Source organism: Lytechinus variegatus, chromosome 19, assembly GCF_018143015.1.
Source record: "Lytechinus variegatus isolate NC3 chromosome 19, Lvar_3.0, whole genome shotgun sequence".
NCBI classification, from domain to species: Eukaryota; Metazoa; Echinodermata; class Echinoidea; order Temnopleuroida; family Toxopneustidae; genus Lytechinus; species Lytechinus variegatus.
In genome coordinates, this window is record NC_054758.1 from 13,631,537 (window position 1) to 13,745,310 (window position 113,774).

Consider the following 113,774-nt stretch of genomic DNA (forward strand, 5'->3'; position numbering starts at 1 on the left):
TATTTATTATAATCTTTTTAAAACTTTAATACAAAATGTTACGAGGGTAATGAAGCCATGTACTCATATTATAGTCATAATCAGTACGAAATAGTAGTAGTAGTAGTAGGAGTAGCAGTAGTAGAAGTAGGAGTAGTAGTAGTTTTAGTAGTAGTATAGTAGGAGTAGTAGTAGGAGTAGTAGTAGTAGTAGTAGTAGTAGTAGTAGTAGTAGTAGTAGTAGTAGTAGTAGTAGGAGTAGTAGTAGTAGTAGTAGTAGTAGTAGTAGGAGTAGTAGTAGTTTTAGTAGTAGTAGTAGTAGGAGTAGTAGTAGGAGTAGGAGTAGGAGTAGGAGTAGTAGTAGTAGTAGTAGTAGTAGTAGTAGTAGTAGTAGTAGTAGTAGTAGTAGTAGTAGTAGTATTAGTAGTTTTAGTAGTAGTATAGTAGGAGTAGTAGTAGGAGTAGTAGTAGTAGTAGTAGTAGTAGGAGTAGCAGTATAGTAGAAGTAGTAGTAGCAGTAAGAGTAGTAGTAGTAGTAGTTTTAGTAGTAGTAGTAGTAGCAGTAAGAGTAGTAGTAGTAGTAGTTTTAGTAGTAGTAGTAGTAGTAGTAGTAGTAGTAGTAGTAGTAGGAGTAGTAGTAGCAGTAAGAGTAGTAGTAGTTTTAGTAGTAGTAGTAGTAGTAGTAGGAGTAGTAGTAGTAGTAGGAGTAGGAGGAGTAGTAGTAGTAGTAGTAGTAGTAGTAGTAGTAGTAGTAGTAGTAGTAGGAGGAGGAGGAGTAGCAGTAGTAGTAGTAGTAGTAGTAGTAGTAGTAGTAGTAGTAGTAGTAGTAGTAGTAGTTTTAGTAGTAGTAGTAGTAGTAGTAGTAGCAGTAAGAGTAGTAGTAGTAGTAGTTTTAGTAGTAGTAGTAGTAGTAGTAGGAGTAGTAGTAGGAGTAGGAGTAGTAGTAGTAGTAGTAGTAGGAGTAGCAGTAGTAGAAGTAGTAGTAGCAGTAAGAGTAGTAGTAGTAGTTTTAGAAGTAGTAGTAGTAGTAGTAGTAGTAGTAGTAGTAGTAGTAGTAGTAGTAGTAGTAGGAGTAGTAGTAGTAGTAGGAGGAGTAGTAGTAGTAGTAGTAGTAGTAGTAGTAGTAGTAGTAGTAGTAGTAGGAGTAGCAGTAGTAGAAGTAGTACTAGCAGTAAGAGTAGTAGTAGTAGCAGTAAGAGTAGTAGTAGTAGTAGTTTTAGTAGTAGTAGTAGTAGGAGGAGGAGTAGGAGGAGTAGGAGGAGTAGTAGTAGTAGTAGTAGTAGTAGTAGTAGTAGTAGTAGTAGTAGTAGTAGTAGTAGTAGTAGTAGTAGTAGTAGTAGGAGTAGTAGTAGTAGTAGTAGTAGTAATAGTAGCTTATTTTCAAAAATTTTCAAACTTTAATACTAAATGTTACCAGGGGAGTGAAACCACTCATCCAAGGTCCTTTGTTTCAAAAATACTTTTTTTCTACAAGCTTAGGCGGCGATTTGCGGTTTAGGGCCTTAACAAACGCTCCCCAGAAGTTCTTCAAAGCAGCCGCTGCTATGTCTCTCGATCTCATTGCACCACTGCCACACGTGGTATCATTACAGCTCGTCCTATTAAAAACTCTCAGTGGCTCGAATTATTTAAGCCCATATGTGAATGAAGTAGGAAAAAATATATAAATACTTTTCGATTCAAGTTTCAAAATGTTCTGATAATATCGAATTTATCTTGCCATCTTCCATGACAATTTTCAGTAATTGTAAGACACTAGGACTAGCTTGATCGTTTGACTATTCTATTTATGTCGACCTTACTAGAGCTTACGGCGAATAAAATTTTAATTTCTTCTGAAAGGGAGTTGGCCGCATCGACGAGTTCCTTTCCGCTCGAGAGCTCTCGGTCTCTTCCTCTAGCTCTCTCGCGCTCGCATGCTTGGTTTGGTATAAATAGCAGTGATCGGTTCAACAACATCATTATGTCAGAGGAAAAGCGAAGGAAAATGGCGAATTCACTTGATCATCTTAAACAGTTTACCACTGTTGTCTGCGATACCGGCAATTTTGAAGGTAAGTTTTTGTATTTAGCCCATTCTTTATACGAATACGATATCCATCCATCCCGGGCTGGGGCTTCTCCGCGAAAAGGCACCGCCAATCCACCGGCGCGGCCAGAACACTGCGACAGACACTGAGACAGGTTTTGAGTTGGACAAACGTCAAATTTTGACGTAAATCAGGAAATTCATGTGATTTAAGAAACCATAGCACTTTGAGCTGAGTTTGAGAACACATAAAACCAAGGCTTATTTTTTACTTTAATAGACCAACAACAATACAAAAGTGTCAAAACATGTATTGTTTTGTCAAAAAACAGTTTTGTGAAATTTTGTAAAAAATAGATTGTTTTTATTAAAAAAAGCAGATTATTTAGGCCTAGATCATTAGACCTAGGCCCTACCTATATCTTGTACGGTAACCTTTCATTTTGATTTTTGAAGCTTATTATTACTTGCTCTAACATTACACTGTAAGACTAAGAGTATGTTTTATTAATGTTGATCTTGAATATGCAAATAATGCATATTAAATGAGTTGAAATTTGCATACACATGTAGGCCTAGCCTAGTAATTTTCCACCTTGGAAATATTTTGAAGATTTTTACAATACAGTGATAGATGTACTGATGTGTAACTTATTAGAACTAGAGTCTATGTATGTCATGACCATTAATTTTAAACTTATATATGGGATGCTCTACATTTTAAAAGTATGTTTTCTTTTTCCATTAACCTTGAATATGCAAATTAAAACACATTTAATTCATATGTGCAATTTGCATATTTTTTTGTCAAACTTTATTAAAGATTTTCTCAGTGATGAGTTGACATGGATTTGTCCTTTGCACGTTTTGGTTTTTTTACATACAAATTACAAAATAGATCTAGTGAACACTTGAAAGCAGGGGCAAAAATCTCTCCCAAAAGGTAGGGGGGACAAGGGGCTGAAAAATTTGACAAGCACAAAAAAAAGGTTATCACCCAAAATTTAAGGTTAATTCGAAGAAAATAAATTTGACAAGCAAAAAAAAAAGGTTACCATTCATCCCAAAAGTAGGGTCATCTCGTCCTAAAATACATGTTTCATATCGATTTTGAATGATAAATTCTTACCATCATAAAAGACCACAAATATTAGGGGGGACATTTGATATTGTGTCCCCCCTACTATTTTGAGTAGGGGGGACACGTCCCCCCTGGGATTTTCCGGCCATGCTTGAAAGTAACTTCATCATATTCATAATTCAATTATGTTGTAGAAACTCTGATGCAGTGTTTCCACAGCTCCAAAATAAATTTCCCGAAATTGGATTCCAAATTTCCTGAAATTCATGAATATTTACTGGAATTTTCAAGTTTGATTTTTAACGAAAATTGAGTGTAAATTTGTTCCAGGTGGTAAAAATCAAGGAATTTAGCATTTTTTTGTCCCCGCCCTCTTTAAAAATAGGAACAATATTACGAAATGCGAGCGCGGAGCGCGAGCGAAAAATTTTGAGCTATGTATGGAGGTTAAAATCATGTAAATATAACATGAATATTAATAGTTGCTATATTTAATTGTTGTTTCATTGTAATTTTCGAATTTCCTGGAATTTCCTGGAATTTTTTCATTTCCCAGAAATTACCTGGAAAACGTCTGGATTTCCCGGAATTCGGGTAATTTCCTTCAAAGTGGAAACACTGCTCTGATGTTTAAAATGCAAATCACATGCATGAATTGATGTGTGCCTTTGATGTCGCAATAAAATTAAGGTGCGAAATATATGCTGCTGTGTCACACTCTTTTTTGAGATGTGTATGTGAATGGGTGGGAATTTACGTGTAACATTTGAGCAATTATTTGAGGTGATCCAGGTCATTTTTTTTTGCCCCCCCCCCCCCCTACCCTCTGTTCTGGATCATCCTTGTACACTTGTTAAGCAGGAAACAAAAGAAAATGGGCAGGGGGGGCGGGGGGTCAGGAGATTTCTCCATTGTATTTCAGTTGATTCTTTCAGTGACATCAACATTGACAAACAGCAAAATAAATATATAGATCAAGAGACGCAGTAGAATCATAGTACAAAGAATTCATTTAACGGTAAGTCGGTATGAATATTAAGTAAGTAAATAATATTCATAATTAACTGGTACATTGATAATCCCTACTGAAAGAAAAAAAATGGGAAAGACAGCCACATCCGCCCAACACTGTCTAAACTTAAATCAATCCTTGACTTTGACATCAGCCCCCACACACTGGTGGATCAAGGGGGGGGGCAAAGCTGGCCCATGCCCCCCCTTTTAGAGGCACAATTAAAATTTGTAATGTCAAAATGCCGTTAAAGCACCAGGGGCACATTTCTGTTATAATGGCATTTTCACATCAAATTTCCTTCTTTTTTTTCCTGGTGCCAGGGATTAAAATATATTTGGAAAGTTGAAAAGATCTGTATAATATCTAGATCTTATGTTTTATAACAGGGCAAGTCCATGAAAAGGTCACCCTAGAAGGCAAAATTTCATCTTTAATTTAAGAAGTTATCTTTGGTGGGGGTAAGAAAGCCCAAATGTTGAATTTTAAAATTTCATTAAGAAAAATTTGATAATATGCATATTTATGCTAATTTTGGGCACCTAATTTGCATAATTGGTAAAATGGGCATTTCAAGATTGCTCTTTAATAATAGTGGTTTATTTACTTTTTTCTTTTGTTTCTATGAACTGATTTGTTATAAATACTTAATGAAGACAATCGAAGCAAAAAAATTGTGAAAATGGAGAAAAGGAAAAACAAATAAAAGCAATAGAAATACATATTCATGAAACCATGAAAAACAAGAAAAAAATTGTTGAAATGGCTAATTTCCTTTTCAATCATATCAAATATGTCTGAGAACATTAAAAAATATAAAACATTTCATTATTTCCATTATCAAATTATTTCAAGTTTTAGAATTATGGGGCAAATTGTGTTTGTTCTCTATGGGGACAAAATGTCCCATACGTAACATGTTATTATAAATTTGTTAAATTAGAGGGTTTTGGCTTATGACATGAACCTTGCCTTAAAGTGATTGGTTAACATTGGTTTGACTTTTAAAAAATCTGAGCTAGAAGGTCACACTTGTCACCTGTGTCAGTGATGTGTTACAAAAATGAAGCCCAGAAAAAATTGCTTTCGAAAATAATTATTTAGTGCTTCAAAAATTGAAATATAAAGTGACCGGAAACACATTCCTAATTTCATCCCATACACTTACGTGTATTATTTAGGCGTCTATAAGACACCTATTTACAAAATCAGGGTTTGCCTTGTAGTTTTAGCTTTTCATTCTCAATAATGGTTGTTTTCATGGTTTATTAGTTCTAATACATGCACTTGTTTCACCTTGGTTTGACATTTTTTTTAATCGGCTGCTCACAAAGTTAAACAATACCTTTAAGGCCACCGCACACCTTACGACCAGACTGGTCTGTGACTGGCTTGTGACTGAGTGAGAGGATAGGAATTGCAAGGTACATGTAGTCATAAGCCTCGACATTGCGCACCTTGCGATCCGTCTACCATTTTGTCTGCGACTCATGCATGCGCTTTTTGCTTTCTGCCATAGCCAGCCGGCCGGTTTTGATATTTGGGTGTAATTGATCTCTTTTTTTTTAGGGCATCATGGCCAGCTACATGTGTAGGGGCATCGATGGCCATAGATTAATTTAAGCCCTGGCTCTGTACACACTCATAACAACAACAAATATTTTCTGCTACAGTGAGCAGGCCTACATGTACACGTAGTATAAAGACCATCATTCTCCAGGCACTGACAAGGGGGGGTCAGTCATTCTTTATTTGTGTGCTTTATACAATGTGTCTCACTCTCGTTGTAAACAAATACTTACCAGGCAGAAGCTCCCATTTTATACCAATTTACATACATGTACATGCACATCATGTTGTCTCTCCCTTTAAATCTTAACATGCCACGTTAATTTGTAATGAAAAATCATAGAATCTCTTTCCAATCTTAAAGAAAATACAGAAAACTCATGAATGCTGCATTATGAATATCAATGACTCAAATTTATCCACCTGTAGATGCAATACAAGAAGCATTGCTGTTTTCCAAGGACTACTGTACTGTACTGCCATCATTAGAGCTCTAGAAAAAGAATGATTACGATTGTAGAGATAATATGTACAATTGCACGAAAACTTGTCCGTGGCATGTGCCTCTTATATTGCTCACCCCCCCTCCTCCCCCAGTACTAATCAAAAACATACTGTGTCTCTGTACCACAGAATGTGCCACGCCCACTTTCAACATAAAATGGTAGTGCACAGTACATGTTTTGTGCAATTACATGTACTGTTCATTGTAAGAGTTTCAGGTCTAATCACTGCATCTATTATAATGGAAGCTTTAATTACTGTACTGCATATGTGATGTACAGTGTAGTTCAGTTCAGATCAGACTTTTACACTGCAAAGCGATGCTAAATTGCTAACCATTTCCTTTTTAAAGTTGGGTTGTTTTGCTGCACTTTTGTAGGTGACTGGCGAATTACAATTTCCAATTTGCCAGTCTACATGTATCTAACACTCAGTGGCCTTCATTCTACAACTGGCTTTTGTATTATTCATGCCTTGTTGCTTTTCCACAAAAAGCTGCTGAATCGAAAGGTCCTTTTCTGTGATCATTTCCTGTAAAACCAGAAACTGTATCAGAAGCTTGTGTTTAAATTGACAAGGAAGTCCCTATATATTACTGTGCTTATGTGCGCATAATTTGGAGAAAAAGTGCACTTTGCCTCAATTTTTAAATTGATCTATTTTTTGCAATCATAAACAAGTGAAAATTAGGACTACCCGGTACTGGAATTCTCTTCCTAATTTTTCTAAAAATCGTCAATGTGGAAGCAATTTGTAATGATACTCCACACCATGTTTCTACGATCTTTGACAATTTGTCAGTTATTTTATCCAAACTGTACATTTTCACAGACCCAATTTTTCAATAAAAAAATAAACAAATAGGCATTTATTTCATAGAATCAATGGTCAAGAATAGACTCCAAACCCTCATGCATGTACATGTAATAAAGGGCAGCCACAGTCCATGCAAAAGTATTCTAGTCTTCTTGATCAGGCTCTACACATAATTTGCAACATGGGAAAAACAAAGGATGTACTTGGCAACAATGAATGTCCGCATGATATAAACCCTTGATCAAAGGTGAAAGAACCAATACCACCGGTAAAATGCAAAGTCATTGATTGCCTATTCATCCACTCACCATATGCATGAAGCTTTGTTTAGTCTAATACCATTCCGTCCATAAATATCTTGTCTAATAGTCCCACAACCATTTGGTCCAATCATCACTTTATCTAATATTCTATGACCATTTCATCCCATAGCCAGTGGTCCATTACCTGTTTTATTTTCATTCATTTCGCCCAATCAACACTTAAAGTCGAGTTAATAGACCAAATGGTACATGTATAGGGGAAGGCGGGGTAAGTTGAGCATAGGGGCAAGTTGAGCCACCAGCCCCAGGCCAATAATGAATGAGTCAGACATTGTGGTGGTGTCATGTATTGATGACCCATAGCATAACCCCTAACCCCACCACATTGTTTTCAACTTTGAAACAAAAAGTAGTTTTTTAGAGGGAAAAATATGAATTTCAGCCAAAAAAGTAAAAAAGGGTGTGAAATAGATAAGTGCTTTATAAACACACACGTCTTTAAATATAATAAAGACATGATAACAACATTATTAGTCCAGGTATGGATCTTCATTCTTGTCATAGTCTTTTATATGATGGATGCATAATAAATGTGTGGATACAAAATTATCACACTAAGTTCGGACTGGGGTAAGTTGAGCCAAACAGCATGGGGCAAGTTGAACCATGATAATTCCTATGGTAATGTATCTTAAAAAACAAACAAACCATAAAAATCGATTGAAATGCTGGCTGAAAGGAGCAAATTTACATGACTGCTCTTTTCCTTTTAAAGGATGTTAGTATTTATAGAGAATTAGCAAGTGAAAAGACTATAAACAAAAAATTGACATGCTGGTTCTCCCCTCATACATTTTGTACATAGTTTTTGTGGCTCAACTTACCCCAGAAGGTGGCTCAAACTTACCCCATATATGGGGCAAGTTGAGCCATTTGACATCGTTTTTTTCAAAGGTCACGATGAATTTCAGTGTGGGGATAGAAAGTTATATATAGGTGGAAAATATTTCAGAAGAATTAAATTTCAAGGCAAGGTACTTATTTCGACAAGATTATTAATCATATCAATTCTAACATGCAAAAATAAAAAACTGTCACAACTTACCCCGCCTTCCCCTACATATCAGTTGTATAGACTGTTTATTAGATGAAAATGGTGAGTGGATGAAATTGAAAATGAGACCATGTGGATAGTGGATGAACTGATGTTAGACCAAATGATAGAAGACGAGTTGGTAATGGGAAGAATCGGCAACATACACCAATTGAAAACAAACCATGCCACCTGTCTTTGCACAAGCATACATGTATCGCTTTACAGCACAAAAATGAATTTTTCATGAGTGGGCATCGTCAGTGAATGCCTCACTACATCTTGCTGCTATCTGAAGGTAGTCTGTAGGCACAGGCCCTTGTAAGTGTGGCAATTTGCCTGTGCACTGCAACCAATAGATAATGCACCATCCTGTGAACCCACCAAATTCAATGTGTATTATCGTATGCACTAACTTCTTGAGAGAAAAGGGTATGCTTTTATACATGTAAATGTCTTTTGTTAATAATCATACACTATCTTTGTATCCTCTGGAAAGGGCTAAAAGGGTCAATCCATGTCAAATCAACAAATGCTTGTCACCCGACCCCCTTCGATTTTCTTTAAACTCGCACCAAATGTTCCCCCAAGTGTCTGACGGAAAAATCTGAAATATTTTTCCCCAAGGTCAAACGGTTGCTAAGATACGGCCTCCCTTAGCAACCAATGCGTGGCCAAACAACCAAGTTTTAAAAAAATTTGCTATTTTTGATCGACTGCTGCAACCAAGTTTGATGAGGTAGAGTGCTTATTTTCTGGAAATTGGAAGAACTTTTTAGTCTTAACATGCACAGTATATTATGGCACGGATCTGACCAGCCGTTATTGCGCACAAAGTCGCCGAAAATGGTGTTAAGCATCCAAGTCAGTGATTTCGGGTGCATGTTTGGAAGCTCATAACTTCCAAATTCAATTAGCTTCTAGCCCAATATCATGCATATTTGAAGACTATCACTTGCTCAACAGACCTACAAAAAATTGGCCCAAACGTGCGCGTCGATTTCTTGTAGGGCGCCCTCAAAGTTGGATTTTTTCTAAAAGTTGCCAAGTTCAAGGTCACGGATCACCCCTCGTCCCATCGAGGAACAACACCAATTTCTGTATACTGATAGACAATTACCTATATTTTCATGGGATACTTAAAATTTTTTGTGACCGAAATGTTTAATAGCTCGTTTACGCATTCGAAAATGGTCGTAAACACCCCAAAACCAATGCAAAACGATACATACAGGTTTATCAGCACACTTCACATTGCAATAAATCAGAAATTAAAAGCCAACAAACACTGGTATTGTCTGTAATGGTAGTCTGTAATTAGTACTAAAAGGATATGCATCACAAATAGTTTGACTTATTGGCAATGACCTTGAAAAATACAACTGAAAATCATTATAAACAATAAATCAGGTCAATTTTCCGTGATTATAGGGCACTAAACTGTATTTACACGTACTTTCACTTGTGTGTCATTTCAAAACAAATGATGATTTTAAGCTGATAATTGCAAATCCTGTTCCTTTCAGGTTGTATTTTAATATCCAAATAATACATAAAGTCACATCTTTATCTTTTGACCTTGACATTGATCTAAAAATAGCTGTATATGCCTTGAAATTAGCATATTCACAACACCCGTGAGTTTTACAACACATTTCAGAATTGATTTTCTCACAGACTAAAAGCCTGATCATGTTGATATTTGCAGTACTGGTAGTCCATAATGAGTACTTGGATGATCTTTTATTAATTCATTCTTTTTCACAACACAATGACCTTGAAAAAATGGCTGAAATTCACCCAAAATCTTTAATCCGCCAATATCCCACCATTAAAGGTTGTTTACACCGACTTTCACTTATGTGTCATTTCAACACAAATGATGATTTTAGGCTGATAATTGCAAATCTTGTTCCTTTTAGGTTGTATTTTAATATCCAAATGATACATAAAGTCACATCTTTATCTTTTGACCTTGACATTGATCTAAAAATAGCTGTATATGCCTTAAAATTAGCATATTTACAACACCCGTGAGTTTTACAACACATTTCAGAATTGATTTTCTCGCAGACTAAAAGCCTGATCATGTTGATATTTGCAGTATTGGTAGTCCATAATGAGTACTTGGATGATCTAATATTAATTAATTTTTTTTACAACACAATGACCTTGAAAAGATGGCTGAAATTCACCCAAAATCTTTAATCTGCCAATATCCCACCATTAAAGGTTGTTTACACCGACTTTCACTTATGTGTCATTTCAACACAAATGATGATTTCAAGCTGATAATTGCAAATCTTGTTCCTTTCAGGTTGTATTTTAATATCCAAATAATACATAAAGTCACATCTTTATCTTTTGACCTTGACATTGATCTAAAAATATAGCTGAAAATGCCTTAAAATTAGCATATTCACAAACCCGTGAGTTTTACAACACATTTCAGAATTGATTTTCTCACAGACTAAAAGCCTGTGACTGATGTGACTTTATGTATTATTTGGATATTAAAATACAACCTCAAAGGAATAAGATTTGCAATTATCAGCTTAAAATCATCATTATTTTGTGTTGAAATGACACATAAGTGAAAGTTGGTGTAAACAACCTTTAACGATGGGATATTGGTGGATTAAAGATTTTGGGTGAATTTCAGCCATCTTTTCAAGGTCATTGTGTTGTAAAAAAAAATTAATTAATATTAGATCATCCAAGTACTCATTATGGACTACCAATACTGCAAATATCAGCATGATCAGGCTTTTAGTCTGCGAGAAAATCAATTCTGAAATGTGTTGTAAATTAGGTGTTGTAAATATGCTAATTTTAAGGCATATACAGCTATTTTTAGATCAATGTCAAGGTCAAAAGATAAAGATGTGACTTTATGTATCATTTGGATATTAAAATACAACCTAAAAGGAACAAGATTTGCAATTATCAGCCTAAAATCATCATTTGTGTTGAAATGACACATAAGTGAAAGTCGGTGTAAACAACCTTTTATGATGGGATATTGGCGGATTAAAGATTTTGGGTGAATTTCAGCCATTTTTTCAAGGTCATTGTGGTGTGAAAAAGAATTAATTAATATTAGATCATCCAAGTACTCATTATGGACTACCAGTACTGCAAATATCAACATGATCAGGCTTTTAGTCTGTGAGAAAATCAATTCTGAAATGTGTTGTAAAACTCACGGGTGTTGTGAATATGCTAATTTTAAGGCATTTTCAGCTATTTTTAGATCAATGTCAAGGTCAAAAGATAAAGATGTGACTTTATGTATTATTTGGATATTAAAATACAACCTGAAAGGAACAGGATTTGCAATTATCAGCTTAAAATCATCATTTGTTTTGAAATGACACACAAGTGAAAGTACGTGTAAATACAGTTTAGTGCCCTATAATCACGGAAAATTGACCTGATTTATTGTTTATAATGATTTTCAGTTGTATTTTTCAAGGTCATTGCCAATAAGTCAAACTATTTGTGATGCATATCCTTTTAGTACTAATTACAGACTACCATTACAGACAATACCAGTGTTCGTTGGCTTTTAATTTCTGATTTATTGCAATGTGAAGTGTGCTGATAAACCTGTATGTATCGTTTTGCATTGGTTTTGGGGTGTTTACGACCATTTTCGAATGCGTAAACGAGCTATTAAACATTTCGGTCACAAAAAATTTTAAGTATCCCATGAAAATATAGGTAATTGTCTATCGGTATACAGAAATTGGTGCTGTTCCTCGATGGGACGAGGGGTGATCCGTGACCTTGAACTTGGCAACTTTTAGAAAAAATCCAACTTTGAGGGCGCCCTACAAGAAATCGACGCGCACGTTTGGGCCAATTTTTTGTAGGTCTGTTGAGCAAGTGATAGTCTTCAAATATGCATGATATTGGGCTAGAAGCTAATTGAATTTGGAAGTTATGAGCTTCCAAACATGCACCCGAAATCACTGACTTGGATGCTTAACACCATTTTCGGCGACCTCGTGCGCAATAACGGCTGGTCAGATCCGTGCCGTAATATACTGTGCATGTTAAGACTAAAAAGTTCTTCCAATTTCCAGAAAATAAGCACTCTACCTCATCAAACTTGGTTGCAGCAGTCGATCAAAAATAGCAAATTTTTTTAAAACTTGGTTGTTTGGCCACGCATTGGTTGCTAAGGGAGGCCGTATCTTAGCAACCGTTTGACCTTGGGGCAAATATTTCAGATTTTTCCGTCAGACATTTGGGGGAACATTTGGTGCGAGTTTAAAGAAAATCGAAGGGGGTCGGGTGACAAATTGTCTGAAAATTGGTTGATTTGACGTGGATTGACCCAAAATTAAAAAATATGACAGATGTATTGTAATGAAGTCTGAACTTGTACAGTCAGACATGTATTCAGATCTCTGTAAGCGACAAAATCTGATGGGAATTATAAGAGATCGGGAGTCTATAAAATCCAAAACAGATCACGAGACATGCATGAGTTTGTGTGAACATGCTACATGTATCAAGCAACCTTGCAGATTATGTAGATTATTGTAGACCCTAGTCTACAAATGTCGACCCACCCCGGGGGGGCCACTTCCATTCACAAGTGGATACCATGCGCGACCATGGGGTCTCGAAAAGCACCCTAAACACGTAATTTCCATATTCTGAAAATGCACCCCTTAACAAGTATTGGCGTGTGAAACCCTACCCCAAACAAAACGATATACTCTTGGCAAATATTCCCTGATATGAACCCCTAAACAAGTACAGGAATGTTTTATTGTTACGGGTCCTTCGGTCGTCGGCTTAACCTTAACTGGTTTATAGTACGACCCCATCTTCTACACCTCGCGCAAATCAGACTCTAAACACAAAGTGTTGGGGCAAAAAGGATATCCTTTATAAAACATTTGAATTTTATTTTATCATCCCCGCAAATTCGACCCTAAACACGTAATTTTCCTAGCGAAATAGATATACCCTTTTTTCATTATTTTTGTGTTTTTGACACCCTTATCACGTTACGTACGTAACGTGCCCTATCGTGAAAAAGACATCCTTTTTACGTGTTTTTTTGGTCGCGCATGGTATCCACTCGTCAATGTAAGTGGCCCCTCCGGGAGACCCACATCTGCAGTGTGTGTACCTCAGCTGATTCAACGAGTCTGCATAGCAGACTATGTCTACTGAGGCTGCAGAAGTGGATGAATGAACACATCTGAATAGGAGAGGAATGACTTGAGAAGCAGGTTGAAAGTCAAATTATGTAAATGGATGGCAACAGAAAATCAAGAATGTAAATAAAGATGAAAGCTTGATCTGTAAAATAACTAAATTAAGGAAACCAAATGTCAAAACTAGAATTTAATTCGTCATGCGGACGAATTAGGTGGTCTGTCTTTATTCTCGGCATCATGATTACTATTACCATATTCATGCATATCAATATGATCTTCATGGTGACAACGGAATGCTCATTATGGATGGAATACTTGTGAAAGACGGGAGATGATAAAGCACTGCAAAAGGGTCTCATTGATGTATGACAATACATGTGATATGAAAAAAGTAATTATAATCTGTTTTATCTTGGTAAATTTTAACTTTTGTACCTTTAAATTATCATAAAGGATCATGTATTAGGTGGTAAAAAGAAAAAAAATGGGAAAAAAATCATCTTGTTCACCCCAGGACTCGAACCTCCGCCCTCGAGAAAGCAAGTCAAATGCGTTATCCATTGAGCCACGATATTCCCCATAGAGATTACACGTAAGCAATTTTGAGAATTACAATTCCAATTTTGCAAGTGAAATACGGGCATGATCCCGGCATCTGATCAAAAAATGAAGGGCACATTCCGATAGCCCAGAATCTCAGCTACAACATGTTAAAAGCTCAGGGAAAGCTGACAAGAGACAATGGAGATATGGCTCACGAAATAGAGGAATGTCGAATCCAGTTTTGACAAAAAGAAAATTCCCATAGACATTACACACAAAATAAGGAAAAATGACATGCCTCTTTTCATCGCTGTTTTACGCAATGATGCGTATCTCAAAACGAAAATTTATGTTAACTTAGGAGAAAGAGTACATTCTAAACTACAACATATCCAAATCTGGGCGAAAAACAATATTTAAGAAGTTACAACCAAATTTGCATAAATTTGATGACGTCATTTTTGAAAAAATTGAAATTTTTAGTTTAGGCGCCATTTTGATGACGTCATGATATAATTTAGGGACATTGATGACATGAAATCAAATCTACAACTCATACTCTATCGATATATGAAAAAAAAATTGGGGGTCAATGGACTATTTAAAGAGCTACAGTGAATTTTCAATAGGCATGTTTTTGCCCATATATGGCCTATAGTGAGAGCTCGCGCGCACACGTGCTGCAAACTTTAACGGGTGTTAATTTCGTTACTATTGGTCATAGAGAGCTAAATTGGGTATCAAATTGCTCAGAATTTCATTAGCAATGGAATGATATTAAAAAAACGGTGTTTCTGCGTTGCGTTCAGGCGTTACGCGCGGAAACGAACGCGCATACGTGCGCGCGCGCAAATTTTTGAAATGCTTAAAATGACCTAAAACGTATCCAAAAAATTTTATAGGCCATTTGGACGATTTTTTTACCTTTGACGCGCGCGTACGCGCGCGTCATGACCTTTACATGACCTTTGATGACATTGACAGTTGACCCTTGACCTGAAGTTAATGTCATGTAAATATTGTTAATTTTTGATAATTGATAATGAAGATATGATCAAATGAAGAATTTTACAAAATGGCGCGTAGATGACGTCATCATGACCAGATGACCTTGAAAAGCTTAGTATGCCGTCTCTATGATAGATTCTATATATGACAGAAAAATCAGCTAAATTGATTCAGCCAATTCGGAGAAAAGTTGGCGACAAACATAGGTGATAAGAATAAATAAAGAAAGAAATAAAGAAAATTCTGACGAAATCAATAGGTGATCTGTCTTAGACAGACCACCTAATAACAGTCCTACAATATGAAACAGAATATTGAGTACATGTACAATGTAGGTATTGGGGAGTGGGTGGAATGCCTTTTGATTAAGGCTTGCATTCTTCCTTCAATCTAAATAAAGTGCCAGCCTGCCCGCTTGCCTGCAGTCATTTCAAACAGCCGCTAATTAATGACTGCACTCTTCTCTATGTATGCTAGAATACTGTATAGACGCCTTAGACGGACTTGAGATGCTGGGTGACAGTGGGTGTCTCCTGGCCTACATGTTTGCTCAATATCAAGATTCTACATTTTGTAGCCTGATCAGCCCATTAATAAATCTTGTGAAAATAATTTTTTAAAAACTTTATTATAAAAGGATTTGAATAAAAAAAGAGAAAAATCCAACAAGCATGACAGTGAAAATTTCATCAAAATTAGATGTATTAAGAAAGTTATGACATTTTGTAGTTTCGCTTACTTTCATAAAAGAGTTAAATAATATTGCACATCCTGGTCAGCATGCAAATGAGGAAACTGATGACATCATCCACACACTATTTCTTTTTTATTTAACTACTTAAACTATGAAATATTCTATTTTCTCATTGTCAAGTGAAGCAACAATTAATTCCTCCCTGAACATGCAGAATTAGCACTGTTTAAGAATGTATGGTTCAGTCAAGTTGGTCCTCATTGTAAAATCTGTAAAAAAAAAATAAATGTATAATTCAAGCAGTAAAAACAAAAGAAATAGTGAGGGGCATCATCAACTGTTTCTTTTGTACTGTATGTCACTGAGTTTTGCATATCACTGTTTTCTGAAAAATAAGTGAAAATTTAAAATGTTATATTAAACTTTCTTATTTTACATCCGATTTTGATGAAATTTTCAGCATTATGCTAGTTTGATATTTCTCTATTCAAATCAACATTTTTCTGGGGTGGACTTGGCCTTTAATACACATGTATTATAAAAGTGGGGGAATCACCATAAATTGTGGAGCATACACTAGTGTACACACACACTTTGGTCTCTTTAAAATAAGCATTCAATTACTATGCAATCCTATTATAAAAGGAATTCTAATTACCCAAAATATGTTTGAAGATTTCTCTATAAAGGATAATAATCGTGGGATGAATCCCGGAACATGTTTTGCTAGTATTGTGTCTCCATTGATTGTTTCGTGCTGATCCGGGGCCCGTCTTACAAAGAGTCGCAATTGATCAGGGGAGTGTTTCATGTAAGGACATGTCGGACATTTTATCCAACAAGTCCTGTTTCGTATAGATTCAAGGAAAGTTGTCAGATCTGACAATGTATCAGACAAGAATGTTGATGGAACGCTCCCCCGATCAACCACCACTATGAAAAGCCAGCAGCAATGCCATTATCCAAAATGCATTTTTGCTTGAACCATTTTCTAGGTATGGTGTACGGTCGTACGACTTCCATATAGTTGAGATTGATTGATTCATCAATTTCAACTCTTTGTGAGTCAGGGCAAAAAAAAATCCCATGATGATTGAAAAGCAACGGCTGCATAAAGTACATGTAATAATAAGATTATAATATGCGGAGATAGTAACGGAATGTGCAAGTCATGCTACATGTACCGGCAGGCCTAATGCCCTACACCATATAGTGAGTGTGATGATATGGTCTTGTGTACTTAATATGTGTACCTGCATTTATGTATGCACATGAATCTTGCATTTCATAATACCCATTCAGAGTCAGTTTAAAGGGTAGGATCACCCTGACTCGGGGAGGGGGAGAAATTACACAGATGCTGGGGGCGATTTACTTGTAGCCCCTGAAATAACTGAGAGTGCCCTGGTATTACAAAAAAAAGGTGCACTAGAAGTCTGGAAACCCCCCATTCGTCGCAAGGTTAAAGTTTCATATTCAATGTTGCCAAAGTAGCCCCCTTTGATTAAGTAAAATTATTTTTTGCCTGCCCTGACTTCAAAATGGTTTATAGATGAATCAAAATGACAAATATGTGCACTTGTTATTTTAATAATTTTTTGTCAAATTCCATTAAAAGGGGATTCAGGAATGTCATCTCTAAAAACGGGAGGTTTCATTGAACCAGCTAATGCTTTGTGAACGTAGTGAATTTTGAGATTTGGCCAGTGTTCATAAAAGGTTGAAAGGTTTTGTTGTGGCGGGTTTTTTTCAAAGACATTTGCTTGTTGCATAGAAATTTTGAACATGATCTTGCGAATCTATAGTATTTGCAAACAGTTTTATATAGCGTTTGAAGTTTTCTTTTCATTTGCCAATGATTGCGACTAAATGACCGCGTGGTTCATTTACATGTATGATATTTGTCATTCCCAGGTGCCAACCCCCATCCCCTTCCCCTTCTACAATCAAACCAATAGGATTTTATAAAGAAGAATGATATAAACAGCTATTCTTTTTTCTTCTTGTATCATTTGATAGCAATTGACGCGTACAAGCCAACAGATGCGACCACGAATCCATCGCTGATCTTACAAGCTGCACAGATGCCAGCATATGATGACCTCGTTAATGGCGTAGTGGCTAGTGCAAAAGCAAGCGCATCGTAAGTACTGAATTTAGGGAAGAGAACTTTATAAGGGCCCGAATAAAAAATTAACAAATGTGGTTTTTAAAACCATCAGTTGAACCCATAGTTAATGCAGATTTCCTGTAAAAATTACGCCTAATTACCGCTTATGTTAAAAATGTCTAATTTTGTTGAATGCTTTTGTTACAGTGTGCCAAAGTGACGCCTGTTGCTGAGGTTATCCACCCTACTTTATTCATGAGTCCATTGTTTTGAATTAATGAGTCCACTCTTCAAATATTCAATTTATGAGTCATGTGTGAGCAGCTTTCCTACATATCATATGGGAGAAAAATCAATGAAACGTCATTTTCTCAGAAAGTTGAAAATATTTGAGTGTACCTTCAGTATATTTATATATATCATTTCACACCCATTTCTAAAAAGAAAATAAAAATAAGTCATCACAAACCATTAAAAGATTTGAATTTATGCATTTTATGTCACATAACAAATGGGCAGCTGCACGTCACAAATCCAAAACTTCAAATTCTAATAATTTTTGATGGATTGTCCTCAAACCTTGACAAATATTTTTATCATTTCTTCTGCTATTTTTACAACAAACTTTTCTTAAGGGTGAACTTCCCCTTTAAAGTAGCACTCCTGTCATGCACACACTCTCATACATGTACTTTTCTGTGAAGATTGCCTTGTGGAGAACAGTTTTGTTGTTAATGTTGTTGATATTATTATAATAATATGTTTCTCTTAACGTTTGCCTGTGTTCTAATGATTGAATATCGTGTTCTAATGCAGGTCTGTGGATGAGCAGGTGGCAACAGCCATGGATAAAATCATGATCACTTTTGGAAAGAAGATTCTGGAAATCGTTCCTGGGAGAGTTTCCACAGAGGTAGATGCCAGGTACGATATGTTGCTTTTGACATTAATTAGTTAGATTAATTTTTTGTTTCCATCTGCATCATTGTGATGAATGGGAATTTTCCAGGGTTGCCATTTAGTTTCCAGGGCATTTTAACATTTCGGGGCTAAATTTCCACCAGCCCCTACATGTATGTAATTTTTTCCCTGTTCCAGAATCAGTCAATTTATTTTCCGATGCCGGGGCGGCACTGTCAACATCAAATCTTAACCAAACGTTAAGTTTTGGAAATGTCATCATAACTTAGAGAGTATGTGGGCCTAGTTCATGAAACTTGGACATAATGGTTATTACTGAACATCCTGCTAGAGTTTGATGTCACATGACTCAGGTCAATTAACTTACACCATGTTGGGGGAATCAATATCAAAATCTTGACCAAAGATTATGATTTTGGCTGTGTTTCTTCTCCGATCATTTTCAAATTTGTCATGAAATGTGAAATGAAGATATGAAAATAAGGGTAATCAAGTATCACTGATCGTCTTGCACGAGTCTTTGGTCACACAATCAAGGTCAAATGTCATTTAGGGTCAATGAACATAGTATTTCGTCATCATATGAATGGTGTCATTTCCAAAGTCAGCACTGCTGCTATATTGAATAGCATAATGCTGACGAGACTGTCAGAAGAACTCCACTTGTTTTTTCATTAAATTTATATTGCTCCTTGTTTAAACCTTTGTTTTTATTGACTGGCATAATTAATTTGCAGATGTACAAACCCTGATAGTACTTTGATCAACAAGGTGGGTCTTGACTTTAGACTAGCACAAATTCAACTTGTTCATCTGAGAGGGACCTTCTGTGCATAAGTCTGAACCCAGCTAGGGACTGTACACGTAGGCTGCATATTCAAACCTTTTGCTTTGAGTGACACATTTGCACAGCAAACCAGGGGAGAAATGAACTGGCACTTGATCTCTCTCTCTCTCTCTCTCAATTCTCTGTTGCTTTTCAGGCTTTCCTTTGACAAGGATGCACAGATTGCCAAGGCCCGAAGCCTCATCCAGCTCTACGAAGCCGAGGGAGTCAGTAAGGAACGTATTCTCATCAAGCTGAGCTCGACGTGGGAAGGGATCAAAGCTGCCGAGTAAGCTCGTAGTTTTATTTTCGTTATTAATCTTCTCTGAACATCATAGGGTTTAATAACTATACAAATTAAGCACATCAAGGGGATTAATTAGAATAACATGCACTAGATGCCTTATGAGTTAATTCTGTCACACTCACTGCATACCTAAGGGTGTTTGGACTTTTTGAGGGATATTAGAGTGAGTAGTTCTAATGTCCAAGCAAAATGATGTGTATTGTACGTTTTACAAGATAATGATATGGATTCTCAATATTTATGAACTAATCCTCATTCAATCAGTGGTCAAAACGAAACCTTTACTCATCGATAGTGGTTGCATTCTGTTTTGATTCATTCCACATGGGCTAATCTTTGCTTTTTATGTGGACAAACCATTTGATTTGAGTTAAAATTGCTCCTTTTGTCTAATTGCCAATAAGCTCATTCACTGTTTCATTCGAGAACTTGAAGTATAACAACTTCTTGCAGACAAAATGAATATTTTCTTTTATTATTTACATTTTTATTTCTCAAGAGATCAGATAAAAAAAGACAATGAATAACAATGTGTATTTGAAAAAAACAATTGTTCATCAAACAAATTTAAGAAAATGGCCGAAAAGGAAGATATCTTGTGATAGGCCAAACTGTAATAAAAGGAACTTAAGACATAAAAAAAATACAATAAAATCACAATTAAAAATGGTCAACCAAATTACTGTTAAACCCAGTGGCCCATATTCTGAAGTCTGGTTTAACTTAACCCTATCTAGGTCGGGGGGGGGGGGGCAGTACAGATTGGCAACTAGGTAATAAAATCCATATACCTTTATAATTTACATTTTGTATTTTCTTGATACTTATCCACAGAGTACTAGAGAAAGAGTATGGAATTCACTGTAATCTGACTCTTCTCTTCTCTATGGCTCAGGTAAGTTATTAAAAATGCTTAACCCTATCTAGGAAGGGGGGCTCAGAGGCGCCCCCTCAACATTTTGTGCAATATTTAGCAGGGATACTTCAAAAAGGATAGGAAACCTGATTACTACGCAATGTTCTAAATCATTGTACGAATACCTATGTTCAAATCTGTGACTATTGTATGATCCTTATTAGAATAAAAGCGAATTTAATATCTAGTCGTAATGACGCCATGGCAATCGTGCAATTGGTTATGTTTTGGAATGAATTTGGCCTTTACTCCAAAGTGTTAGTATTCTTTCAGTTGATATTAACCTCAAATTAAAAAATCCTTTTCATTCATATTTTCAGAAAATGAGCATCGTCGTAAGGTGTGCAGTGGCCTTAGTACATCCCTGTTTAAAAAATACTAACATTTGTGAATCTTACAGGCTGTAGCCTTAGCAGAGCCTGGGGTGACATTGATATCACCGTTTGTTAGCTGTACAGTCTATACTAGACTGGTAAAAGCTCTCCCCCCCAAAAAAAAAAAAAAAAACATTCAGCATTGCCAACTCAACATCAATCTGGCTGTCACATTAGTAATATTGGTAAATCTTTAATCTTTTACAGGCTGTTGCATGTGCAGAGGCTGGGGTAACCTTGATATCGCCGTTTGTAGGCCGTATATTCGACTGGTTCGTGAAAAACACTGATAAAAAGAGCTACGAACCAGCAGAAGATCCAGGTGAATATTAAAGTCACTACTAATGAATTGGGGAGGGGAGAGGGAGGATTATTTTGATAGGGGGGCAGGATGATGTAATGTGAGGGGGGCTGACAATCTAAAGGTGTCTCTATAGTTATTTAATTTATCAATTAATAATGGAGGGTGGTGCTGGATGTTGGTAGTGTGGGTTATCTTTAATCAATTTTGACAAGCTAAATTTCACTTTAAAGCATGTTTAGGTGTTATTTTTTTCAAGCTCAATTAAGAAAATCTCAAAATTAATATGGCCGACTTATCAATTGTCACTGCCATTGTCGTTCAGGTGTCCAGAGCGTGACGAGGATCTACAACTACTACAAGAAGTACGACTACAAGACAGTAGTCATGGGTGCTTCCTTTAGGAACACAGGACAGATTAAAGAGCTTGCAGGCATCGACTTGCTGACTATCAGGTTAGATGGCATTATGTAGTTTAATATGTCCATCATTTGCAAAGGTTTAAGACCACCTGAAAATTTGTTTGTATGCCACATGTACAGTTGAGGCCAAAAGTTTACATACACCCATGGAATTCAACGAAATTTGTTCGCTTGCCAAACATTGTAAAATTTACTATATCTTCAGAAATACAAATACCGTTCTACCATGACAAATTTGGTGTCAAATGAAAGAGCGTATTAAACTCTTTCACATGATTGGGATGCTGTTGGGATTAAAGTATATTTCAGGTGAAATTTTCTTTGAAGAAAAAAAAGTTAAATTCGTGCCAAATTTATTGTATTGTTTTTTTTTTTTTTATTATTATTTATTGTATTGTTTGTTTTTTATTTTCAAACATTGTTTTATAGAAATATATAAATGTGAAATCTATGATTTATATTACATTTATCATGATATGTCACCACTGAACAAAAAAGTGTAATCTGAAATGTTTGTGTTAAGGAGTAACTAGCACAAATATGAAATTTCTTTGTCAAGTTTTTATTTTAAATTTGTCTAAAATATGAAGATTTTTTTTTGGGGGGGGGGAATGATTCCTGAATATTTTTCTCCTGATGACAAAGCATTGTGGTTAAGGGCCATGACATACTCATTTATTTGATATCAAAGTCGTCATGATAACACAAATATTTTATAACATACAGTTATATATTTCATAAGATACAGATAAATTTTATGATGTTTGACAAGTGTCAACTTTTCTTTGAATTTCTTGAGTGTATGTAAATTTCAAATAGTTGTAATAATTTCATTAAAAACTGGCCTATGCATTATTTGTTAGATTTGATTCCTTGTTTGATTTGAATGGTGACAGAAATTTGTTTAAAGATATTGACCAATAGCTTGACTACATGTAATCTTTTTGTTTTGAAAAACATTTTAAAGTATAAATACTTCAGAAAACAAAAGGATAAGTCCAGCTATTTTTCATTAAATACACAACGATTGTTTTTCTTTTCTGTCTTCTGTTTTGTAGCCCAAGCTGTTGGATGAACTGAATAAGTAAATTTAGTAAATCTTTGTTAAAGGTCAAGTCCACCTCAGAAAAATGTTGATTTGAATCAATAGAGAAAAATCAGACAAGCACAATGCTGAAAATTTCATCAAAATCGGATGTAAAAGTTTTTTTGGGGGGTGGACTTGTCCTTTAAGTCACAACGATTGTTTTTCTTCCTTCTCTATCTTGTAGCCCCAAGCTGCTGGATGAACTGTCTAAATCAACTGAAGCAGTTCCACGCAAACTAGATCCTGAGACGGGTAGGTATAGACCAGTTCGTAGTTACTTCATGGACAATTTTGTTCAAATGACGTTTCATTTCTTTCATTATGATAGGCAGATTTCAAAGCAAGATATTACGTAAGCTTGCCTTACATAGCAGGATGAAGAAATCGAATAGACCAGTTGACGAGAATAGCACACCAATGAACACTTTATGTAGGTAATTGTTGCATTCCTACTTTGAATGCATATCATAGCAAGTTGCACAATGTACTTGGCAAACTGTGAAATACCAGTTGTTCGTGGACGCATTGTTGTTTTTTGTGGATGTGAATGAAAACCACTATTCAAAAGAATATAAGAATAATCAAGACATCGAAGTTGGTGCTTATCTCATTAGATTTTAAACCACCATGTCACTTTAGTACAAATGACCTTCCACTGATCATGCGTAGAATCTTTTGATCATGCGCAGAAAGGAACTACGAACTGGCTTATTGGTAGTTATCCCTAATAAGAATGATAATAATAACGGCATATTTAAGTAGGGTAGCCACTTCAGTTCCAGAAACTGTTCTCCCAGTGGGCCCTGCTATTATGATTACCCCGGCTAAGCTAGGCTACCTTAATCGGGCGCTCGAGCATTCAAGGAATTTCTTCCTGCCAGGTACCCATTCACCTCACCTGGGTCGAGTGCAGAAATCAGCGCAATGTGGATCAATTTCTTGCCGAAGGAAATAACGCCTTGGCTGGGATTCGAACTCACGACCCTCTGTTTTAAAGTCTGGAGACCAATCCACTGGGCCACAACGCTCCAGTCTCGTGAAATTAGTCACTGCCAATATCCATAGTCCTACCAAATACGGGTTGTGAGGGCTTTTGTCTAGCCTGCATAGCAGAACGAAACTATAGGCACCGCTTTTCCAAATCCTTACCAAAGTTTAAGTTTTGGAAATGTCATAACTTAGAAAGTACAGTATATGGGCCTAGTTCATGAAACTTGGACATAATGGTTATCAGGTATTCCTGAACATCCTGTCTGAGTTTCAGGTCACATGACCAAGGGTCAGTGAACATAGTATTTTATCATCATATGAATGGTGTTTTTTGTGAACGATTATTCTATAGTCATTTCCAAAGTCAGCACTGCTGCTATATTGAATAGCGTAATGCGGGCGAGACTGCCAGAGGCACTCCACTTTTTCATTATTCCATGCCAAGGCATGCTATTAAAAAACGCTGAAATTCCTCAAAAGTATATTCAGGGTTACCAACCCATCAGGAAAATCATGGAAAATTACTTTACTTTTCTGCAGTCAGAGAAAAATCAGGGAATTTGATTTTAAAAATACAAGCATGGTATTCAGTCAGACTCTTATATTTGTTGCATATCAAAACAACATCCATTAAATGACTGGTTATGGTGGCTATAGTGGACAGTGCTATGGCGAGTAGGGAGGCCATTACATGACTGTGTATAAATAGTACTAATTAGTTTTACATTATTGTTTTTCTACTGAAAAGTGAAAATACAATTATAATTCACTGCAACAACTTAGAAACTTAGAAACTGGGAACAGATTTAAATGATTATCAGGGAATTTTTACATTTCAGCAGGGAAATTTGGGAAAAATCAGGTGATTTTGTTTTCTTGAAAAGCTGGGAACTCTGATGTTACGTCATCACCTCGGTACTCTATTTCATTGCATGCATCAAACCAACACTCTCCACCTTTTCCTTTCATTTGCTTTTGCAGCTAAAGGCAGTAGCGAGGCGAAGATTACCTTGAACGAGGCCGCTTTCCGCTTCATGCACAACGAGGATCAGATGGCCGTGGAGAAGCTGTCCGATGGGATCCGAAAGTTTGGAGTCGATGCCGGCAAGTTGGAGGACTTGCTTCGAGAGAAGCTTAAGCTGTCCTAAACATTGTTGCCATAGCGACAGAATTGTATCGTCTCCAGGGCGAACAGGGGTAGTGAAGCATTTTGCACGGGAAATATGTGCACAAACTGTAGAGATTTGCTACTGAAAAGTTGGGAGTTTTAGTGAAAGAGAAAGAGTGAAAGAGAAGGGGGTGGGGAGGGGAAGGAGGAGGTGGGGGCTTAGGAGACTTAACACCATTTCTTCTTCATCATGTTTTCAATCCACACTATACATCGATTTAGTGCCCTTGAGAATATGATGTGAAAATTATCATTTAGGGTTATTAGATGAAGATATTGTGAATTTCTCCATAGTGAGTAAAAAACAAAATTGATGATTTGTGACCATGCACCACGAAACCCAAAAAAGGCCGCCAGAAATGAAATTATAGTAAAATAGCCCTTCTGATGGAGGAGACTCTAAGCTTTATAATGATATATAGCTCTTAACAATGATTGGTCCTAACCCTTCTCAAGTAAGAGGAGAATGTTAACTACACTGGAACACTCCTTTTGAGAAAAGGGGGTTAAAAATTACTTGTCTATTGAAGAGAGCTTATTCTTCCACTATTGTGTGTTGTAGACAAAAGGAAGATTAAAAATTCATAGAATTTTGATAGAAGGGATTAACAGTTCACACACTTATTAGGTACATCCTGTCCATTAGTTTGAACAAGTATCATTGTTAGAACTTATCCTGTTTGAAATTTATAGGAGTTCAAACAGAGATGAATATCAAGGCTTTTGTGAACACAAAATATGATAACATTTAACTCAAAAAGACAAAAATACGCACTTTAGGTTTGATTGGTACATTCCTTTTTGTACAGTAAATAGGCCTGGGAGAGTATACTCTTTTAGAAAACACAAAAATTTGAACATTCTGACCAAAACACTCTTCATTGGCTCCAATTACAAATCACTCAGTGCGACTTGTTGGTTTTATGGTGCTAGGTTACATTTAACTAAAAGATCCTAATTTGGTGCTTTTCGTATCATTTGTCAAGACGAATATATAATTGATTTAAAAGGGGGCAGGGGGTTCGCATTGAAGCATGACATAGTACTGTTATTGATCATTATTTCTTAATTTCAATATTTTATCAGATTGTATGTGGTTAACAATCAATCAAGAAAATTGAGGAATCAAGTTTCAATATTATTCAATGTTAAGTACGTTTCTGCTTGAGTAATGTATCTCTCCCATTCCTGATGACCTCTCAAATATGAAAATCATGGGGACATAGTTTGGAGATCATTCTCTGTAGGAAAAATACAAACTTTTTGTTGTCAATTTTGTAAAGTGATTGTTATATTAAAGATTAGATTACCTTAAACTTGAACTTTTTAAGGAAAAAAAATCAGGCGAAAAACATTCCCCGAACCACACCGTGTCAACTCAGCGTAGGGTCTTGTGATATGTGGTACTTTTCTGTTGATACTCCGAAGAAGAAAAAGACATTTGTAAGCAACATAGATTATGGAATATATATTTTGGTATTAGAGGTGTATATTTTATTTTGCATGTAGAATATAATTCATTTTCTAATTGTACTTTCTGTCAAACAGACTTCCTAAGGTTACTTATGTTAGAATTTTTTCAGATAAAATTGTAGAAAGATTGTTTCAATTATGAAATAATAAAACATAGCAATATACATTAAGATATCCTTGAAACACGTAAACACAAAATTTGTATCTGTCTGCTAAAATCTAATTCAAGTAAACATTGACTAATAGTCAATTTCATTTTCTACCAATGACATCAGATGTTCATGTGCCCAATGTGTGAAATTATTATTTTTTTTGCATTTGTAATTTTCTTACCGGTATGTGAGTCTGGTAATTAAAAAAAATCAATACATTCTTCAGAGAAGAATGCTTTGTACTATTGTAGTTTGGAAACTTGTAAAACTTAAACATTTTTGAAATGATAAAAATTATGTAATGGGGATATAGTATTCGAAGGTTACTTTACCCAATGTATGTTGTATGCAAAGACTCAATAAAGTATTATGTACTATTCATATAATTATATGTCTGTGCTGAATTTGAATTTTGTCTGAAACGTTTTGATGTACAGTTGTAAAGTTAAATATGCGGTGCATCCCAGAAAAAAAGAAAACAAGGCTTCTCAGCTTTAAAAAAAATACACTAATGTATGATATCCATATACACCGTGCTAGATTAAAGGGGAATCCAGCCTTGGCCATAAAATGTTGTGTGGGGAAGGAGAAAAATAAATGAAACAGAGTGGTAAAAATTTGAAAGAAATCGGACAAGCAATAAGAAAGTTATAGCTGCTTAAAAATTGGGATCACTAATAGTATGTAGATTCCAAATTGGCAACTGGGTAAGTAAATTATGACAAGGGGCAAGGACAACTTTCCCATAGGCCATGTACTTTATTATCAGGGATTTGTGGTTTTCTCCTAAGTACCCACTCCCCTGGGGCAGTAATCTAAATATAACCCAGGTAGTATATTGTTTAATGTCCTCATGAAAGAAAAATATTATTTGAAATAAAACTTTGGGGAAAAATGACATTTTAGCCATAATATGTAGTGGAGTACATGAAAGAGTAGTCCTTGCCTTACATCACAATTACATCCCATACGCGGCCAATTTGAAGTCTCCATGAATATAGTGATTACCAATATTTACAACTTTTAAAAATTCATAACTTTCTTGTTGTTTGTCCAATATTGTTCAAACTTTCACCTATCAACTTGTCTGATTTTTCTTTTTCTTATAAAAACAAGTTTTTATTTGGGTTGGATTCCCCTTTAAAGTTTTTAATTTTGATACCTAATATGATACAAAGAATCCCGACAGAGCCCTGGAAACAATTCAGTCAAGTGTAAAAAAGGGCTCACAGTTCACCATGGCCTGTATTAGGAAGCTGAGTTAAGCTTAGACCATGGTCTTACCCTGCTAAAATTATGGGAAGCCAAAAATTTTATTTTCATTGCATGATTGATGCCTTTACTGTGCTCCTTATCCTTCCTAGACAGCTAAGAATGACTTGAGAGGCATATGAGCGAATTCATTATACCTCTTCTGCTAAGGAATTTGCATCAAAATTGAATATTCGTAGTTAAACCACAAGTTAGGACCAAAGTTTAAATTCAACCCTACTTCGGAATATGGGCCAATGTGATTAGTCTTGAAAAGGAATGTTTGGAGAGTGAAACAGAGAGGTTGATGAGAAAGGAATTTTTTTTAAAAAGATGAAGAGGGGCATTTAAAATTGAAGTAGAGAGGAGAGTAATATACATGCCAAGTGTTTCTATGAAATGTGACCAGCCAAACCAAAACCAATAAGTCACGCAAAATCAATTTTCAAGATTTTTATCGAGTTTGAAAACAAAAGCTTTATAATGATATATATCTTGTCAAAATTGATCAACGATAACCTGAAATGTTAAGTCCTTTTCCTGCTCCTACTCTTCAGCTCCATTCACCAACTCAAGTCGGCCTCTCATCCACTCGAGCCTCTCGCCCTGCCCACTCCTCGGCTTTCCACTCATGGTTTAAAGGGATTTTTCAAGCTGGAGATATTTATATTTTATATCTCAATAAATTAGAGTAAAATTCACAGAGCAAAATGCTGAAAATTTCATCAAAATCGGATAACAAAGAATTTTAAAGATTTGCATTACCCGGTGAAACAGTTCTAGTCATGGCTTCATGAATATTCATTAGGTGGGCTGATGATCTCATATCCCCACTTGTTCTTTTAGGTTTATTCAAAAATTTTCTACCAAGAACTAAAACAAATGGATTGACAATTGTCAAGTGCATTAGTTATTTCTTGCTGCAACTTATTTCATCATAATGGAAACACATCATTTACACATGTAGTATGAAAAAAACAAAAAATTATGATTTCATGTATGGTAATAACATAAAAAAAGAGAATGTGGGGATGTGACATCATCAGCCCACCTCGTGAATATTCATGACGACGTGCATTCACAAAATATTGCTATACTTTAAAATTCAATAACTTGTTATCCGATTTTGATGAAATTTTCAGCATTTCACTCTGTTTAGATGTAAATTTTCTCAGCCCAGAGCATCCCTTTAAGGACTACACTCATTCCAAAAAGAATACTCTACTTCCCAACCTCCACTTTCTCAGCTTTCCATTTGACGATCCACTTTTTATCTCAGTCCTACTGGACATTACATAGAAACAAAAGGTTTTATATGTGCTAGTCTTTGCATGGAGGCCCACTTGTTGATCAAAGTTTCAATCAGGGTCTGTGCCTGCAGACTAGACTTTACACATGGGGCCTGTTGCATAAAACTTTTTATATGAGAAAACTCAGGTATTTTTTACCTGAGTTTTTGCCTTTGTTAAAATCAATGGCAGAAATCAGACTAACCTTAGTTTTCAGTTTTTACCAGAGTTTTCTCAGGTAAAAAGTTTTAACCCTAAATAGACTGGGCTATTTCGACGCCTGAAAAGACTAGGGGGGGGGGGCTGATTCAGCCCCCCCTTATGATCTCGGCTGTTGATCATGCGATCGCGACGAAATTTGGCACACGCGTTATCCAAGGCATTATCTACAAAACTATAACATCAAATTTGGCAAAAAATCTCATGTCTCATTAATTATGCTAATTTATGCGTAAAATCATAAGTTTGCTCTAATTAATAAAATAATGCCCCTGAAATGCTAATTTTTGTTTCACATACTCTAGATAGGCATCTGATCAAATTGATTTTAAAAAAATTTCAAAATCAAATTTATTTTCTTATGTATTCTATTGTTTTCTAAATTTCTTATGTATTTCTTTGTTTTTCGACTTTTTTTTTATTTTTTTTCAATGGAAATTGTCGGGGACTTTATTTTGACCATAAACAAGATAAAATTAATTGATTTTGAGCAGTAAAAGGAAAAATAATGATACATTTATGAATTTTGGCTAAGAACACTATTTGCATTGGATTTGTACACAAATTCACGTTTTTGAGTAATTTTGGGTCTGCATGCACTTACGAAATGTTGCGTTATTTTGGAACCGCGTACCCGGGGGTCACAATTTTGGTCTCAAAAGTTGCGCAAAACTTGAAAGTAAAAAGTCAGCGAGCGACGCGGTCAAAAAATTTTGCGCAGCGGATTTATCGCGAAAAATGTCGAGGGGGGGGCTGAATCAGCCCCCCCCCAGTCTTTTTAGGGTTAAGCAACAGGCTGATGGTGTACCGTAAACCACTTCCACGCCTGTTCACACCACCATGCAAACATCATTCCCAAATTACTCATGGAAAAAACCCCCAAAAAATCGCTTCATTTTACAACCATTACAGTCGCACACATTTATTAAGAAAATGTCCAATAATTTGTAAGAATGAATTTCAATAAGCTACATTTAAATATACACATATCATGCAACAGTCAAATTATTGCCAATACTTATTACTACATATCGTCATTATAGCACAGGGGATCTCAATTAGTTCAGTTGAAGTGCCATACTTTTGAATCAGAAATTTGTACTACACCCTAAAGCCTTCTAGTTAGAGGCATGTAAATTAGCCCACAAAAGATTTATTAAATGGGGCCTCTTAAGTTATACCTGGGTCACATTTGATCTACGGCGGCCGTACGGCGAGTCGACAACGGCCGTTTTATCAATTTTAATTCAAACCACCTATATGTAGTTGGTACAAAAAATGTTGAAACAGCTGTTTTCGACTCGCCGTACGGCCGCTGTAGAGCAAATGTGACCACGGTATAACCACTATTTATTCAATATTCTTGTTTTTCACAGTGGACTGCATGCAGCGTGTGGCACTTGGCAAAGCCAGAGTGATTTGCTGCAAGTTGCCGTGCCCACCTCTTCCAACATCCCCTTGGCCCTGTCTTTAAAAAGAGTTACATTTGATCCGATCAACCTCAACTGTATGGAAAATCAATCAATGTCATAAGTTTTTTTCTACAGGAATACATTGCATGCTGCAATGTTAAAAAGGAAGCACATAACAATTTCATGAAAACAGTGAATGTATGAATATACGGCATCCTAGTTCCAATAATTTTTTTTAACCAGACAGTGGAAAACATTTTGATACGGTCAAATAGATTTTTGTTGACTCAATAGAAACAACTCTTGCACAATATTCATAAAAACATGATACATCTGTTTAATTGAATACAAACATTTATCACACACATAATATAGGAATGACTTGTGATTTTTTTTGAGAGAGAGAGGTAAACATGTACATGTATGTCTATTTAAATTATTCAAATCTATACAATAGGAATGAGGTATTTCTGTAAATCTTAAGTCCAATCTTTTTAACCACAATATTTGGAATGCAGTTTGCATACATTTCCTCTTGCTATGTCTGGCAAGCCTCTGGCAGGCTTCCTAGATATAAAGCATGTATAAAGATTCAAACAAAATGTTAACATCTTGCCGCATCTCAAATTATTGCAAAAATCTATTTGCTTATCAATCAACAGCTTCATAAAAAAAAATCACAACCATTTCACTGACTATACTTAGGAAATAAGCTGACATAATGTTCAATTTGGTGCTTACCAATGAGCTGAAAGAATGGAATAGCAGACCAAGTTTGGTCAAATCTTCATTTCAATCATAATTAATTCATGGAAAGAGCATGCATATAAACAGAGAGAAAAAAAGCCCAGTGCGGCTCAGTCTGTTTAGTACTCGTGGTGGGTGTTTCATAAAGCTGTTGAACGACTGGTGAACCTTCCTTACGCGCTAAACCATTGCCAATGAATATACCGTTTAGAGTTACGATTGATCCGATTAACCTCAACTATATGGAAATCCATTCATCAATGTCGTAATTTTATCCCACAGAAAATTTTCACAATAGCCGTTGATAAACGAAGTGGAGCACACTGGATATTCAAGAAAACAATGGATGTATGAATACACACCATATCCAGTGAACATTTTGAACAAACATGCAGTTTCAATGGTGGCGTTGCTGGCTTTCCATGGTTGTGGTTGATCGCATCAATTGTAAATCTTTGTACGACAGACCCACTGTAGCATGGCAAAAAAATTCCATTAAACAAGTAGTAGGGGAGACTGGGGTTAGTTGGAACATGGGGTAAGTTGAAACATTATAATTTCTTTAACGCCTGTAAAGTAAATTTATGCAATACTGCCCTCAATTTCACATTATTGATAATACAACAGTTGTATCATTAATAGCAATAAATTGAGGGCAGTATTGCATAAATTTATTTTACAGGCATTAAAGAAAATTACAATGTTTCAACTTACCCCATGTTCCAACTAACCCCGGTCTCCCCTATAATTCAGTCACATGATTTACATGTAGCCTTAAAGTAGAGTGCATTGCTTACCCATAAATGCCAGAATGTTTATGGTCATGCGTCATGAGGTCGCCCCCTTTTGCGTTACATGGTGATTTTTGCTTTCGCGACGCACTTTCAACTTTAAAAACATTTATCTGACAAAGTATACACCCTATGATAGCAAAAGTATACATTTTCTGAAAGGAAATTGCACAAGGAATCCAAATCTGCACTCAAAAATAGCATTAGGTGTAAGGCAACAGTTTTACATGGACTTGAATAGGGAAATTCTGATATTTTTTTTAATCTCATGTTTTTTGTCATAAAATTTTGTGTAGTCCCCCTATGACAAAAATAATGCTATATTATGACAGAACACATTCAGACCTTTCTAACAATATATAATTGTGTAGGGTTCATGTTCAATTAATGATCTGAAAATTGACCCCGAATTTAGCCAAAAAAATCATGCGTTTCAGGAATTGTGTACTATATATCAGGTGTTATAATGCTTGCAATACCAACATTTGTTGGGTTTTCTTTGCCTTGTACATCAGAATTTGTAAGTTATTAACATTTTAAAAGGATTTGATGGTACATGTACTTGTAGGTACATAAACAATTCAATGGAAAAGTAACAATTGAAATGTAAGTTACACAATTTTTGCTTACCGAGGCTCTTATTACAATGATCTGCCAAGTGATGATGACATGCAAGAGACAATGTCTATACTATAGGTTCAGGAGTAAAGACTGAAACAAGTTTGCAGATGCTGTTTGTACAAACATACATAAATTTATATGACTACTGCAGCTTCATGAAAGAAGTTTCTAAAGTGCAATTGCACACATTATATCCACATAGTCTGTGTTTGATAGTTTAAAGCCATGGCGGGTTTTGATGAGTTCAAAGCTAAAATATAGTATGCAGTCCATTGGTATAATAGCATTTGAGGTAGGTTATGTCCATTTGACCATTTCACACTTATTGTTTAATGTCAGTGTGTGTATTTAGTGAAATATGTATACATGAATGTGTAATAAGACATCAGTGAAGATGTACAAACTTGGTGCTTTTAAGAAAATAATGCTAAACCTTCTAAAATTCGTAACACATTTTCTGGATGTTTGAAGGTCATTGACCTTTGTCAGATAATAATTTGGATGATTTGCCTTAATACTGAGCATTATTTTCATCCCCTCAGAATTGTACGAAGTGTTTTTTTGTAATTGATGCAAGTTTAGTGCCAACAATAACTGTCATTCAAATATGTGCCAATCTGGAAGAAATGTCAAAATTAAGACATTGCAAATTTATCAGATTTTTATGTTTCAACCTTATCATACAGGTCTATGACATGGCCAAACCTACTTTTCAATCATTAGACAGTAAAGTAGAGTATGTTAGCTTTAATTTGATACCAAGTTTGTAGGTTTAGGTCAAGTTTTGACAAAAATATTGATGTTTTCCCAAAAAGTGCACCAAAATTTGCGTTTTCCCATTGACTTTGTACAGGCGGCGCCGCTTCCGGGGGCGCCGCTTCCGGCACCACCCCTCATCACCTCTGGTGTCCTGACTTTTGAGAGCTATAACTCAAGTTCTATAAAGTCTACAGCAATGAAACTTTCCAGGCTATTCCCTTATTAATTCAGCTTTAAAATGATACTAAATTTGTTGGAATAGCTTCTATGGTTTTGAAAATAATTAAGAATTACTATAGCACGAAGCCAAAGTGTGTTAACAGCACCACCCTTTTTGGGGGCGAGCTCATGACGCATGACCATATACTCTTTCATTTTTTTTTTTACAAAATGAATTTAACTCTCAAATGAATGATATATAGATACAGGCTTTAAAAACATTACTTTGTACAAAATGGAAGTTCTTGATTACACTATCACAAATAAAATCATTCACAATCTTAAAAATGGTCGAGACATAGCTGTACAGTATATCGCCCGTATGTTTCTTCTAATTATTCATACATACATTAAAAAATATTAATATAGGAATTTTATATCACACGTACCCTGTAAGGTGCTCAAGCCACTCCTGAATGAATAAAATCATTCACGACTTTAAAAATCGTTTCTTCTAATGAGTAATACATGTCATGGAAGAAAGATCTCAAAATTTGGGTAATTTGGTAATTTTCATGCTTTAATCATGAACCATTGTAATTTGCTACCTTTCAAATATGAATGTTACAAGTCTGAACAGCTATCATGCAAAATAATGATTATTCACTCTATAAAGCTCTAAATTTTTTCATTCCAGCTTCTCCCAAAAAGGGTGATTTAAATGTACTAAAACACATTTGTTCTACTTTGGCCGTACAGCAAGTCGAAAATGGCAGTTTTAACATTGATCTGAATAAAATGATTTTTAACATTGATTTGAAAAATGGCTGTTTTCGAATCGCTGTAAATCCGCCATAGGTAAAATTCGACTGTAGGAAGTCATAAAGAATCTTACTAAGTATGAAAATTTACTTAAACTCATCAAAAAGTTACATACTCGTAAAAAAAAAGAAACTTAAAAAAATGTAATAACACAAACATACTGATACATCCCTCCCCTCCTCGATCTAGAGGAATAAAATTTGTTAAAAAATATTAACACAAAGTGTAACGGTGCTCTTTAAAAAATTATGTGTACAGCAGTTTTTTTAACACTTTCATCTATGAGCTATTTTCAACGATTAATTTATGAATTCTCTATTTCTAATGTATGTTTGCATGGCACTGCAGTAAATATTTGATCACAAAAGTTATACCCTTAAAACCCTGAGCACTTTCATACAAGAGCTTTTTTTTTTAACAATTAATTTATGAATTCGCTATTTCTAATGTTTTTCGCATGGCACTGCAGTAAAAATTTGATCACACAAAATGTATACCCTTAAGATCCTGAGCTGGCTGATGGAAGTTATTTTTCTATTGCACTTTCCGTTTCCTGTTACGCAATCAAGATGCCGCTATATTTCCTGCGTCCTTAGTTCTGCTCCTTGCTATCATTAGGTCCTCCATGTGTTTGATAGCCTGTTACACAAGAAAAGATTCATAAAAACACAAGTGAACACATTTGCAAGCCAAGTGATAGGCCTACTTTCTTTCTAGGAGTTATGTTTTTAATACTTATAAATATGGTGTATTTGTTTGAAGGTTTTGGTGATTCAAATAAATTTATGGATAGGGTTTATAGGGAGATATACTACAGGCCCCTACTACAGGGAATACTTTTCATTTCATTTCACTTTCCCTGCTCTCGCATCACAATATGTTACACTTTTTTGATGACTGCTACAAAAAATCTAATTTGTACAGCAATTATTAATGATAATTGTATAGAACGTACATGTAGTTGAAAGCTTTTCTCTGACAACCAGAATTGCAAATCAAATTTGAGAAGTAAGATTATTCCCTTTACAGAACTGGAAAAAAAATGTTGGGAACTCTGAGCAATAATAATCTCAGTAATTTTAGCAATAATTACTGTATGTGTGTGTGTACCTTCTGAAAGAAGCAATCAATAAATCCAATTAACAAATCAATCAAATCAACAGATCAATCAATCAATCAACAAGTCAACCATCATAACAATCAACCAATAAATCAAATTAATCAATCAACAAATCAATCAATCATTCAACAAATGAATCAATCAATACATCAAACTAAAAAATTAATCAATCAACAAATCAAATCAACAAATCATTCAACAAATCAATACATCAACAAATAAATCAATCAATAAATCAAATTAACAAATCAATCAATCAATAAATCAACAAATCATTCAACATATCAATACATCAAGAAATAAATCAATCAATAAATCAAATTAACAAATCAATCAATCAACAAAGTTATCGATATTTCTATCAATCAGTTTATCAATCAGCCAACCAACCAACCAATCAATCAAAGCAATCAATTAATCAACTGACCAATATATCGATCATTCAATCAATTTTTATTAATAATTAATTAACAAGGAATCAACAAACCAATCAATAAATCAACCAACCAATCAATCAATCAATCAACCAATCAAAGATTAAATCAAATAACAGGCAAAAAATCAATCAATTTATCAATCAAATCAATCAATCAATGAAATCAACTAATCAATCATTTAATCAAATTACAGACCAAGAAATCAATCAACATATCAATCAATCAAACAGACATTCAACCAACCAGCTAGTCAATGAACCAACCAAGCCTCACCCTTATTCCGTTCCTCTTGGCCGCACCTTGTAGAAAGAGTTCAACCAAATTACCCAAGGCACCAAACACCCTGACGTCAATGCCTCCTCTCTGAGACATCACTGTCCTGTAAAACAAAAAATAACCATACAAATTCAGACATTGATTTAAAGCCCTCTTCCACACACCTTCATTCTCCAATACGCAGGCAGAGCAAGTTCCTTTCCACCCTACATTGTTTGTTTATATTTTTTCTTTGAGGAATGAATAGAAATAAAGAACGTATCTTTATAAGTCAGAGATTTTTCAAGTTTGTGTGGAAAACACTGATTTTGGTGTTTCAACATTGTCAAAATTCAATATTTAAATATTCAGATTTTAGTGGGACATGTAACTACTGCAATAGAAAAAAGAGAAAAATATATACTTTCTCAAATTATTTAATGTGGTAAAGGGAGCGAATGGCAAGATGACTAAAAGCTTAATTTATCTATCGTCAATTTTATTCAAGGAAAAAATGGGGCTATTGTATGTATCTAAACAAAAAACATTCTCTTCTATTCATGTAGCCTTTTCTTGTCCATCCTCCCTTTCATTTCTGCTTATTTTTTATCACCTGAAAAACAAGGGGGAGGGGGTCTATGGAGTCCCCTTCCTGTGCCTTCATACAATATGCCACTAAAATACTTTCTACACTGGCAAAAATTTCCTTAACACAGCGTGTACGCAAAAAAGTTGTCCCTCTGATATTCGGCTGAATCAATTAATTCCAAAATTGAATGTCATTCTCAATTAAATGTATGGAGCTATTAAAAAAGCTTATCTCATGCCATAACTTTTAATTGAGAATACTACCACATTTTGGAATTAATTCAGCCAGATGTCAGAGGGACATTTTTTGGGGGGACGTGCTGTAGGTGGGGCTAAATTGCCATTAAGCCTCGCCTCTAGTACAAGGTTAAGCTTAGCCAACTTTCTTTTTACACAGGGTTTTTGCAAAGAGAGCGAACCCCAACTGTAGTATGGGATTATTTGCCCTGCAAAATAGCAGGGTTATCCAAGCAATTGCAGTGCTAAGAAATGATAGTCTGGGGTTAAGATTGCTAGTGTAAAAAGAAAACCGGGCTAAGCCAAGGGCAGTGCTCGATGTATACCCTATGGGCAAAGGAGCCAGCACTGTCGTCCAATCAGAGATGAGCACTCATAAATGGCTACCACTGAAGAACGATTATGTTTGAGATAAGCAAGCATTTCCTTAGCCGGGGTTAGGCAGAAAGTCTGGAGTGTGTGAAAAGGAAACAAAAAAAAGGTATGGGGTTAAGAAAACCATGTGTAAAGAGCACATACATGTAATAAAAGTTCATGAGCTATCAAACTTCAATCTTACCAATGTCTAGAATCCTTGCTTCTCTGCAGTTCCGACTCCTCCCAAGCCTGGGCGTATTCATACCATGTTATATTCCTGCTCTTTATCGTCAGCGTCTCCTTCTTGTGGTCAAACCAGCATTCTTCGCCCAAGAGGATCGCATCTTTATTGAAAACCGGTATCTGTGAGGAAATGATGTAATGAAATACCCTCCACTCTTAAAGCATGTCTTTAAAAACCTTTGATAAAGGGTCAATATTAATCATTATCATTAATTCGTTATCTAACTTTACATTTTTTTAATGAAGTTGTCATCTATTTTCTTTCATCCATTGAATTTCTTTGTGAACATTTGAATTGTGATCTGTTTTACAATAAAAGTGCCCTCTATTTGGGCCCGTTGAGCATAAGTACAACTGTACAATCTTACAGTGACTGGATCAGAAAGCAGACTAAGAATATTTTTTTTTTTTTTTTTTTTTTTTAGAAATGGTTTATTTGAAGAAAAGAAATCATTCTCGGCCCAAAGGCCGAATTACAGATTTTCAGACAAATCAAAAATATACATGAAAATTACAACATAATTAGAAACGGGAATTAGAAACACAATTTGGGGGGAAAAAATCACATGCCTGGGGTGAATACATAAATATGTTATTGCCAAATCAGTCATCATTGTAATACAATCATTTCGTAAGCATTTACTATTTGATTCTTTATCATGATTAATCTAAAATTTGATTATTATTATTTTTATCATTATTATTAATATCATATTTAACTATCCTTTTATTATTCACATTATCATCATAAAAAAATTAGTATTGCACATAGAGAAACATTGACACTTTGTATTACACTCATAAAAAAATAAATAAAAGATGTTCGTTCATAGTTTACCACTGGTTTATATTGTTACGATGTGAGTAGTTATATGTCATAGTAACTTGAAAAGTAAGGCTATAATTGTGTAGGACGGCTAACAGATGTATTTGAATTCCGGAAGACTTGGTAATTAAAAAAAAAACTCTGTGAGAACTCATACATTAATTGATATATAGAGCGATTAGCAAACGTGCTATAATGCAGTTGATGAAAAAGATTTAAACGACAGAGAGAGAAAAAAAATCTAAGCTCAGTTTGGTGTTGGAAAAGTAATTATCTAAAGGCAAAGTAAACAAAATCTTCACAAAAATTATGAGAATATTCAGTTACATAAAATTCAATAAGTCAATAAGGTAAGGGATGGCACTTTGTCGAAGTCGTTGAGTCCTACATTTCAATTGTTGCCTGACCCTACTGTTTCTTAGGGTTCTGCCGACATCCTTCGGCTTAGGGATCAGGTGTGATAGTCTTTCATTCTTTACCAGTTTCTGTGCAAAGGAAAGACATAAATCTTTCCTTCGATCTGCAAGAGACTTTAAGTGGAGTGATTCTAGTGCAGAGTCATATGATGTGAAGCGGGGACCTAGAATAATTCTTACAGTTCTCTTCTGAATTCGTTCTAGGGAGGCAATCTGTTGTTTCATGAGTCCGCCGTTCCACACAGGGCATGCATATTCCAGGAGGGGTCTTAAGTAACCAATGTAGATTGTACACAGATCATCCACACAAAGACCGTGGCTCCTCAATATCCTGATCATGTACATTCTCCCATTCGCTTGCTGGAGCATGTAGTCTACATGACACTGCCACTTAAGATCACTTTGAACTCTCACTCCAAGAACTTTAAAAGTGTCCAGAGTTTTCAATGACCGGCCATTAATTCTGAACACTGGGGGCTCAGGAGGCGACTTCATGAAACATATTTGCATTGCTTCACATTTGACTGGGTTGAGGGTCATTCCGTTAAGGTGGGACCAATCTTGTAACTTCCGTAAGGCATTCACAGTGAGCTCCGGGGATTCATACACAAATCTTGTGTTAATGATACTCATATCATCTACATACTTCCAGTGTAATAGATGGATTTCTTTCACAAGCGTCGTTTCTGACAGCAAGGAACAGTATCGGCCCCAACAATGTTCCTTGAGGTACACCAGCGTGAAGTGTAGTCCAATCTGAGATAGAGCCCTTGTAGCGAACACACTGCTTCCGATTTGTTAGAAAATCCATGACCCATTGCACAAGATCAGGAGCTACTCCGTAGGCTATTAACTTCTGTAACGCTATGGTGTGATCAATTCGATCGAATGCCTTACTGAAGTCTGTTAGGATAAGGTCAGATACTGATTTACTTTTCTCTGCATGCAGATACAAAGTGTGCAACATATCTACGAGATAATGACACGTTGAAAGCCCTTTCATGTTCCCGTATTGTTTCCTGTCGAGATGAGGTGCTAGGCTTTTCAGGATCCACTTGACAACAAATCCTTCGAAGACCTTTACAAAGGAATCCGTCAGGGATATTGGCCTTAAATTATCAATCACTGCAGGGGTACTCTTAGGCACAGGTATTTCCACTGCCTTTTTCCACACTTCTGGTACGCAGCCTTCGGCTAGTGATGCAGAATATAATGTATATCTGAAAGCGTTTCGCTTATTTCACATGCGAATTCTTTTATGATACGAGGAGGCATCGAGTCAGGGCCAACTGCTTTGCTGACATTTATTTTCTTCAGCTGCCTAAACACTTCCCATGGTTCGATTCGTGGAGGAGGTGACGGTGAAGGTAGGTATGAGGGCAGATCTTCCCTTTTCATAGGAGGAACGTCCCTGGCGGTTGAAGTGAACGTTTCATTGATCTTATCAGCAATCTGCTTATTGTCGTCAACTCCTGGAACTCGAATGCTAGTATTACTTGACCCCGTATTTGTCATAACTTTAATCGGCTTATACCATTCTGCAGGGTTTGACTTCTTGTGGACTTTGATTCTCTCAACATAGTGATCCTGTTTAGCTTTCTTGATCTCTCTGCTGACACGGTTCCCAATAGCTTTAGACACAGCTATGTCATTATTGTGGAAAGCTCGCTGACGGTCCTGGATTAGTGCTTTAATGCAGGAGTCATCCAGGGTTTATCACAGCTGTGCATCTTTACAACTCGTGTCGGTAAGAAACGATCGATCATACCATTCATCATTTTGTAGAACAATTTAGTCTTTTCATTGACAGATGATGTCTCGAGGACCGGAGACCAATCACAGCCCGTGATAAAAGATCTAAATTCTCGTAGTCTTGAATCTGGCAATGGTCTTGTGATTCTCTTCACTACTTTATTATGATGGTTACATGGTATGCTAGGTGTCCAGAGAATAGCATTGTGATCACTTGCACCAAGAGGGCATGTGATCAGCGGTTCTTGGTATTGGACAGAAAAAATCGTTATGATTTTGTCCAAGGTTCTGTCTTCTCTTGTTGGTTTATTCACCACCTGCTTGAATCTTCTATCCCGCACGAGTGGGGACAAGTCTAGTTGGTTAAAGTCTCCCATCACAGCAACACCAGCATCAGGATAACTGCTGAGGATCTGGTCTATGGTATCCTGAAGATGATCAACCAAGGTGTTAGCAAAGGGGCTGTTAGGTGGATAGTAGACAACAGCTACAACAATTTGAGAGATCGAGCGTGGGAGCCGTTCTGGTCTGATTTTCACCCAAAGGACTTCCAGATCATTAGGCACATATCCAGAAGTTTTCACAGCCGTTCTATTCTTAAAAAGTATTAAAACAAAATATATGAAGAATTTTGTTTTTTTGCTGAGATGCTGATCAAAATAATTTTTAATCATCACAAATTTTTTTTATAATATATATACAAATCATTATTATCTTGTACTAGTTTGCTATGGTGACATGGTCTTTTGGGAGATTTGTTGAATCTTAAAAAAAATACTCGGATCTACTTGCTCACCCTTTTGAGGATTGATGGCATAATATTCCTGCAGACCATCACTCTCTTCCAGTACTCCACGTCATCCTTCCTATCTGGAATAAAAGAGATCCACAGGCAAACGTAAGAAAGAAAATACTTCATTTTGTTATTTCCAGGGGAATGATTGGATTTTGCATGAGAGTGGATTGATCACCTTTTTGGTGCTTGGTTGTAATAATAATAATAATCCGCATTTATATAGCGCTTAATACATCTCTAAGTGCTTTACAGACATATTATTATATTATATATATTTATATCTATATATATATTATAGAAGTTATACAAGCAAGCACCATAAAGGAGAAAAGGAAAGGGATAAAGTGTATGATATGATGCTAAAAATCAGTTTATTTTTTATGTCAAAAATCTATCACAGAGTATTTTCATGAAATTAAACCTATAATGTAATTACCCCTAAGCGGGACCCGTGGAAAATCCATGGGTCCTGCTAGTTACAAAAATATTACCTGAGGATAGAATTTGCAAATCAAGGTGTATGAAAACCTGCCTGAGGTTTTTTGTAAACAGTTCATTCATGGGACTATTTTAATATTTCAAACTATTCTATTCCATATTCTATTCTAATATTCAAATGAAACAAGTATTCCTTTCACTTGGATTGGTATGGCTCACCTTAAAATCAGATGTAATCTTATTCTTTGACAGTGAAGAAGTTCAAACACTGTCTCATGTTTATATTCATAACATAAGTATCAGAATAAATTTACACAAAGAATGTTGATGAAAACAATGTAATGGTATAGTTGTTATTAGAACTCTTATCTTTCAAGCTGAAGAACATGTATTCAGTTCCAGGCGAAAGCGTGATTTTCTTATTTTAACAACAAAAACACCCAAATAGTGCTGCACTCTATCCAGGTGAGGTAAATGGGTACTGGCAGGAAATAATTCATCAAAAAGCTGTGAGCACCAGAATCAGTATACAAGTTTAGCCGGGTTATATAGCCTGAGTGCCTTGAGCTGAGCACATAGCAAGGCAGACACTTGCGCTATATCTAATCCTATTATTTCATTTTTTATCTTATTTCAAAAATACTGAAAAGTGGTTATACATGAAGGTAACAAACATCAACAATATCAACTCTATTATCTGACCTTCAAATAAAACTCTAGATTAATATTTCAGAATCCAAATTACAGAATTTGGCCCTTCATTTTTAACCCCCCCCCAAACAAAAAAAAAAACAGATTTCTAGCTACAGAATTTGGCCATTCCAATGTTTGAAAAAAGGAGAGATTTCAAGCGATGTTTCAAAGCTTGTGTTAAAACCAAAATATCTCATATCTTAAAACAACAAAAACTTTGGCTATTGCTTCTCTCAGTTTTGTAGGCACACTTACCATAGAGTGTATATAACCTACATGTATGTAGCCAAAGTTTCTTTGAATTGTGTTTACTTAAACTTCAAACAGACCCAATTGGACTTTGACATTGAATGAACCACATTAGATTAAGCTTATCATCAAAGTTATCATTAAGAATCAATCTTTTTGTTGTTTAAATGTACATTCTTCTTCCTCTTCTTCTTCTTTGTTTGGTTTGGCTGGCAACCAGTCAAGAGATTACTATTTTTGCCGCTGCTTTTTGGTGCTTTTTTTCTTTGAAAGAATTAGTTTTGTTGCTTACCATGACGATATTCCTCTAGTCTTACTTCCAGGACATCCATCTTTTTGTTAGGATACTACAAGACAGAGATAAACACAATGCAAGATAAAATCCATTATCAAAGAAATTTTCACGCAGAAAGATTGCAAGTGCTTCTTCTATGAGAATTATACTCAACAGTACGGCACAATTTTAGCTGTAAATTTCTTATTACACAATGTACATGTACTTAAAAAATGAGAGTTTCTCATGATTTTGTAGGATTTAAAATGGAGATAGATACAAACAGTGGATAGACTTGTTTGTTTAATTAAAGTGATGCCTTGTTTTAGTTTTGTGTGTTTTAATAGGCAATTTGTTCTTTAAAAGTTGTGAAAACTCACAATGTGAGATAAGACACATGCCTAGCTACTACCGGGAGACATAAGCTCATGCATGCTCACATATCACAAGCTTGTTCATTGAATAAGTGATGCTCACTACTTGCACTTGTTCACTGCAACCATCCTGCATGTGGAGAATCTACAGGTAGGACTATGGTATGCCAGTGCTGCACATAGCACACACTTTAAAAAATCATTAAAATATCACTTTTGTGACCAAACTTACTAATTTCCAAACAGTTGCAATTTATTTTTCATTAGTAACTTGGGAATAATTTTTGTATTCACCAGAGCGCTCAAAAACTTGACTTTGGGGCATATTTTTGTGTATGCCCTCTATTGGTGGAAAGTAATATGGCAAGAAAACTTTCATTTTTCAATCTCTATTTTTAATCAAAAACATAATTGAAAGAATCAAATTTACATAAGAGCCAAATCATATGATGAACAGCTGTATTGGAAACTGACATTGTAAGAAAATCAAGCATTTGTCCGATAGAAAAGAGAAAATAAGCCAAAATTGCCACCCTTTATTTTGCCATAGTCACTGAGAATAAGGTTATATCATAACCTTGTTCATTGAATGAGTGCATGAGGGTTGTGAAGGAGAACTGAGTACAATTAAACTCCTGCATTAAAAAAAATCCTAGTTATGCTGGACAAAGTACAGTAGGCCTAGTAATTAATAAATCAATCAAATAAGTTTAATTGATCTAAAAATAAAAGTAGAGAGTCAAAAGGGGCCTAAGCTTTCGATCCTAGCAGAATCTTCGTCGGAGGCAAAATGACAAATATAAAGTGGAACAACCATAATATAGACCACAGACATTCAACAGCAACACTAGAAACAAGGAGACAAAAGGGGCATTAGTGAGAAGAGATGACCAATCAGGTTAATGAAGGGGATGAAAGAAAAGGAGTAGGCAGACACTTGATAAAGGGAAGTTAGTGTAAAGGCCAATGAAAGACCTCAAGCCAAGAGGGATAAAGATATGAGGCAGGCAACATCAAACAGGATCTGGAACAAAACTGTGATAGAGTGTATGAGGAAGAGATGAATAACAAGAGAATTAGTGAGAGGTGGGTCAAACAGGTAACAAAGAAAGGCATATTAAACAGTAGACCAAAAGCTTCGGTCTCTGTTTTGTTGGTTGTTCAGCTGAACTTCGTTGGCTTCACTCACCAAATGCAGAGACCGAAGTTCTAGCGCGATCTGTACAGGGGACTCAATGGCCATATGTTTATGTACTTAAGATCGGATAAAACGGGGAAGTGAATTTGCGCGACAGCCGAGGTAAGTCACTGTTTTTGTTCCTTTTAACTTCATTTTTCTCCGTTTTTTGGCAATTGATGCCAAGAGGGAATATAAATTAGCACTCTGGTCACTATAATTTTCGAAATTTTTATTCATTAAAGACAAAAATTGAAAAGCCCCGACGGGGGGATTTTGCATTGCAAGTCCCCTAATGGTGGCTGCACGATAGCGAGCCGTCTGTGTACGAGGAGAATAAAAAAAAAATGTTAAAAAACTCCTCGAAACAGACGGCTGCCAGCTGTCTAATTAAACAGGTGCATAAGAGGAGGGGGAGGGAAAGAATGGGGAACAACTGATGTGCAAAAGACAAATAAATGTGTACATGATAAACTAAGAGAATGTAAGTATATCTGTAAGTATATAAGTATATAAATATATCCAAAAAGGGAATGTATATGAAAAAATATATACATATGGTGTAACTGATATTGTAATCCGCTGGGTTTGAGGGGAAAAAACATAAGACTATATAGGGGCCTACCGGTAGTAGAAGAAAAAAAAGGAAGCAAATAAAAAAAAATAAAAATAAAATACAGTTTATTGAGGGTATTCCTAACTAAGCTTTAAAGTTAACAGAAAGTATCTCTTAGACTTAACTCAACTGGTCAGATCGTATATTTACTCGAAGATTTTTTAAACTGAAACTTGTGTCAAGACTCAATTCGAACAAATATAATATTTCAATGAAATGAAATGTGCGCTGGCATGACTCATTGACTGGCGTTGATTGGGGTTTTTTTTATTTTTTGCTGATTGATGGAATTTTGAAGCAAGACTGGGTAAGAAACTAAGATTCATAATTGACCAACTCAAAACCTACCTTAGTTAAATGAGTGTGGATCACAAGATCCAGTGGAAATTTGTAGACATGATTCAGGACCACCTCGAACACCATTCTCTTCCCGATTCCAACAATCACAATATCGCCCAGCGGGAATCACACGGTACCGTGGTATGCGATCACGCCGAAACCTCGGGATCGCGACAGGACAAGATGGGTGGTTCCCTCGGCTCTCCAAGGCCAAGACCAAGCGCAGGACAGCTCGATCGACAGGCGGGAACGGAAACTAAACGGGCGGAAGCAAGTCAATGAGGCAAGGTCACTTCTTCAAAGAATATCTCTTATCACTCCTTCTTAACCTTTAAACAAGAACATGGCTGTTACTACCTCCTGATACTTGATTTCTTCAGGTAAATCTCCTCAAATCAATTAACGTTCCGGTCGGCGCGGCGTCTGCTGCATATGTACCTTGCGCTAGATTATTGTGTTATGGAACGCCAAAATTACTGTGTACGGTACTTTTTTGGGGGGTATATACTTAATCATGTACATGTATTTAATCATAACACCATTATTCCTAGAGGGATTTTAATCATAGGTTCATTTAGCGGTCAAGTCCACCACAGAAAATTGTTCATTTGAATTGATTTAGAAAAATCAAGCAAGTATAACGCTGAAAATTTCATAAAAATCGGATGTAAATTAAGAAATTTGTGACATTTTTCAGTTTCGCTTATTTTTTACAAAACAGAGTATGTACAACTCATTGATATCCAAATGAGAGAGTCGATGATGTCCCTTACTCATATTTCTTTAATTTGTTTTTTATTGTTTGAAAAATACAATATTTATTTTTTTACAGATTCGGCAACATAAGGACCCGCCAATTTATTGATTTAACCATATCCATAAAATGTTAAAATAATGGTAAGTCCAGGAGTTCAGAGAGGAATACAATTTTGTTTCACATGACCATGAGGGGAAAATTAGAATTTTTCATAATTATATCATATATTAATGAAATACATAAGTAGTGAGTGGGTGGCGTCATCCGTCTGCTCATTTGCATAGCAACCAGGATGTGCATAAAACTGTGCTGTTAAATTAAAGGGGAAGTTCACCCTGCATGAAGAAAACTTTGTTGTAAAAATAGCAGAAAATATAATAAAAAATATTGGTGAAGGTTTAAGGAAAATCCGTTAAAGATTAAAGAAAGTTATTAGAGTTCAAAGTTTTGTATTTGTGACGTCATAAACGAGCAGCTGCCCCATGTTATGTAATATAAAATGCATGAATTTCAAAGTTTGTATGGTTCCTGATGACTTAATTTTGTTTTCTATTCATGATCGGGTGTGAAATGATTTGTCTATTGATATACAAAAGGTACTGTGTGAAAACCATTTACAATTTTCTGAGAAAATGAGATTTCATTGATTTTTTACCATTCGCTATGTAGGAATGCGGCTCGCATAATTATGACGTCACAAATCAAGTAATTCAAATTCTAAAAACTTTTTAATTCTTTGATGAATTTTTTTTTTCAAACCTTAGCAGTATTTTTATTATTTTTTCTACTATATTTACAATAAACTTTTTGTCAGGGTGAACTTCCCCTTTAAGCGAAACTTTAAATGTCATAACTTTCTTATTTTACATCAGGGGAGTGTTTCATGAAAGGACTTGTCGGACGTTTTATTCGACAAGACCCTGATCAGTGGACAAGACCCATCTTATCCGACTGTTACTATAGTAACAGTGCCTCTCAGCCAATCAGAATCAAGGAAAGGTGTCAGATCTGACAACTTGTCAGACAAAAATGTTGATGAAACTGTCCCCAGATTTTGATGAAATTTTCACTGTCGTACTTGTTGGGTTTTTCTCTTCTTATCTTCTTCAAATCAACTTTTTTGTTGGGGTGGACTTGTCCTTTTATTAACGCAAACATATATTGCCAGGGTGAGCTTCCCCTTTTATTTCAAAAGCCGAGAACCACGCCCACTTATACTAGTCTGAAAATAGTCTGCAGGCACAGACCCTGATTGAAACTTTGATCAACAAAATGTGTCTCCACGCAAAGACTAGCACATATTCTAGGGCCTTCAGTACACAAGACATATAATAGAACTGGGCTGCAAGATCAGACCCTTAACTCGAGTGAAGCGTTTGCACAGCAGTCTCTGCAAGCACAATTAATTATCGAATGTCTATTTAGAGTGAACTAGATGCCAAAACTCTATGTCACTTAAAGGGGAAGTTCACCCTGACAAAAAGTTTATTATAAAAATAGCAGAAAAAATAATAAAAAATATTGCCGAAGGTTTGAGAAAAATCCATCAAATAATTAAAAAGTTATTAGAATTTCAATTATTTGATTTGTGACGTCATATGCGAGCAGCATTCCTACATAGCGAATGGTGAAAATTCAATGAAATGTCATTTTCTCAGAAAATTGAAAATGGTTTTCACTGTACCTTTTGTATATCAATATACAAATCATTTCACACCCGATCATGAATAGAAAACAAAATTAAGTCATCAGGAACCATAAAAAATTTGAAATTCATGCATTTTATATTACATAACACATGGGGCAGCTGCTCGTTTATGACGTCACAAATCCAAAACTTTGAACTCTAATAACTTTTTTACTCTTCAACGGATTTTCCTCAAAACTTCACCAATATTTTTTACTATTTTTTCTGCTATTTTTACAACAAAGTTTTCTTCAGGGTGAACTTCCCCTTTAAGGGCACTGATGTAGAGCCAGCCAAAGTACAGTGAATCTAGTCTCAGGCTTCAGACTCTGCACTGTGCAGTTACGCAAATTGCGAAAACCAAAAGGGGTCTGTGACCGCAAACTACACTTATCCAGGGCAGAGGCCTATTTATTTCCAGGGGCGAGGCAAGCACATAAAACGGGGGAAGAAAAACAAACCCAAATTTCCACCATGTGACTATAGATCAACGAGATAAACAATATCAATGTATACGGTACAATGTTTCACGTTGTTTGGATCTTCAAGTGACTGATGTGGTATAGCATTATAACAGCATTGAGATAGCAGCGAGCATTATAATTCTTCGGTTAATATCATCTATCATTCGACACAATTTCGAGTATGACTTCGTCGATTTCATCACAAAGTATGTGGGTAAAATTATATACTTAGATTGCTTTCAGTTTGTAGCTTACGTGGGATTTTCAAGGGGTTGTTTTATCATGTTTATGTGCAGGATTGTGTAAGTTGATATATTTCTAAATGGTGGAACAATGTTATAGGCTAGATTTAAGAAATAAAGGGAAAACATATAACCATGGACCGCCATTGATACACGAGTGGCGTAGTCTGCAGGCACAAACTCATATTTGATTCTTTAGCCAATTACCATACTAGTATAGAGAGAGAGGATCGAGTAGACGCCATTATGCCCTCGACCTGTCACTCTACATGTGTAATACTTTATGAATCTATTCTCTCTACTTCCGATTCTGCGTTATAATTTAATGCACTATGCGAATTACAAGGGTCTGTGATGGGTGCAGACTATATTTTACAGGCGGGTAGCGCCTGGGTATTTTGATAGGGATGGAGGGGGGGGGGGCAAGATAATCTGTAATGGATTGCGCAATACCACAAAAATAAAGGTAATATAGTTTTACGACGAAGACATTTCATTTTTATGGTCCTCTTTTTTTATCATCCTCTTATTTTCCCATACCAGTTTGCCCTTTCTTTAAAACAAAATCCCTTTTCAAAATTAAAGGTGCAATTTAATTCTAAAATTATTGTTCTATTGTAAACTTAGTATCCAATGAACGATTTTGGTCTCATATACGAATTATGGAATGTGTATTCTCTACAGTGTCGGATCCGTGGAGCGCATCCGCCGCATCCAGTCCGTGCCCCCCCCCCCTTTTTTTAATTGCCAGTCTTAAAAATATATTTGTAGTGCAAAATGTCGGGCATAATATTATAGTGACATACAGTCACCTTAAGTTGTGAAAACAGTTTTCTTTTTTGCTTGTCAGGATCTTATGAACAAAAAATGCCCCCGCCCCCCCCTCATTGGCAAATACTTGATCCGCCCCTGAATGTCTACTTTTTATTGTTGCAGTATGGTCCAACCCAATGATGTCCTATCGCATGATACATGAGTACAGAGGACCGGTCAAGCTCGTCATCTTCGACTGGGCTGGCACGGTCGTCGATTGCGGTGTCTTCGCCCCTGTCCAAGCTTTCACCAACGTGTTTGCTCGGGAAGGCATCGACGTACTCGTTGACGAAGTCAGGGCGCCGATGGGAGCGCACAAGAGGGTGAGTTGGGTCCCATGTGATTATAGGCTATATAGCTTATTAACTTTCATATGTTTTCCAAAAAATCTGTTGTAGAGTTATTATTGATAACAATTTTGTGTTGTTTTTGGTTAAAATTTTTATTAATTAATTTCGGAGTTTTGTCATTATCTTCAATTTTATTACCAATATTATTATACATTATATCATATCATTACATATTTTCAGTATGATAAAATTATTGAAGTAGTTGTGGTATATAGTAGTAGTATAGTAGTAGTAGTAGTAGTAGTAGTAGTAGTAGTTGTAGTAGTAGTAGTAGTAGTAGTAGTATAGTAATAGTAGTAGTAATAGTAGTAGTAGTAGTAGTAGTATAGTAGTAGTAGTAGTAGTGTTAGTATAGTAGTAGTAGTAGTTGTTGTTGTTGTAGAAGTAGTATAGCCTATACAGTTGTCATCATCCTCATCATCATATTCATCGATCGTCATCAATTATCATTTATTTATATTTCGACAGGCCCTTACCATGCTTACGATTGAGACAAAAACAAATCTCCTTATTTTTCACAATAGGTTCACATATCCCGCATGGTTCAAATGGATCGCATCGCTGCTACTTGGAAGGCGAAGAAAGGGGAAGCCCCTAATGAGGATGATGTTGAAAGAATGTATCGAAACTTTCTACCTGAACAGATCAAAGCTTTGGAATCACACGCCAATATGATAACAGGTTTTCTTCATTTATTTCCATCAGACGAAAATAATGTTCAGTAACGAGATCGATTAGAAGATAACTGGAGGAGGTATCGGTATCTTTAACGTTCAGTCCTCTTTCGCTCTTTTTCTGCTTTATTGCCGTTTGGCCCCGTTTCGTTTAAAATCAATAAAATGCCATAAGGTAGGCCTAATATTGTCCCAAAAGCAACTGATTCATAACGAGTTGTTACTCTACTCCAAGGAAACTAGATTGCAAGGATCTGAGTCGAGGCCGGTATAAAAGGCCGACCGAGCCTTTGGGTCGCTGGAGAATGCCTTTTCGGCTTAATTCTCCTATAGACTTTGAACTCACGACTCGGGCCAATTAACGCCAAGGCCGGCAAAGTGTGACCTCGAGGCCGGTCGGCCACGACTACATCCCTGCTATATTGATTGTATATCGTTTCCTTCCTTCCACCTATAACTCGAAGGCATCCCAGACACCATCCGTCAACTCCGGGAGGATTACGGGATCCGGATCGGGACATCGACAGGCTTTACCAGCGAGATCATGGAGCACCTCACCCCGAGGGCCGCCCAGCTGGGATTCGATCCCGAGTTCGTTGCCACGTCCGACTTGGTCAAGGAAGCAAGGCCAACTCCCAGCCTCATCTTTCTGAACATGATCAATTTAAATGTGCATCCGGTACAAGCTGTGGTGAAGGTGAGAAGGCCATTTTCTAAAGGTCACTTTTGCAAAGGCAATTTTGTTTTTCATCATCCAACTATTTTTTTCTTCTATTTTTATTTAATTTGATATTTTAAGCATCTTTTCTCATCCATTCTGCTCATTCGATATTATGACTATGTTTAAATTGCTAATATTCTCAAAACATTTTGCTTGCAATGACGATCCGTCTTCCGCAATTGAATTTTCTGTTCGACTATGTATATTTCTGAGTTAGCACATATGTTTAGAGCCTATTGTCAAATTGTCTTTGTTATAATATAGCATATTGTCATGCAAAAGAAAAATATCACTAAATCAAATGAAAGATACATGTCGTCATAACGAATAAAGTATCTTGCAATCAACTTTTCTAAATTCACACGTCAACATTACTTTCTATCAAAAGTCGACTTTGTAAGATAATTCAACAATGTTGCCACGTAAAACTTTTTAGATGTCGACGGTAGGACAGCACGTCGCCTAGCTACAATTTGAGAGGCACTTACGTATACGGACGCTTTCAACATGTTCAAGGACATAAAAAATATATCGTCAATGCATGTCCTTCATTACAATGAGCAACCAAGCAGACTTTGTCGAAAATTTGTCAAACAAAACAACAGTTTTATGGGCTCTGATGGACAAACGACCGTTGCAAGTTTTCGTCATCTTCGAAACTTATGAAGAAACCGTTTTCGACAAGATCTCCTTGCTGTTCATTGTCATTTGACAGGGATTTTTAATACATTTACTGTGAGTCTGCCGTGCATCGTGGAAACGAAAACTCTCTATCTTAATAAGATGGTTCTTTAAAGCTAATAAGCCAGTTCGTAGTTCCTTTCTGCGCATTATCAAAAGATTCTACGCATGATCAGAAGAAGGTCATTTGTACTAAAGTGACACGGCGTTTTAAAATCTAATGAAATAAGCACCAACTTTGATGTCTTGATTATTCATATATTCTTTTGAATTGTCGTTTTCATTTACATCCACAAAAAACGACAATACTTCCACGAACGACTGGTATTTCACAGTTTGCAAAGTACATTGTGCAACATGCTAAGATATGCATTCAAAGAAGTTCTGCAACAAATGCCTTCATTTAGTGTTCATTAATTTTGTGTGCTATTCTAGTCAGGGGCGGATCCAGCTTTCGCCAATAGGGGGGGGGGGGGCCGAAAAATATTTTGATCAACATTTTCTCGATTGGCCGCTACAATCTGGCCTTTTTTGTTGGTTTTTCAGGGGGTAGTCCTAACTACTGAAGTTTTAAGTATATGTTAGTTTTTACTGCTATAAACAATATAAGGTATCTCATGTGGTCTTAATATATAATGCGAGCGCGAAGCGCGAGCTAAAAATCTTTGATATTTTATGTCCTTAGAACTGAAGAATCAGAGTAGTTTTTTATAATCATGAACAAAGATAAGTATCTAACTAAACAATGCGAGCGCGAAGCGCGAGCCGAAATTTTATCATATAGTAACATGAAAAGTGACTCAATTAGGACTGTTTTTAGTGATTAATGAAGGGGATACAAGTATTACCAATCAGTGCGAAGCGCGAGTTCAAAATTTCTGATATCCCGACCTCAAAAAAATGAACAGTCTTAAGCCCGTTTTTATTTAAATAAACAAGCTGTGTGTCTCAAACAATTAAATGTGAGCGCGAAGCATGACCATAATTTTTTGATATACTGACATGATAAAGGAGCATTTTGACAAATGTTTGTAAGAATTTCCAAAGAACATAGGTTTCTCACAAATCAAACAATGCGCGCGCGCAGCGCGAGCTAAACATTTTGATAATCATAACACATTGCGTGAATCAAACAAAGTAATGAAAGCTTGATGTGCGAGCTAAAAATTTGTGTGCAAATTGATATCAGAACTGGATATATTATATTGGTTATATATTAGTGTCATTTAACCCTCTTGAATGGGATTCATTACACAGGCAATGCGAGCGCGAAGCGCGAGCGAAAATTTTTTATATAAAGTCTATTTTCCAATTCTTCCCCTCACCTTTTTTTTTTTGTTTCCTATCGGGGTCGGGCCGGTCGTTACGAGCCTGTAAATTACACATCATGGGTAAAATACCTCTTTCTTACTTTTCTTTCTGTTTTTCGTAGTTTCTATCAAAGTAAAGAGTACACTTTTTTCTGCAGGTTGTCAAAAAATAGGGGGGGGCGGGGCCGGCTCGGCCCCCTCCTGGATCCGCGCCTGCTAGTCACCTGGTCTATTCAATTTCTTCATCCTGCTATGTAAGGCAAGCTTACGTAATATCTTGCTTTGAAATCTGCCTATCATAATGAAAGAAATGAAAGGTCATTTAACTGAAATTGTCCATGAAGTAATTACGAACTGGTCTATTCAGTATAGGGTCTACCACACGGAAAGTAAAGTCGTAACCCCCGTATCTTATACCCTTATTCTTACATAATTCAGGTTGACGACACAATTACTGGAATCACTGCGGGACTTGCCGCCGGTTGCTGGACAGTCGGCGTAGCCAGAACTGTACGTTATATGACAAATCCACCTATTTTCATGATGATGGTTATTATGCTTATGATGATGATGATGCTGATGATGACGATGGTGATGGTGACGTGACTATGATGATGATCATGATCATGAGGACGATAATGACAAGACAATGATGATGATGATGACGATGACAGATGATGATGATGATGATGATGATGATGATGATAATGATGAAGCTGGTGATGATGATAACGATGATGATGATGAGACTACGATGATAACGACGATGATAATGATAATGATCTAATTGATATTCAAAAACTTTAACCATCTAATTTTTGTTTCCATTTCAGCATTTGTTTTCAAAATGTTAATGATACATCTTTTTTGATTTGCTTTAATGAAGATTATCCTCTTTTTGATGGGAATATATTTAAAGCAATATATAATACATTTAATTATGATATAATGTTGATGCTAATAATCGTGACCTTCATGATGAACATACCCCCCCCCAAAAAAAAAAGAGAGAGAGAGAGAGAGATAAACACGCGAACTCAAGTCTATCCACCATTTCCTTCCCCTAAATGTAGCTCTCCTGCGGCACCCCCCCCTTCTCTCTCCTCTCGCTTTATCTATCCACTTGCACCAAGGGCACCGAGGCTGGTTTGAGCTTAGTGGGGGGGTGCACATCCTGGGGAGATGGAACTAAAGTGATATGGGGAGGGAATGCACAACTTGCATAGGGTGGAAATGATTATTTTGGAAAATCAGCTGTTGAAAACAGAAGAAGGGGCGTAAATTTCGTTTTGTTTGCCAGTGTCGCCTCTGCCTCATGAGCGTGCATCGACAGTGTATCCTCATGGGAGGAAATCCCATGCAGGGGGGATGCGTCCCCGGCCCTACCCAAAATAGCAGGGGGGCACAATATCACATGTCCCCCTTCTATTTTTGGTCTTTTGTGATGACGAGATGAGTTTTTGTTTGGGGGTGAGAACCTTTTGCTTGCTTGTCAAATTTTCCAGCCCATGTTCCCCCTATCTTTTGGGAGAGATTTCCTGCCTTGTGCACTCCCTTTAGTCTACGCCCTTGTGCACCCTTTCTCTCTCCCCCTGTCACCCCCCCCCCCCCCCCCCCCCCCCCCCCTCTCCTCTCTCTCGTTCGCACACAAAACCTCTGACAAACGCACACTCTACAAGCAAAAATGATTTTCACACCTGATTTAACATCATGATTAAAAAGGTTTATTCTTATATTATCAAAATCATTATCGGACCTCTTTTTAGGGCAACTACATGAGTGCTACCGAAGATGAATTATCCAACATGGACAAAGGCATCCACGACGAAAGACTGAAGAAAGCTTACAAAATTCTCATCGACAGCGGAGCCCATTACGTCATCGATTCCGTCAATGACATCGTGCCGGTGATCAATGACATCAACCGGCGTTTGGCGCTAGGTGAAAAACCATGATTGAGTCGACGTCGGAATCGTAAATTTCATTGGCATGCTGTCGATGCCCGCCTCTTTATCATTAAATATCGAGGTTGCTGACAAATACCCCCCCCCCCCGTGGCGGACCGTGACCCGGAGGAGACAAAGCATTGGGGGCACAGTATTGTTTACAGACAATGCAGTGCCCCCCATGTTTTGTCTCCGCCGGATCACGGTCCGCTACTGCCCCCTCCCCCATCCCGGCCATCCTCTTGAGTGCATTTTCACTGGCTTTTGAAGTGACGACAATTATTGATCACTCGATTTGGACTCAAACAAAATAATGTTTTACAATAATTTCATTCTAAAAAGGGAAAATTCACTCAACACCTGCATAAAAGTTACCCTATATCTAGTGAAATTTTTGTCACCATTGAATTTATATACGAGTGAATATTATTCATTCGACGTTTTTAGAGAGTAAGCAATGATGTGCGTTGCAGTTATTTGTTGCTAAATTGCTTTCCGTTGAACGTCGTGCAAATTATGTTACTCAGAATCGGTAAAACAGCTGTGATTAAAGATATACCATTATAACTTGCCATGAATTTTAGGTTACACTTCGTAATTCCAAAGGTTCGTAATTCCGAATCACGTAAATTGCCTATACCTCGATGTTCGTTAATCCGAAAACGTAAAAGGGTTCGTTAATCCGAACATTGTGGCGTTATTCCGAAGATTCGTTATTCCGAAGGTCCGATAATCCGAAAACGAAATCAGGTTCGATGTTCCGAAGGTTCGTTAGTCCGAAAACGAAATAAAGTTCGTTGTTCCGAAGGTTCGTTAATCCGGAAACGAAATAAGGTTCGTTGTTCCGAAGGTTCGTTAGTCCGAATACGAAATAAGATTTGTTAATCATTACGTTTTCGGACTAACGAACCTTCGGAATTACGAACCTCCTTTCGTTTTCGGACTTACGAACCTTCGGAATTACGAACCTTCGGAATAAGGAACCTTCGGAATATCCGAACCTTCGGAATAACGAAGCTTCGGAATTACGAATGTATGCGGAATTTTAAACCGTCCAATAGGGTATAAACATCCAGGGGATATTCCTTAGTAGTTTAAGGTCAAATATTTAAAAGTTGACTAATGAAAGCATAAAAATAGAGGAACCTTGATGAACATGAGAGTTTGACAAAAATCTTCAAACAGCAACTATATCCTTTGAAAGAATAAACAGTTGTGTTTTTTCATATATTTTCGTCATAAAGCGAGCAAATTCTCCACAATAATTACATTGATGATTGCATAAAGGGACGACGACGACACTTTAGAGGTAGAGGCGATTTCCCCTATTTTTCTTTCAAGTAGTGAAAAAAATGGGAAAGAGTATGAAAGGGACAAACATTTAAGGATTTTTAAAAATCTAAAAAGAAGGGAATTGGTCGTATAAATCTTTTGGGAAATTGAAATATTCCTTTTACTCAGGAAGTTTTACTCAATGTAAAAACATGACGTCACATTCAGGCACCATCCCTGATTTAATACAATCATGACGTTTTTATCGCCATTTTCTTTCACAAACTGGGTGAATCTTTATATATAAGCTGTTTAATATTTGTTTTGAAAATGATTGTTGACTATATTGAACTGTTTGCACTTTTGAATAAAGTTTTTCATTTTGTGCACATGTAATTTCCAGTCATTATTTATTGTTATAATGCCACGATAGTCTTACCCCCCCCCCTCCCTGACTCCCTATCCCCAGCCCACTCTCTCTCTCTTAAAATATTTTTTTCTGTTCTGATTTCTCGATTTTCTTTGACAATACCCGGGTTTTCACAATCGCAACGGGGACTGAATCTACAACAAATATAGAAAACTCTGTTTAAAATGCCAGTCAATGAACAGCTGAGAGATCTTTGTCGAAAACTGGTGAATCAGGTCAAGCTGACAGTTTGTAAAGTTCTGAGTTTACGAAAAATTGCCAATAATTATATCGCTTGTCCAGAGTCCAGGACGAAACTGATGCTTTGATTCACCAATTTTCAACAAACACTGCTTTGTTGTTAAGACAAAAGAAAATATATACAACTTATCTTCATTCTGTATGCACATATAGGAGGATATTGCATTTCAAAATGAATTTTCCAAAAGAATGGAATATAGCAATCCATAAACATATAAACATGATTTTCTTTCGTATTAGTCAGTTAACTATTTTGGTCCAATCAAGTACATAATTTGTAAGAAAACCCGGGTAGTTTGGGTTAGTATATACATAATTAGAGAAAACAATTCTATTTAATATTTAAACGAGGGCAAGAATAATTTTATTCTTATCGTTGTTTTCTATTAAAACCAAATAAACTGACTATTCTAGATTTCGATTTTCCGCTGTCTATTGAAGATCATTGTAAAGCATAATCCCTCTCTAGCATGTTATTATTGTTTTACCATTCTTTTTTCTTCTCTTTCTTTCACTTTTATTGCTGGTCATTTTATCTTCTTGGTCGCTTGACATATATTAGAGATTTGCATCGGCAGAAAGGCATTTTGGTTCATGAAATACCAAAAAAAATATTAGATGCAGGTTACCATATGGTGTTCCGACAACGATAATGTCGAAAATAAAGTGGCATACCTTTTTTATCTTATGAGTTCATAAGTAAGAATAAAATCTTTGCACTTTGATGTAAACTGTTTTTGCTCTAAGCTAATCAATGTAAGTTATCTGTAGGCACTAGTACTAATTGACAAATGTAATCAATGTATCTTGGTTTCCTTTGTTTCGTTTTGTTCTTCAGTCATCTTGGGTTAAGTTTAAAGGGGAATCCAACCCAAATAAAAACTTGTTTTTATAAGGAAAAGAAAAATCAGACAAGTTGATAGGTGAAAGTTTGAACAATATTGGACAAACAACAAGAAAGTTATGAATTTTTTTAATTTGTAAATATTGGTAATCACTATACCCATGGAGACTTCAATTGGCCGCAGATGGGATGTCATAGTGATGTAAGGCAAGGACTACTCTTCCATGTACTCTAATACATATTATGGCTAAAATGTCATTTTTCCCAAAAGTTTTATTTCAAATTATATTTTTCTTTCAGAAGGACATACTACAATATACTACCTGGGTTATATTTAGATTACTGCCCCAGGGGAATGGGTACTTAGGACAAAACCACAAATCCCTGATAACAAAGTACATGGCCTATGGAAAGTTGTCCTTGCCCCTTGTCATAATTTACTTATACAGTTGCCAATTTGAAATCTACATAGTATTAGTGATCTCAATATTAAAGCAGCTATAACTTTCTCATTGCTTGTCCGATTTCTTTCAAACTTTCACCATTCTGTTTAATTTATTTTTCTCCTTCCCAACATAATATTTATGGCCAAGGCTGGATTCCCCTTTAATTATCGACGTTATTGCAGACTTATGAGAGTACATGTACGTGGAAATTACATACAATAAAATCAGAAAGCATTCATCATCCACTAAAAAGATTAACACAAATGACTTATTAAGAAAAGGTAAAATGAGATTCATTTTCACCCTTGGGAAAAGTGTTAATGATCGAGACGTTAAGATTAATGAATGAATGGACAATAGCATGGTCTTAATTACGTTGTTATATGGTGTTTATTCTTTATTCTTCCTCTCCGGAGGGAATAAGACCAATTCATGATTTTAATGACGGGCGTACACAGATATTAGTTAATTAAAGATTCTGATTTGAGCGGGGTTGTTGGGACGTATCGGTAAAGATTATATTAATGCAGAAAAGTATATAAAGGATGGAAAGTATCATCATCGGTATATTATCTCAGATTGTTCAAGAGAGATTGCATCTATTCTACTCTATCAGTGGTGAGTATATACTAGAGGTATATCTTAGTGTTGTAATGAGTTGCACAGGCCTAGTAGCAATACCAGCGGCTTGTGTCATTGGTTGACATATTTGAGAGATTTTATGATTCATGTATATGATTCATGTACAGCATGAATTCGTTTTCTTTGGGAAATATTATTCTGTGTGAGCGAATGAATCGAATAAAAAATGTAAGTTCTTGTTAGAATCGTGTCATTTTATTTTCAAGATAGCATAGAGATATTTTGACAGACCCGAATATCAATAGGCTTTGCGTCTACTAGAAACAACATTTTACATTAACTTGACCTCGAGCTTTCGATATTCTTTTGTTCAAATAGAGGTATGATTTTTGTTTGTGTTTAAAACACAATATGCGTTGATTACAAGGAAATTCCCATGTATATGTGTATACTATTTCTCTTATTATAATGCATATCTTATCACATTGTTATATTTTCATGTATTTTATATAATTTGCAAAGTTTCAACAATTAATGTTTGTTATACTGATTCGGGATATGCCTAGTATAGTTTACACTCTGCGAAAACTGGATCGTGAAGAAAAGTGTAGGCATCGGCCTCCAGCGAGAAAATAGAGCGCTTAACCGTATTCCGCGCTATGTTCACATTTTTATTTCGCTAAACAAAATGTTTATTTACCCATTGTGCAACACTTAACATAAAAATATCATTCATTTTCAGATTTCATCCCATCATCATTTTGACCCTTACAACTAAACATGGCTTCCAAGATAGTGTTGTTGATCTTCACCGTTGTCATGGTAACTGCCTTGGTAGCTGCAGAAACTTTCGATGATCTCACCGATGATGATCTTAATGAGATGGAAGCTCTGATTTTCAAAAGAGCTGATTCAAATGAAGCTGACATCGGAATGGAGTTTGATGACGACGAAATGGAGAAACGAGGCCGTGGAAAGGGACGGGGAAAATTTTTCCGTGAGTATAGGCTCCTAATATTCATGATATTCTGATATAAATCACCCTTATTTGATACATGGTTTGTTATTGATAATGATAACCAAGCCCTTTTTATAACCTCATCAAGGTGACCAAGACTGAAGTTAACTTCTTATGTTGTATATCAAGGTGAAAACTTGCCAGGAAAATGTTCTTCTATACATATAGTCATTAACTAATTTTGCCCTCTCGTATACGCTCTAAAACACAAAAAAGGTGAAAAGGGTGCAAATGGTCGGGGTAACAACTTTTTTTTAGCTTTGAATGCTGTCAGTACTCTGCCCTTATAAGGAGTAATCAACCCAGGAGGGTGCTTCGTAAAGCTATTCGTAAGGGAAGAGCGACTTTTAACAACGACTGGTGAATCTTTCTTACGCGCTAAATATTCACCAATGAACATTTAATGGTGAACATCATATATCAAAAGAAAATGATCACTTTTTAAAGTCACTCTTAACTTACGAACAGCTTCATGAAACCGCGCTGGCCTTACTTTGGGAAGTCATTTTCCTCTTACTTTGGAAAGCAAACTATTATGGCATAAAGCCAAGCAAGAAAACATATTTGTTTTAAAATGCAAAATATTCTTCGTTAGGTTACAAAATGTGTATATTATTTCGAAATACCATATTTCTTCAATGAAGTATGGCATATCTAATTTTTCGAAATAGAAAACTGAGCCAACACATCGCTTCTGTACTACCAGAAAAAGTTATTTTTCAATGGTCGTTTGGCTAGCATGCTTATGATATAAAAACAAGATAATTTTGTAAGTGATACCTGGTTCCCACTGCCACGATCTGTGCCATGATTCAAACGTCGTACTTAATCGTGGAGTACTCGTATTGATCGTATCAGATCAGTCGTGGCAATCGTATTGAACGTGGAAATTTTTTGAATGGTTCCAAAAATTTCTCGATCACTTGCGAAAGACCAACGTTGGCTTTCGTGCAGGATCGCACGACAGTGCACAGCAAAAACTGTGGTGTTAACCGGTGTACATAGAGGACCACACCAGTTGTTTTACACCGGTGTTAAATTGGTGGTGTTAGTTTTACACCCATAGGTGTTATTACAACACCTTTGGTTGTTATATTTACACTCTTTGGTGTTATGTTAAATCTCTTGGGTGTAGTTTTAACACCACAGGGTGTGGTCCTTTAACACCAACTGGTGTCAGTTTTAACACCACAGTTTTTAGTATTAGAGCAATAGGTCCAAACTATTTCATTTATGATTCTTGGTATATTCTTGGTTTCCAATGCGGGCTGGTTGGTTGATTATATCTAGTGGCGTAATGAGCCAACAATTTTGAGGGCGGGGGGGGGGGGCAAGATATGGCGCATCGATCGGGCAAAATTTATCGAGAGTTTTGTTCCTCTCATTTTACTCTTTCCCATAAGATTGCTTCTCTTCTTGGGTTTTGGTTTCCTTTAATAGAACATACACAAGAGAACACTCTCAATAGTAACGATTTCAGGCAAGAAGGAAAATAAATGCAATATCACTTTCTAATTACAGATACATATGTCATAAATGTGTGTGTATTTCTACCCATATAAATTTTAATTCTGACCATTGTATTTTTTTTCTTAAATACAGGCTGCACACATCCATTAAATGGATTTTCATGTGTCTGTGATAGGCGATATCGCAAAAGTAATCCCAAATACTACCGGGTATGCGGACATCAGTGAGAAGCCGAATATCCGACACTGGAATGGACCGGCGTGAAAATCGGATACGAGAATCCATGGACAGACAGCGAAAATAAATCAACTCCATTTATATTGAAGGTGCAACCCAAAAGTGGATGGATTTTTACACTATTCTGCATGCCGTGATACCGTGACTATTGGTCGTAAATATTAAGTTGATATTGGAGGAATCGAGGATCGAGTTTTTATAAGCCTTTTGGAAGAGTAATTTGTGGAAAATGCAGGCTACATAGATGATCCTCTAGTCATATTGGAATATTGATGTATTCACAAACCTATGATCACAAATTGTTAATTTTCAAGGGAGTTTAGATAATAGTTCCGAATGTGTTTTTATTTGTTAATAGTATACATAATGTTCGATCAGTGAATCACATTCAGTCATGAAGCCGACTCTCGGTCGGTATAGAGTTAGCAGTGAGATACCTGTATATAGGCAAGCTCTTTTGGCTTTCTTTTTAGATAGTAGTGCGCTCAGTGCGTGGTTAACACGCACGAACAAAATAAAAATAGCGATCCAATAATCAATTTGCGGCTTGTGTATGAAAGTTTCATTTTTTTTTCATTTATTGGTTTCTGCAACACTTTTTCATGAATATATTAACAAAGAAAATACAATAATAATATACATATAACTGACAAGCAAAACATACGAAAAAATTGCATTTTCTATTAAAACATCGATTATTAGAAGGTTGCAGGGGTTGCCACTATAAGCTAAGCTTGACTGCGTGGCAACTGGGTTGCCACGCAGTTGCATGAAAGTCATTCTATTACGGTTGCATGAAAGTTTCTATTACGGATTTACATGTAGCTCTCGTAATAATTATTTGAATAATGATTAATTGTTAAATATCCAAGACAATTGACATTCTTCCGAGAGCCAATTGCTTGTTTTATATCAATAAAATCTGGAAACTCATTACGCACAAAATATATCCCTCTATTGTTTTGATTTGTTTGTTAACTTGCTTTATTATTTGACTTGACAATGAATTGTTATATGAATGAAGATTTACAATAGGAAAGGTAAAATTATTGACCTTCTTCCTTCTTATATTCTCTTTTTTATCACATTTTTTTAAAATACGATTTGAGATGCTTAACCATTTGATGCGGTTCTACATTTAAACCAGTACGAATGTTTGTGATTTTTTTTGAAAAATACTTTAGCATAATTTTTAAAGTCTTCTTTCAATGTAGACACGCAAAATACAACTTATCTTCATTCAGTATAGAAATATACAAGGATGTTGGATGTCAAAATGAATTTCCCAATAGAACAGTATGTATAGGCTATTGTGAAGGCTACGTAGCAATCGAATAAAATGTTGGGAGAAAATTCTTCAATAATTCGTAGTTTTATCAGCTTTTATAGTGTGATAAGTTAATAATCCATAGGCTGATAAGATTCTGATATGAGTTCCATTATCAGTTATTACAATGAAGAAAATAAGTAGTGTATCTGATGCGGCGACATTCATGACATTGGCCAAGAGTGCTCTGAAAATACGTTCGTCCCCATAGTGGTCAAGAATTAAAGTTTAAAAACTGCAGTGAGATTTTCTATGTTGTATAATCAATCCCCGTCGAGATAGCGAGAACTCCCTATTAATAAGTGATTATTGAAACGTTACTTTTAATAACAAATCTTTAACATAACAAATACGTTTTGTTTTTATTATCTCTCCGAAGGAAAAGTTACTTTGGAGGGAAACGTTTCTAATAGCTATGTAGGAATAGGCTTAATTGGTAACATAATGAGAGAATATTATTGTTCATAAGCTGCCCGATAAATTATCAAAATCTACTCTTCGAATTTATCCATCTGAGATTCTCATAGTCAGTGATCTGAGTCACATGTTTTTCAAACAGCCATGGCGATTTTTTCATTTTCTGTTCGACTTATTCCGGACCTTCACCATTCTGTGGGGTTTTTTCTCCTCGGATTAACAGCATTTTTGAACAGCGTCATCTTGAAATTTACAATTTACATTGATGAATAATTCCGTTCCACAGTGAGCCTATATACCCAAATATCATGGATCCTGTTATCATATCCTATTATAAACTTGCTTTCTTTAACGAAACATTTTCTCTCCTGAAGATAATCAAAAATAAAATATAGCTTTTTGTTGTGTTTACTTTTTGCATAAAAAATAAAGTTTCATTGACAATTTATGGCGTCGTACAATTAGGCCTATATGATGAGTAGGCATATTATGACGAATAGAATTAACTTGGGATTCATGGGAAAGCTTAATTAGTGAGGCCATATTGTTTATTATCCTTGCAAAATTAAAATCATATACAGTGGCAGCACCGTTTTTTTTTGTGGGGGGATCAATCTACAACTTCTTTTCTTCATATCTTTATATATCGGGAGAGGGATGAACCCTGCCCCCTCTTGGTGCTGCCAATGTACCCTTGTAACCAGATGGCATGGAAGGTTTTTTTTTGCCCCAGCCATATTTCGGGAGAGGCCGGAGGGGTGGGGGTCGAGTGGGGCGTAATTTCTTTTTAATTTCGCTTGACCTTTAACAATATAATCTAATGCTACCCTATTGAAAGAAAATGGCATTGTCTAGTATAGTGGCAATTGATGACCCAATCCCCCCCCCCCCCCTCTCGATTGTTATTCCTTTTTACCCGAATTTAGGTGGATGTCGCAAAAGGAACTTTTATTGTAATACAAAATAAAGTCATGTAAAAACTGTATGATTCCTTGAACCTCCACAGTAATGCAACAATAGCAAAGGAGGAGAGGAAGAAGAAGTATGTGTTAACAGTTTTGGTGAGGGGGGGGGCTTAGGTATATAAAAAAAATAGCTTACTACTAGTAACTGCCTCCGCTCCACAGAAAGAAGAACGTTGAGGGCGTAAGTCGAAAAAAATAGTTATAGTTTGTTTATCAACAAAATAGCATGGTGGATGGGCATCTGCTGAATTCCGGTAAATTATATCCTGTTTTGTGAATATATTCGCTATTTGTGCACTTTTACACGAATGATTATTGATACTAAATTGCTCCTGAATTGTCGTCTGCAATTTCAATGTTTGGTAAGTAGCAATATGTTGTTAAATTGGCTTGGTGTGTGACTGAATTTGTCGATGAATGAACAACAGATTGCATTGCAGGAGTGTGGCAGATACGCCGGGCGGCCGGCCTCGCCGCGGCCGTGCCGCGCCGTACGGTCTGCACTGCACTTGCGCCCGACATATATACGGGGTGTTGGGAGAAAATGTTTGCGATCAAATGCAAATATTCTGTTCCAATTTACAGCCGATAGATCAATGTTGGTTATAGAAAATCAGATTAAACTTCGGTAATCCTCTGTTTTAGGGGTCCAAATTATTTTAGGTTGCTAACTTCAGGCAAAAGTCAAAAATGCAGTGACAATGAGAATAAGTCGTCCGCAAGCTACAAGGCCGTGAACGTACGAGCGCGCTCGATCGCCTATCGGCCTGGCTGGTCAATTGACTGCACTCCCGGGGAGTCAAGGCGAAAGGTGGGGGGTCCAATAGATACATATATATTATGCCTACTATATCACCTCCTCTGTTTGAGGGGATTTTATTAATTGTGGCATTGGGGGTACATTATAGGGCATAATGATGACATTGGTAGCAAGGAGAAGGGGTGGTGGCAAGAGGGGATGAACTGCTCCATTATTAAGGGGCGCAGGCACAAGGGGGGGTCCAATAGATACATATAATATATATTGCTATATATCACCTCCTCTGTTTGAGGGGATTTTATTAATTGTGGCATTGGGGGTACATTCATCATTATGCCCTATAATGTACCCCCAATGCCACAATTAATAAAATCCCCTCAAACAGAGGAGGTGTCATATAGCAACATTGAATATATTATATAAATAGTGTACAATCTATTGTACAATATACTGGATTATATGTACGACAAATATAAAATTATCCCGAGTGCAGGTTTTTTTCACCGAGGCCGAAGGCCGAGGTGAAATAGGCTTGCACGAGGGATAATTTTATATTTGGAGTTCATATAGTCCAGTAATATTGTATGATAGAACGTTCACTATTTATTATAGTAAATAGATCCCTTAATCTAAGCCCCCCATCATGGATTTTGCAATCCAAAAATCGAAAGTTATATTGTACATATGTACAATATAACTTTTTGAAGGGAGGTCACGTGGTACAAATCCAGCCAATCACAGCTCGTATTTTACTACCACTATTTACTATATGTATCTATTGGACCCCCCCCCCCCCCCCACCTTTAGCCTTGACTCCCCGGAGAGAGCAGTCAATTGACCAGCCAGGCCGATAGGCGATCGAGCGCGCTCGTACGTTCACGGCCTTGTAGCTTTCGGACGACTTATTCTCATTGTAAGTGCATTTGTGACTTTTGCCTGAAGTTAGCAACCTAAAATAATTTGGACCCCTAAAACAGAGGATTACCTAAATTTCTTGTTTCAAGGAGCAGATTAGCAATCAATCACTAATTTGCAATTAACTGCCACTGACTGCACGAGTGAGACTTCGACTTTATTTATGACGGTCTTGGCTCTTGCTAGCCTGGCCTGGAGGCGTCTGGGAGTAAAAATCATAGTACTATCCATGGGTTCAAAGCATCTCGCGTGCGAAGGAATATCAGTCGTATGCATGCGACACACACACATAGTTAAAGTTTGCTGGGCTTTTGCCCACATAAAATATGATTATGACTTAAAATTTTAGATATCACATTCTGCTATGACACTTACCAATTCATTTACATCCTCCGTGACTTCTCCTTGAAGTTTCTTTTAAAAAACCTATATTTTCTTGATCTAAAGTGAAGATTTTACAGAGATGAAATCTGCTCAGCGCTGATATCAATTTTCGCCTAAAGAGGGCGGGCGATATATATTCATATCAAAGACACGACAAGGGAAAGACTAGGCACCTACACTACTTCTACACACAAATCGACGCAAGGCATTACGCGAAGTTCGTGAAGTGTCCAATCTTTTCATTGTATAGACTTTGGGATACCGTATACGTATTATTGACGTTCGTTTAAGCTTGTACTGCTGGTTTCTTTCCAGGCACGTATATTATTTTCATTTTTTTATTAGTAGGATGGGCTATAAATGGGTGATTTTTGGTTTTACTGTGGGAACAGTTTTTTTGTGTTCCTTTTACCTTATATATAGCCCCTCCATTATTAGTCATCTTTTTAAATTATTGCAAATAAGTGTTATCATCACCAGTTAATTATGTTTTTGAAGGTATTTCATTCATTGATGCCCATAATTAGTAAATTAATTATAAGGATTGCGCATTCAAAGAATTTAGATACAGTTTTAAAATTACCGAGGAGCTGTATCAAGGTTGTGAAATTATTAGCGCCACCAACGGGCTTCCTTGTATTTCCGTGGAAGAGACAAGCGAAGTCACTTTCGAGGCCGAGGTAAGCGAAATTTGCTTTTTTTTAATGATTATGATTTTAAAATAATTTCCTATTTGTTGCCCCCATTGCTACTTACCGGCAAGAGCCCGGTGCGTAGCAAGAAGGAGTTTCTTCAAATATTACTTCAGCAACGAAGCGATGTTTGCCGACTACTTCAAAATCCAGGGTCAAACACGGTCTATTGTACGAGGTTAGTACGTACTAACCTCGTACAATGTGTGAGTGAGTACTATCATACCTTTACTCCTTAACGCCTGGCGCTGGTCTATATACTTTCCCACACAGCGAGGGAAAAGGCAACTATACAAATGCATCAAACTGCTAGTTATGTTTAGAATCTGAGGTTAACACTTCTGTACATGGGTAAAAATACATGTCGACATAGATTTTTGTTCCCGACAACAGCACTAGTAAAAATATCAGTTGGCAACGTTTGGCAAAAAAGGATGGTTATGGTTAAACAATATCGCACAAATGCGATGAAGAAATAAAAGTAGAAGAGAGTTTACTCACATTTGTTGTCATCGCCATCTTGATCCATTGTTATTGCAACCTAGTTACGTGACGCGTATAGAAGGCGGCAAAATCATGAGCGGTGCTAGATTAAAAAGTGCTAAAATGTCCCGCTTCATCCACTGAACTGAAAAATGCTCTAACATTAACATACATGTAGATCCAGCTATTATAAAGCGCTTTTGATTAAAACTCATGATTTTTCTTCATGGCTCAAATTGAAATTTTGTTAGAGGTCTCTACTGTACATCCATGGTGTTTTTCAAAAGAAAAAAAACATGGCAGCAGTGTGTTTTATTTATTTCACCTTTGTACCTCACTGAACTCTATGACTTTGCTATTGCTGTTCAATGCATTCATGTACATGTATATGTATGTTCCTTTGGTACATTAATGTAAAATTATCTTTTTAAAATCCTGAAATCTTAGCTTAAAATTGATAATTCTGATGATCACTAAACACAGAAAAGCATATAATATTGTGTCGAAAAATACCTGACGTTTGATGGAATTCTGTGCTTATTTTGCTCATTTCTCAACAACTACGTAATTTTCTTCCAGATTTATTTGGCACATATTTTTTATACACTTTGGTTGGAATTTCATTGGATTATGTTCGAACCCATTTTAAGATCGTTACCACAACTGGTATCTTCAACTTTTAGTACTGCCATTACTTTTGAGGAGCCCACAAAGTACAAGAGCTTGCTTTGTTGGGCCTCTCTCCGTTTTGTACAGATTCATCTTTTAATTTCATACCCCCTTTAATAACAAATTCATTGTATTTTGTGTGTACATAGGGTAGTGATGGCATACATGTAAATTTACCTGTATTTTTTATTATCTTAGTGGGCCATGCATGTATTTCTCATGAATTCTGTAATCTGATTTTTCAATTTGTCTGTGTGAAAAACCTGTATTGTAATGTACCAATTTTAATTTAAAAGTCACAAAGATCAAACAGGTGCATGTATAAAAAAAATGAGCCTGTACCCAGTGCTAATCTTTATGTCCATGTAATGTGAGACCGTATTACGTGCGTATTCAAGCATTGCATCTGCTTACGTCTGCACATCATCTTTTTTGCTGTTATCATTGTAAAGTCATGAATGACTTCTTTTCAAAAATCACTCTCAAAATGCAGGGTTTTTCATATTTCATATCCCATACTCTACAGTAATACACTTTAAGGACAAGTCCACCCCAACAAAAAAGTTGATTTGAATAAAAGGAGAAAAATCTAACAAGCAAAACACTGATTTCATCAAAATTGTATGTTTAATCAGAAAGTTATGACATTTTTTATTTTTGCTTAATTTCACAAAACAGTTATGTATGCACATCCCGGTCTGTATGCAAATGAGGGAACTGATAATATCACTCACTATTTCTTTTGTTACTATGAAACATTCTTATTTTCTCCTCATTGTCCTGTGAAACATACTGTAGTTTCATTTCTCTCTTAACATGTGGAATTACCATTGTTTGATATATTTACATGTATGGTTTAGTCAAGTTTGTCCTTATTGTCAAATCTGAAAAAAAATGAAAAATTTGATAATTCAAACATGAAAAACAAAAGAAATAGTGAGTGAGGGAAATTGATTCTCTTTGCATGTGACAAAATTGTGCATACATGTACAACTATTAAAGCGAAACTTTAAAATGTCATAACTTCCTTATTTTACAGTGTGTCCAATTTTTTCATGAAATTTTTACAGCATTATGCTTGTCTCATATGACTGATTTGTCCGATTTGTTTCTATTGATTCAAATCAACATTTTTCTGAGGTGGACTTGATCTTTAAAGAGATGAACTTGCTTGTGCAATTTCCCTCACTATTTCTTTTGTTTTTCATGTTTGAATTATCCAATTTTTCATTTTTTTTTTTCAGATTTGACAATAAGGGCTAACTAGTGTGTCTTTTGATGAAAAAAATACATTCGCTTTTTTAATATCATTTCACTTCATTTAATAATTAAGTGAGGTGAAATGATATGTTTTGATTTAAGAATGCTATAAGTCCTGCTCTATATCTTTTGGTAAGCTGTGTACTACCTGTAGTCTAAACATTTCAAAATCATTTTGAGAGGGTTTTTAAATAATGTTGTAAGTTAGAGCAATTACGGGATCGGAGTTCGGTTCGGAAGTTTTGCTCCTAAAATCGGAATCGGTTCGGATATCGGATCGGAAGATATTCCAAAACAAAAAATACATTAAAATTTGTATGTGGCCGGCGCGTGGACAAATGCGGCACGCTACACTGATGGCAGAATTTGTTTTGATCTCCGACAAAAGCGGAGGAAGAAGATGATGAGTTGTTTTGATCTCCGACATAATCGGAGGAAGGAAAATAAGATAATGATGTTCCAGCGCGCGACACTACCGCCGATCAACGATTGGCCTCTTCTCTACAACATCGTGGTGATGGCGGCGTCCGTCGTGAACTTTTAGAGGTCGCATTACTTACCGAAAAGGACGCACTACTATCCAAAGTTGTTTACCATGATATTCACCTTCTCTACAACATCGTAGTGATGGCGGAGGTAATCGTAAACTCTTAAAGGTCGCATGACCTCCCGAAAAAGACGCATTATTATCCAGAGTTGCTTACCATGATATTCACTTTCTCTACAACATCGTAGTGATGGCGGAGGTAATCGTAAACTCTTAAAGGTCGCATGACCTCCCGAAAAGACGCATTATTATCCAGAGTTGTTTACCATGATATTCACCTTCTCTACAACATCGTAGTGATGGCGGAGGTAATCGTAATCTCATAAAGGTCGCATGACCTCCCGAAAAAGACGCATTATTATCCAGAGTTGTTTACCATGATATTCACCTTCTCTACAACATCGTAGTGATGGCGGAGGTAATCGTAAACTCTTAGAGGTCGCATGACCTCCCGAAAAAGACGCATTATTATCCAAAGTTGTTTACCATATTTACTTTCTCTACAACATCGTAGTGATGGCGGAGGTAATCGTAAACTCTTAAAGGTCGCATGACCTCCCGAAAAAGACGCACTATTATCCAAAGTTGTTAAAGATGATATTCACCTTCTCTACAACATCGTAGTGATGGCGGAGGTAATCGTAAACTCTTAGAGGACGTATAGTCAGATAGTCGTAAATATTACCGCGCATGTCATCGTGTTCAACTAAATCTTATTTGCCTCCGCTTAAGATCAAAACATATCGTCTTTTCGTTGTTTTTCTTCCTCCATTTTTGTCGGAGATCAAAACAAATTATCATCATCATCGTTTTGTTCTTCCCCGATTATGTCGGAGATCAAAGCAAATCATAATCTTCTTCTCCACCTGCCTTTCCGCTAATATCGGAGATAAAAACAAATCATAATTTTCTTCCCCTTTATCTTCTTTTCCTTCCACCGCTTTTGTCTGAGATCAAAACAAATCACCAGCGCATTTTGACGGCAAACATGTCGCCACGTGTTTTTTTTGTCTTGTTATGTTTTGGTTTTTCCGATCCGATTTTTTCCCCACTGGTCCAAAATCGGAGTTCGGAAAAATGTAGAAAAAAGGGGAAAATCGGATCGGATCGGGAATTGGAATAAAAATCGGTTACAGCATTATTTTTAAATTCTTTTTTTACAAAATCGAGACCCAAATTATCTATGGAATTATTACATGTAATTTAACTTTTGATGCATACGAACATGTGTACAGTACATGTATAAAAATGCTACATGTACATGTAGGCCAGTAATACTGGGGAAAACCAGAAAGGGGAATAACCCTGGCAAGGGACCAATAAGGATGCACGTACATGTAGAAAGACACTTTATCTCATCCAAACACAGATGGAGGCTTGTACTGCATTGTGATCAAAACAACATTTCATCCACTTCTCCTGTGTGCTACTATTATACATGTACATACATGTACAACCTTTTTTGTGCACTATCACTTTTAAAAGTTGGGTTTAATTTCTTCTGGATAATTGTCTCTTTATATTTGTCTGCAATGCAATGAATGCATCCACATGTTTTGAGCTGCATGATGATACTGATACATGTATGTGGTGGTGGTGATGATGATGATGAAAATAATGATGATAATGATGATGATGATGATGATGGATGATGATGTTCATGATGATGATGACTACGACGATGACAACGATGGTGTTGGTGATAACGATAATGGTGATATTGATGGTAATGATGATGGTGGTGGTGATGATGGTAGTGATGATGGTTATGATGATGATAATAAAGGTCATGTTTTAAAGGTTAATGTTAGTGATCATTGGTGATGATGGTGACGATGATGATACTGTATTGATTACATCATATGTACTATACAAAAATGTATCAGGTAATGGCTAGTAATAATTGATGATAGGGTTTGAGAATGTGGATAATGATTTATAGCAAGAATGATACATGTACATGTATATAAATAGTTTTGATAATGGTGATATTGATAATTACGATGCTTCAAGAAATACATGTATATTGACAATCACTTCAGAAGAATATGTACAGAGATGCCAAGTTCAAAGACCAGCTATGCGTGAGATTTTCTGTGAATCTGAGTGAGATCACAGACATTGTGTACAATGTATATGGGGATAGGCTGTGATAGTTGCGTGAGACAGAGATTTGAGGGGATGAACAAGAGTTCAAAATGCTTGGGTCTCACGCATTATGCATGAGACTTGGTAGCTCTGTATGTAAAATGTTGTTTTCATGTACATGTACTGTTGATTGTTTATAAACTCATCTTCCATTTTTCATTTCAGTTTCCAAGATGTGAAACTTCATCAGCCACCCGCCCTCTCTCTCAACCTCTTTGCATCAAGAACATCCGACATATCCCAAGACAAGCCCCGCCCATGTTGATGTCGTCATGGTACATGTAACTGATTCCCACTTGTTCCTTGCCGGTCACACCGATCCCGTGTCCTCCGTTACAGAGGATATCTTGGTTGCCGCGACAACGCATAACCACACCCCGCCGGTGGATGTTGTACTGCGAGGGTGTCTCTGTAATTTCGACCCTCTAGCTTGCATCAGGTGAGTTGAAATCAGACAAAAAATGATTTTTTTTATTTTTTTTGGGGGGAGCTTTTATACTTGCCAGGTAAATCTGCAATGAATGAGGATTTCCAAGGCTCTTTTGTTATTTTCTAGCACTCTATTTACAACCTACTGGAACAGGAAGAAAAGAACTAATCTTTGAAAATATTCAATTAGTATCCTTTAAAACTATTACATGTACATTATAATTTCAAATTGCAATTGTACATTACATTGTAGTTTCAAATTATTTGATATCATATTTCCAGTGCAATATAGATAGTGAAAGTATATATGTCTCATTTGCATGTGTTGTGTAAACTCAAAGCGTAACATAACTGTTTTGTTTTTATACATAGCTGATTTGATGAAATATTTTCATTGATAAGCTTTTTATTATAATCTTCTTGTTGAGATGGAAATGCCTTTAATATCGGAACTGCTGTGGTGATTTGTTTTTTTTTATGCAACATGTATTTTATTTTTTTTTTAAGTTTCCAAACAAAATTCTGAACTTTGAGCTTCAAACGGTTGTACAACTCAATACGTTGCATTTGATTACTTTTGCTATACATGTACATGTACATTTAAGACACACACTATTCAATGCATCATACTTAGAGATTGAGAGAGGAAATGAAACATTCTTGACATTCAGGGAAGTTTTTAAACAAAAATCCCCCTAATCCTTTGTGCCTTTGAAGTGACCTAAAAATATATTTTTTCCCTCCCAATGCTGACAGGATATGGTTGTTTCCCAAACAAATTCCACTGTATATTCAATGATCAAAAGTTGTTAGTGAACCCTGGCAAGAAAATGAACGGGCAAGCCGGCCCGTGTCCCCCCCCCCCCTGAGAGGCACAATTAAATTTGTGATGTGAAAATTCTGTTAAATCTGAAGTGTGCCCCATGCCCTTTGAAAGGGAAGACTTTTTTTTTTGCTTGTCAAATTTTTTCATGGATGAAATGTGCTTAATTTTTGGTTAAAAAACTTTTTATCCTTTTATACTTTGTTCTTTCTTTCCTTCCTACTTTTACCTTCCTCTCTTCTTTTTCCTTTCCTTCAATTTTGAATTTCTTATTCTGCCTTTTCACCCTTGTTTCTTTCTCTCTTTCCTTCTTATTAATATTTCAATCCATCCCTGTCTATTAATCTTCTTTCATTATTTCTCCCTTTTACTCCTTCCCTCCCTCTCTCTACACTTCTTTCTTTTTTTGTTCTTTATTTTAATACAGAAATGGAATCCTTTCATTGTTTGTGGTTGTACTTGGTCTACTCTGTCTAGTAAGGGTAAGTACACATGTATGTTGTTTATGTTTCAAGGAATAATTTTGCCACAAATTCTTTTTTGGTCATGAGAGAAAAGCTCTCAACCAAGAAATATACAGTCCTACATGTACATGTACATGTATGTAAAAATATGCTATACAAAAGACCTTGTGCATAGCAGTCTTTCAAAAATGTGGAGCAAATTGCAATGCGAATCCAGGAAAATTCCCTGTGTTCATACACGAACAGTCTAACCCAGCATATGCAATTGTAGGATAAAATAGATGAATTAATGAAATAAATTAATTTTCAAAAAATGGTTATAAAAAACTTAAAGGAAAAAAATAAGATTGAATGAAGAAATTAAAACTATTCTAAGGTATAAAAATGAAAAAAAAAATAATGTTTTGTTTACCTGCTACCATAACTACACTACAGAACACCCATTTGCATTGAATACATGTAGTTCATCTGAAACCTCACAAAGTTCATTTATCAGAAGTATATTAAACAAGTTGAAGGTTGATAACTCCAGCTTATAATTGACTAAGTTATTGAAGCTGAATAATTCATGTTTACACATTGGGTAATGACCTTTGTGGATGTGTGTGTATTTGCTCAGTAAATATATAAATTTATCTCTTTTATTATTATTTTTCTTTTATGTAGGTGAGAGTGCACTATCCTACAAGTGCTATTTTTCCTGGTGCATTTTTTTACAGATTAAATTTAGATCACAATAAACCTGCTAAAAGCTTTGAATAATGTACTAGAAACATGTCCTTTCCCTTTGCTTTGATAAATGAAAATATACATAGGATGTAGCGACTTTCCCATTCTGATTAAATGCTCAAGGCACTTTATAGAAAACAACAAAAACAAAGAGTAAAGATAAGTACAAGAAAAGCACATTACAATAGAGGGAAAATGTCTGTCTTCAAACCTAAGTGTACATGTAGTAAAAACTCGTGGTGAACTAATGCAATTTAACGTTGCACTCAAAGGATGGTGAAGAAATCTATCTCATTTATTATTCCATGACAGTTTCAGGTATGAATGAATTGAATAAGCCAGTTCGTAGTTCCTTTCTGCGCATGATCAAAAGATTCTACGCATGATCAGAAGAAGGTAATTTGTACTAAAGTGACATGGCGCTTTAAAATCTAATGAGATAAGCACCAACTTTGATGTCTTGATTATTCATATATTCCTTTGAATTGTCATTTTCATTTACATCCACAAAAACAACAATACTTCCACGAACGACTGGTATTTCACCGTTTGCAAAGTACATTGTGCAACATGCTAAGATATGCATTCAAAGAAGGGATGCAACAAATGCCTTCATTAAGTGTTCATTTGTGTGCTATTCTAGTCACCTGGTCTATTCAATTTCTTTATCCTGCTATGTAAGGCAAGCTTACGTAATATCTTGCTTTGAAATCTGCCTATCATGATGAAAGAAGTGAAAGGTCATTTGACCAAAATTGTCCATGAAGTAACTACGAACTGGTCTATACCAAATGTGTTCACAATGTGACCCTCTACTCTTTGAAAAACATTTACGTGTAGGGCAAGATCATGGTACAATTGAAACCACCATTGTGAATTTTGATCTTTAGTTTTTTCGGTACATGTATGTCTGGATGCATCTAGATTTGCAATACTTTATTAGATTTATTCAGTTTTTTGTCACAGTACCTCACACACCCATCCCCCTAAAAACAATACATCTGCATTCCCATGTATACTCATATACTAAATAGGTTCATTATTGCAGATTGAAATAATCGCTAGAGGGTATTCATTTGTCTCGCAATCTACTATGGTCAACAAGGAAATTCGTGATCACTCTCGCAAAAAGTGTTCACTGGCTTTCTAGGAAATTCGTGATCACTCTCGCAAAAAGTGTTCACTAGCTATAGTTCTATACTCATATGAATTGAAGGATTGCTGTGCATAATAACAACTACACGACTCCATAAATTGTGTGAATTGTTTGGATAGTGGGCATATGTAGGTGAAAAATCATGCAGAATATAAAGTGAAACTTTATGAACAGATCGATGTAATAGTTGCATCCATGACTACCGAAAATGGAACGCCTTCAAACTTTGAGTCAGACTGAAAGTACTTTGTCCATTCAGAAAACCACCAAAAGTCAGTCAAGTCGAATGCCTGCATGGCATTGATTGAGGGTGCGTTTATACATAACCAATGGTGTGTTTATACACAATCAAGAGTGCTGTATAATCGAAAGTGCTTTTAGACATAATTAAGGATGCGTTTATACTCGTTTTGCCTCACTTTATTGAACAAAAAGCAATAAAAGGATCAGTACATAAAAAAACATTTCAGATACATTCTATACGTGTGTAAATGTACCCTGACCTTGAATTAGAAATATACATGTAAGAAAAAAGAGCCCAGTACACTGTCGCAATACCGATACAGGCAGGGCATATTAAACAAAAAGTATTAAAAAGGAGTATGAAGTACCAGATGAGTTACTGAAAAGAAAATATATTATAATCAACTTTTTTGTAACTCAAAATGGAAAATTCAGTGAAAATTTAAAATAATTGAATGGGCGAAATCTCTCTGGACAAAGCACATGGCTATGTTTTGAATTAGACATATTTCAAACTGCCTGTTTTGGCAAAAAACATTAAATGAAATCAGTGTTAACATGACCCATAAAGGGTCTCTCACCTCTTTCGAGGGAGTAACAACAAACTGGATTTAACACAAAAACTTCAGCCTTGCTTTGTCAACATTTCATATTCGTGTGAATAAACTGAAAATGGGAAGTGAAAACATCCTCTTTCGGTGGAAGTGAAGCAAGGAGACCGTCTCGTGAGTTGCATGAACACCGGTCGTGGAGAAACAGCAAAAAAATTTCCTTTGTCAAAAAAATACAAAGAATTGATATTTTTCTAGTTTTCCTAATACCCTGGGAAATTCATTAGATATATTAGCCTATGATCCCAGACTCTGATAGAGTATTCATGGAATTTGAAATTGCCAAACATTTTTTGCAGAAGTTATGGAAAGCGAGTTAAGAATTGGAAAATTACTTTTAATAGGAGAAGAGAGGTCACATGGCCAGTTGTATTGTTAATTTCAATGACCATGCAGCTTTGGGCATTTTGCCAAGGATATAGTTATTCAGGACAATGGGGAGTCACAATATACCAATCCATGTTTTCATACACATGTATAATTTCTGTATTATAGAGTCGTATATATATATATATATATATGTGTAAGGTTATACATGTACAACAGCTTTTGGCAACTCTTTTTTATTTAAATATTGTAAGAAATGGACGAAGAGAACAATGGTAGGCGTAGCTTAAATCAAGGTTCCCCAGAGCTATCTACCCTTTGGAAAAATTGGTGATGCAGAGACATTTTTTCGGCATCACCAATTTTTCCAAAGGGTAGATAGCTCTGGGGAACCTTGATTTAAGCTACGCCTACCATTGTTCTCTTCGTCCATTTCTTACAATATATATATATATATATATTATATATATATACAAGTATACATATATTGGATTTTATTGCAAAATACAATCTCAAGCAGTCCAAAGACTGAAATATGCAACTGTTTACAAATAAAATAGAGTAAACATAATAAATGAATATTCAAATACAATACACAAATTCATACATTTTGTTCTTTTTCTTTCTTTCTTTTCCCTCTTTTTCTTCCTTCCCTCCTTTATTTCTTTTCTTTCTGTCTGTCTTCCAATCTTTCTTTTATCCCTTTCTCACTTTCATTCTTTCTTTTCTTCCTTTCTTTCTGTTCTTTTCCCCCTTTCTTTATGTCTATCTTCCTTTTCTTTCTTCCCTTTCTTTCCCCCTCTTTCCTGTTAGTCTTCCCATCTTTCTTCTTTTCTTCCTTCTTTTCCTTTTTTTCTTTCCCTTTTCCTTTCTTTCTCCTTTCTCTCTGTCATTCTTCCTTTCATCCCTTGTCTTCCCCTCTTCTCTCTCTTTCTTCCCATTTTTTTGTCCTTCGTTTCCTTCCTCTTCTTTTCTTTTCTTTCCCCTTTCTTTTCTTTTACATTCATGCAGGTAACCAAATTGATTGATATTGGCAGGCGATACCACCAAGTGGCTGTCTTTACCCTCGCATCAATAGAATGCCTGCTAATGTAAGTTATCATTATTTTTTTATTCCATCATTACCCAAGTCTCTACAAATATGAAAGTTTATTAATTCAAAATTTATAGATACAAAATGGTACACTAATGGGGTGTTGCAAGAAACTTGCGATCAATTGCTAATCTATTTTTAGTCCCTAAATCAATCATACATGTCTCGCAGTTCATTGCAAATCCGTGACTGATTGCTAATCTGCTCATTGAAGCAAGAAGTTTAATCTGATTTGCTACAGTTAACGTTGATTTCTAAGTTGTAAAATTGGAACAGAATATTTGCAATGGATCGCAAATATTTTCTTGCAACACCCCCTTAAAGTGAAAAGAGGAAAGGGCAGAAAAGGGCCAAGGAGCATCATCTGCCATTTTATACATGTAAGGGGTGTTATTACTAGTGCCCTTTTTACACAGGATTTTCTTAACCCCGGACTATCGCTAACCCTGTACTATCCTTAACCCCGTACTATTTTTTTTTCCTTTTCACACATGCCAAATTGTTATTGCTAACCCCGGATAAGGAATGCTTGCTTTTCACACACGAAACTCGCTAACCCCGGACTAGTGGTTTTTGTCGATCATTCGTAGTACAAGTACTTCACTCGTACACTTTTTACACACGCTACAATTTCCTTAACCCCGTACGATAGGTGGGGCCAAATTGCCATTTAGCCCCACCTATAGTACGGGGTTAAGCTTAGCCCACTTTCGTTTTACACATGCGATCTTAACCCCGTACTATTGCTCTTAGCACCGCAATTGGTGGGATAACCCTGCTTTTTTGCAGGGCCAAATAATCCCGTACTATAAGTGGGGTTAGCCCACTTTGCAAAAATGCTGTGTAAAAAGAAAGTGGGCTAAGCTTAACCCTGTACTATAGGTGGGGCTAAATTGCCATTTAGCCCCACCTATAGTACAGGGTTAAGGAAATTTTAGCCTGTGTAAAAAGGGTATAGTATACCCATGGAACTACTACTCTGACTCTTCACCCTTTCTGTTCGGTACATCATGGACAGATCCATGGGTACATGTAGATCAAATAGCACACGCCCCCTGTCCAACGAAAACCCTGTTTTTCTTCATTTTTTTTTACACCCGCATATACCCCTGCCTGACTGAATGGTGTGAAACCCGCATATACCCCTGCCTGACTGAATAGTGTGAAACTGGCATTAAATATTGTGTTGATGATTTCAGAAATAGTTTGCATTATTTTTATGATTTCAATGAGGGAATAATATGGATTTTCATCTTGGTACATTAGTCTGTGCATGGCATCTGCTTTCCAATGCTCCTTCCATTCCCTCTCAAACTTTCGGGATTGAATGCGAATCAAAATAATGCAGACTAGCAGAATTGTGTACGTGAATGATGAAAATATCCTGCATTATTTTTTACGAGTGCTGCCTCCAAGAGAATAGTGCAGATTATCATCTTGGTAAATCTGTGCAGTTCTTGCATGTGGGAAAGGAGGCATTCAACTGCAGAATAAGCCAAATTATTTGAGAATTTTGATCATTCATTCTATTTAATGTGAGATTAAGTGTGGAAGGAGTCCTCATAGCAGCTCTGAAATAATCTACATGTACATGTAGATTATTCTCGTCCTCTATCTTTCATGAATAGAAATAAGTTGATTCTGATCCACTACCACAAATTCAACAAAGGGGTGCAAGTCTTCACAGAGTTTAAATTTTAATAGTGCATTAAGTGATATAATGTACACTCTATATAATACATGAGGGTGGAAAGGGCCAAGAAGGAGAAGGTAGGAACTCTCTTCTTTAAAAACGCTTTCACTCCTTGGCCCCTTTTAAGGAATGATTTTATTGTCCTTTCTGCCCTAGCTTGAATCTCACACTCCCCCTGATGATGATCTATGTATTTATGGTCAGGGAAAAACTTTACACGGGGGCTTACATGGGGACGATTGCACTCTTAAAATGACCAAACGACCCCTGGAAAATCCCCCTTTATTGCAATCTTAAAACCTAGAAAATGTTGAGGATTTGGGTAAATTACTTGTATTGTTAAAGTGATTGGTTAACATTGGTTTGACTTTTAAAAAATCTGAGCTAGAAGGTCACACTTGTCACCTGTGTCTGTGATATGTTCCAATAATGAAGCCCAGAAAAAATTGTGTTTGAAAATGATTATTTAGTGCTTCAAAAATTGAAATATATCCCATACACTTATGTGTACTATTTAGGTGTCTATAAGACGCCTGTTTACAAAATCGGGGTTTGCCTTGTAGTTTTAGCTTTTTATTCTCAATAATGGTTGTTTTCAGGGTTTATTAGTTCTAATACATGCACTTGTACACATGTTTCATCTTGGTTTGAGAATTTTTTAAATCGGCTGCTCACAATGTTAAACAATACCTTTAAGTTGTGTAAAGTAGCCCTAAATCTATAAAAAAAAATAATTTTGTGCATTGTTTATACATTTACTGTATACCATACTCTACAAGAAATTGCCAAAATGTCACTTTAATCTTGGCTTGAGCATACAGGTGCATCATGGTCAAATGACGTGTGGAAATTCCCAGCCCAAAAATAACCCTCTTCTAAGAAATGTAGACGTGTAAAAATGTTATTGTTTGTTCATAATATTGATATTTGAGAGCTCTGCCATCTGGCAAACTTGAGTGTCTTGAAAGGGAACTTCACTCAAAATTGATAACAAGAAATACTAGTACTTCTCTCTATAAACTTCCTTCATCGATTCAAAGTCAATAATACATGTAGATTGTGGTTAGGGATTAGATTGAATACTGATATCTATTTGATTGAAAACTTCAATCCAACACTGAATTTGCCCCTGATCGTATTCTACAGTATTTCAATTTAAAGGAATTTAGATAGTTGACTTTGTTACATTTGTGTTATGTAAGTGCCGTATTTTCACCAATAAAACAGTAGGCTATGGAGAAACCACAATAAAATGCACTTTATATGTGTACATACATGTACATGCAATTGCATTGAGAATATCTTTAATGAATAAAATGTAGGTGAGAGTTCCTGGCTACAGTAGGGTTGACTGCTTCAGTAGTCGTATTGTGTCGTGTTTTTGGTAGAATTCTTCGCCCCTCCCCTCCATTTTCAACAGGCACAATGCAAACATGTAAACTGACAGTGTAAATGTTTGTCAGAATCCCACACTAGAGACTACATGTATATTTGTATGACTTATGTATGTAGTATGTAAATTCACCTTTTATTGCTTTTAATAAGTAAATTCACGGTATTGCTGTGAAGCAGTCTTTATTTAATAGACTATTTCAATTCTTTATTATCCGATGGGATGTCTCAAAGGTTTACTTTGAAATTAAGCTTGATTTTTACAGTATTCTCTCTCTGTCTCTACATTTAAAAGAGAAAAATATTGTAAAATAGTTTTGAAATACAACTTCATAAAGTTTGAAAAGCCTTTCATATACTGTATTACAAGAAACTGTTCAGATTAAAAAAATTTTAAAAAATATATCATATTACAAACCAGATCTATTAAAAAGTTACTGAAAATACATCGAGTATTTTGTGCAGTAGTTAGAAAATCGATTGATGTTTTCCACACTTGTACCGCCTCCCCCAATTAAACATCTAGAATGATTTTTCCCACGCCATTTTTTTCTACATACAAGGTTATACACAGAAACATGTTCCAATTCAGACTGCATTTTTTAGAACATTATTTTGATGGACTTTGTTCTGAAGAGGCAGTTTATCAACCCACAAACTGGACCAGACCAGATTATTCTTTGATAGATCTTTTTCATTGTAGCATCCAAGTTTCACATGTAGGCAAGAGCAAATAACAGATGATAGGGTCGATTGTAGTATTAGCTTGATCAAATAGAGATTCTGATGTGAGGATGCAGTGTATACTGTATGTACAGAGCTTTGTTTATATCTTTTATTTTTTGTAAATTCAATTTAAAGAGCTATTCAAACAACAGCATACCGAAACAACTATATCAAGCTACAAATTATCACCATTGATTATCACCGGCACCACCACACCCATCACTTTGACCACTGCTGCCGTACCACATTAGTCCACATCGTAATCACGATGATATCACCACCGTGCACTACCACGACAACCATTACCATCATCATCTTCATCATCATCATCTTTATCACCATCATCATCTTCATCTCCGTCATCACCATCATCGTCATCATCATCAAATTATCATCACCATCATCATCATCATGTACATGTGTCCACTTCACCCACCAATACCATCACCACCATCAACAGCAATAACATCAATATCATCATCTTCTTCATCACCATCATCATAATTGTTGTCAACTTCATCATCATCATCCTCTTTATCATCATAATTATAATCATTATCATCACCATTGCCATAATCATCATCAGTCATTACTATCATCATTACCATCATGAACATCATCTTCATCATCATCATCATCATTTACCTCCACCACCACAATCATCTCACATTACAGTCTCTTCGTAAAATACAATTTTCAAAAGCTTTTTTTGAAGGTCCCTATTTCTTTGTATCGCCACTCCCCACTAATACTACCACCACCAGCAACAGCAATAACATCAATGTCATCATTATCTTCTTCATCACCATCATCATGATCGTTGGTGTCGTTGTCACCTTCATCATCTTCCTCCTCTTTATCATCATCATAATTATAATCATTATCATCATTATCATCACCATTACCATAATCATCATCATCATCAGTCATTACTATCATCACCATAACCATCATCAACTTTCAACATCATTACCATCATCATAATCAACATTTACGCGTACCTCCACCACTGCAATCATTGTACATTACAGTCTATTCGTAAAATACAATTTTCTATATAGCTTTTTTTGAAGGTCCCAACTTCTTTGTATCACCACTCCTCTCCCACCCCACGCGGCCCCCTTTGTTATTGACATAATTTTTGTATAGTAGCTACCATTGACAGTCACACAGAACTGCTTTGTATACAAACTTTCAAACGCAAAGTCATGGAGCAAAGTACAGCAATTTCACAGTTGGAGGCACAGGTCTGGTATGCCAACGACCGTTAGTGAAGCGACACAATTGCACTAAAATTCTTTACAAATGATAGGAATTCAATTTAAGGTGTTCCTCACGTCTCTGGGAGAATCACGAAGACCGCTAGATAAGATTATGCTCTTTGTTCATTGTAAATATTAACCTAAGTTTTATTGCTAGAATAATTAGGAATATCTGATTAGAATAGCAATGATCTTTTTATTGGATGTTAAAACGACTGCTGCTTGTCAAAATAAAGCCAGGCATCATTAAAAAGCCTGTCTTCATTATAAACCCAAAGTTGGTGCATTCATTTTGCTTACATTTTCTGAATTTTAGTGTTCTATTCTTCCTATTAAATAAAACTAAATGTATAGTGACTGTTGTCATCACTGGCACATTATTGGGGAGCCATGGACCCCCCCAAAAAAAAAATGAAAGAAAGAAAGAAAGAAATAATACATGTACATGAATGCCCTATGAAAAAGGAGAAAAAAAAAGGAAATGAAAGGAAAAGGGTGAAACATGTTCTATTATCTGAATATTTTGTCAGAATATTTTTCTCCATATGCCATTTCTGCCCCCTCAAAATTTTTACTTGTTTCTTTCAACTGATTCTTATGGAAAATTTAATTTCCTATTTTACCTTTTTTTCTGTATCAGCATTGTGGTTTGCCCTTAAATTTACGTGTACATGCTGCTAAATTGCTAGATTTACATTTGAATGTGCTGATATTTTAGTACTTGTACAGGTATCAATTGATAACAAAGTACATTTTGATTACGTGGAAATGCTTATCAAAACATTATATTACAAAGATTATGCGATAGAGAGTACATAACCTCAATGACCTATCAACGTGTACATGTATATTTTTGTCAGGCAGTAAACTGGTCCGTGCCAGAAATATAGATGGCTGTTAGCTCGATAAACTCATTTAAAGGAAACCAAAACCCAAGAAGAGAAGTAATCTTGGTGGAAAGAGTAAAATGAGATGAACAAAAAGTTCATGAAAATCGGTTAAGAAATAAGCAAGTTATGGGAATTTGAAAACTTGTATTTTCTATGGGCATCCTCAAATTGTCAAAAGGGGTTCAAAATGGCTGATTTTGTGGACAACTCTCCATTGGTTTTGCACACAAATTTTCAGGTTTTCCTCATTATTATCTTTCAAATTGCATCTTGCCTCCTTCTGAGCACAAAATATGTCATGGGAAAATATAATCCACACTATATATGTCAAGGTCAGGAGGAGATAATGTGAAATATGTAAAATAAAAGGGGAAAATCTGAAAATATGTGTACAAAACAAATGGAAAGTTGTCCACAAAATCAGCCATTTTGAAGCACGTTTGCCAATTAGAGGATCCACATAGTAAGTACAACAAGACTTTTTAATCGTCCATAACTTGCTTATTTCATAACCGATTTCGATGAAACTTTTTTTAATTGTTCCTCTCATTTTACTCTTTCCAATAAGATTGCTTCTCTTCTTGGGTTTTGGTTTCCTTTAATTTATTTGTTTCCACTTCAAGATAAAAGCGTTTCATACATTCATATAATTATACAAACGAAACACAGTAATACAAATATCTATTGGTGGGAGGATCCTAAAAAGCACATGATGGCTTGTTGGAAATGATTCTCATAAACATGTAAAACAAAAACAGAATTAAACTAAAAATCCATTAAAATGGAAATCAAAAGATACCAAATGTTTAAAATATATAAACAAAATAAGGAAAAATATGCAGCAAACTAGAAAATACATTTGATGAATCATAAGATTTCATGAAAAAGATATTGCCTACATGGTCTTTTGAATTGAGATAAATGTAAATATGGATAAGCAAAAAATGATTGTTTTGAAGTGGAAAAAGAGAATTTCTGTACTATTTCTGAAGTAAGAATGTGTTTCACTTTAGTAATCGGTCCATGCTTTACCATACGGTAGTCTAGGCTTTATTCTCCTTCAATAAAATATTGTCATAATGCATATTGTGATTCACTTGACCCAAAATGATATTTTTTGTTATTCTCAAGGTACCAGAGTGAGAAGTAAAGGTTGTAATTGTTATTTCTGGACAATTCTGTTTTTGATTATCAACTCATTTCAGAGCGACATACCAAATTGTCTTTTAATAGATAAAAATAGTGAACCTTCATGATATTGATAATGCCACAAGCATGTAGAATAAGAAGATGTAGGATTAGGGTTGCAATAGGGTTTTATATTAAGTTTAGGGTCTTCTTTAATAGAGTACTAGGGTATAGGGTTAAACCCAGGGTTTAAGTTGGTCATTCCATTAGTGTGCAGAATTAAGAGCGGAGCAATTGTCGTCGGAGCAATTGTCCTGGAACCGGATAAAGAAACCCCCTTTATACAGGCTAACAAGTGTCTTCAATGTGGTATTTGCTTGTTTCAGCACAAACCTTTAGAATAATGTATGCTTTATACCAATAATTACTGTAGTGTATATAGTAGTGTCAGTATTTAACATCAAATTTACAGTGCAGGTGTCAATCTTCAAGGTGTGTATTAAAGAGGATATATTGGAGACATGAATGACAAAGTAGTGTTGTGGAGAACGAATAAAGAAAGAAACGACCAAGAATGTAGGAAAACAACCATTTCCTTCCCAGCATTGAAGTCTCGTTTTGTGATGTGTCATTTTGTAGGAATTGGGCCTATTTCATTACTTTTTAGTGGGTGTTTCATAAAGCTGTTTGTAAGTTCAAGCCACTTTTTGAATGACTGGTGATCCTTTCTTGTGGTAAATGATATAGACCTACTTGTACACCATATTGGTGTTGATTTAGTAGCAATTATGAAAGGGTCGCCAGTCATTCGAAAAGTTGCCTGCAACTTACAAACGGCTTTATGAAACACTAGGGCCTGTCTTACAAAGAGTTACGATTGATCCAATCAATCGTAACTCTATGGAAATCCATCAGTACCATAAATTTTTTTACAGGAAATTTGCTTAACGTCCTTTGTAAACAAAGAGAAGCACAGTGAATTTTAAGAAATCAATTAATGCATGAATGTACATCATAGCTGGAAAATATTTTGAACAAACATGCATGATGGCTGTTGACGTTGCTGGCCGTCCATAGTTGCGATTAATCCCAATCGCAACTTATTGTAAGATGGGGCCTTGGTAGGTGTTTCATACAGCTGTTTAAGTTGCAAGTGATTGGTGATAATTTCTTAGGAACTATAACAACAATGAGAATCTGGGGGCTGTTTCTTAAAGGTCAAGTCCACCTCGGAAAAATGTTGATTTGAATCAATAGAGAAAAATCAGACAAGCACAATGCTGAAAATTTCATCAAAATCGGATGTAAAATAAGAAAGTTATGACATTTCAAAGTTTCGCTTATTTTAAACAAAATAGTTATATGAACGAGCCAGTTACATCCAAATGAGAGAGTCGATGATGTCACTCACTCATTATTTCTTTTGTTTTTTATTGTTTGAAATATGAAATATTTTGATTTTCTTGTCATTTCATGTGAAATGAAGTTTCTTTCCTCCCTGAACATGTGGAATTCCATTATTTTAACATTTTGTGCTTCAGGCAAGGAGGTCCTAATCATCAAATTCATAAAAATTCAAATATTGTATAATTTAAACAATAAAAAAAAAAAGAAATAGTGAGTGAGTGAGTGAGTGACATCATCGACTCTCTCATTTGGATGTAACTGGCTCGTTCATATAACTATTTTGTTAAGAATAAGCGAAACTTTGAAATGTCATAAACTTATTTTACATCCGATTTTGATGAAATTTTCAGCGTTGTGCTTGTCTGATTTTTCTCTATTGATTAAAATCAAGTTTTTGTTGGGGTGGACTTGTCCTTTAAAGAGTAAGGAGTGACTGTGAGTCGCATTTAATTTCTCTGTTGCATACATGTACATACATGTACAAAATATTACAAGGACACATGCTACTGCATATTGATCAATACAAGTGCAGTGTATAATAAGATTTCATGCTACATATCATGTGCATGTTGCCATTTGGTCACGACTCTTAGGTGCAACCAATTCTTTGTCAACACCCCCCCCCCCCCCTGCTTAAATTTATTACAGTCATAAATTGTTGTGAAACACCACCCTTTTGTTATTGCCTTCCATCTTTATTTTGTTTAATTTACAGAACGATACATTGGCTCTTTGCGCATCATCCAGCGTTGGAGTTATCAGTGCAACTCATGAAGATGTTCCAGCTCATTATAGTGTGTCACTTCTACCTTGCAAGATCAGTGAGAATGCTCAAGAAAGAATATCTCAATAGATTGTAAGTATTTAGATGGTGGGATTTTGTTTTGCCCAAGTTCCCAGTTTCAGTGATTATAATGATGAGGATGATGGTGGTGATGCTGATGATGGTGATGATGATGATGGTGATGATGATGATGGTGATGATGATGATGATAATGCTGATGATGATGATGATGATAATGATGATGGTGGGGGTGGTGATGATGATGATGGTGATGAGGGGGATGCTGATGATGATGATGATGATGATGGTGATTGTGATGAGGGTGATGATAATGATGATGATGACAATGATGATGGTGGGGGTGGTGATGATGATAATGACAATGATGATGATGTCTAATAATGATGATGAAGGTGATGAAGATGATGGTGGTGGTGGCGATGGTGATGATTATGATAATGATGATGGCTTTTGTAATACGGGCTCTGGTGATGATAATGATGATGTTGGTGATGTGTATGTTGATTACGATGATGATAATGATGATTATGGTGGTGATGCTGATGGTGGTGGTTTTGGTGGTGGTAGTGGTGGTGATGTAGTCTGAAATGAAAATAATATCTAAATAAAAAACAGCCATTTATCATACAAATTTGTATGAAAAAATGAAGCAATTATGATATCATGCAACATAAATGTACATACATGTATGGGGGCATGATTATGATGTGCATAGGTGTAATAGCAACAAGGTTTATTGAATTTCAAACTTTCAAAATATTCTAAGACAATTATACTTGTATGCACATCGTTATGAATATTCAATAGATGGGATGATGATGTCATGCCCCCATATGTGCATTTACATGTATGTTGTACGAAATCATAATTGCTTCATATATGTATTTTCATACAAATTTGTATGATACATGGCTGTCTCCCTCGTAACCAAATTGGGTAATTAAAGATCACTTTTCTTATCTTTGTCTTTTGCTTTCCAGTATTGTTCTCCCAGTACTAGTCCTGTTTTGTGCTTACTTCTCAGCCATCACCATCGTGGGTGCTGTTATCAGCATAATACATGATCATCAGTTAGAATCATGTAAAGGTATTTAATGTCCGAAACCTCTTCTAGTACATAAACTTGGAATGTGTTCGATGTTGATTTTCAAATGCAAACAGCGGCATGAATCATGATTGAAAATGCAATTACAAAATGCGAATATAATAAGAAACAAAATGTGTGTTCAATGTCCCCTATTCCCATTCGTATAGTAAATGCCTTTCAGATAGCAATTGGGAGAAGTATTAAGACACCAAAAAGTTACATTTGGGAATGCGATCAGCTCAGCTTTTTATGACCTTCAGTAATGCGAATGCAACATTAAAAAGGAACACAAAAAAAACTGTTGCCACAGTAAAACCAAATATCACCCATTTATAGCCAACTCCTGATGTAAGATGCAACATAGCAGGTGCAAACAAAATGGGGTTAGACCGTGTGGCCATTCTCTCCAACTTTTCAGGATTTCTGTTTTCTCTTTTATTTTATAGATCCATTCTGGGTGATGTTTTCTGCGGCGGAATGTGCTTTGGTCCAGATGTTCTTGATGTGTGGACTCTACATCACAAAGAAACTCAATAACGTCACCATGCTACGCAGCCAAAAAAGAGCGCAAAAGAGAAATTTATGGAGGTAAGTTTTGTTTTTATTTTAACTCTATTGATATACCCCCTGACAACCTAAAATGTTCCCAACCCAAGTCCCCTTACCCTAAACCAGCACTTCTCAACCTTTTTTTACTTGAGGACCACTTTGACTCTCACAGAGATGCCAAGTTCAAAGACCAGCTATGCGTGAGATTTTCTGTGAATCTGAGTGAGATCACAGACATTGTGTACAATGTATAGGGGGATAGGCTGTGATAGTTGCGTGAGACAGAGATTTGAGGGGATGAACAAGAGTCCAAAATGCGTGAGTCTCACGTATAATGCGTGAGACTTGGTAGCTCTGCTCTCAGATGTTTTGTAGGCCCTCCTACCAAAATTTTAAGAAAACGTCCATTTCGATGAATAAAATATTTCGTGAAATTTGAACACAATGCTCTTAATCACATTTGAAACAGTTTGGGAACTAATCTGCATTCCCAAATGTCCGGTAAATGGGCGACAATTGCATTTAAACCGTCAAAGTGGGCATGTGCATGCTTTGCAACATGCTACCCAAGCGTGCTTTAGTTTTTGACTGATCGGACATACCATGTTCGGACAGGTCTGTGAAAAATACTATAGTTTTTCTCCCCTGGAGCTTCTCGTGATCCACTGAGAGAGCTTCGCGGCCCACCGTTTGAAAGGCGCTGCACTAAACAATAAGGTGAAAATAAATTTTATGTACTCGATGCTCTCTGTTTTAAGAGACCTGGGGCTAATGGCTTATATTATTTCAAAGTCGTGAAATTCTCTGTTAGTACACAGAACAAAATCATACAAAAGTCTATTGACCATGTTGCGTGAGAAAAATTATCTATTTGCAAAAAAAGTAGTAACTTATCTGTGTTATCTTGAAATTGAATAGTGACTGAGGGAGGTTTGGGTAATATGTAAGTCAATATTTGTTTTGCTATTTAGACCCTTCAAACACTTTACATCACACATGCTGTAGGACTTTGGTATATAGACAGACTTCAGTTCCAAAAGGCTCTAAATCCAACTTTTTTCTTTTTCTTGTTCTTTTTGTTTTTAGAAACATGCAGTTGTTTAATGCAAAAAAGGATGTTGAGTGGCTATTTTTTTATCCTGTGTATTGCTCTGAAAAGGGAGGTTCAAACTTTCTTGAAATGCTGAAGAAAATAAAATAGTGTGATATATATTTTTTTTTGTAAAGTTTGATCAAAAAGTCAATTTTCATTAAGGTGGATTTGATACCGTTTGGAGGTATTTTTTTTTATATTTGGCATAAACACATGTTCGTACATGTGATCAAACATGTTACATGTACATGGGTAACCGGCAATATTCATAGGAATCTTGACAGTGTACTGATACACCAGCAGTGACATTCAGAATCTAGGCAAAGAATGTTCCCCAGGGAGTAGAAAATGTGCACAGCATAGTGCAGTTTGAAATATTGTCCACTAATTTGGGTATCCATATTGATAGGAATACTGACTGACACTTTGGTGTATTGTTAGATTTACCAGCATTGGCATTTAGAAGCTAGACAAAGAATGTTCCCCAGGGAGTAGAAAATGTGCACAGCATAGTGCAATTTGAAATATTGGCCACTAATTTGGGTATCCATATTGATAGGAATACTGACTGACACTTTGGTGTATTGTTAGATTTACCAGCATTGGCATTTAGAAGCTAGACAAAGAATGTTCCCCAGGGAGTAGAAAATGTGCACAGCATAGTGCAATTTGAAATCGTTTTCGCTGATTTGGGTAAACAGTAATGTTGATGGGAATACTGTACTATGGTGGGTTTGCCTTCATTGGCATTCAGAAGCTAGGCAAGAATGTTCCCCAGGGAGTAGAAAATGTGCACAGCAAAGTGCAGTCAATTGTGACAAATGATTTGGGTACATGTGTAAATATGGTTCCATGACATTTGCTCCTCTGGAAATTGCAGACAATTCAATTATCAACCCAAACCCAACCTTAAACCCTATGGCCCGTATTCTGAAGTCGGGTTTATTAAACTCAGGTTTAAAGTTGTGGTTTAAGTATGGAAAGCCAATTGCTACATAAATCACTAATAGTAAAGATATCATACTCAGCTCATTTGGCTCTCAAATCATTCATAATTGTCTAGGAAGTATAAATAGATGATTGTCTTCACCATCAATGAATCAGGAAAGAGCACAGTGAAAAATTAGAAACATACAACTTAATAAAAATTTTGACACTTTTGGCTTCCCATAATTTTAGCACAGAGTTAGACCATGGTCTAAGTTAAACCTGACTTCAGAATACGGGCCTATGTGTACATATATATCTTCAGAGAAATTAGTGGAGGAGGAATTGTTGTAGGAGCAAATGTTGCGTTCCCATGAAACATTCATCTTCTTTGCAAAATTATTATAAAGCACCAGCGAAAAACAGAAGTCTGTGTGGAACTTGCACCATACAGTGTTTACCTCTTATTTATTACAGTTAGTACTAAAACTTTTATTATCATTGTCATTAGCTGCCTAAAAGCTGCAGAGAATCAAATATAGGTCTTCAGGACGAATTTTGAACAATATGAGAGAACAAGGAATAGCTTGAAAGATTTGATGTAAATTAAATATTGTCGTATAAAACCTAGATAGATCCTTGTCATTTGATTGGTTGTTTGATATCGATCTTTCAGCTCATTTTACAACCACGTCATCATCCGTGCAATTTTGGATCCATACGATATTGTTCATTGCACGTGCGCACTGAGACCGCAGGCACCATGCCCAAGTAAAAACAGTGTTTACAGCGCGCGAGTTGTATGTACAGTACATGTACGTGATAATCAACAAACCGAGCTCCCTCTGCATGAGTATGTTTTGCACCAAAATTCATAACTTTCAAATGAAAAAGGATCTATTTTTAGGCTCCATATAAATCAAATAATATTGTTCTCTTTATTCTCGCAATGGACAGAATACTTCATTCTGTGAAAGATGTAATTAATGATCCAGTCAACTCGGCTACACCTCGTTGAACAGGTCTTCTCATGAAGTGTTCTGTCCATAGCACTCATAAACATTCATTATTTGTATGTTGATTGTTGTTGTTATTGTTTTAACATTTTCTTATGTCACAGATCAATCAAACACATATTTGTTTTGCTTTTTTCTTTCCTCATACAGTATTATTCTTGCCTTTGAATTGTCATCCATTGCAACACTCATCTATGACAGCTTTATGTTAGGAAGTAAGTATATAATTTTGGTGCCCTTGTCTGCAAGAAATAAGATATATTACATTCAATCGGAGCGGGTAGGGGGCCTTGGAAGTTTTTTGATAAATTTTTCACATACATGTAAGAACCTCTTTCAACAATAGTTCTTGCATTTGTTTTTTTCTTGTGAGTGTCGAATTGCATCTTCTGAGACAAATTTTACTGATGCCCAAGTGTATGGTTCTGAAGTAGCGCATGATTTTGTACCTACTTTACTAGATTTCGTTATTCTTGAGCAATTTTTGATGAGGAATGCAGATATGAATAATCCAATATATATGAAATTTTAAGCTTAAATGCACAAATTATGATTATTTTTTTGCCAAAACCAATTTGTTTCAATCCTATGTAGAGGTTATGTCCCAAAAATTAATGTCAAAACACACTAAAAATGAAAAGACTGAAAGAATACATTGTACAAATAAAAAAATAAAGTACATAAGAATGTTGAATAATATACCAACATGCTTATATAGCGCATATCACTGCCAAATGCGTCCCTATGCGCTCCTTTTTACCATTTACAGCTGGTGTTGACGATCTACAGTATTATTTTGCAATTTCACTAACCCTCAGGGATTGGGAAAATTGTGATTTCCAGTTCAGTGTTGGTGTTGATGTTGATGATCTGAAGCTCACAAACGTGCAGCAAACAGGACAAAATAGGATGCAATTTCTGTGCATGTATTATAAGATGGGGGAATTTGATCATTTATTGCATATTTGAATGAATATTGAAGGTTTCTTCAATCCACTGTTATTTCGAAGAATTTTGGGCTGTGTTTGCTCTCCATTCATTTTTTGGAGATCAAAAAGACATGATACATGTTGAAGCATGATATTTTTTTCGTCTCGTATACAGGTATGGATGGTCATACTAGATGCAGTGATGTATATGTAAGTAATCTTTCTTGTCAACTTCATGAATTGATTTTGATAGTACACATATTTATTTCCTAATTATATTATGCACAAATATCCCTCACTTGAGGTGTCAACATGAAGGTTTCGGAGATTATTTAGTCTTACCATTTCATTTGCAAGAAGTTATGGCGTAGTCACATTTTCCCCACGGTCGCCGTATGGCAGAGGCGTCGATTATGGGGGGGCAGGGGGCGATCGCCCCACCAATGAAAATATTGGGGGGCAAACATATCGTTTTGCCCCCCCAATAATTCCGCATGTGCTAAAAAAAATAAGATTGTAATGTTACACAGAAATCAGCAAGCGAGATTGAAATACACAACTCGTTCTTCGTCTAAAATCGTGCTCAAAATGTCCTTTTTTCAGATTGGAATATCAAAAAATTTCAGCTTGCGCTTTGCGCTCGCATCATTTCTGTAACAAAAACCCATACTTTCCATGATTAAATAGGTGAATATGGTCCCGTATTCAGTTCTAAACCCCAAAAGAACTCCCACTTCGATTTGCAATAATCTTTTGTTGGATATATATCTTGTTCTTTATTAAAAACGTCTATTAAACTCATTTTTTTTTCATAACGAAATATCAAAATTTTCAGCTCGCGCTTCGCGCTCGCATTAATCTGCTGGTAAGATATGAATATATATATATATATAAATATATATTAATGTGTGAGTGTGTGTATATATATATATATATGTACACATATATATAGGCATATGTGTGTGTACGTTTGTTTGTTTTGTGTGATCGAGCGCCTTTGGAAAATTGATTCCTGATTTTGCCCCCCCAATCTGAAATATGGATCAACGCCCCTGCCGTATGGTGAGTTGAGAATAGCCGTTTTAACTTTCTTTGTACCAGCTACATATATGGGTGGTTTGAATAAAATTAGTTAAAATGGCTGTTTTCGACTCGCCAAACGGCCACCGTAGGGTAAATGTAACTGCAGCATTAGTTAGTGGTATTGTCATCTATATTTAATTTTTGAGAACATATATGTACATTGTTATAATTTAAACTATCATTTAAAATAGAAAATTAATGAAACTGCTTACGTTCAAATTCTATGAATACAGTACATGTCCACCATAATATGTTGTTACTGTGTAGATTAAAGAAATGCACTACTTAAAATCTGTCTCTGTAAACTGATCAAAGTGTTGACTACATTCTGAATCATTAGAGGAGGTGCAATAGCTCAGTCGATGGAACGATGGTTTTGCAATTTGGGGACCTGGGTTTGATTTCTCCTTTGTGTGCTAGTGCCCTTTGGTAGGGCATTTATCATTGTTACCAGGTCCCTTGGAGAGGACGTTAAACATTTGTTCCTCTGGTTGCTAGCTTGCAATCATCCTGTAGCAATCAGCCTCATAAACCTCATGTTTGTTTTTTTTTCCTATACAGAACGACAATAATGTATCCTATAGTGTGGTGTATCTACTATTAATGGTGAGTGTTTACAGTGGGTGTACTCTTTGATGATTAACATGTGTTTTATGTACTCTGTATATTGGATGGGATTTCTCCTTTAAGGATGTTCAAAAGTTAAAGGTATTGTTTAACTTTGTGAGCAGCCAATTTAAAAAATTCTTAAACCAAGATGAAACATGTGTACAAGTGTATGTATTAGAACTAATAAACCCTGAAAACAACCATTATTGAGAATGAAAAGCTAAAACTACAAGGCAAACTCCGATTTGTAAATAGGCGTCTTTTAGACACCTAAATAGTACACATAAGTGTATGGGATGAAATTAAGATGGTGTTTCTGGTCACTTTGTATTTCAATTTTTGAAGCACTAAATAATTATTTTCGAATGCAATTTTTTCTGGGCTTCATTTTTGTAACATATCACAGACACAGGTGACAAGTGTGACCTTCTAGCTCATATTTTTTAAAAGTCAAACCAATGTTAACCAATCACTTTAAAATGAAATCTGTGTCTTTTTCACTAAATTCTCTGCAGAATTACTTCTGTTTGCCAAATATGCAAAAAGTGATACAGGTTCAAGTGCTTGTTTTTCTTTTAAACTTGCAGTTCCCTAATTTGAAAATAGATAAAATTACACAATCAAGAGATTAAGATTAGGGGCACCTCTTAGATTTCAAGTGGTCTTATCTTTGAGGTTAAAACCATATTTCTCTGTCAAAACACTTGCAAATTTCTTTGAATTTTTCTTTATTGTTCAGAAATGTATAGCAAAATGGAGAAAGTATTTACACTGGGGCTAGTGTATTACTTTTTAAGTTTGCAAAGCTTTAATGTCTGAATCAGTGGTGTGAAATATTACAAAAAATATCCCCCTAAAATCAAAGTTCTCACTTTATTGCATTGCAGTTCTTCAAAATCATAGTGCCAATTTTAACACTACTCGTCGTGTTCCATCCCGTTGATCGAGTGGACCAGGAAGAAAGACTTATATCCAGTGGCTCAGACAGTGATGTGAGTAGCAAAAGGACTTAGGCTCTTTCGTCAGGAAGCCCAATGATGATAATAGTTTATATTTCTATATTCATAGCTCTGTTATATCATAAAAAGCATCATAGATGTTTATTATAAGTAAATGTTTCAGATGATGTTTGAAGGCTTGCACGGTGGTATGAACAATCACGATAGTGGTTTACGCTAAACCTTGTTTAAAGTCCTGGGCTCCGTAACACAAAAGGTTTGCGATGAATTGCAAGTATGTAAGAACCACACTGATTGGTTCCCAGTCAGTATTTTAAACAGAGTGCGCATGCATGGATGATCTTGATTGGTCATTTGTATTTAGCGCTTGATTGCAAACCTTTGTGTAACGGAGTCCTGGAAAGAACTAAGAGAAGTGAATACAGGTGGAAGTGAAATGGAGAGGCGAGAAGGTGGAGGTTAGAAAGAAAGTATCTTTAAAAAAAATGAGTGTATCTTAAAAAGTACTTTAAGCCAGATACGGGTGGAAAAGCTTGAGCAGTAGGCAGGATGAGAGGCTTGAGCAGTAGGCAGGATGAGAGGCTTGAGTAGGAGGCTGAGGCTGGTTGGGTTGGAGAGGCAAGATACATGAAGGCTTGAGTAGGTGAGGAAGGCTGGCTTTAGTCGCTTGAGTCGACAAGTGGAGATGGAGAGCAGGGGCAGGAGAGAAGACTCAATGTTTCGGGCAGGTAGACTGGCTGTCTTTATTCAATAATCCTTTCCAGGGGGTGTTTCACAAAGATTTAAGTATGACTTAGGTCGCACTTAAATGTCGACGCGTACATGATATGCAACGCGCAATCTTATTGATCAATAGGCAGTAGTGCGCGTCCTCTTGGCATGATCTGACCAATGCTGTCATGCCTTTTATACTGTGCGCAACCAGACATTTAAGTGCGACTCTAAGTCATACTTAAATCTTTGTGAAACACCCCCCAGGACTTGTACACATGGTGTACCATAAACGGCTATCCTGAAGCAAATCATTCTTGGTTTCTCATTCACATAGGTGATTTCTTTGATTTCTTATTGTTTTGTTTCTTTATTTTGTCTTGTTCATGCATGTCTATTATACATATAATTACACCAGTGGAAAACAGCTCTCTTTGTAATCATCATGTTTATTATTTTTTTTTTTCATTTATTTTTATTTCCACATAAAAAACAAAAGAATTATGATACATGTTATAACAATCAGTATTAAACAAAGTGGGAGTCACTAATCTTGTCACTTGTCAAGAGACTCCTGTTAAAAGGAATAAAAAACAATGCTTCTTGTAATATAAATGGTACACATCAAAATCGTACAAATTATTTGTTTGCAAAGACAAAATATCTTATATTTTGTATCTTGTATGAGATTTCACTATTTCATTTCCTGTACCTAAAATTATATTTTTGATGATTTTTCTCAATTATCAAAGTTTTTTCCCTCTGTCTCTGTCCTGATTACAGGGTTACTATCACCATCACAGGCGGCTATACTCCCCGGGGACATCGGGTCACGGTTTCACCCCTCCTCCCCCGCCGGTTCGTAGCCCCGCCAGACGTACCCAGTCTTTCCCACGGTTACCAATGATCACCGAAGAGGCGGAACCAACAAGTATAAACGCCTCCCTCCCCACCTCAGCGTAATTTCTGAGAGTGGTATTCCTTGTTGCTGCTACGTCCTTGAAGCTCTGCCCTAGGTACCCAAGGTTGCCAGTGATCACCAAAGAGGAGGAACCAACAAGTATAAACGCTTCTCTCCCCACCTCAGCGTAAATTTACCAAGATTTGTGAGAGGTATTCCTTGTTGCTGTGATGTGGTATAGGGAATATCTGAAAGAGCTTCAGCTACTACCATTTTAGATAGTATACCAGGAGCTATTCTGTTGAAGTTGGTTTCATGAACGCCTTGAGGATTGTAGCATTCTCGCTGAGAGGTAATCCTTGTTGCCGCTATGTGTTGTAGGGAATACCAGAAAGAGCTTCAGCTACCATCGTTTCAGATAATATAAAAACAGGTATTCTGTTATTGATGGTTTCATGACTGCCTCGTAAATTCATCATAGTAACATACAGGTTTGTGAGAGGTATTCCTTGTTGCTGCTATGTGGTGTAGGAATTATCTGGAAGAGCTTCAAGTGCTACCATTCAAGAAAATGTACCAAAGGCTATTTTGTGGAAGATGGTATCATGACTGCCTCAAGAATGCATTCATATTAGCTACATGTACATGTATGAAGCTTGTGAGAGGTATTCCTTGCTGTTGCTACAGTATCAGTTGGGAAATATCCTATTTTAAAGCAAGGTATCATAAACATAATGATCTAATAAGATGGAGGGATCCACTAAAAGGCAAATGTGCTACAACAGTTTCAATATGTTTGCCAAAGTTTATTTTGTGGCAGTTTTGACAGCCTTGAGTTAACGAAATATCTTGTCATTTTACCTTGTATACTAGAATAGCATTGTGAGAGGTAACCCTTTTTGTTGCTGTTATGTGAAAAACTGTACTAAAAGTGATACTTCAGTTCTTCAGATGGCAGATTGTCCTATTGGCCCGAATTCACAAAGATGGTTTTGAAAATCCACGGTTGAGTCCATGATTTATGTAGATTTCCTGTATGAATTATACTTAATTTTATCGGCGCGTGTATGAAAAATGCCCAATGCTGATGCACGCTTTTGTCACAGTGCACCAAATTGACGCCTGTAACCATGGTTAGATATGCTATTTTATTCATGAGTCCACTGTTTTAAGTAATGAGCCCACTCTTCAAACAGTAGACCATTTTGTAATGAACGCAGAAAAATAAGCATAATTTCAATAGGAAATCTGCATAAACCATGGACTCGAACTTTGGTTTTCAAAACCACCTGTTAATTCGGGCCTTAACCCTAAATAGACTGGGCTATTTCAACGCCTAAAAAGACTGGGGGGGGGCTGATTCAGCCCCCCCTTATGATCTCGGCCGTCGATCGCGCGATCGCGACGAAAATTGGCACATGCGTTACCCATGGCATTATCTACAAAACTATAACATCAAATTCTGCAAAATATCTCATGTCTCATTAATTATGCTAATTTATGCGTAAAATCATAAGTTTGCTCTAATTAATAAAATAATGCCCCTGAAATGCTAATTTTTGTTTCACATACTCTAGATAGGCATCTGATCAAATTGATTTTTGAAAAATTTCAAAATCGCATTTATTTTCTTATGTATTCTATTGTTTTCTAAATTTCTTATGTATTTCTTTGTTTTTCGACTTTTTGTTTTTTATTGTTTTTTCAATGGAAATTGTCGGGGACTTTATTTTGACCATAAACAAGATGAAATTAATTGATTTTAAGCAGTAAAAGGAAAAATAATGATACATTTATGAATTTTGGCTAAGAACACTATTTGCATTGGATTTGTACACAAATTCACGTTTTTGAGTAATTTGGGGTCTGCATGCACTTACGAAATGTTGCGTAATTTTGGAACCGCGTACCCGGGGGTCACAATTTTGGTCTCAAAAGTTGCGCGAGACTTGAAAGTAAAAAGTCAGCGAGCGACGCGGTCAAAAAATTTCTCGCGGCGGATTTATCGTGAAAAATGTCAAGGGGGGGCTGAATCAGCCCCCCCCCCAGTCTTTTAGGGTTAAGAGTCTGCATATGTTATCAACTTATTCTCATACATAATCATGATTTATTTACTTGTCAGAAGAATTCCTTGCTTTTGCTTCTTTGTAATGTGGGGGAAAACACAAGTTAAAAGGTTTTTATACATATAGTACACCATCAATTCCTTTAGGAACTTCCATAACAGCTAGATTATTTAAAGTGAAATGGTTTACAACTGAATTCTAATTTGAAAACCTCAATATTTATTTGAAGTGAAAGTACAAAATTTAACATTCCTTGGCAAACATTGTGTCAGATGTGCTGGTGCAACAATTTTTCTTGTTTTATTTTTGTTTTTCATAGTCATTTGTGGTCCCATAGGCCTATGTGAGTCTTAAAAAATCATTGTACATGTATAAAGAATGAATGCAGAACCTATTTTGAAGATTAAATGCCTGCAGAATTGTGAGAAGCCTACTACAAAAGAAAAATATTTCTTGCTGTAATATGGGAATATTGGCATATGATAACAGAATACATTAATTATAAACCTTTATTTCGCTATGTTAAAAAGCTGCTTTAGAGAACGCTTTTCTATATCCCTGAATCTTTGGTTCATTAGAGCCTACTGCAACTGTAAATACTTTCTGACAAATATATGGACATTTTAAAAGTGTGTATCACACACAAAAAATGTTTTAAGCTGCAAAGGAACGAGTATTATCTGCTGATTTTGAAAATGATGTATTGTTATATCTTACTTTCTATGGCAGATTGTTCAAGAAAATAGACAAAACTCAATGCTGCATTTTATTTTATTTTCCTATGCAATTGCAGGATACCACCTTCATGACCATTTGTTGCGTAACTGATGAGTTACAGGCCAATGTAATAAGGTTACTGGCATGAATATTCATTAGGTGGGCTGATGATGTCACATCTCCACTTTCCTTTTTCTTATATTACATGAAATCATAAATGTTTCATTTTTTCATTCATGTGTATTATGATGTGTCTCCATCAGCGTTCTCGCCAGAAAAAAATTCACCCATGTCGGGGACTTGTGCTGCCACTCCTGGGGGGGGTGGGCGCGGAAGCGACGGCCTTTTCATCAAATAGCGACGCTAAGGAAGCCCCATTGTGGCGTATTTTTAAGCCCACACAAATGCACATAAATGCACAGATACTTGCCGTTCAGTCCAAAGAAAGAGAAGTGCAGCTTTCCAGCTTATGAATTGTAAATATTTTCGAGAAAAAAAAAGAGTCGGGCCCTGGTCGGACCAGACATGAGAAGTCAAAGGGCTTTGTCGTGTTTCTAGATTTAGGCTGGATCTGCAAAACATGTCCGCCGCTCCGTCGATCGTCTATATAGCGCGCGCGTATCGTGCATGCACCTAGTTAGCGATCTGTGCATACATGTACAGTACAGTATACAAAATGCGCATCCAACGAGCGTCGGCGCTAGCTGGGGCCCTGCACTGATTTTCATTTGCAAGTGGTCTTAAGTTGGTGGGACTTCGGCGCAACCCGATAAATGAAGTTGATATCACTAAGAGGAGTTCATGGAGTGTATTATTTTTTTCTGAATATTTCCATTTAATTTTTCCACGCATGTCGCTGAAATTTTACGCATGGTTCCACTTGGTCTCCATTTCCGCACGCATGGTGTTTGAACCATGCGTATTATACACTGGCGAGAACGCTGGAGACTCTCCATTATGATGAAATACGTTGTGGCAATAAATAACTAATGCATTTATTCAGTTTTCAATCCAATTGTTTCAGTTCTTGGTAGAAATTTTTTGATAAACCTAATTCTATATAATAAAATACAAAAGAACAAGTAGGGATATGACATCATCAGCCCATCTAATGAATATTCATAAAGACATGCCTAGAACTGTTTCACTGGAATAATGCTGTAAATCTTTAAATTTCAAATACTTTGTTATGTGTTATCCAATTTTGATCAAATTTTCCGCATTTTGCTCTGTGAATTTTACTCTATTTATTGAGATATAAATATTTCCAGCCTGGACCATCCCTTTAATTTAAACTGCTCTAAAGTTGGGATTAACTATTGATACCCAAGCTGGACACCAATCTGTAACAGTTTAGGATGAATTTATTAGCACATCTGTTACTCAGATCATTCGTAGCTTTCTAGGAATAATTAATAGTTTTCTTTGCCATTGTAGCATGGTAAAAGAGCACGGTATATGCTAACAAATATTTTCACATTTTCAGCTCACATTATTTTAGCACAGAGTTAGACCATGGCCTATCAAGTAAAACCAGACTTCAAAATTTTTGTTTTCCATTATTTCATTTTGGATGTGAGGCATATAAAGAGCAATCCTTTGCAAAGAGCCATTTTTGGGGGTGATACTATTGAATAAAGGAAGAATTTGATACACATAGCCAGGGCTCGACATTAGCAGTGGCCCCGGGCAACCTAAATTGAGAGTTGGGCCACCAAAATTCTGTGAAAGCCCACACTTGGCGACCAATTCTGGCTACAAAATTTTGGTAAATTATAGTGTTTTGTATCGTTTTAGGACCACCAAATTTGCTTCCCGGGCCACCAAAAAATATGAAATTGATGATTTGGTGGACTGATAGGGCCATCAAGAAAAAAAAACATTAGTGTGGAGCCTTGTAGCTAAGGATTATTATGCCCATCTTTATCACAAGTTCTGTTTAAATTTTTCGCATTTTTTTTTAAGCGAAGCAATAGGTGCTAAAGATATGCACATGTGGGGGTAAACATTTTTTATCTTGGTTTATGATCTGGTGATGCATGTACATTGCTTAATTTCCTTCAGCAAGGAATTTATCCACAATGTGCTGCACTCGACCCAGGTGAGGTAAATGGGTAACTGGCAGAAAATCATTCGTCGAAACACAGTGCGTGTAACAGCTGCTCTGCTACAGCCAGGGTCAGCAGTTATGCTGCTTGACTAGAGCACTTAAGGGATTCTTGACGAAATAAAGTGTTGAGTGCTTTATTAGCATGTATAATTATTATTATTTGACTCTTTACTTTGAACAAATAAGATGATAGGATCCAATGTTCATCATGGCACACAGAAAATGCATTTACAAGCTTTTCAAGTTTGGTTTGATGTATGGGCAATATGATTCTCGCATATAATGCATTTCAAACAACTGTTGTATTAAAAATAAGAAGAAACTATCGACGGATGTGACTTTGAGCCGTACTTGTAAATAGAAAGAGAAATTATTTATATTGTAGAGTACCTGTGTATGTATGTTATCCCGTTTTTTATGTTATTGTGTGTATATAGATATATTTTTATCCTTTGATGCTTGGTTATATTCTTTATGTATGTCTTACATGTTCGTGCATTGCACTGGGTGCAGTTGGATGGGAGGGGGGAGGGACTCAGATATTTTTTGAAAGACTGTGGCACTTTAGCCTATATATCGTCGCACGCACCACGAACTGTCCTCTCTGCCCACTTCGATGCGAAAGTTACTTTTGCAGAAAACGCATTTAAAGAAAAGTTTTTTTTTTAAACCAGCAATAAGTGCACCTACAAGGAGAGCAAATTATTTACCAGTGTCTTCGTTAAAAAGTTCAGGTTCCAAAGTTTCATCCTGTATCTTTATATTTTCTTGAAGTTAATTATTTACGCCACAGTGGGCAATGTAACAGAGAGGATGGTTTGTGGAATAGATACAGTGCATTTAACTTTCGCATCGAAATGCGCAGAGAGGACGGTTCGTGGTGCATGTGACGATATGTAAAACCTCTCAAACAAATTCTCAGAAAAATTGTAACCATGTTTAGGGCTTATTTGCGAACATACAGTAAGACCCATATTTGATGTGAGAAAGCAAGTTAGATTGATGTCTGGAATTCAGTTTTGATGTTGGATTTAGATTTGGCTCCATAGTGTAATTTCTAAGGCAGACTCATGATTTTACTTTCCCACTACTTCATTAATTGGCATGCTTTCTATCATATCTCAGGTTTTGTAGAATACACAAGTTAGTAGTACTGATTTTAATACATGTATATATTTCATCCAATGCGAATGTTTCATAAAGATGTTTGTAAACTTAAGGAAACCAAAATGCAAGGAGAAAATCCATCTTATCGGAAAGAATGAAAGGAGGGGGGCAATCTAAAACTTGTTTTATAAAAAGATTTTTGTTGAAGTGAACACCCTCCCACACAGAAAGCTTTTTTTAATTAAAAATGGAGAATCAGGTTCAAAACCCAATCATGCGTTTCAGTTGTTCTGAAAGTCATTTGTTACTTTGCAAACATCTTTGTGAAACAGTCCCCTTGAATCTGTAAAGAATACCTTGAGCCTGTGGGGGAATTTCAAAATGCTTTTACGTCTAAACTTCTGTTGTCTCTAATACCTGGCAAAAAATGCACGTTTGCAACTTATTGTCAATTTTCTTCATGCTTAATATCCTGGTGGGCCACTCGACTATATTGCTGTACAGACAAATGACCCAAAAGACATGTAAAAGGTGCTTTCTGCCGATCGTGGCACATGATGTGGTAACATGTTGGTGTCAAAAAGGACAAAATCAGGCAAAAACGGTATGTTTGTTGGGTAAAACACTCATAATTCTTACTGGTTATTCTTTTTAGGGGGGAAATTGTAAAAAAATGCATGCAAAAATACTTAAATACCTGTAGGTATAGATTTGACCAATGAATGAATAAAACTTGTTTAGGGTGGGTTTGTCAAAGCTGTTGTCGTGCATGTGTACAGCAATACATGTATATCTAAGTGGCCCCCCCCCTAGGCCCAAAATTACATGTAATTTATCTGTTCTAATTGTCTTCCTGGGCCCTTTTACACAGAGCTTTATGTTTGATTTTACAGTTTGAACTTTACAATCGATTGCATAGAACAATCAGTGTCAATCACTTGTTAAAACCCATTCTTTGATCAATCGCTATGTTTTGTGTCACAGGGCCTTGTATATATTCAGTGCCAAAGTTATCTTGTGTGTTTATGGTCATTGGTGAAGGTTGAATCAGCATAATTTGACGGTAATTGTTATATCTTTCCGTAACATTGTCAAATATTATATTAATCACTTTATTGGTCGAAACTAGATTCAAGGCTGCATATACCTGCTAAAGAACAAAAGTGTGCACAGAACCTGAAGAGAAATGGGCAAACTGCCCTTCTTTAGCCTGTAGAAACAACTACCCTGTCCATACACTGCTGTCCCACTCAAATCATTATAGAAACAGTCCCCATCCCTCCCCCACACACACACCATTATTTGACTACAGGTTTCATGTAAACAGATATTCAACAAATTGAAAATTATTTGTAGACTTGTATTTACACTAGCAGCATATTTGTAAACTATGCAAAGTAAGAATATATGTTTCCTTAAACTTGTAGTTTGAATACATGTATGTACATGTTCTCACTACTATATATTAAAGGCCAAATTAGATTTAAGTATTCTATTACTTTGTAGAATATTGAAAATATATCTACTATAAAAAAAAAAGATAAAAGAAGAAGAAAAAAAAGGAAGAAAAGATAATGGCACAACGGAAATGCAACTTGTTTTATTAGGCAGCTATATTCAGGCAGCTTGTATGCAGATACATGTAGGGTACTATACAGTGTATATACATAATAGAGTCTATTTACCTTATAAGTTTATGATATGCTTATATGTATATTTGTCTCCAATAAACATTGTACTTGTGACACTTTCTGTTAATAGGCAATGGGTGTTGACTTCAGCTTAAAGCCTGTCGAGAGTTTGGTAAATGTTCAATAGTAAGGGTATTATCATGACAGAAACAGTAACAGAAGAAGCAGAACATGTAGATACTTGTATCTAAAAGATATCACAAGAAATTTTTGTAAGTTTTGATGGCCTATGCATTTCTGTGAGATTGTCATGTAAGATAACGGCCAAGAATAATTCACATTATTGACCATTTACCCAAGTTTCCTATGGGCTTTAGGACTGGAGAGAATTTTTCCAGGAGTGTATTTTAGATTGTTCCCTTCAGATCGCCATCAGACGGAGTATCTCTTTGTGTGTGTTAACATTATTATATCCCGTTTTTAGACACGTCAATTTGTACATCTCAGTACAATGTAAATATGCATAGACTTTACACATTGCCATGTATATATTATCACACTGCATTTTCTCTATACGTTTTATGTGATACAGAACATTATACATCTATTTTACTGGACAGGTATAAGAATGTGCTTGTATCAAATACATTCATGGACAATATTAACGTATGAAAAGTTTTCTCGTATCGTTATACATTATTCAGAAACTGATAAAATGTAGAGGATTAAGCAATGCTCAAGATTGAAGTTTACTTCAAATGAGTATCTAATTTGAAAATATATGATTTCAGTGCTTTACAGATCATCATATACAGTCAAGGTTGCCCTAGTACACTGTATTGCACTCTCTCCACTCCTTGGGGAGTGATTCAGGTGAGGTGGATGGGTACCCAGCAGGATTAATTCCTTGAATGCACTAAGTGCCGATGATGGTAGCTCAAGCTAAAGCCGTGGGTAATAATAGCAGTGCTTTGGATCCTCAGGCAAAAAGTGCTATATGAAAACCAGCTATTATTCACCATCTTTCTTTTAGCTCTATGGGTACAGTAAGGCTTTGTCCATGGATTGAAGTATTAAGTGCTATTTCCCACAATTGATGTGAGATTACATTTATTTTTTTTTCAATCCAAATGTCGAAGGATTCCAACCTCCAATATTCCAATTATTGTTTTTGAAGTCATGTGCATAGTCCAGATTGAGCTTTGATGTATGGAAACTCACTTTCCCAAAGCTAACATAGAGAGCCTCCTGACTCCCAATCCCTTACCCACTGCAATCCACTTGTCTCGCATCTGTGGAGATGGAGCATCGTGGCCCAGTGGGTTAGTCTTCTGACTTTGAAAACAGATGGTCGTGGGTTCGAATCCCAGCCATGGCGTGATTTCCTTCAGCAAGAAATTTATCCACACTGTGCTGCACTCAACCCAGGTGAGGTGAATGGGTACCTGGCAGGATTAATTCCTTGAATGCATGAGCGCTGAAAGGCAGCTCGAGCTAAAGCCAGGGTGATAATGATAATAACAACACGCCTCGGAATACAATATTTCTAGATAGATGATGCTATGTAAATGCCTATTATTATTATCATCCGCATAAAAATGTGAGATGAGTGGATATCGGCACTTGGTTAGGGATTGGCTGTCAGGAAGCCCTCTATGTTACAGCTTCCATACATCAAAGTGTAATCTGGGCTTTGTAACACAAAGCTTAGCAATGATCGTAGAACATTTTTCTACAATTCCATTTACTACAATGTACATGTACAATCAATCATGAAAATGAAGCGTACGATCAATCGCTAATCTTTGTGTTACGGAGCCCAGGATTTATACATGTACATTTGAAAAACCCAGCCTCTTACAGTATAAGTAAAATCTAGACGAACACCTTTAGAGGACGATCCTCTGGATATTTGTATGTGCATTACAATGTGTGTGTATCTGTCTTATGTATGGCTGATGTAATATCAGAAATGCATTTTATGTACTTTTATTTTATAAATAAAGGAGAGAGATAAAAATTTGATCGAGACGGGTCTTCATTTGAGTCATTTTTTCGAAACTTACATTCCTATTTAATGCTTTATTTAGACCTGGCGTGCACTACAAGGTCCGTTGTGATCCAATTTTTCAAAGAAATTGTAATAGCAGTTAATATAATGATATAAACATTTTAGTTATGAACATACCATCCTATAAAATCTTAATTATAAAAGTTCAAAAAAATGGCATGAATCCTACATGTACATATATAGTCGAAAATGCACTCTATTTTGAACCTCCCTTCTGAGCCTTAGCTATGACTAGTTACTGATTTGGATCTTACTCCAACCTCAAGGCTTGCAGTAAAGGAGATTTCTGAGTTCAGTATTCCTAGCATTATACTGAACATCAAATGAAATTCACCCATTGGAACTTTCATATTTAATGCAGAATTGTGATTTGGTCAAAACTTAATAAAGGGATGGTCCGGGCTGAAAGTATTTATAGCTTAAAAACTAGAGTAGAATTCACTGAGAAAAATGGCGAAAATTTCATCAAAATTGGATAACAAATAACAAAGTCATTGAATTTTAAAATTTAGCAATATTTTGTGAAAACAGTCGTCATGAATATTCATTAGGTTGGCTGATGATGTCACATCTCCACTTGTTCTTTTGTACTTTATTATATGAAATTAGGTTTATTCAAATTTTTTCCTTCAAGAACTAGAAAAATCGGATCGACAACTGATTTAGTGCATTAGATATTTATTGCTGCAACTCATTTCATTATAAGGGAGACATATTATTCACACAAGTATGAAATTATGAAAAAGATATGATTTTATGGTATAACATAAGAAAACAGAAAGTGGGGATGTGACATCATCAGCCCCACCTAATGAATTTTCATTACGACTGTTTTCACGAAACATTGCTGAACTTCAATAACTTTATCATTTGTTATCTGATTTTGATGAAATTTGTGGCATTTTGTTCAGTGAATTCTACTCTATGTATTAAGATATAAATATTTTCAGCCCGAACCATCCCTTTAATTGCGTCACGGTCGGATCGTGTGGTGTGTGCTGGCTTTGAAGCTGTCTAGCCAATGTTCTCTTTGTTGCCCTAGCTCCAACCCCCTTCTCCCTTCATCCCCTCCCCCCACTCTTCCTCTCCCCCCCCTCCCCGATCACCTCAAATTTCATTGGTCTTTCCCCTCTGTCTCTCTTCAAACACAAATGCCTTTATTTTTTATATCACTTTCTCCCCCTCTCCCTTTCCAAACCTTTAAGTCTTATAGTTATCTCTCTCTTGCCCCCCCCCCCCCCCTCTCCCAATCCCCTTTACTACCTCTCTTTCTTCTCTTTCACTTACTCTTATCTCAATCCCTTCTCTACCCTCCCATCCCCCTTTTTATCTCTCTTGCATCTCTTGCTCCCCCCCCCCTCTCTCCTCTCCCTACCCCTTTACTTACCCTCTCTTTCCTCTTTTTTCACTAACCTTTATCTCCCTTCTCTCCCCTCCCATCCCCCCCCCTTTATCTTTTTTGCCCCTCTTGCTTCCCCCCTCCCCTCTTCCAATTCCCTTTACTCACCTCTCTTTCGCTTACCTTTATCTCCCTCCCACCCCCTTTTTATCTCTCCCCCCCCCTCTTCTCTCTCCCCCCCCCCTCTTCTCTCTCTCTCTCCCCTCCCATCCCTTTTTTCTCTTGCTCCCCCCCTTCTCTCTCTCTCCCAATTCCCTTTACTCTCTCGCTTACCCTTATCTCCCCTCCCACCTCCTTTTTATCTCCCCCACTCTTCTCTCTCTCCCTCCCACCCCTTTTTATCTCTCTCTTGCCCCTCCTGCTATCCCCCTCCCCCTCCTCTCCCACTGTCTCATGCTTTGTACTCCCTCTCTCTCCTCACTTCCCCCCCCCCCTTTCCCTCCATTTCCCCCCCCCCCCCAATCTTTCCCTTTTTGTCCACCTCTCCTTTTGACATACTATTCACATGAAGCTTACAAGTCAAATTATTCTACATGTAAATCTATCGTTAACAGTAACTACAAACAAACACAGACCAATGATCTTAAACGCTTCTGTTTTTATATTTCATTAATCATTATAATGCATATAATGCACAAAATATGATCTTATTTACAACATTACCATGTGAGATTATTAGCAAGAACATGTAAAGACCTGTTAAAATGTGATAATGAATATATACAGAGATGTTAATATTTTTTTAGGAAGAAGTATTCTACATTTTTACTACACAAATACATGACCTCTTACAACATAACAAAGTACACAATCTATCCATACATGAATAAAATATTGTGCAAACTATTATTATTACACATTTCTATAAAATATGCCAATACTCCAACATCTAAACTGCTGAATAATTCATTAATAACCCAGCTATAAAGCACAAAATCATTCAATATTTTTTATGCAAGCAACATACATGCAAACACTATTTCATTCAGATCCATTTCACTATCGTACTACTTTACTTCCTTGATTGCACTACATATACAACTCTCGGTTTTACTGAGAATTTATAATGAAAGCATGAACTATATGGTTTATACGACAATGTAACAATTATATAATTCATAAGTATTGGTGTTTACCTTTGCTAATATATATCAGAAGTACATCGAATATGACCCAAGAAAAAACGAATCAGGCTAAAAATTACATACATGTTCACGTATATAAGTGCATAGAGAATTATATAATAATTCTCATACACTAAATCATTCTATATATTATCAAAAAATACATTTTAAGAGCTTCAATATTTTTATCATTACAACTTTAAGAATTTTCACTTCCATTTTCAATCTTGCCATCATCATCATCATCACCACCACTGTATTATCATATATTATTATTTCTAATATAAATATCTTTAATAAAATTGTCAAAAATCAATTTAATATAAACTTTAAAATCAATGATTTGTGGATAATTTTTGCGATAAACATTTAAATCCCAAAGATAATTATAGATCATGATTTTCAAATAAAATACATGAAGTATATATTCTGTTGTATTATACGTTGAGAAGGCAATGTGAATTTTCTTTTTCAACTACAAAACATGTTTAAAAAAAATAATATTTAAATGGTCTGCAGTATGGAAATAGTCCAGCTATTCATTCACTTAAATAAAGTCCACGTATGAGTTTCATTTTCTTTACTCCTTTGAAATCAAAGCCTGCTTTCGCAAATCAAAGCAAGTAACTTATCAGCGTAAATTAGATTTATTGAGAACTTTAATTATTGTTGTTATTATTATTATTATAAAATATACAGTGCAAGCCCTCCACCAGGGAAACACTTTAAACAGATACTCTTATAGTTTAATTATGAGTTTGCTTGATGTAATATTACAGTAATAGTGCAGCAGGTTCCTATCCACGAATTAGTTTCAAAATATAAAGTTTCAAGCAGGAAGCAAATTAATTTTAAATACACTAACTCAAATTCACATAATTTTGTCATTATATAATAATTATACCAGAAAAATTTTAGAAAAATTTTTCAAATATTTTTTTCAGACACTGTAGCTAGTACGTAGGTAGCAAGTACATGCATTAAGACATGCATAAAGGGGTAATAAATGTTCTCCTAAAAATCGAAATTTCACCTTTGTCACTTGTCTCATTTTGCTTTTATTGGGGCATTATTGTTTACATGTAGCCATCATGCTACACAAGGGGGGTGTTTCACAAAGATTTAAGTATGACTTAGAGTCGCACTTAAATGCCTAGTTGCGCGCAGTATAAAAGGCATGACAGCATTGGTCAGATCATGCCAAGAGGACGCGCACTACTGCGTATTGATCAATAAGATTGCGCGTTGCATATCACGTACGCGTCGACATTTAAGTGCGACCTAAGTCATACTTAAATCTTTGTGAAACACCCCCCTGATGTACCTGGTACTGCGTCTTTCGTTTACACGACAAATGCCTTCAGTATTAGAGAGTTTACGCTTTCCATTGACACAATAACTTGTGGCTAAAATTATATGGTCTTGTCATTACTTTCAGCATAACGCTGATTCACTCCCGAAACACTCCGCATGCGTACGTAGATGGTTCAATCGGGAACTTTATTGTCATAGAAGCAGACATTGTACAAGATGAAAGCTCCTTACAGTGATATAAAATACAAACCATATTCACTAACATAATTAACTCAATTAAAGGACAGTCCCATATTCCCTTTTACATTTCATATATGTTAAACATCCTATTTTACAATTTATACAATCACACAATTAAGAAAAAATACCCTGTTGAATACACTTCTCCCTGGAAGGAGGGAAAAATAATTCATATCATGACTTGTGCATTGAAAACAAGTTATTTATACCAACATTCTTTGTCATGAATCCATTTGATAAGAATTGGCCATTGAGCAGGGCAATAGTTTTTACTATTGGCCTGATTAAAAAATAATTGGTATATAGAATATATGGACTGCACTTTTGTTCAGTCAATAGTAAAAACCATTTCCCCTCAATGACCTTGAAACTATAGGCCTACTGTTTTCCTTCAGGAAAAAATAGTAGGCCTATAGTCGAGGGATTACTTTGGGGTAATAGTTGTTACTATTACCCTCATGAGCAGTCAATATTTGTATAATTAACGCATGACTGAGTGATTTCAACTTCATATGATTCAAACATGAACACATTGCTACAGTTGATTATATCAGTCCTAGAAGTGAGCTCCCCGAAGTTCAATCTTCCTGGAGAAAAATTACTTGCCAAACAGCCACTCTAACAAAGAAAGTTTGCCAGTCAGACAAAGGGAACTGTAAAACCCAATTACCTAGCGAGCTCTTCTCCTTGGTTCAGTCTTATTCATCAACTCTCATCCTGCTATGTTAGGCAAAACATGATGGTACTGTTTTGCATTAACATCGCATTAATGACAGATTTAAGTTTTGCTCTTTTCGAGGACATTTTAAACCGTTCCCATTCTTGTTGCTCACTCACTTCATTTCACCACTGTATGGCAAAGCAGGCCTAGCCCAGGTATTATTAAATATACAATCAATTCTACAATAAAGCACAATTATAAGCCTACGGCAAATCATGTATAAAAGGTTAAAATTGATTGTAAACATCAATTGCTTCTCTTTATGAAACTGGGGCGAGGGGCTGTTGCAGATTGAGTTGCAATCGAACCCAATTTCACTTTCAACCAATGAGCAGTGTGCACTTTGACTAGCATTTGCTTTTGCTGAGAAGAATTTGAATGCAACTCTAACAATCTACTTGGTTTCCAACCAACCAAAATCATGAATTTTGACTTGCATTCAAACGCGACTCTTTCTGCAATAAGCCCAAGGTCTAAGAAGAAAAAACATCAATGTACTTTTAGCTCAAGAATAACTACCCCATCCTATGGTTCCAATGACACTGCAAGGTCACAGATTAATATTCTCATCCTGGCCCGACTCATGAAATTCCATTGTCAAAGGTAAAGAAAAGCTTGAGGACTGTTTGCTATCATCACCACGCATTTGCAGGATTAGATTGCTACTGAACAGGTGCTGTACATGGATGCTGCAGTTTAATGATAAGAGTAAATATTTTTTGTTCTTGCAAGTGATACTGCCTATATATGTAACTGTGCACATTTTCAAAGCAAATACAGTATCTAATTATAAATTGTACCTTAATTGATTCTCATAACGTCAATTACATCATACATACATGTCCAGAGTAAGGATAAAGAAGAAAAGCTATGTATTAATAGGAACGAACTTAATAAGCAAATAATTATAGAGGATTATGATTGCAATAATTGTCCAGTGTGCTCCTCATGAAGCAAGGCTGACCATCCCTAATACTAGTAATAGAACAGTCCATACATCTGCAGCCGAGACACGGTCCAGGCATGGACCTACTTGGTGTCCATGTTCCAAGCGAAGTAATGCTAGACTAAGATTTCTGCCAGGTGACATGAAGCAGGAGCATCACAGCCTGTTCACAGAGACCACCTCTGTATTGAGGCTATTGGTCAATACCGGTCAGCTGACTCAGCTGTTAGTCTATTACGAGGTCACTTCATGCAGTGGTCACCTCGCCATACAATCTCCAGTTGACACTTCATTTCTTTAGCCTCCAGAAACCATCGGTCAATCGGAAAAGACTACAGGCCAATAGCATCTTTTATACACCGATTGGATAGAGTTCGGTACTCAATATGGAGCAATCATACTGTAAATTTTCAGGATTTTTGGTAAGAGTAGAGCAACGTTAGATGGAAGGTGAGAGCCTT

At 36.0% G+C, this 113,774-nt stretch overlaps 5 protein-coding genes across 7 annotated transcripts; 4 read left to right on the forward strand and 1 right to left on the reverse strand.

The window, feature by feature from the left end:
* Window positions 1–1,866: 1,866 nt before the first annotated feature.
* LOC121405802 (transaldolase-like) lies at window positions 1,867–27,203 on the forward strand. The gene is made up of 9 exons (XM_041596758.1): window positions 1,867–2,032; window positions 17,790–17,913; window positions 18,697–18,804; window positions 19,785–19,916; window positions 20,769–20,829; window positions 21,432–21,546; window positions 21,851–21,980; window positions 23,219–23,286; window positions 25,006–27,203. The coding sequence occupies exons 1-9, from the start codon at window positions 1,942–1,944 to the stop codon at window positions 25,170–25,172; spliced, it is 996 nt and encodes a 331-aa protein (XP_041452692.1). The 5' UTR covers window positions 1,867–1,941; the 3' UTR covers window positions 25,173–27,203.
* A 7,071-nt stretch (window positions 27,204–34,274) lies between these two features.
* On the reverse strand, window positions 34,275–46,498 carry LOC121405871 (PRELI domain-containing protein 2-like). 2 transcript variants are annotated; one of them, XM_041596848.1, is made up of 6 exons: window positions 46,084–46,498; window positions 43,587–43,641; window positions 41,915–41,988; window positions 38,084–38,244; window positions 36,718–36,823; window positions 34,275–35,526 (listed from the first exon to the last, which is right to left on the reverse strand). In XM_041596848.1, the coding sequence occupies exons 1-6, from the start codon at window positions 46,156–46,158 to the stop codon at window positions 35,452–35,454; spliced, it is 546 nt and encodes a 181-aa protein (XP_041452782.1). In that variant the 5' UTR covers window positions 46,159–46,498; the 3' UTR covers window positions 34,275–35,451. The 2 variants fall into 2 exon arrangements, with proteins under 2 accessions (XP_041452782.1, XP_041452783.1); XM_041596849.1 differs by having other exon boundaries at window positions 36,708–36,823.
* A 2,512-nt stretch (window positions 46,499–49,010) lies between these two features.
* LOC121405900 (phosphonoacetaldehyde hydrolase-like) lies at window positions 49,011–56,377 on the forward strand. 2 transcript variants are annotated; one of them, XM_041596894.1, is made up of 6 exons: window positions 49,011–49,192; window positions 50,161–50,360; window positions 50,912–51,068; window positions 51,526–51,758; window positions 54,212–54,283; window positions 55,540–56,377. In XM_041596894.1, exons 2-6 carry the CDS (start codon window positions 50,175–50,177, stop codon window positions 55,726–55,728), a joined length of 837 nt encoding a protein of 278 aa, XP_041452828.1. In that variant the 5' UTR covers window positions 49,011–49,192; window positions 50,161–50,174; the 3' UTR covers window positions 55,729–56,377. The 2 variants fall into 2 exon arrangements, with proteins under 2 accessions (XP_041452828.1, XP_041452827.1); XM_041596893.1 differs by having other exon boundaries at window positions 49,011–49,188.
* A 3,098-nt stretch (window positions 56,378–59,475) lies between these two features.
* LOC121406065 lies at window positions 59,476–62,890 on the forward strand. Its single transcript, XM_041597074.1, has 3 exons — window positions 59,476–59,569; window positions 60,276–60,530; window positions 62,154–62,890. The coding sequence occupies exons 2-3, from the start codon at window positions 60,314–60,316 to the stop codon at window positions 62,246–62,248; spliced, it is 312 nt and encodes a 103-aa protein (XP_041453008.1). The 5' UTR covers window positions 59,476–59,569; window positions 60,276–60,313; the 3' UTR covers window positions 62,249–62,890.
* A 2,285-nt stretch (window positions 62,891–65,175) lies between these two features.
* LOC121405996 lies at window positions 65,176–98,772 on the forward strand. Its single transcript, XM_041596993.1, has 12 exons — window positions 65,176–65,329; window positions 72,991–73,264; window positions 74,505–74,559; window positions 78,619–78,698; window positions 87,914–88,054; window positions 88,984–89,090; window positions 89,537–89,678; window positions 92,826–92,890; window positions 93,780–93,814; window positions 95,249–95,293; window positions 96,184–96,288; window positions 97,750–98,772. Exons 2-12 carry the CDS (start codon window positions 73,098–73,100, stop codon window positions 97,927–97,929), a joined length of 1,122 nt encoding a protein of 373 aa, XP_041452927.1. The 5' UTR covers window positions 65,176–65,329; window positions 72,991–73,097; the 3' UTR covers window positions 97,930–98,772.
* Window positions 98,773–113,774: the final 15,002 nt, after the last annotated feature.

Bases quoted from the DNA above. Each gene is read 5' to 3' on its own strand.
- LOC121406065 (XM_041597074.1), top strand. From the start codon at position 60,314: ATGGCTTCCAAGATAGTGTTGTTGATCTTCACCGTTGTCATGGTAACT. The intron at 60,531-62,153 runs GTGAGTATAGGC...TCTTAAATACAG, and splicing joins GGGACGGGGAAAATTTTTCC to GCTGCACACATCCATTAAAT.
- LOC121405996 (XM_041596993.1), top strand. From the start codon at position 73,098: ATGGTACATGTAACTGATTCCCACTTGTTCCTTGCCGGTCACACCGAT. The intron at 92,891-93,779 runs GTAAGTATATAA...TCTCGTATACAG, and splicing joins TGACAGCTTTATGTTAGGAA to GTATGGATGGTCATACTAGA. The intron at 96,289-97,749 runs GTGAGTAGCAAA...TCCTGATTACAG, and splicing joins CCAGTGGCTCAGACAGTGAT to GGTTACTATCACCATCACAG.
- LOC121405900 (XM_041596893.1), top strand. From the start codon at position 49,164: ATGACTTCGTCGATTTCATCACAAA. The intron at 49,189-50,160 runs GTATGTGGGTAA...TTATTGTTGCAG, and splicing joins TTCGTCGATTTCATCACAAA to TATGGTCCAACCCAATGATG. The intron at 51,069-51,525 runs GTTTTCTTCATT...TATAACTCGAAG, and splicing joins ACACGCCAATATGATAACAG to GCATCCCAGACACCATCCGT.
- LOC121405871 (XM_041596848.1), bottom strand. From the start codon at position 46,158: ATGGTGTTCGAGGTGGTCCTGAATCATGTCTACAAATTTCCACTGGAT. The intron at 36,824-38,083 runs GTAAGATTGAAG...TTTGTTTTACAG, and splicing joins AGCAAGGATTCTAGACATTG to GACAGTGATGTCTCAGAGAG. The intron at 35,527-36,717 runs GTGAGGCTTGGT...CTTGTGTAACAG, and splicing joins CCAAGAGGAACGGAATAAGG to GCTATCAAACACATGGAGGA.
- LOC121405802 (XM_041596758.1), top strand. From the start codon at position 1,942: ATGTCAGAGGAAAAGCGAAGGAAAATGGCGAATTCACTTGATCATCTT. The intron at 17,914-18,696 runs GTAAGTACTGAA...GTTCTAATGCAG, and splicing joins AGTGCAAAAGCAAGCGCATC to GTCTGTGGATGAGCAGGTGG. The intron at 21,981-23,218 runs GTTAGATGGCAT...TCTATCTTGTAG, and splicing joins ATCGACTTGCTGACTATCAG to CCCCAAGCTGCTGGATGAAC.